Raw genomic sequence first — 144,179 nt, forward strand, 5'->3', positions numbered from 1 at the left:
TGAACTTGGGCAAACTCCAGGAGATATTAAGGGACAGGGAGGCCTGGTGTGCTGCAGTCCATGAGGTCACAAAGAGTCGGACATGACTTAGCGACTGAACAACAACAACAAAGCACTCCTCAAGGGGTGGGCATATGAATTCTTCATCTTTATTTGATGTTTGGTGCTAAGTGCAAGGCCACTTCCTTAGTGTTTCCTTTGAATTCAACAAATATGTGTTGAGATTAATAAATCCACAAAATGGACCTGTGGATATATAAGATTATAATCTTAAGATATTTTATTGACATCAGAAAGTTTTCATGTTCGCCCTTATTTTTGCCTGTAAAGAATACACTCAAGATTAATGTATGCATTTGATATAGTGATATCTAGCATAAGATTCCAAGTTGGAATCTTGAGGACTTATTTGGATTTCACATGAAACATTGCTATTAATAAGGTCAATTCTTTTTATATCAATAGAGTCAAAGAGTTTTGGGAAAGATACCTTTATAGACTGTGAGTAATCTGAGATTTTTCTTTCCACCAAAATACATTTTCAATTGTTCTTAGCTTCTCATCGAGTGTCATATATAGCCCATGGCTCTTTTGATATCATGAACATCGTTATGAAGTAAAATATGCTTGAAAGTCATTTTAAAAAGCAATGCTTCCTACTGCATTTTAAACAGGCATTTGCCCTTTCTCATTGATTAATGAGGATTATTGATTTGGCTTGTTTATGGTATGCTTCTCAGTATTAGAGGGTATTAACTTATCTTTCCTTCATATTTTATTTCCCATAGAGTTTTCTAAAGCAGTTAATTTTCTACAGGTGCTTTCATGATGCACCTATTCCCAAGGACAGAGATGCTCAGATAAGATTTGGCAATACATAGAAAAAACTTCCTACAGCAGCATGGAAAAAGCTTTTAACTGTCTGCTCTCTTGGTGGGGAAGAGAAGGATTAATGGAGCAGCTAAAGAGAATAATTGAATTGTTGTTATGGATTGCTTAATAAAAGCAGATTTGTGCAGCAATTACATTTAATGTTAGATAATATTTACAAGGTAACTATTTTGCTGTAGGCTGAATGAGAAGATATATGTGAAATGCAGAAAACTGTCAAGTGCCGTGTCTGAGAGGCATCATAATTATCATTATTAAAGTGAAAGTGTGTTTAACTCTTTGCGACCACACGGACCGTAGCCTCCCAGGCTCCTCTGTCCATGGGATTCTCCAGGCGAGAATACTGGAGTGGGTTGCCGTTCCCTTCTCCAGGGGATCTTCCCGACTCAGGGATCGAACCCTGGTCTCCTGCATTGGAGGCAGATTCTTTACCTTCTGAGCCAGCAGGGGAGCCCCTATTATCATTAAGCTATTTCTTATTCGAACTGCTTTCAAAGAACTTACCACACCTCCTCTGCATGTCAAGAGCCTGACTCCAAATTAAGACAAGACAGACAATAGATTTTGAATCCCATGGATTTTTATTATGGATTTTTATAATTTCTCTTCAAGCAGCACCCAGCTTCAGTTTCTAAAATTGTTTTATGTCAGAGACTTCCCTGGCAGTTCAGTGCTTAAGACTCTGTGCTTACACTGCAGGAGGCATGGGTTCAATACCTGCTTGGAGAACTAAAAATCCTACAAGCCTTGCAGCATGGCCAAAAAATAAAATAGGTTTATGTCAGTCACGTTCCTATTAATGTATATGTTTCAACTAAATGTGACCCAGGACAGCTCCCAAATGCTGACTTCAGCCTAAGGCACCTGCACTCTAATACCACTTCAGTTCAGTTCAGTTCAATTCAGTCACTCAGTCGTGTCCAACTCTTTGCAACCCCATGGACTGCAGTACGCCAGGCTTCCCTGTCCATCACCAACTCCTGGAGCTTACTCAAACTCATGTCCGTCGAGTTGATGATGCCATCCAACCATCTCATCCTACGTCATCCCCTTCTTCTCCTGGCTTCAATATTTCCCAGCATCAGGGTCTTTTCCAATGAGTCAGCTCTTCACATCAGGTGGCCAAAGTATTGGAGTTTCAGCTTCAGCATCAGTCTTTTCAATGAATATTCAGGACTAACTTCCTTTAGCATGGACTGGTTGGATCTCCTTGCTGTCCAAGGGACTCTCCATAGTATTCTCCAACACCACAGTTCAAAAAGCATCAATTCTTCGGCACTCAGCTTTCTTCACAATCCAACTCTCACATCCATACATGACCACTGGAAAAACCATAGCCTTGACTAGATGGACCTTTGTTGGCAAAGTAATGTCTCTGCTTTTTAATATGCTGTCTAGGTTTGTCATAGCTTTTCTTCCAAGGAGCAAGTGTCTTTTTAATTTCATGGCTGCAATCACCATCTGCAGTGATTTTGGAGCCCCCAAAAATAAAGTCTGTGTTTCCACTGTTTTCCCATCTATTTCCCATGAAGTGATGGGACCAGATGCCATGATGTTAGTTTTCTGAATATTGAGTTTTTTAAGCCAACTTTTTCACTCTCCTCTTTAACTTTCATCAAGAAGCTCTTTAGTTTTTCTTCACTTTCTCCCATAAGGGTTTTGTCATCTGCATGAGTACTATTCAAAGGACATCTGAGCTTTTTTGGTGGGCCACTCTGACCACCCTTCTGGCCCTCATTTTTCCTAATATATCTGCTTGAAATTTCAGTCACTTCATATTTTATGAATACAACTTTCCCTCCATCAAGCTGTCACCTAGGTATGCGATCCTTGGTTGTAATCATGCACAACTTTAGGTCCTTTTTCTCTTAATGCCTTTGGAAACAGCTCACATGCCAACTATTCTGTGTTCTTCGGTGTCTCCCCACTTTCACATTCCTGATTCCTCTTCTATAATTTAAATATCCTCAGTTCTGGCCAAACTTTTCCTCCTAGAAATGTTTGATTCCCTTTGTCTACAACATTCTGTTGTAATAATTTGTCTCCTCCAGTAGTGGTGGGTGCTGTCAGGTTGGATGACCCCCATCCTATACCAGTAGAACTGGTTTATTGGATCCAAGTGCAAATCTGTATGGACTTTTTGGTCATGTTTTTTTATTTGGTCTGTAATTTGGAGACAGTATTCTCATTCTGTCTCCTCAGTGTTCAGTTGTCTAAGGTATTTCTCAAATGTGGTTATTGGATGATTTGATAATAAAAATAAAATCTACCATATATTTAGTTCTTACTATGTGATAGTCACTCTGTATGTCTTCTTTTAATTTATCATCATAATAGCTCTTTGAGCTTATTGTTATTATATTATCTTAATCTGTGAAAGTATATCATATAATGAATTTCCAATAAATATCTGTTGAATTAAGGAATGAATTGTTCAAGAGATTAAATAAATTTCCCAAGGCCCCACAGATCATAAGTGGCATTTTACGGGACCCAGGTTTAATCTTTCTAAGTGTTATAATATATAGTCTATTTTAAAGAAGATTTTGAAGAATGATAGTCTCCCAAGCACTTAGTGATATATACTTGACACTATATTTATATTTATTGTTACTTTGACCATTTTATGGTTTTTTATTCACTAATTTATTCATATACTTTGTAAATATTTATTGTGCACCTGCTGTATGTCAGACATATTGTAGGCACTGGGCATACTGTAGTGAATAAGATAAACCAAGGTTTCCTTTGCTAATTTTTCAGAACGTTCTGTTATTTAAACTCTGTCTGCTTAAGTGCTAAGGAATATATGGCAATTACTCATATACTCTATACCACTTATTCTTCTCAATGTTTTGTGCACAATAGGTGCCCAAATGTCTGTTGAATGACATGATGATGTCATAGGAATAGTACAAGATTGGAAGCCAAGGTATGCCTTTTGCATTTACTACCCCTGTGACTTTGCACAAGTCACTTCATATATATGAACCTCAACTTCCTCATCTCAAAACAGCAACAATATTCCCTGCCTCACTAATTCACCAAATCTTACTATGAAAATCAATGAGTTGATGGGCTATAAGTGCTTTTTAAGGTACAAGACTCAGAAATTTTTCTCATTCTTGTTATAGCCATTGTTGACTGACCAGGTAAGCACTAGAATATAATTTTTAACTTGGGAAAGGAACAAGTAGCAAAAAATGGAAAATGAGGCTGAGGTTAAGAAATTAAAATTAGTATGTTAGCTTTGAAATTTCTATCATTCTGGTTGCTGTCTTTTGAGTTGTCTTCAATTTGTTGTTGTATTTTCAATATGCTATCCTAATAGTGACTGTCACTAGCAGTTTAATATGCTACAGTATACCTGGAAAAAGTGATAGTGTTTGCAACCTTTAGAAAGACATTAGTTTAGGCCTCTATCTTCGTCATTGTTTTCCCTCAAAATCTAGAGAGCTAAGGAATATCAGGTAGTAAGGAAATGACTTGAAAAATATAGGTGAATGCCTCAAAAGTTTGCTGTGTTTAGTGCACACATGAAAAGAGGAAAAAAAGACACCTAGGTTTTTATGGGCTTTCTTCTTGGAGAAGTTTCAAGAATTTATGTTTATTGCATACACTGATAATTGTTCATGACATTTCGTCCACATAGTGGAAGCTATGGTGATACTGGAGTGAAACTAAGAACAATATGGTATCTTTAATTTTGCATCTATCATGCAAGGATGGACTTGATAAAGGACAGAAATAGTAAGGATCTAACAGAAGCAGAAGAGATTAGGAAGAAGTGTGCAAGAATGCACAGAAGAACTATACAAAAAAGGTCTAAATGATTGGGATAACCATGATGGTGTGGTCACTTACCTAGAGCCAGACATCCTGGACTGTGAAGTCAACTGAGCCTTAGGAAGCATTACTGCAAACAAAGCTAGTGGAGATGATGGAATTCCAGTTGAGCTATTTCAAATCCTAAGAGATAATGCTGTTAAAGTGCTGCATTCAATATGCCAGCCAATTTCGAAAACTCAACAGTAGCCACAGGACTGGAAAAGGTCAGTTTTCATTTCAATCCCAAAGAAGGGCAGTGCCAAAGAATGTTCAGACTACCAGACAATTGTGCTTATTACACATGCTAGCAAAGTTTTGCTCAAAATCATTCAAGGTAGTTTTCAGCAGTATCTGAACCAAGAACTTCCATATATATAAGCAGGATTTAGAAAAGGCAGAGGAACCAGAGATCAAATTGCCAACATCTGTCGGATCATGGAGAGAGCAAGGGAGTTCCAGGAAAACATCTATTTCTGCTTCATTGTCTATGCTAAAACCTTTGTTTGGATCCCAGCAAACTGTAGAAAATTCTTAGAGAGATGGGAATACCAGACCACCTTACCTGTCTCTGCCTTCCCCTGATAACTCAGTTGGTAAAGAATCTGCCTGCAATGCAGGAGACCCTGGTTTGATTCTTGGGTCAGGAAGATCTGCTGGAGAAGGGATAGGCTACCCACTCCAGTATTCTTGGGCTTCCCTTGTGGCTCAGCTGGTAAAGTCTGCCTACAATGTGGGAGACCTGTGTTTGATCCCTGATTTGGGAAGATCCCCTGGAGAAGGGAAAGGATATCCACTCCAGTATTTTGGCCTGGAGAATTCCATGGACTTTATAGTCAATAGGGTCGCAAAGACTCAGACATGACTTTCACTTTCACTTTACCTGTCTCCTGAGAAACCTGTATGCAGCCAAAAAGCAACAATTAGAACCTTGCATGAAACAACTGACTAGTTTAAAATTGGGAAAAGTGTATGACGAGGCAATATATTGTCATCCTGTTTATTTAGCTTCTAAGCAGAGTACATCACATGAAATGCTGGGCTAGATGACTCACAAGCTGGAATCAAGATTGCCAAGAGAAATATCAACAACCTCAGATATGCAGATAATACTACTCTAATGGCAGCAAGTGAAGAGAAACTAAAGAGACTCTTAAGGAGGCAGGCTCATCAAGAAAGAAGAGAGTGAAAAAGCTGGGTTAAAATTCAACATTCAAAAAGCAAAGATCATGGCATCAGGCCCCATCATTTCATGGCAAATAGAAGGTGAAAATTAGAAGTAGTGGCAGATTTTCTTTTCTTGAGCTCCAAGATCACTGTGGTCATGAAATTAAAAGATGTTTTCTCCTTGGAAGGAAAGCCATGGCAAACCTAGACAGTGTGTTTAAAAGCAAAGACATCACTTTGCTGACCAGGGTCTGTCTATTCAAAGCAATGGTTTTTCTAGTAGTCATGCATGGATGTGAAAGTTGGACCATAAAAAAGGCTGAGAGCTGAAAAATTAATGTTTTTGAACTGTGGTGTTGGAGAAGACCCTTGAGAGTCCCTTGGACTGCAAGATCAAACGAGTCAATCCTAAAAGAACTCAGTCCTGAATATTCATTGGAAGGACTGAGGCTGAAGCTGAAGCTCCAATAATTTGGACACCTGATGTGAAGACCCGATTCATTGAAAAAGACCCTGATGCTAGGAGAGATAGAAGCCAGGAGGAGAAGGGGAAAACAGAGGCCAAGATTATTGGATGGCATCACCGATTGAATGGACATGAGTTTGAGCAAGCTCAGGGAGATGGTGAAGAACAGGGAATCCTGGAGTGCTTACAGTCCATTGGATTGCAAGAGTCAGACAAGACTGAGTGACTGAACAATGACTGATAATTTCTGTCAATGTTGTTGTTAACATCTACAAAATTTGCATGGTTTTCACTCCTTTACTTCCAAAATTTGAAGTAAGAACATTTTTATAGTGAACATTTTCTAATTATTTTAATAAAAATACAATGGATCTTATGGAACATTGACAAAGAAGGGAACGTATGACAGAAACATCAGGGAGAAAGAGGACCATTGTGAAGCTATTGGTAAAGATACAATATGGGAGGGTGGAGATTATAGGCTGCTAGGGGGTTAGACATATGTTTTCATAACTTTTCTTGTTTGTGTAGCACTATACAGTGTGTGCTCCACGTCAAAGAAGTGGGGACTGCTCTGGCGCAGGAGGGCCAAGAGGAGCTACTCCACATTCAAGGTCAGGAGGGGTGGCAGTGAAGAGATACCCCTCATCTAAGGTTAGGAGCAGCGTCTGTGCTTTGCTGGAGCAGCCGTGGAGATACCCACATTCAAGGTAAGAGAAACCCAAGTAAGACAGTAGGTGTTGGGAGAGGGCATCAGAGGGCAGACACACTGAGACCATAATCACAGAAAACTAGCCAATCTGATCACACGGACCACAGACTTGTCTAACTCAATGAAACTAACCCATGTTGTGTGGGGCCAGACAAGACGGGTGGAGAGGTCTGACAAAATGTGGTCCACTGGAGAAGGGAATGGCAAACCACTTCAGTATTCTTGCCTTGAGAACCCCATGAACAGTATGAAAAGGCAAAAAGATAGGATACTGAAAGAGGAACTCCCCAGGTAGGTAGGTGCCCAATATGCTACTGGAGATCAGTGGAAAAATAACTCCAGAAAGAATTAAGGGATGGAGCCAAAGCAAAAACAATACCCAGTTGTGGATGTGACTGGTGATAGAAGCAAGGTCTGATGCTGTAAAGAGCAATATTGCATAGGAACCTGGAATGTTAGGTCCATGAAACAAGGCAAATTGGAAGTGGTCAAAGTGGAGATGGCAAGAGTGAATGTTGACATTCTAGGAATCAGCGAACTAAAATGGACTAGAATGGGTGAATTTAACTCAGATTACCATTGTATCTACTACTGGGGGCAGGAATCCCTTAGAAGAAATGGAGTAGCCATCACGGTCAACAAAGGGTCCGAAATGCAGTACTTGGATGCAGTCTCAAAAACAACAGAATGATCTCTGTTCATTTCCAAGGCAAACCATTCAATATTACAGTAATCCAAGTCTATGCCCCAACCAGTAATGCTGAAGAAGCTGAAGTTGAATGGCTCTATGATGACCTACAAGACTTTTAGAAGTAACACCCAAAAAAGATGTCCTTTTCATTATAGGGGACTGGAATGTAAAAGTAGGAAGTGAAGAAACACCTGGGGTAACAGGCAAATTTGGCCTTGGAATACGTAATGAAGCAGGGCAAAGGGTAATAGAGTTTTGCCAAGAGAATGCACTGGTCATAGCAAACACGTCTTGCAACAACACAAGAGAAGACTCTACACATGGACATCACCAGATGGTCAACACCGAAATCAGATTGATTATATTCTTTGCAGCCAAAGATGGAGAAGCTCTATACAGTCAGCAAAAACAAGACCGGGAGATGACTGTAACTCAAATCATGAACTCCTTATTGCCAAATTCAGACTTAAACTGAAGAAAGTAGGGAAAACCACTAGACCGTTTAGGTATGACCTAAATCAAATCCTTTATGATTATACAGTGGAAGTGAGAAATAGATTTAAGGGCCTAGATCTGATAGATAGAGTGCCTGATGAACTATGGACAGAGGTTCATGACAGTGTACAGGAGACAGGGATCAAGACCATCCCCATGGAAAAGAAATGCAAAAAAGCAAAATGGCTGTCTGGGGAGGTCTTACAAATAGCTGTGAAAAGAAGAGAAGTGAAAAGCAAAGGAGAAAAGGAAAGATATAAGCATCTGAATGCAGAGTTCCAAAGAATAGCAAGGAGAGATAAGAAAGCCTTCCTCAGTGATCAATGCAAAGAAATAGATGAAAACAACAGAATGGGAAAGACTAGAGATCTCTTCAAGAAAATTAGAGATACCAAGGGAACATTTCATGCAAAGATGGGCTCGATAAAGGACAGAAATGGTATGGACCTAACAGAAGCAGAAGATATTAAGAAGAGGTGGCAAGAATACACAAGAGAACTGTACAAAAAAGAGCTTCATGACCAAGATAATAATGATGGTGTGATCACTCACCTAGAGCCAGACATCCTCAAATGTGAAGTCAAGTGGGCCTTAGAAAGCAACACTGTGAACAAAGCTAGTGGACGTGATGGATTTCCAGTTGAGCTATTTCAAATCCTGAAAGATGATGCTGTGAAAGTGCTGCACTCAATATGCCAGCAAATATGGAAAATTCAGCAGTGGCCACAGGACTGGAAAAGGTCAGTTTTCATTCCAATCCCAAAGAAAGCAATGCCAAAGAATGCTCAAACTACCGCACAATTGTACTCATCTCACAAGCTAGTAAAGTAATGCTCAAAATTCTCCAAGCCAGGCTTCAGCATACATGAACCGTGAACTTCCAAATGTTCAAGATGGTTTTAGAAAAGGCAGAGGAACCAGAGATCAAATTGCCAACATCCGCTGGATCATCAAAACAGCAAGAGAGTTCCAGAAAAACATCTATTTCTGCCTTATTGACTATGCCAAAGCCTTTGACTGTGTGGATCACAATAAACTGTGGAAGATTCTGAAAGAGATGGGAATATCAGACCACCTGACCTGTCTCTTGAGAAACCTGTATTCAGGTCAGGAAGCAACAGTTAGAACTGGACATGGAGCAAAAGACTGGCTCCAAATAGGAAAAGGAGTACTTCAAGGCTGTATATTGTCACCCTGCTTATTTAACTTATATGCAGAGTACATAATGAGAAACGCTGGGCTGGAGGAAGCACAAGCTGGAATCAAGATTGCCAGGAGAAATATCAATAACCTCAGATATGTGGATGACACCACCCTTATGGCAGAAAGTACAGAGGAACTAAAAAGCCTCTTGATGGAAGTGAAAGTGGAGAGTGAAAAAGTTGGCTTAAAGCTCAACATTCAGAAAACGAAGATCATGGCATCCAGTCCCATCACTTCATGGGAAATAGATGGGGAAACAGTGGAAACAGTGGCAGACTTTATTTTTCTGGGCTCCAAACTCACTGCAGATGGTGATTGCAGCCATTAAATTAAAAGATGCTTACTCCTTGGAAGGAAAGTTATGACCAACCTAGATAGCATATTCAGAAGTAGAGACATTACTTTGCCAACAAAGGTCTGTCTAGTGAAGGCTATGGTTTTTCCAGTGGTCATGTATGGATGTGAGAGTTGGACTGTGAAGAAAGCTGAGCACTGAAGAATCTATGCTTTTGAACTGTGGTGTTGGAGAAGACTCTTGAGAGTCCCCTGGACTGCAAGGAGATCCAACCAGTCCATCCTAAAGGAGATCAGCCCTGGGATTTCTTTGGAAGGACTGATGCTAAAGCTGAAACTCCAGTACTTTGGCCACCTCATGCGAAGAGTTGACTCTTTGGAAAAGACTCTGATGCTGGGAGGGATTGGGGGCAGGAGGAGAAGGGGACGACAGAGGATGAGATGGCTGGATGGCATCACTGACTCGATGGACATGAGTTTGAGTGATCTCCGGGAGTTGGTGATGGACAGGGAGGCCTGGCGTGCTGCAATTCATGGGGTTGCAAAGAGTCAGACACGACTGAGCGACTGAACTGAACTGATACAGTGTGTGGAATATGCTGTGTGCTCAGTCACTTCAGTCCTGTCTGACTCTTTGTTACTCTAGGGACTGAAGCCTGCCAGGCTCTTCCATCCCTTAAATTTTGTTTGTTCCTTTCATCAATACTATAAGGTTAGTAGGCAATTAATCTTTTCTGTTTATACCCATTCAAATTTCTTCTCCATTTTTTTCATTTTGACATCTCTTTTTTGTGGGGGGAAATATCCCCTCCCTAACACACAGAGGGATGTAATGTACTATGATTGACAATCCCAGTGGAGCCATATGAATAGTGAAGTTTGCAGAAGGATACAGTTGGTCTGGGGGACATTATTTACATGCCTGAATGTAGTGATGCTTAAGATCTGCTCCACACTTCTCTTTTTAAGATGACATGTTTCCCTTGTGTCTCCATTAGTTTAAGTTGGGCTTCTGTTCCCTGTAGCTGAATGAATCCTGAATAAGCAACCCTCAGTGTACACAAGAGGAAGCTAAGAATCATACAAAGGGTGCTTCCCAAGGTCATATACCTATATGTAGAGTTAATACCCAGATCCAGACTTCTTGACTCAAGCCTATACACAATGTTCTGTAGTTCTGACTCTACCATTAAATACCTGTAAGGTTTTGAATAACTATTTTAGCAAGTCTAAGCCTCAATTTTCTTCATTTGTAAAATGAATTAGGTAGATGAATGAGTTCTGGTGTCTTTACCAGCCTTAGTTTTCTCTTATTTTCCAATTTAAATATTTATTTTTAATTAAGTAAGCAAGCCATGAAAAATTCTCATTGTAAAAATTCTAAATATTACATATTATACTAAAGTACCTTTGACCACTGGGTTAGTGCCTTTTCCTTTCTCATTAGTTTAACGTATATCTTTTAGGAATTTTTCTATGTCTTTACATAAATATGGATGTTTCTATAGAAATATTTTATTTGCTTTTTGTGTTTTTGTGTATTTTTAACTTACATTGTCTCATATTGTATGCATTGTTGCACAGCCTACTTTCATTTTTCATTATTATATGAGTCTTGTAAATTGTCCAAGTTAGTGTATATAGATCTACTTCCTTCTTTTAAACTTTTCCATGGTATAGTCTACCATATTTTATTAATCCTTAACATTTTGATGGATATCTGGATATCTTGTAGTTTTTCATTATGACAAACAAGACTGCCATGGAATGTCTGCATTTGCTTTTTGTTAGTGTTCTAGGATAGATACTGAGGAATGCCAACTTTTCCCATCAACAGTACATGAGGGTTCCTATTTCTCTGCATCCATTTCTAGCCCTTAATATCATTAAGCTTTAATGATGCTAACAATTAAATAACAGTTTACATATGCATTGTTTTGTGATTTTGGAGAGCTTGAGCAGCTTTTCATATATTTATGATTTTCCCCCCTGTGGATTACCATTTTTGCAGTTCTAAGTATCTGGCTATGTGGTTCATCTGGTTAACCATGGTCTCTGTTTCATTGGAGAGTGTTACTAGTGGGTATGATAATGGGAATCCTCTTCTCTCAGAAAATTTTTGGGCTGCATCTCACTGTACTGGCTTGTCTACCACAGTGTGTTTGGAGAACTGACATAAAGTTGCAGAACCTCATGTCTGGAAAAGAACTGAATTTTAGTTGTCATTTAGGCCTAGCCAACCATCTGATATGCAAACTCTGTCTTCAAAATCCTAGCCAAACAAGCATGCAAGTAATGCTTGAACTCTGCTTCTTAAGGTGGCCCACTCCATCTGTGGACAGTTCTGTTGATTAGAACAGTCTTTAAGGTATTAAAACAGATCTTGTCTCCCTGTAGTTCTACCCACTGTCTTGAGACTTGGAGAAGAAATTTGCTTTCTCTTACACATGATAGCCCTTCTGATATGTGGTGACAGTTTCTACAATACTCAAAATCATTTTTTTCTCCATGCTAAATGTGCTGATTCACATATGATCCTTATTTGATATGGTTTTAAGGTTTTTTTCCCCTTTCACCTTCTTGACTACTTTCTACTGAACAGCTCCTAGTTGATCTGTGCCCTTTTTTTTTTTTTAATGTGTTACTGAATTCAATACTTTAGAATGTACTTAATAATAAATAATGATAATAATAATAGAAGATATATTTTATTGGGCATCCAGTACTATGTGAAGCACTTTTCATGTATTAATTCATTTAATCCTTACAACAGTACTAGGACTTTGGCATATTTTTTTCTCATTTGGCCAGTGAGGATACTGAGGCACAGGGAAGTTAAATAATTTACTCAAGATTGTGTTAAACAGAGTGAAACTAGTCTTTCTCCTATTATGGATATCATATTTTAATGTATGTGCCTAAGATCACATTAGTTTTATTTTATACTTTTTATTTATTTTTTTAGTTTGTTACTTTTGGCTGTGCTGAGTCTTAGTTGCTGCACGGGCTTTTCTCTAGTTGTGGCGAATGGGGGCTACTCTCTAGTTGCAGTGTGTGGGCTTCTCATTGTGGTGACTTCTCTCGTTGGGAAGCACAGGCTCTAGGGTGCACGGGCTTCAGTAGTTGTGGCACTTGGTCTCAATAGTTGCTGCTCCCGGACTTAGTTGCTCTGCAGCATGTGGAATCTTCCCAGACCAGGAATCAAACCCGTGTCTCCTGAATTGGTAGGTGGATTCTTTACCACTGAGCCACCAGGGAAGCCCCTGTCTTTTTTTTTTTTTTAATTGCTAATCAATTCATATTAAGTTAACTGTCAACTAAAATTCCAAATCTTATTTGAACGGATATGTTAAGGTACTGCTTTCTATTGTGCACTGCATTATCTTTGTCTTTGTGAACCTGTATATAACCTCACTTAGTCTATTGTAATTGGTTGCCCAAAGTGCTATTCAAGATTGTTTTGTAATCCCATTTTTCTCTCTGATTTAGTTAGCTGGCTCTCTCATTGTGATGATGGACTTCACACTTGACACTCTCATGTACAGCACCATATACTATATATTTTCAGTTCATTATACATGACTGAAGTGCTTACTTTATTTTGATTTCCTTTTCTGTTTGCATGCAGAAGGTAGGTTCCCTGGGTGGAGGGTATGGGTAGTATTCTACAGTTTTATAGAGATCATTTACTCCATTTTTCCTTCCTACTTGAAGGATCAAAAGCACTTACCAACTTGTCATATGCTTCATGTAACAGTGTTGTTCATGTTTCTTTCAGTTTTTTTTTTTTTTTTCCAATCAAGGATGTGTTTTAAAATGATACTGTGCACAAGACTGGTCAACTTAGTTTCTGCCTTTCTACTTGAGGAAAAAAAAAAGTTTAGTTTATTAGCTATAAAATAAAATGCCCTTTTTTATACTCTTCAGAAGCCTGAATTAAAAAATTAGTTCAAAAATTAAGAAACTATTTTGGGCACATTTCAGCCATTTTTTTTTTAAACTTTGAACTCAACAGTAGATGAGGTGGTATAGTGGAAAGATCAAGGAATAAGGGATTAATGGGATTGTGGGCAGGAGATCTGGTTTCTACTATTAGGTTTCTCACCGTTTGGCCATATGAATTGCCAGAAGTCATTTCTTTTCTGGGATGTAAAATCTGTAAAATGAGGTGACTGGAATGAATGAGATAATATCCCCCACTACTCAAAAAGTACCTTGAATTCAATATAATTGTTATATCATAATCTTCCAAAATATTGAAACAGCCTTATATGGGTAATTTATAAATTTCTACTCAAGCATCATATAAAAAGTATTCTGGGGCTTTGTTTAGGAGAAACATTACCTATTAAAATTTGGAATGCAAAATATTATGAGAATTACTTAGAGCTGGTTCTGACAAAAATAGCAATCACAGTTGGATCATTTGGAAGTTTTTTTATAGCTTAAGTCCTTGTATATCTGACTGCAGGAAAATCAGAGCAGCTCTTTCAGTTTTTGGTATTGAAATGGGAGTCCGAGGCCCCAGTCCTGTGCTTGTATCCTACAATAGATCCCTAGGTGGACAAGCCCCAAGGAATGCTGGGAACCTCTTGAATTTCCTTCAGACACCTGCACCATCAGCCACCAACTTATTAAAAAACAAGTTTATGTGAAAATGCTCATTTGCTTTCTCTGTCTAAAAAAAACATCACGTGAAAAACATCTGGGAAGTATCTTCAAATCTATTTGTAAGTATATGTGCAGTGATGAAAAGAAGGCAGGTTGAATTGCCTGGTTTCTTTAATGTAATATAGGTTTTGAAATGACTTTGTCATAACCTTATGGTATAAATGAAGGTATTAGTGAAGATACAGTTTATTTAAATGTATTTAAAACATCTATCCTATTTGGGATTTTTTGGCTTTTAAAAAATTTTCTGTTTGTTTATGCTAAGAATGTATTTTACTGAGGGGAGTATTTACTGTTTTGGAGTGTTTTGGGATTTTGTTTCTTTCCATTTAGTCTATAGGTACATTTATCTGTTAAAATATGCATAACTTAATAGTGAGTGGTAATTTCCCTCAATATTTCTTTGTAAGAGAATCAAATAAATGCCAGCAATGTACAAAATTGAAAAAAAAATCTGCTTATTTGTCCTTGTGACTTCTGGGAATAAAACCTCTTTGGAGAGAATAAGATGATCCACTTAAAATACTTAGAATACTTAAATATATGTGTTGACTTAAATATCTTAATTCTGTTTTTCTCAGAATAGTGATTACTTAATAAGTAAGTGGACAAATTATTGTTAAAATTGGACATAAATTCAGCAGGAATATATATAATGCTGCTAAGTCAATCCAGTCGTGTCCAACTCTGTGCGACCCCATGGACGGCAGCCCACCAGGCTCCCCCGTCCCTGGGATTCTCCAGGCAAGAACACTGGAGTGGGTTGCCATTTCCTTCTCCAATGCATGAAAGTGAAAAGTGAAAGTGAAGTCACTCAGTCATGTCCGACTCTGAGCGACCCCATGGACTGCAGCCTACTAGGCTCCTCCATCCATGGGATTTTCCAGGCAAGAGTACTGGAGTGGGGTGCCATTGCCTTCTCCAATATATATATATATATATATATATATATATATATATATATATAATATATTGCATTAAATGAAATGATGAATAGTAAATAAACATATCAGAACTATTCAAATATACAATACACTGGTAACTCAGAAGTAAACTAATGGGGAACAGGAATCTTAGGCATATCAGAGTAAATTAAGACATAACAATAATTATATATAATAACTGTATATATAGGATATATTTACTTATTGCATCACTTTCCCATTTCCCATTCTTTCTTAAGGTAAATATTTACACATCTTTCTAGCCATAATATACTGGATGCAAAAGACTCATTTGTTTTAAATCAAATTATAGTTTATGTACAGTATTATATAAGTAACTGGTATAAAATATAGTGATTCACAGTTTTTAAAAGTTATGCTTCATTTATAGATATTATAAAATATTGGCTATGATCCACATGTTGTACAATATATATTTGTAACTTTTTAATATATAATAGTTTATATTTCTTAACCCCACCTCTATATTGCTACTCTCCACTTTCTTATTCTCAATGGTAACCACCAGTTTGTTCTCTATATTTGTGAATCTGCTTCTTTTTCATTATATTAGTTTGTTGTATTTTTTTAGAGTCCACGTTTAAGTGATATCATACAGTATTTATCTTTCTCCATTTGACTTATTTTGCTTAGCATAATGCCCTCCAAGTCTATCTACTTTGCTGCAAAAGGCAAAAACTTAATATTTTTCACAACAGAGTAGTATTCCACTGTGTGTGTGGTATGTGTGTGTGTATCAAATTCATCTTCTTTATTCATTCATCTGTTGAATGAATAGGTTGCTTCCATATCTTTTCAATTGTAAATAATGCCACTACAAACATTGGGATGCATGTATCTTTTCAAGTTAGCATTTTTGTTTTTTTTTTGGACATATACCCAGGAGTGGAGTTGCTGGATCATAAGGTAGTTCTATTTTTAGTTTTTTGAGGAATCTCCATACTGTTTTCCACAGTGGTTGCCTCAATTTAAATCCTACCAACAGTGTATAATGGTTCCATTTTCTCTGAATTCTCATCAACACATTATTTGTGTTCTTTTGGATGATAACCCTTCTTAAATATGTGAGATCATTGTGGTTTTGATTTGCATTTCTCTGATGATTAACAATGTTGAGCATCTTTTCATGTGTCTATTGGTCATCTGCATTTCTTCTTGGCAAAATGTCTTAGTTTTTTTTTTTTTTTTAATCATGAAAATATATTGGATTGCCAAAAGCTTTTTCTGTGTCTATTGAGATGTGGTTTGGGGACTTGATTCTGTTAATATAGTATGTTACCTTAATTTTCACATGTGAAAACCAACCTTGTATTCCTTGGATAAATCTGACTTGCTCATGGTGTATAGTCATTTTCAAATATTGCTCTGTGAGGTTGAAAATATTTTGCTAGCGACTTTTGCTTGTATATCCATGAGAGTTAGTGGTCTGTGGTTTTATAAAACAAGTAAGCTTTGTCTTATTTTGGATTTAGGATAATACTGGCCTTACTGAATGAGTTGGGATGTAATTCATCCTCATATGTTTGGGAAAAGTTTGTGAAGGATAATGTTATTTATCATTAAAAGTCAGACAAAATTCATCAGAGAAGTCATCTGTACTTGAGTTTTTCTTTGTGGGGAGGTTTTTGATTACTAATTCAATCTCTTTCCTTTTTATAGCTCTATTTGCATTTTATTTTATTTTTTTGGAACCAGTGTGAATATTTCTAATCTGCTTTAACCCCCCTCTAGTAATTTTTAAGTTTTCCAGCTATTGTTCTTTTCATCTGCACAATTTTTATTTAGTTATTTTTAAAGTTTCTATTTCTTTATTTCTATACTCTATTTTTGAGTGCACAAATCAGGTTTTACCAGAAAATCAGAACCATATCTATGCTGCTAAGTCACGTCAGTCGTGTCCGACTCTGTGTGACCCCATAGACGGCAGCCCAACAGGCTCCCCCGTCCCTGGGATTCTCCAGTCAAGAATACTGGAGTGGGTTGCCATTTCCTTCTCCAATGCCTGAAAGTGAAAAGTGAAAGTGAAGTCGCTGAGTCGTGTCCGACTCCTAGCGACCCCATGGACTACAGCCCACCAGGCTCCTCCATCCATGGGATTTTCCAGGCAAGAGTACTGGAGTGGGGTGCCATTGCCTTCTCCATGGTAGGATATATCTATATTCATCTATGTGTCTATGTATTTAATGTTTCTATCATTTATCTATCTATGTATCTATCATCTATCAGTCTAAAGAAATTTATTAGAAGAAATTGCCTTGCTTGACTTTGGGGGCTTGCTAGGCACATCTGAAATCCATAAGGCAGCCCATCAGGAAGTTCAGCCTTCAACTCTTGGGCTTGAGTTGAAGGTAATATTCACAGGCAAATTTTCTTCTTCAAGAAAGCTTCAGTTCTGCTCTTCATTAAGGCCTTTAATTGGATAAATCATTCCTACTCAGATTATCTAAAATAATGTCCCTTACATAAAGCTTACTGATTATGGTGTTTACTGTCTACAAAATACATTTACTGTGCTGCTTTCAAATTGTGATGCTGGAGAAGACTCTTGAGCATGCCTTGGACTGCTGCTGCTGCTGCTAAGTCTCTTCAGTTGTGTCCGACTCTGTGCAACCCCAGAGACAGCAGCTCACCCGGCTCCACCGTCCCTGGGACTCTCCAGGCAAGAACACTGGAGTGGGTTGCCATTTCCTTCTCCAATGCATGAAAGCGAAAGTGAAAGTGAAGTCACTCAGTCGTGTCTCACTCCTAGCGACCCCATGGACTGCAGCCCACCAGGCTCCTCTGTCCATGGGATTTTCCAGGCAAGAGTACTGGAGTGGGGTGCCATTGCCTTCTCTGCCCTTGGACTGCAAGGACATCAAATCAGTCAATCCTAAAGGAAATAAATCCTGAATATTCATTGGAAGCACTGATGATGAAGCTAAAGCTCCAATACTTTGGCTATCTGATGTGAAGAGTTGATTCATTGGAAAATAACCTGATGCTGGGGAATATGGCAGGTGGGAGGAGAAGGGGACGACAGAGGATGAGCTGGTTGGATGGCATCACCAACTCAGTGGACATGAATTTGAGCAAACTCTGGAAGATGGTGAAGGACAGGGTATCCTGGCATGCTGCAGTCCATGGGATCCCAAAGAGTTGGACAAGACTTAGTGACTGAACAACGACCAGTCTGTTCAGGATGCTATAGCTAAATTTAAGAGCAATTTGAAAATATGCTATATAGCAAAGTCATAAAAACAGTCATTAAATGATGGTATTAGCCCAAGTGCTGACTTTTTTTTTTAATAATCAATAACTTTGGAATAAAAAAGATAATGAAAAAACACAAAATACCACAGACAATGTAGCTTATAAACAGCAGAAATTATTTTTGACATATTTGAAGACTGAGAAGTTCAGGATCATCACACCAGCAGATTTTGTGTTGTGGCTGGTGAGGACCTACTTCCTGGTTCAGAACTGGTGCCTTTTGGCTGTGTCTTCACATGGTAAAGGAGTGAGGGAACTCTTTGAGATATTTGCAAATAGTTTCTCAAATCTTTCACTTGCCTTTTTGTTCTCTTAACATCCATTTTGGAAGAAAAATTTTTATTGCTGTGAAGTACAAGTTATTGATTTTTTCCTTTATAATTCAGGCCTTTGTGTTATATTTAAGAAATCTTTGCCAAAAATAGGTTCCCAAAGATAATGCCCTACACTTTCTTCCAGAAATTTTATGTTGGATATTTTATATCTTGATCTATGATGTATTTTGAGTAAATGTTTGTATATGGTGTGAAGTATGGATTAAAGTTGTTTATTATTACTACTATTATTTTTTTGCATATGGATATCTAGGTTTTTTTAGTGTTTTTGTTGAGAAGACTATCCTTTCTCCACTGAATTATCTTTAGGAAACTGTCAAAATCAACTGACCATTTTGTGTGGGTCAATTTATGGACTCCATATTCTTCTGTTTTGACTTATGTGTATATCTTAATGACAATACCAAACCATCTTGGTTACCATACCTTTATAATAAATCTGTAAATCAGATAGTTTTAGTTGTCCAATTTTGAACTTCTTTTTTAAAGTTTTAATGAGTATTCTAGGTCTTTTGAATTTTCATGTAACTTTTAGAATTAGCTTGTTCATTTAATTTGAAAAAACACTGTTGAGATTTTCATTGAGATTGCAAGGATTCTGTAGATAATTTGGGGGAGGAATGAAATCATAACAATATCGAGTCTTCCAACCCATACATATAATATGCATCTCAGCTATTCAAAATTTCATTAATTTTCATTTTTCTGTATACTTTATCAAGTTTATCCCTATGTATTTCATATTTTTAGTGTTATTAGTTTCTAATTTTCACCATAGAAATATCATGGATTATTGTATATGGATCTTGTATTCCACAATATTGCCAAACTCACTCATTATTGAAATTTTTTGTAGATTTTAAGATTTTTATACCTAGGTAATATGGCTGCCTCTTAATAAACAGTGTTACCCCTTCCTTTTCATTATGGATTACTTTTATTTTTCTTCCCTTATTGCATTGACTAGAAACACTAATACAATATTGAAAAGAAGTGGTCTGCATTATCTTTTCCTTATTTTAGAAGGAAAGCATTTGATCATTTTCATATTAGTTTTAGCTTTTTTAATAGATATCTTTTATCAGATGGGGAAGTCCTTTTCTAATTCTATTATCAGGAGTGGATATTGGGTTTTGTCGAGTGCTTTGTCTGCATCTATGAAGATGATCATATGTTTTGTTCTTTTCTGGTATATTGATTGTTGAATAACATTGATTATTTTTCTAGTGTTAATCCAACATTACATAAAATTCACTTGGTCATGGTATATTATGTATTTTGCATATTTTTTAATTTATTTGAAAATTGGTTAATATTTTTTGAATGTATTCTCATAAAGGACATTGGTCTGCAGTTTTTTTGTAATTCTATTGTCTTATTTTTGTATTGAGGTAATGTTGGACTTATATAATGAGGAATGATTTTTTTCCCCTGTAAATTTTCTGGAGGAGTTTGTGTAAAATTTGTATTACTTATTGTTTGGATAATTGTCAGAATTCCCATGAGAAGTCTTTTGCTCAGGAATTTTCTTTGTATGAAAGTTTTATATAAAACTAGGGGATTCGATCTCTAGGAGGCTGTCATGCCTCAGTCTGCCTGGGGATCTGCACCCTGACCCGGGGATGCCTGGCTCTCAGGTTGTAACAGTTCTGGGTAGGATAAGCTTCAGAAAGACTCACACCTAAGGAAGTCCACCCATGGAAACATAAAGAAGCCTATTACTTGCGGGACTATGCCCAGTCTCAGCAATAACTCAGGAGCCCAATGAGAACCCCATTGCCTTTCTGGAGAGGCTAAAAGAGGCACTCCAAAAGTTTACCAACCTGGACTTAGACTCTTATGAGAGACGGGTGATTTTAAAGGACAAATTCCTGTCCCAATGTGCATCAGATATCAGAATTAAGTTACAGCAGCTATAACAGCAGGACCCTGCTGCCTCTTTAGATGAGATGGTCCAGACAGCCACCAATACCTTTTATAACAGGGAACAGGAGAAGGAGGCCAAGGCCCAGGAGGAGAGAAAGAAAGAGACAAGCCATGCCCAGATGCTGGCCGCCCTCCAGAGAAGCCCTATGGCAAACCCCAAGTCCTTGAGGGACAAGGCACGAGACAGATGCCTGATCTGTAGACAGGCAAGGCTTTGAGCCAGAGTGTCCAAACCGTGACAAGTCTCCTAGAACGGCTTGCTACAAAAGCCATCAACTGGGACATTGGGCGGCACTCTGCCCTCGGGACCCAAGAGCCTCAAGGTCAAGCACCAAGCCTGCCCTCACGATGGTTCAAGAGGACTGAAGCGGCCCGCTCCAGCCAGCCTGCCTGTCACAGATAACCATCACGGGGCTGGAGCCGAGGGTGCAATTGGATGTGGCAGGTAGGTCCGAGAATTTCTTGGTTGACACAGGGGCTACCTACTCTGTCCTGATCTCCTACTCTGGAGCCTTCTCCTCCCAAACCTGTACCATTTTGGGTGCTACAGGAAAAGCAACTACTAAAAGATTCACCCGAGCACTTCTTTGTTGCTGGGATGGACAAATATTTTCCCACCAGTTTCTGGTGGTCCCTGAGTGTCCTACCCCCTTATTGGAAAGAGATATACTCACTAAACTGGGGACCACCCTTGTGATGGGAAGTTTTTCAGCCCCTAGAGCTCTACAGCTCCTGGTTACTACTGAAGAACCCATTACACCTTCAATAGAGAGGGACCAAAAACTATGGGAAGGCAAAATTAACCCCCAGGTGTGGGATCAGGGGATTCCTGGATGAGCCCACCAAGCTGAACCAGTCATCATTGTCCTCCGAGATCCTACTCGGTTTCCTAACCGGAAACAATATCCTCTCAAAAGAGAGGCTCGGGAGGGACTACAGCCTTTAATAAATAAATTCCTTGCTTGTGGGCTATTGATCCCTACCAGTTCGCCATGTAACACCCCAATCCTCTCAGTAAAGAAAAAAAATGGAACCTGGCGAATGGTTCAAGATCCCTGGATCATAGATGAAGCTGTAGTCCCCCTTCATCCCACAGTACCCAATCCCTATGTAATCTTGGGAGAAATCCCACCCAGTGCCAAGTGGTTTACAGTCTTGGATCTCAAAGATGCATTTTTTTTTGCATACCACTGGCTAAAGAATCCCAATACCTTTTTGCGTTTGAGTGGGAGGCCCCAGGAGAAAAACACCAACAGATGACTTGTACAGTATTACCTCAGGGGTTCAGAGATAGCCCCCACTTGTTTGGACAGGCCCTTAGCCAGGATCTCCTAGATCTGGACCTGGGACCTAATGGGAAAATATTACAATATGTAGATGACCTACGAATCTGCTCTCCAGATGAGAAAAGTGCCCAACAACATGCAATTCAGGTTCTAAACTTCTTGGCAGAAAAGGGATATAAAGTCTCCCGTGCTAAGACACAGATGGTCGAGACAAAGGTCACTTACCTGGGAGTTCAGATTACACACGGGTCCAGGAGGCTGTCCTCTGATCGGGTACAAGGAATTCTCCAGTTGCCCTCCCCCATGACTCAAAAACAATTGCGAGCTTTCCTGGGGCTAACTGGTTATTGTAGAATCTGGATACCCAATTATGGTCTGATTGCCCAGCCCTTATATGAAAGCTTAAAGGGACGAGATGATTCAATCCACTGATGTGGGGAACTCCTCAAAAGGAGGCAGAGGCTACACTAAAACAGGCCTTAATTCAGGCACCTGCCTTGAGGTTGCCAGACCCAGAAAAAGCATTCCGACTTTATGTCCATGAAAGAGAGGGAATAGCCTTGGGAGTGTTAACTCAAAGGTTGGGATCTGAGCCCCAGCCTGTAGCTCACTTATCCAAGAGGCTCGATCCAACTTCCCGAGGTTGGCCCCCTCCTGCCTTCGAAATCTTGCAGCTATTGCAATCATGATAGAAGATGCTTTAAAACTCTCCTTTAGGGGCAAACTAACTATTTTTACCAGCCACCAAGTAAAACAACTCCTAAATGGGAGAGGCCACTTATGGATGTCTGATCAAAGAATCCTCAGATATCAAGTAATGCTGATGGAAAATCCAGGCTTCACTATATCCCCTTGTGAGGTTCTTAACCCAGCCACCCTCCTCCCTACCCCCGAGGGCTCTCTCCCCTTTCACTCTTGTCTAGAAACCTTGGACCACTGGACAAAACCCTGAGAGGGATTGTCAGAAGATCCTCTGACCAATCCTGAGGAAATCTGGTACACTGATGGAAGCAGCTTTGTCTTGGATGGAAAAAGAAGAGCCGGGTATGCAGTAGTCTCCAATTTTGAGACAATAGAGGCTAAGCCTCTGCCACCAGGTACTTCAGCCCAATTAGCTGAGCTCATAGCCCTGACTCAAGCTTTAGAGCTGGGAAAAGGAAAAAGAATAGCCATTTACACTGACTCCAAGTATGCCTTTCTGGTGCTACATGCACATGCGGCTGTTTGGAAAGAAAGGGGCCACTTGACCACCCGAGGGTCCCCAATCAAATATGGTGAGCAGATTCTTCGACTCTTGGAGTCAGTCCATCTGCCCACTGAGGTTTCAGTCTCCTACTGTAAAGGACACCAAAAAGGGAACACGGAAGTGGCACGAGGGAACCAAGCAGCTGATCAGGCAGCTAGGAGAGCAGCATTACAGAACCATGACCTAATAGGGATTTCCACCTTAGTTCCACAGACTAATTTGCCAGAAACTCCTTCATATACTGAAGGTGAGACTCTTAAAGCTAAGAGTGAGGGCTTTCAAGAAGATCATATGGGGTGGTTCCAAAAGGAGGGACTCCTTTTTCTGCCTGGAAACCTCCAATGGAAGTTGGTTAACTCCTTACATGCCACTACTCATTTAGGAGAAAAGGCACTCCAAAGATTACTAGAAAGGTCCTTCAGAGGAACAGGCTTCCAAACAACTTATAAGACAGGTTGTCTCCTCTTGTCCCACTTGCCAATTAAACAGGCTCAGCCCATCCAATGACGTGGGGCCTACCCAGGAGAGGACTGGCAGATGGACTTTACCCAGATGCCAGTTTCTCAAGGGTATAAATACCTATTAGTTATACATTCACAGGATGGATTGAAGGCTTTCCCACCCAGACTGAGAAGGCTGAGGAGGTAGTTCCCAGGTCATTACAAAGTGACAATGGGACATCATTTACTTCTAAGGTCACCCAAGGAGTCTCGAAAGCATTGGACATTACTTATTATCTCCATTGTGCCTGGAGGCCTCAATCTTCAGGAAAAGTAGAAAGAGCCAATCAATTCTTAAAATCAGCGATAAAAAAGATAGCCCAGGAGACCTCCCTGGGATGGAAGGAGGCTTTACCAATAGCTCTCCTCTGCACCCGCATTGCCCCTAAGGAACAGGTTGGTCTTAGTCCTTATGAGATGCTATATGGGAGACCTTTTGTTTATGTCAATGACCTCTTCCTAGATCCAGAGGTTCAGACCCTCCAGTCTTATACCATGGCCATTGGGCAATTCCAACAGGATATACGCTTGTGGGGTATGAACCAGGACCCAAAAGATTCTAAAGACGCACCAATATATGCTCCAGGGACTCAAGTCCTAATTAAAGTCTGGAAAGATGGGTCCCCAAAGGCTCAACTCCAGCCCACATGGAAGGGCCTCTACCCTGTAATACTTTCTACCCCCACAGCAGTCAAGGTACCAGGACATGACTCCTGGATTCACTACTCACAAGTCAAGCCATGGAAGAAAACAGAAGAGGACACTCAATATACCTGTGAGCCCCTGGGAGATCTCATATACCTATTCAGAACTACCAATGAGTGCCATTCTAATGAACATCCCCAAAATCTGGTTTCTGGGGATAAGATTTCTCAGGATAACTCTAAGGAGCCAACAGAGCTTGACAGAGACTGTACTCCAAGACAGACAGGAGATAGATCTTCTGATCCCTGAACAAGGAGGGACTTGAGCTATCCTGGGGATGTGAATTTAAAATTGACCAATGTCCCTACTAGTCCTCGTTATGCTATATTGATGATGCCTATGATTATTCCATGTACTATGAATTGTCTAACCTGTTTTGTCTCTGCCCAGGTCAACCAGCTACAACATGCAGTGCCAGTTCAACAAAGATATAAAACTACAGCTGACCACAGAAAATATCACACACCCTTGGACACCGCTATAAGGACTCAGGATTGAGACTAGCAAGAGGGGGAGGCCCAATACCCCTCGCAGCCCCAGTTCAGCAGGAAGTAGCCAGAAAGACCTCGACGCCCCTATTCCCAAAGAATTGGGCCTCCCATCTCTTGAGGGGGGAATGTTAGGTAGGTAGAATAGGGAAAAGGAGTCCAAAATGGCGGTGGCTAAAAGACAAGGAAGGTCCAAGGACCAGAGTGAAGACTTCAGGCAGAACAAACAGAACAAACAGCACTCCTGGCTAAGCCCAATTTGCATAGGGCAGGCCCAGGTGGAAGAAAAAACATATAAAAGGAGGAGCCAAAGCGCTTTCTCTGGGACTCTCTCTCCCGCGTGCATGCGCGCGCTCTCTCTCTCTTTCTCTCTCTCTTTCTCCCTCCCCACGCACTTCTCCACTCCCTTCTCTTCGAGTCTTGGATTCTCCTGCTATCTTCTAAATAAAATGGAGCTGTAACACTGGAAAAAAAAAAAAAAAACTACCATTTCTTTTTATAAATATAGTGCTGTTCAGGTTATCTATTTATTTTTGTGTGAGCTTTTATTTTTAATCTCAGACCTGTAATTTACATTACTAGAAGTTAGATTTATTTTATATATTTCATATGTCTACTTAACATGTTCAGCTTTTCTTCTTGTGACTTGAGCACATGGAATATAGTTGCAACAGACGTTCTAATGTTCTTGTCTAATCATTTGATCACATGTGCCATTTTCTGGTCTGTTTCTGTTGAATGGTTTTTATCTTCATCACCGGTCCTATTTCCCTGATTACCTAAATTCCTGGTAAATTTTTATTTGATGCCAGACAATATAGGGTTTTTTTTTTTTTTTAATGCTGTATTTTGTCCCTTAAAATTATTCTCAAAATTAAATCTGAGTTGCTTTAAATTTACTTGGAAACAATTTGATTCTTTTGAGGCTTGTTTGTAAGCTTCATTAGACAGGACCAGACAAGCTATCCATCTAGGACTGATTTTTGTCCAATACAGAGGCAATGCCCTCTGAGGACACTACCTGATGTCATCTGAAACACAAGGTATTTCACTCTAAGTTGTAGGAATAGGAAATGTTTCCTGTCCTGTGGGAGCTCCAAGAGCTGTTCTTTCTGCTCTTTTCCAGTGAGTCTTTCTCCAGCCTCAGGTAATATTCTCATATTCATGCACTGAACAGTGCTCAGATAAGGAGTTGAAGAGATCCTCTACATATCTCTACAGTCTTCTCTTTGTGCATTTTTTATTTTGTATTTTGCCTTCAGAATTCTCACTGCTTTCTGTCAGATTCTCAGCTCTCTCTTAGCTTAGGGAAGCCACTGAGTTCCACTTACATTCTCTCTCTCTGTGATGCAGCCTGAAATCTCCCATCCAGGAAGTAAGGTTTCATTTTGCTTCCTCTCTTGCTGGACCTTATCTCCAACATGTGAAAACCATTACTTCATATATATTATCCAGTGTTTTTAGTGGTTTCTGCCAGGAAGATAACTTCATTCCCTGTTACTCCATCTCAGCTAGATGTTTCCTAAGATATTATTTTATTATTTAGCTTTTTATTATGAGGATAATATTTTCTTATAAAAATTTCAACCAAAATAGACATGTATACAGAAAAATTAGACTTCTCACCATGTTGCCCACCCTATATTCTCCCAAATTCAACTGTACCCATGATCTTTAGAGGAGAAAAAAAAAAATGAAATGAAGTCGCTTAGTCGTGTCTGACGTTTTGCGACCTGATTGACTGTAGCTTACCAGGCTCCGCCGTCCATGGGATTTTCCAGGCAAGTGTACTGGAGTGGATTGCCATTTCCTTCTCCAAGGGATCTTCCCCACCCAGGGATCGAACCTGGGTCTCACGCATTGTAAGCAAATGCTTTACCGTCTGAGCCACCAGGAAGTCTTTAGAGGAAACAGTTTGCAATTGGTATGTTCATATATAGAAAGTTTTATATTTATTTAAGTATATACATGCATATATCATATATATGTAGGATACAGATATATATAAATATTATGTATATATAAATATTTTAATCAAAATGAGATGTTAAATATTATTTGGTAAGTTACTTTTCTTGTTCTGTATCTTTGATTCATTCTACTATATGCCATATCAGTTAGGTTATTTACAGTCGCTCAGTCATGTCCGACTCTTTGCGATCCCATGGAATGCAGTATGCCAGGCTTCCCCGTCCATCACAAACTCCCAGAGCTTGATCATACTCATGTCCATTGAGTTGGTGATACCATCCAACCATCTGATCCTCTGTCATCCCCTTCTCCTCCAGCCTTCAATCTTTCCCAGCATCAGGGTCTTTTCAAATGAGTCTCTTCTTCACATCAGGTGGCCAAAGTATTGGAGCTTCAGCTTCAAGAACAGTCCTTCCAATGAATATTCAGAACTGATTTCTTTTAGGATTGACGGGTTTGATCTCCTTGAAGTCCAAGGGACTGTCAAGTCTTCTCCAACACCACAGTTCAAAATCATCAATTTTTTGGTGCTAAGCTTTCTTTATGGTCAAACTTTCACATCCATAAATGACTACTGGAAAAACCATAGCTTTGACTAGACAGACCTTTGTCAGCAAAGTAACATATCCGCTTTTTAATATGCTGTCTAGGTTTGTCATAGCTTTTCTTCCAAGTAACAAGCGTCTTTTAATTTCATGGCTGCAATCACCACCTGCAGTGATTTTGGAGCTCAAGAAAAGAAAGTCTCTCACTGTTTTTTTTTTTGTTTGTTTGTTTCCCCATCTATTTGCCATGAAGTGATAGGACCATATGCCATGATCTTAGTTTTTTGAATGTTGTTTTTTTTTTTAATTTATTTTTATTTTTAAACTTTACAAAATTGTATTAGTTTTGCCAAATATCAAAATGAATCCGCCACAGGTATACATGTGTTCCCCATCCTGAACCCTCCTCCCTGCTCCCTCCCCATACCATCCCTCTGGGTCGTCCCAGTGCACTAGCCCCTAGCATCCAGTATCGTGCATCGAACCTGAACTGGCAACTCGTTTCATACATGATATTATACATGTTTCAATGCCATTCTCCCAAATCTTCCCACCCTCTCCCTTTCCCACAGAGTCCAAAAGACTGTTCTATACATCAGTGTCTCTTTTGCTGTCTCGTACACAGGGTTATTGTTACCATCTTTCTAAATTCCATATATATGCATTAGTATACTGTATTGGTGTTTTTCTTTCTGGCTTACTTCACTCTGTATAATAGGCTCCAGTTTCATCCACCTCATTAGAACTGATTCAACTGTATTCTTTTTAATGGCTGAGTAATACTCCATTGTGTATATGTACCACAGATTTCTTATCCATTCATCTGCTGATCTAGGTTGCTTCCATGTCCTGGCTATTATAAACAGTGCTGCGATGAACACTGGGGTACACGTGTCTCTTTCCCTTCTGGTTTCCTCAGTGTGTATGCCCAACAGTGGGATTGCTGGATCATAAGGCAGTTCTATTTCCAGTTTTTTGAGGAATCTTGAGTTTTAAGCCAGCTTTTTCACTCTCCTTTTTCACTTTCATCAAGGGGCTCTTCAGTTCCTATTCACTTTCTCCCATAAGGGTGGTGTCATCTGCATATCTGAGGTTATTGATATTTCCCCAGGAAATCTTGATTCCAGCTTGTGCTTCCTCCAGCCCGGCATTTCTCATGATGTACTCTGCATAGAAGTTAAATAAGTAGGGTGAAAATATACAGCCTTGATGTACTCCTTCCCCAATTTGGAACTAGTCCATTGTTTCATGTCCAGTTCTAACTGGTGTTTCTTGACCTGCATACAGATTTCTCAAGAGGCAGGTAAGGTGGTCTGCTTTTGAAGAATGTTCCACAGTTTCTTGTGATCCACACAAAGGCTTTGACATAGTCAATAAAGTAGAAGTAGATGTTTTTCTGGAACTCTCTTGCTTTCTCTATGATCCAGCGGATGTTGGCAATTTCTAAATCCAGCTTGAACATCTGGAAGTTTTCAGTTCATGTACTGTTGAAGCCTCACTTGGAGAATTTTGAGCGTTTCTTTGCTAGCATGTGAGATGATTGCAATTGTGCAGTAGTTTGGACATTCTTTGACATTGCTTTTCTTCAGAATTGGAATGAAAACTGACCTTTTCCAGTTCGGTGGCTACTACTGAGTTTTCCAAATTTGCTGGCATATTGAGTACAGCACTTTTGCAGCATCATCTTTTAGAATTTGAAATAGACATATTAGTTCAGTTCAGTCGCTCAGTCGTGTCTGACTCTTTGTGACCCCATGAACTGCAGCACACCAGGCCTCCCTGTCCATCACCAACTCCTGGAGTTCACTCAGACTCACGTCCATCGAGTCAGTGATGCCATCCAGCCATCTCATCCTCTGTTGTCCCCTTCTCCTCTTGCCCCCAATCCCTCCTAGCATCAGAGTCTTTTCCAGTGCGTCAACTCTTTGCACGAAGTGGCCAAAGTGCTGGAGTTTCATAGACCCACCTAATTATTTTAATTTTCTCAAGCAGTTTAAGAGACATTTGTTGTTGTTTTTCAGTTGCTTTAGTTATGTCTGATTCTTTGTAACCCTATGGACTGTAGCCCACCAGGCTCCTCTGTCCACGGAATTCTATAGGCTAGGATACTGGAGTGGGTTGCCACACCCTCCTTCAAGAGATTTTCCCAATCCAGGGATCCATTCTGAGTCTTCTGTCTCCTGCATTGGCAGGAGGTTTCTTTACCACTAGCAGCATCTGGGAAGCCCCATATCTATAGTAAAAGTTCCTAAAAGTATAATGTGCATATTAAAGTTTGGCAGGAATTGCCAAAATATCCTGCAAACTAATTGTACTTTGTATACTCCTAACCAACAGTGTGAGAGCATTTCCTACTCTTACGCTATTTTCTTTTTTTGTCAATCAGATGGAAGCAAATTGCCCTTTTGTTTTAATTTATATTTACCTCTTGAATAGTGAAGTTGAATATCTGTTTTTATGCAATCAAGCAATTCAGCAAATTGCTTATTTCTGTCCACCATTCCTTCCTTCCTTCCTCCTTTTCTTTCTTTTTCTTTGATTCAATATTTTATAGATTATGCTCCATTTAAACCTATTACAAAGAGATGGCTATATTTCCTTGGGCTATGCAGTATGACCTTGTTGCTTACCTATTTTGTACAAAGTATTTTGTATCTCTTAATCTCATACCCCTATCTTTGCTCACTGTCTTTTTCAACTGGATTATTTGCTTTTCTTTTTGATTTATATGTTAGCCTTGTATTTTCTATTATACACTTTGCAATTATTTTCTCCCAGTCTCTTCTTTATGTTTTAACTTTGTATACTATTTGCCATAGAAGTAGTGATTGAAAACGTGTTTTCTCAGAAAGAATAGACTCTTTCTCTTTTTCTCTCTAAGATTCTCCCTCCTCCATCACCAGCAAGGCCAAATAATACAATGGTTAAGTGGGTTTGAAAAAGAGAACAGGTTCCTCTGACATTCAGGAGCTCTGCCTGAGTGTTTCTACAAGCTTGTCTGGTACTCATAGCTTGGTATTCTCCTGTTGGACATAAATACATTCACAGAACATCATCATACAAAGTCCCTCTGTGACCATGATGGATTAGGGAAAAAACAAGTCCACTCCATAGTCACATCCGAATGTAGACAAAGATGAACACTGTGCAAATTATAAAAAATGATCACATATTTCTCTATCCTGGCTAATGCTACTGTTGTTTCTTTACCTGTTACAGCTTTACCTTTGTTTTAGACTGGCCTCCCAAAGCCTGAGTGCTAAGTTGCTTCAGGCTTGTGCAACTCTGTGCATCCTTATGTACTGTAGCCTACCAGGCTCTTCTGTCTGTGGAATTTTCCAGACAAGAATACTGGAGTAAGTAGCCATTCCCTTCTCCAGAGTATCTTTCTGACCTAGGGATCAAATCCGGGTCTCCTGCATTGCAGGCAGATTCTTCACCATCTGACCACTGGGGAGGAAAGATTGAGGGCAGGAGGAGAAGGAGGTGAGAGAAGATGAGATCATTGGATGGCATCACCAACTCAATGGACATGAGTTTGAGAAAACTCCAGGAGATAGTGAAGAGCAGAGGAGCCTGGTGTGATACAGTCCATGGTGTTGCAAAAAGTCTGCACGACTGAGTGACTGATCAACAACAACAACCCCACTTCCTGACAGCATCTGATTCAGAACAAAACTGCTTCTTTGACACTTTCCTCCAATCATCATATGTAAACCCAAATCTTCTAACAAGTCCTTTCTGATATCTTCTTACTGAGTTGTTCCACAGTTGCTATGGTGTGTGTTGCCTCTTACTGCAATGAATGGTAAATCCTAGTTGTTTAACTATGGTGTGTTCCTATTGATCTTTGGCTAGAGGACTTTGAAAGAATAATATGAACTTGTTGTAGCTTATAGTCAAACTGTTTTATTTTTTAATAGAAAAGGTCATATCCAGTCCCATGAAATCCTTTACTACTTTATTGCATTACCATATGTCTGTCATACAAAAATCTGACTTTTGAGAGATACTTTGTACTTTAGGGTAAATAGTATTGGGGAGTCAGTGTACTATGTTTGAAAAAGCACTGCATTTGATATGAGGAAATTTGAATTTGCAACATAATAGCAGGATGGTTTTGAAGGAATGAGTTAATCTCTCCAAGCTTTGATTTCATCATCTATAAATGGAGATAATAACTCTTATCTTATCTCACATGCTAGTAAAGTAATGCTCAAAATTCTCCAAGTGAGGCTTCAACAGTACATGAATTGAGAACTTCCAGATGTTCAAGCTGGATTTAGAAAAGGCAGAGGAACCAGAGATCAAATTGCCAACATCTGTTGGATCATCGAAAAGGCAATACAGTTCCAGAAAAACATCTACTTCTGCTTTATGGACCACAAGAAACTGTGGAACATTCTTCAAGAGATGTGAATACCAGACCACCTACCTGCCTCCTGAGAAATCTGTATGCAGATCAAGAATAAACAGCTAGAACTGGACATGGAACACCAGACTGTTTCTAAATTGGGAAAGGAGTACATCTAGGCTGTATATTGTCACCCTGCTTATTTAACTTCTGTGCAGAGTACATCATGTGAAATGCCGGGCTGGATGAAGCACAAGCTTGAATCAAGGTTGCTGGAAGAAATATGAATAATCTCAGACATGCAGATGACACCACCCTTATGGCAGAAAGTGAAGAGGAATTGAAGAGCCTCTTGATGAAAGTGAAAGAGGAGAGTGAAAAAGCTGGCTTAAAACTCAATGTTCAAAGAATGAAAATCATGTCATCTGGCCCCATCACTTCATGGCAAATAGATGGGGAAACAAAGAAAACAGTGAGAGACTTTCTTTTGTTGGGCTATAAAATCACTGCAGATGGACACTACAGCCATGAAAGTAAAAGACGCTTGCTCCTTGGAAGAAAAGTTATGACAAGCCTAGACAGCATATTGAAAAGCAGAGACACTGCTTTGCTGGCAAAACTTCATCTAGTCAAATTTGTGTTTTTTTCCAGTAGTCTTGTATGGATGTGAGTGTTGGACTCTAAAGAAAGCTGAATGCTGAAGAATTGATGCTTTTGAACTGTGGTGTTGGAGAAGACTCTTGAGAGTCCCTTGGACTACAAGGAAATCAAAATAGTCAATCCTAAAATAAATCAACCCTGAATATTCATTGGAAGGACTGAGCTGAAGCTGAAGCTCCAACATTTTGGCCACCTGATGCGAGGAACTGACTCATTGGAAAAGACGCTGATGCTGGGAAAGATTGAAGGCAGGAGGAGAAGGGGATGACAGAGGATGAGCTGGTTGAATGATATCACCGACTCAATGGACATGAGTTTGAGTAAACTCTGGGAGTTTGTGATGGACAAGGAAGCCTGGCATGCTGCATTCCATGGGGTTGCAAATAGTTGGACATGACTGAGTGACTGAATTGAACAGAACTGATCTTACAAAGTTGTTGTGAATATCCATGATATAATGTATATGGAGCCTTTTGTAAACTACCAACCTGCACTGTAAATTTGGAAGTCTTAAAAAAAAAAAAATTTAGAGCTGGAAAGGAACTGGTTTAATACACACTCCCTTTCATCACCTCATTCTATTCAAGGGGGAAAAAAACCAGAAGAATTGGCATGTCTTTGATCCTAAAGTGACTTAGGGGGTTGACTCAAGATTAGATTTCAGGCGACGGTCCTAAGATGGTGGAGGAATAGGACTGGGAGACCACTTTCTCCCCTACAAATTCATCGAACATTTGAACACTGAGAAAATTCCATAAAACTTCTGAATGCTGGCAGAGGACATCAGGCACCCAGAAAGGCAGCCCATTGCCTTCAAAAGGAGGTAGGAAAAAATATAAAAGATAAAAAGAGAGACAAAAGAGGGAGGGATGGAGATCCATCCCGGGAAGGGAGTCTTAAAAAAGAGAGAAGTTTCCAATCACTAGGAAACACTCTCACCAGCGAGTCTGTGGTGATCCTTGGAACCTCAGAGGGCAACATAACTGGGAGGAAAAATAAATAAATTATTAAAACCCAGATTACGTGCCTAAAGGCAACTCCTAGTGGAGAAGCAGTGCAGATGCTTGCATCCACCACTAGTAAGTGGGGACTGGATAGGGAGGCGCAGGCTGCATTGCTTAGGGTAAGGACCGGGCCTGAAGGCCCTGAGGGCAATCTGAGGGAACTAACTAGAGATAGCAAATCAGACTGTGGGATAGCTATCCTGCGAAAAGCCCTAACCTAAGACACCACCAGGCCCACTGACAGAACAAAGGACTGGGCAGAGCTAGCCAGCTGCAGACTGGCCCACTCCTGCTGGAGACAGGCAGGCGAGGGCAGCCAGAGCCAGAAGGGGGCAATCAAGGCCCCAGAGAGGCATCTTCTACCAAACCTCAAGTAGGCTTCATTGCTAAACAAGATTGCTTGGGATTCTGGATGGTCGACATCCACCGGGAAGGTTGCAGCCAGAGATCAGTTCTCCAGAAGAGACTCATGGCACACCTGAGAAGGTGCACCAGTTGTACATCCAGGAAACCGAGTGGCAGGGATAGGGGAGGCAATAAATCACAGCCCCAACTGGGGGTGACGGCACTCACCAAGCACCTGGTCACCTGAGCTGCTCAGACGGGGGAAGAGCACAAAACACAGGCCCAATCAAGTCTGTGCCTTTGTGGAGTACCTGAAAACCTGAACCTGAGCTGCTTAGACCTGGGAAGTGCTCTCAACCCAGGGCACACCTCAGACAGTTCCTGGCAGAGCAACCTAGAGCCTGAGCTGTGTAGACCGGGAAAGCACACAAGCCATGAGCAAGGGACAAACCCAGTGTGGCCAAGACACTGGGAGCACTCCCCACAGATGCCAGTGATATTTGTTTGCAGTGTTCCTCCCTCCCCACAGCACGACTGAACAAGTGAGCCTAAAAAAAAAAGTGACCACCACCGCCCCCTTGTGTCAGGGTGGAAATTAGACACTAAAGAGGCCAGCAAACAGAAGAAGCTAAAATAAACAGAGGGAACCACTTTGGAAGTGACAGGCGCAATAGAATAAAACCCTGCAGTTAGCACCGACTACATAGGGAGGGGCCTATAGATCTTGAGAAGTGTAAGCCAGATCAAGGAACTATCTGAAAATGAACTGAACCTACACTGCCCACAACAACACCAGAGAAAGTCTTAGATATATTTTTACTATTATCATTTTTTTAATTAAAATTTTTTTTTACTTTTAAGTCTTTTGTTACTCCTTTAATTTTAATTTTTATAGCCTGCTATTACTTTACAAAAAAAAACCTTATTTTTAAAGCAAACTTCATATATATATATATTTTTATAATTTTTGTTATTTTGTTTTTTTTTTTTTCTTTAATATTGTATTTTTGAGAATCTAACCTCTACTCTAGATTTTTAATCTTTGCTTTTTGGTATTTTTTTTTTTTTTTATCAGTTTTGTACCTTTAAGAATCCAATCTTCAGTACCCATTTTTTTTTTTTTTTCAGTACCCATTTTTTTAACTTGGGAGTGAGATTACTGGCTGGATTGCTCTCTCCCGCTTTGGACTTTCCTTTTTCTCCACCAGGTCGTCTCTATCTCCTCCCTCCCCCTTCTCTTCTCTACTCAACTCTGTGAATCTCTTTGTGTGTTCTGGGCTGTGGAGAACACTTAGGGAACTGATTACTGGCTAGATCAGTCTCTCTCCTTTTGATTCCCCTTTTATCCTCCTGGCCACCTCTGTCTCCTTCCTCCCTCTTCTCTTCTCCATGTAACTCCGTGAACATCTCTGAGGGATCCAGACTGTGGAAAGCACATAGGGAAGTGATTACTGGCTAGCTTGCTCTCTCCCCTTTTGATTACCCCTCTTCTCCTCCTGGTCACCTCTATCTCCCTCTGCTCTTCTCCATGTAACTCTCTTCTCCCTCTTCTCCTCCCCATGTAACTTTGTGTACCTCTTCGGGAGTCCCTCTCTGTGGAGAAATTTTTCATCATTAACCTAGATGTTTTATCATCAGTGCTGTATAGATGGAGAAGTCTTGAGGCTACTGTAAGAATAAGACTGAAAACCAGAGGCAGGAGGCTTAAGTCCAAATCCTGAGAACACCAGAGAACTCCTCACTCCAGGGAACATTAATTGATAGGTGCTCATCAAACGCCTCCATACCTACACTGAAACCAAGCACCACCCAAAGCCAACAAGTTCCAGAGAAAGACATACCACTCAAATTCTCCAGCAACACAGGAACATAGCCCTGAGCTACAATATAAAGGCTGCCCAAAGTCACACCAAACTGACATCTCAAAACTCATTAATGGACACTTCATTGCACTCCAGAGAGAAGAAATCCAGCTCCACCCACCAGAACACTGACACAAGCTTCCCTATCCAGGAAACCTTGACAAGCCAGCCATCCAACCTCACCCACAGCAAGGAACCTCCACAATAAAGAGGAACCACAAACTGCCAGAATACGGAAAGGCCACTCCAAACACAGCAATATAAACAAGATGAAAAGGTAAAGAAATACCCAGCAAGTAAAGGAACAGGATAAATGCCCACCAAAACTAAACAAAAGAGGAAGAGTTAGGGAATCTACCTGATAAATAATTCTGAATAATGATAGTGGAAATGATCCAAAACCTTGAAAACAAAATGGAGTTACAGATAAATAGCCTGGAGACAAGGATCAAGAAGATGCAAGAAATGTTTAACAAGGACCTAGAAGAAATAAAAAAGAGTCAATATATAATGAATAATGCAATAAATGAGATCAAAAACACTCTGGAAGGAACCAACAGTAGAATAACGGAGGCAGAAGATAGGATTAGTGAGGTAGAAGATAGAATGGTAGAAGTAAATGAAACAGAGACGAAAAAAGAATTAAAAGAAATGAGGACAAACTCAGAGACCTCTGGGACCATGTTAAACGCTCCAACATTCGAATCATAGGAATCCCAGGAGAACACAAAAAGAAACACCATGAGAAAATACTTGAGGAGCTAATAGTTGAAAACTTCCCTAAAATGGGGAAGGAAATAGTCACCCAAGTCCAAGAAACCCAGAGAGTCCCAAACAGGATAAACCCAAGGTGAAACACACCAAGGCACATATTAATCAAATTAAAAAAATCAAACACAAAGAACAAATATTAAAAGCAGCAAGGGAAAAACAACAAATAACACAGAAGGGGATTCCCATAAGGATAACAGCTGATCTTTCAATAGAAACTCTTCAGGCCAGAAGGGAATGGCAGGACATACTTAAAGTGATGAAAGAAAATAACCTACAGCCCAGATTACTGTACCCAGCAAGGATCTCATTCAAATATGAAGGAGAAATCAAAAGCTTTACAGACAAGCAAAAGCTGAGAGAATTCACCACCAAAAAACCAGCTCTCCAACAAATGCTAGAGGATCTTCTATAGACAGGAAACATAGAAAGGGTGTATAAACTTGAACCCCAAACAATAAATTAAATGGCAACGGAATCATACTTATCAATAATTACCTTAAATATAAATGGGTTGAATGCCCCAACCAAAAGACAAAGACTGGCTGAGTGCATACAAAAACAAGACCCCTATATATGTTGTCTATAAGAGACCCACCTCAAAAAAAGAGACACATACAGACTGAAAGTTAAGGGCTAGAAAAAGATATTCCATGCAAATAGAGACCAAAAGAAAGCAGGAGTAGCAATACTGATATCAGATAAAGTAGACTTAAAAACAAAGGCTGTGAAAAGAGACAAAGAAGGATACTGCATAATGATCAAAGGATCAATTCAAGAAGAAGATATAATAATTATAAATATATATGCACCCAACACAGGAGCACCTCCCTATGTAAGACAAACACTAACAAGTATGAAAGGGGAAATTAATAATAACTCAATAATATTGGGAGACTTTAATACCCCACTCACATCTATGGATAGACCAACTAAACAGAAAATTAACAAGAAAACACAAACTTTAAATGATACAATAGACCAGTTAGACCTAATTGATATCTATAGGACATTTCACCCCAAAACAATGAATTTCACCTTTTTCTCAAGTGCACAAGGAATCTTCTCCAGGATAGATCATATCCTGGGCCATAAATCTAGCCTTGGTAAATTCAAAAAAATTGAAATCATTCCAAGAATCTTTTCTGACCATAATGCAGTAAGATTAGATGTCAATTACAGGAGAAAAACTATTAAAAATTCCAACATACAGAGGCTGAACAACACGCTGCTGAATAACCAACAAATCACAGAAGAAGAAAAAAAAGGAAATAAAAATATGCATAGAAATGAATGAAAATGAAAACACAACAACCCAAAACCTATGGGACACTGTAAAACAGTGCTAAGGGGAAGGCTCATAGCAATACAGGCTTACCTCAAGAAACAAGAAAAAAGTTAAATAAATAACCTAACTCTACACCTAAAGCAACTAAAAAAGGAAGAAATGAAGAACACCAGGGTTAGTAGAAGAAAAGAAATCCTAAAAATTAGGGCAGAAATAAATGCAAAAGAATCAGAAGATACCATAGCAAAAATCAACAAACCCAAAAGTAGTTCTTTGAGAAGTTAAATAATTGACAAATCATTAGCCAGACTCATCAAGAAACAAAGGGAGAAAAATCAAATCAATAAAATTAGAAATGAAAATGGAGAGATCACAATAGACAACACAGAAATACAAATGATCATAAGAGACTACTATCAGCAACTATATGCAAATAAAGTAGACAACTTGGAAAAAATGGACAAATTCTTATAAAAGTACAACATTCCAAAACTGAACAAGGAAGAAATAGAAAATCTTAACAGACCCATCACAAGCACGGAAATTGAAACTATAATCAGAAATCTTCCAACAAACAAAAACCCAAGACCAGATGGCTTCACAGCTGAATTCTTTTTTTTTTTTTTTTTTCCATCTCCACAAGCCGCACTTTATTTGAGTGTGACGGCTGGCTCCCGTCACAGGCCAAACCAGCTGGGGACACCCCCACACCTTGGGTTGGGGCTCTGGCGCTGCCGCTGCTCCTCCAGCACCTGGTCCCGGAGGTCCTCATCCGCAGAGCTGCCGCCAGGCTGCTTCCCCTTGGGAAACAGATCTGGGAACATGAAGGTCTGCCCGTGTGCCAGCTGCACGTAGGCCACCTTACAGTCTGGCTGCTTTATCCTGATGTTCTTGTGATCCCTCCTCTTGTTGGAACCGTGCTGCACCCTCGTCCGCACGGCGGCCACTGGCACATTGTAGATGCAATCGAGGTAGTTCCTGAGGTCCACTCTGGTCATCAGCACGTTCCGCGCCATTGCCCGCTTCAGGGGCCGCGGGCAGAAGGAGGGGCGGGCCCAGGCCGGGCCCGCCCCCCCCGGCGCAGCGCCCCCTGGCGCCCGGGAGGACACACGCCGCCCGCACACCTCCACAGCTGAATTCTACCAAAAATTTAGAGAAGAGCTAACACCTATCCTACTCAAACTTTTCCATAAAATTGCACAGGAAGGTAAACTTCCAAACTCATTCTATAAGGCCACCATCACCCTAATACCAAAACCTGACAAAAATGCCACAAAAAAAGAAAACTACAGGCCAATATCACTGATGAACATAGATGCAAAAATCCTTAACAAAATTCTAGCAAACAGAATCCAACAACATATTAAAAAGATCATGCATCATGACCAAGTGGGCTTTATCCCAGAGATGCAAGGATTCTTCAATATCCACAAATCAATCAACATGATACACCACATTAACAAATTGAAAGATAAAAACCATATGGTTATCTCAATAGATGCAGAGAAAGCTTTTTAACAAAATTCAACATCCATTTATGATAAAAACTCTCCATAAAGCAGGCATAGAAGAAACATACCTCAACATAATCAAAGCTATATATGACAAACCCACAGCAAACATTATCCTCAATGGTGAAAAATTGAAAGCATTTCCCCTGAAGTCAGGAACAAGACAAGGGTGCCCACTCTCACCACTACTATTCAACATAGTTTTGGAAATTTTGGCCACAGCAATCAGAGCAGAAAAAGAAATAAAAGGAATCCAAATTGGAAAAGAAGAAGTAAAACTCTCACTGTTTGTAGATGACATGATCCTCTACATAGAAAACCCTAAAGACACCACCAGAAAATTACTAGAGCTAATCAATGAATATAGTCAAGTTGCAGGATATAAAATCAACACACAGAAATCCCTTGCATTCCTATACACTAATAATGAGAAAATAGAAAGAGAAATTAAGGTAACAATTCCATTCACCATTGCAATGAAAAGAATAAAATACTTAGGAATATATCTACCTAAAGAAACAAAAGCCCTAGATATAGAAAACTATAAAACACTGGTGAAAGAAATGAAAGGGGACACAAATAGATGGAGAAATATACCATGTTCATGGATCGGAAGAATCAATATAGTGAAAATGAGTGTACTACCCAAAGCAATCTATAGATTCAATGCAATCCCTCTCGTGCTACCAAAGGTATTTTTCATAGAGCTAGAACAAATAATTTCACAATTTGTATGGAAATACAAAAAACCTCAAATAGCCAAAGCAATCTTGAGAAAGAAGAATGGAACTGGAGGAATCAACCTGCCTGAGTTCAGGCTATAGTACAAAGCTACAGTCATCAAGACAGTATGGTACTGGCACAAAGGCAGAAATATAGATCAATGGAACAAAACAGAAAGCCCAGAGATATATCCATGAACCTGTGGATACCTTATCTTCGACAAAGGATGCAAGAATATATAATGGAGAAAAGACAATCTCTTGAACAAGTGGTGCTGGGAAAAGTGGTCAACCACTTGTAAAAGAATGAAACTAGAACACTTTCTAACACCATACACAAAAATAAACTCAAAATGGATTACAGATCTAAACATAAGGCCAGAAACTATAAAACTCCTAGAGGAGAACATAAGCAGAACACTCTCCGACATAAATCACAGCAGGATCCTCTATGACCCACCTCTCAGAATATTGGAAATAAAAGCAAAAATAAACAAATGAGACCTAATTAAAATTAAAAGCTTCTACACAACAAAGGAAACTATAAGCAAGGTGAAAAGACAGCCTTCAGAATGGGAGAAAATAACAGTAAACGAAGCAACTGACAAAGAATTAATCTCAAAATATACAATTAGCTCATGCAGCTCAATTCCAGAAAAATAAACAACCCAATCAAAAAGTGCGCCAAAGAACTAAATAGACATTTCTCCAAAGAAGACATACAGATGGCAAACAAACACACGAAAAGATGCTCAGCATCATTCATTATTAGAGAAATGCAAATCAAACCACAATGAGGTACCATTTCACCCCAGTCAGAATGGCTGCGATCCAAAAGACTACAAGCAGTAAATGCTGGAGAGGGTGTGGAGAAAAGGGAACCCTCTTACACTGTTGGTGGGAATGCAAATTAGTACAACCACTATGGAGAACAGTGTGGAGATTCCTTAAAAAACTGGAAATAGAACCACCATATGACCCAGCAATCCCACTGCTGTGCATACACACCGAGGAAACCAGAAGGGAAAGAGACACATGTACCTAAATGTTCATTGCAGCACTGTTTATAATAGCCAGGACATGGAAGCAACCTAGATGTCCATTGGCAGATGAATGGATAAGAAAGCTGTAGTACAGATACACAATGGAATATTACTCACCCATTAAAAAGAATACATTTGAATCAGTTCTAATGAGGTGGATGACACTGGAGCCTATTATACAGAGTGAAGTAAGCCAGAAAGAAAAACACCAATACAGTATACTAACACATATATATGGAATTTAGAAAGATGATAATGATAACCCTGTATGCGAGCCAGTAAAAGATACACAGATGTACAGAACAGTCTTTTGGACTCTATGGGAGAGAGCAAGGGTGGGATGGTTTGAGAGAATGGCTTTGAAACATGTATATTATCATATGTGAAATGGATCACCAGTCCAGGTTTGATGCATGATACAGGGTGCTCAGGGCTGCTGCACTGGGATGACCCAGAGGGATGGGATGGGGAGGGAGATGGGTTCAGGATGGGGAACACATGTACAGCCATGGTGGATTCATGTCAATGTATGGCAAAATCAATACAGCATTGTAAAGTAATTAGCCTCCAGAAACAAAAAATAATAAATAAATAGAATAAATAAATAAATACAGCAATTGTGATCTCAAAAAAAAAAAAAAAAAGAAGAAGAAGAAGGGAGTGCCAGAGGATGAGATGGTGAGATGGTTAGGTAGCATCACCAACTCAATGGACATGAATTGGACCAAACTTCAGGAGACAGTGAAGGACAGAGAAGCCTGGCATGCTGCAGTCCATGGGATCATAGCGTTGGATAGGACTTAGTGACTGAACAACAACAACAGCAGAGACAGAAGTTGATTACTGGTTGCCTGGGGCTGTGAGGGTAGGTGGGGACATTGGGGAAGTGACAGTTAAGGGGTGTGAAGTTTCTTTTTGAGGTGATGAAATGTTCTAAAATTGATTGTGGTCATGGTTGCACAACTCTGTGAATATATAAAAGCCATTGAATAGTACACTTTAAATCAGTGAATTATAGTTAATTGCATTTCAATAAAGCTATTAAAAATAGGAAAAAAAGATTAGATTTCAGATCTTGTGATCCTTTGTCTAGCATCCTTTCTATTGCATTGTATATCTTTTCTCCTTTACTCTTTCTTTATTTGCTTCACTGTAATAAAAGTCATTCTATTAAATGATCTTTGATAGATCACACAATCTTTCAGAAATTAAGCTCTCTGAATCCCCAAACGATTTGAAACATTAAAGATTTCTTGAGATTATGGTTAAGCCACAGAAATGTATTAGAAAACTAATTACCAAACACTTTATATCCAAATGATTCTTGTGGAATTACTGTTTTCTTTCTTTCTTTCTTGTTTTGATATGTTGACCATCTTATTCTAGCCAAGATTCAGAGTCTTATTTGATAGTGCTTTCACTTGGTTATAATTGGGTGCTATAGAATTGTGTTTGCTCTGGCCTGCAAAACAGAGTTTAAAAAAGAAAAAAAAAAGATAATCTTGGAACCTGAGGAAAGTATTCTCTTCACTGATTACAAATTTCTATCTATTTGCTGGTCAGCTTTTTGTTCTGGTTACTTATTCTTTCTAACATGCTTGGCTGCACAAATCACAAAACAGAGGGATGAAAAAGATCTTTTGAAATCTGTATTTGCTATGTTGCAAGCTCAGTAGTCATATGGAAAAATAAAGCCCAAGGCCTTAAGTACAAACCAGAATTTTGTTGTCCTGCTTTCCCCCTTAGCATTTTGAGTATGTGTCTTTTTAATCATTGATGTAGTGGAGTGCTCATTGAGAAAAAGAGATTGTGTGTGTGTGTGTGTGTGTGTGTGTGTGTATCTGTGGGGGGACACCAAAATTATAAGAAGCAATATATTATGCTATAGGCAAAGATGGTTATATAGGCATTGCAAATAATTAGGAATTTCTTGTGAACTTTCTAAACACTTCCTAGGAATTGATTATGCAAACATATATATTATATGTTTCCATCATATTAGAAAGAATATTTACTATAGCATTACCCAAAGGATTTAGACTATGGGAACTGACATCAAGGCAGATGAAAAATGAGACAAATAAACAAATGAACCTTTTCATTCCCTTCCTCACTCACTCTTCACACATTTTGGAGACTTATTGTGTGCCCGTCTCTGTTCTCACCAGGAGAATACAGAGTAAGCAAAACATAGGTCTGCCCTTATGGAGCTATAGCAAAGCTTCTTAATGAAGCAAGAGGCAGAAGACACAAAGAAAGGAGACTAAGTGCTCTCTTGGTAGTGACCATTCTAGAACTTCTCTTAGCTGTGTTGGTGAGGCATCTGCTATACAGTCTATTTTGCAGACTGAGCTTCGTCAGTTGTGCACTTCTTTGGCTAAAGGCCTCACAGAACTAAAATATTAGTGTAGACACATTTTTAGGAAGACATTTCTGCTTTCTAGGTTCACATGACATCCCTGAATCAAATATAAATGATAGATTTTTTTTTTTTGGTTGCTGATGTTAACACAGGCATTGGTAACAGATTATTTTGAAAAAGATTTATAACTAATATAATCTTTATTTCCTCACAAATTTGATAAAATGCATTACTAAAATACCAGAAAATGTAGATTCCTGTAAGAGGAAATATTTACAAAACCAAATAAATTTTATTGATAAGGAAATTGAATCTCAAATGGTTAAATGACATCTCTAGGCTCACCAGCTACTAAGTGCCAGAGCTACAAATAATAAATCATTTAATCCTCCCAATAACCTTTGATTTAGTTACTATCATTATTCCTCTTTTATAAGAAAGGTAACTGAAGTCCAGAAAAGACAATTTACTTGCTCAGGGCCATGTGCCTAATGAGTGTCAGAGCCAGGATTTGACCTGGAAGTTTGACTTGGGAGTCTGTTTTTAACTCTCCTCTACCCTGCTTCTCCAGGAATAGCTGTAGTCAGTTTCCAGTCTTTTCTTCCCTCAACCTCTCCCCATTTATGCCCACTTCCCCCACACCCTTGTTTTATACTGTGGTGCTAAATACACATATGTACAAATGCACACACACATACCATAAAACATTTTACACATAAGAATGTGTGTATGTGTGTGTATACCTATATCTTCTTTTATTTTCAGTGTGTCTGCAGAATTATGATTGATAAATGACTCAGCTCAGAGAGCAAAGAGACTGATTCTGTTTTATCATCAGCCAGAAGGAAAAAAAAAGAAGCTTCCTTTAGGCAGTCTAAGCATAAGGCAAGATGAACACGGTGTTAATTAGCTCTAGTTCTATCAACCTGCTGTCCTTTATTGGGAGCCCGAGAAGGAAACAGGTTAGGTTGTGCATAACAATATGGTCCACTGGCCTGATTACAAGGCTCCAAGGGGGCTTTTGCAGTGTGAGCATATGGACGTTTTGCAATATTTACAGGGGGAAATGTACGCTGATTGGTAAACAGGTTACAAATGGTTTCATGCTGGAAGCCATTTTAATTTCTACCCATAGGTATTGTTGCTTACCATTCTTTCAGATTTTTTTAAATTCAAAAAGAATAATTTATTCAATTATAACCTGACCTATGGTTTTTCTAGAGGAAAATATGAAAAATACCATTAGAAAAATAATTTAATGGAAAGAATGTTCATCTTAAAGTAATGAATCATGAGGGTGGGTCCCATTTCTGCCCTGTGTATTCATTACCCCTTCCTTATATGTGGGCTTCCCTTGTGGCTCAGCTGGTAAAGAATCTACCTGCAATGCAGGAGACCTGGGTTCGATCCCTGAGTTGGGAAGATCCCCTGGAGAAGGAAAAGGATACCCACTCCAGTATTCTGGCCTGGAGAGTTCCTGGGTCTCAAAGAGTCGGACATGACTGTGTTGCTTTCACTTTCATACTTGGAAAAAATTAACCCTTCAGGCACCCTGGTTTCACTTTAAGTTAAAGTGAGTTTCATTTTAAACTAATGCTCTCCAAAATTCTCTAGGGGTCCAGTGGTTCGGACTCTGCACTTTCACTGCAGGGGCCCCAGGTTCCATCCCTGATTGGGAAACTAAGATTCCGCTGTACTATAAGGCCAAAGAAAAAGTAATGCTCTCAAAACTCTATTAGGTCTCAGTACTGCCTGGAATTTTGGTTGTTTCTTAGCAAGCTAATTTTTTCACTCTCTGAAATCTTATTTGCATACCTTTTCTGTTGTTAAACTTTGTATACTGCCCCCACTCACCCCCTTACTCCAAGTCCTATACCTGACTGAGAACATGGAAGCCATAGAGAGGAGCCGGCTCCACATTTTGACTGCAAAATCTCCACACCCCATGTTTTCATAACTTCTGTCTTCTCTTACAACCAAGGAAGTACCTCTGTTACTATCAAAGGGCAGTCCCTCCACAATTGTACACAGTCCCATTCTCTTTCATCTGCCTAAGTGTTTTGCTCTTTCAGTTACACCCTCTTTGTCTTGCAACATTAGTTTCTCTTTTATTGGATCATTTCTCTTAGTATACAAACATACTATAATATTCCACCTTCACATTACTTATCTGTCTATAATCAAATTTCTCTGCCATCCTCACTGTAATAAGATATAAGAGCTCTGGACCCTTCACCATTTCTTCTTCCCAAAATTCATCTCTCTTCTTATCCTCCTCTAGACTTCATTGGTCCAATCTGCTGATCTTGCTTTTGGCATTGACTTCCCCATTCCTAACTTAATGATCTACCATCTTTCTTTACCTTATGTAGTTGGTCATTCCATCTTTGTTTTAGAATATTTCCCCCTTTTCTTTTGTAATTTCACATTTGATCCAGTTTTCCTTCTACCTCACTGACTTCTCTTTCTTATGCTCCTTCTTTGGCTCCTACGGAGCATAAGAAAGAGAAGTCAGTGAGGTAGAAGGAAAACTGGATCAAATGTGAAATTACAGCCAAAAAAAAATGAACCCTGAAACCTTGGCTCTAGGCTCTTTATTCTTTTTCTACACTCATTAAATCCCACCTAATCCCTCCTTGGTGCTTCCCTGGTGGCTCAGATTATAAAGACTCAGATTATAAAGATTATAAAGACTCAGCCTGCGATGAAGGAGACCTGGGTTTGATCCCTGGATCGGAAAGATCCCCTGAAGAAGAAAATGGCAACCCACTCCAGTATTCTTGTCTAGAGAATTCCATGGACAGAGGAGCCTGGCCGGCTGGGACAGGGCATGGGGTCACAAAGAGTCAGACACAACTGAATGACTAACACAATCTCTGCTCCCTGGGTTTTTCTTTTTTCCCCTATCCATTCACTGCTTTTATTTCTTTCAGACAGAACACTTATCAAAAACTGATCAGATATAGTTTGTAAAGGAATTTAGTGGTGGATAAGATTACAAAGGCAGTTTTTGATCAGATTTTATAGACCTTATATACTCAGCTTTGCTGAATGCTCTATCTTGTATTCAGCAAAGTGCCAAAGAGAATTTTTTAGAGGTTAAATTTATGAAAACAGGAACAGAATATGGGAGGCAAAGTGTATCAGTCATGAAGTTACAAATTTGAACATTGTAGTATCTTGATATAAGATGAGCAAGACCTGAATTAGATATTTTGTGAGCATAACAAGGTAACAGACAAAGAAGGACACTGAAAAAAGACTTGAAAACAGCTGATGGAGAAGAGTAGTGCTTCCTCCTGATTCTCAGCCCACAGGGCTTAGAGGATAAGGTGTTGATATTGGTAATGAGCGCATTTCTCTCTAGGGACTGACTGACTCCAAAACTGGAGTTAAATTTACTCTTTTGGCTACACTTAAATTGACATGATGATGTATTGGAATGATTTCTTTTATGAAATCATCTCTTAAAAAGTTTTCTTGTATTCAGACTATTTGTTCTGTTTGCTTTTTCTACTGTAAGTAAAGATCACTGTGTGCTTTTTCTTTGTTTTTGGCCAAAGACTGTTGCAAAGCAATGAAATTATGACCTAGTTCTGTGGGCAGAAAGACGAACATCTAGAGGGAAAACTGATTTGGGCCAACAGATGTAGTTTCAGTCATGTTGGGTTTAAGGTGATGTCAAGATATCCCTGTGGAAATGGCAGTTGCAGAGATGGAGCTTGAGTTCAGGGAACACTTAAAAGGGTGAGTGCAGTCTGGAGAGTCATTCACCAGGCTGCAATGGCTCTGACACATAACTAGGAGCAGGTTTGAGCCTGAAGATTACATTTCACAACCAGCAGAGGAAGTAAAGCCAATCAAAAAGACAGATGAGATGCAGACATAAAGTTAGGGGAAAAATAAGAGAATGAATAGCCAAGGAGACATTTTGCAAAGCTTGGAATAGTTGACTATGCTGAAGGCTGGAGAGAGCTGTCAAAGAAAATAAGGACTGAGGATTTTGCAATGAAAAGGTTGACCTTGGAGAGCATATTTTCAGTGGAGTAGTAGGAGTGGGAGTCTTATGGAAAACCAATGAGTCAATAGTGAGGAAAAGAATCAGAAAAAGAAAGAAAAAAATAGATCTAGGTGGTGGTATTTTTAGGAAAAACTTAAAAAAATAACTTTAATATGTTATGGTTTTTTTTGTGGGAAAATTATACAGACATTGTAAAGATTAAAAATATAAAAAAGTACAAAACAGAAAGAAAAAACAGATAAAAGCAACAATACAGAAAAATAACCATTATTGTTTTGATACACATACTTGGAAACAATTATCTAGCTTATATTCTTAGGGTTTTTTTTGGTGGGGGGGGGGTTGCATTTTGTTTTAGTTCTCCATACCTCATCTGTATGGTTCAAATCTTAATATCAGACATTAGAAAGTGACCCCATTTGTTATGCATATGGAGAAAAAGAAAAGATAGAAACAGTCTCAGTCACACACTACTAATTCTTTCTCTCTACACACTGGCCCTTGATAGAAAACTCATGAATTGAAAATCCTTCCTAATGGGATTAATGTTATTTGTTGTTAGTACAAAGTCAGTGTCTTACTCTGGAACATGGTTCACTTGTATGGATCTCCATTACTAATCTTTCTTTTCTGTCTCACAGTGATCAAGAGGAGTACTGTTTGGTTCATTCTAAGGTCATGGGTATATTTTCAACTTCAGACTATAACTAGGGCTCAAAACATGTATACCAGTTCTCCCAATGGGAAGCTGGATTATATTCATGTACTCAAAGTAGAGCCACACCTGTCAATGGGCTCTTTACTGAAGACTACCACATCAGAAGTAGGGCTGTTGTGTCTTACTGGCTTATTCCCTCCTAGGAGGCAGAGCAGAGGGTGTCTAAAACTATTGATTTAGCTACTTTATCATTCTTAGGGAGATAAATATAACAAATCGGACATACTTATGGAAGGGTCTTGTGGACCAAGTACAATGGAATATCTTGATTCATGATATACAATTAGCCAAATCATTGTTGCTGTCTAAGCACTTGCTTTTGATTGTGTTAGAATGAAGAAAGAAATACATCTACAGAAAGAGAAACTCCTGTATAGGTTGGAACCTGTATCATAGTTTTCATTCCAATCCTTGAGGGTGAGATAATTACAGAACTTTAAGGAAGATTTCCTATATACATATATTCATAAATTATTGCATATGTTGAATCATACTATATATTATTTGGTAACCTACTTTTCATTGCATGATATATCCACATGTTAATAAGTATAGATTTACATTATCACTTATAATGGCAGTTTATGTTCCATAATTCACTTCATAACCTTTTATTAGTGGTTGTTCCAGGTTTCCAAGATATTATCAACACAAGTAACATTGCAGGAAATTTCCCTATGCATACAGTAGTCCACCTTATCCCCTCTTTTGCTTTATATGGTGTCAATTACCTGTGTTTAATTTCAGTCTGATAATATTAAATAGAAAATTTCAGAAATAAAAATCCAAATGTTTTAAATGGTGTACCATACTGAGTAACAAGATGATATCTCATACCATCCTGCTCAGTCTTGCCCTGAACATCATCATCACTTTGTCCAGGGGATCCTGCTTATTAGTCACTTGGTAGCTGACTTGGGCGTCGGATTGACTGGAGCAGTATCAACAGTACTTGTGTCCAGGTAATCCTTATATCATTTAGTAATGGCCCCAAGCAGAAAAGTAGTGATGCTGGCAATTCAGATATTCTCTTATAGTTTCTAATTTATAAATTAAACTTTGTCATAGGTGTTCAGGTATAGGAAAGTAGGTAATATAAATAAAGTTTAGTACCATCTGTAGTTTCAGGCATCCACTGGGAGTCCTGGAATGCATCCACCATAGATAAGGGGGGACCACTGTATACAGATTTTGCAGCACTCAATGAGTTTCTGGGGATAAATTCCTAGAGTTGAGAGTTTTAGGTCAAAGACTACCAATATACTTTCTAGCTCAAGGAACTTATGGGCCAAATTGCCAATATCTAATGGATCATAGAAAAAGCAAGGGAATTCCAAAAAATGTCTACATCTGCTTCATTGACTAGGTTAAAGCCTTTGACTGTGTGGATCACAACAAAATGCAAAATTCTCAGAGATGCGAATACCAGACCACTTTACCTATCTTCTGAGAAACCTGTATGCTGGTCAAGAAGCAACAATTAGAACTGAACATAGAACAACGAACTGGTTCAAAACTGGGAATTTCAAGGCTGTATATTGTCACCCTGCTTATTTAACTTCTATGCAGAGTACATCATGCAAAATGCTGGGCTGGATGAAGCATAAGCTGGAATCAAGATTTCTGGGAGAAATATCAACAACCTCAGATATGTAGATGACACCACTCTAATGGCAGGAAGCGAAGAGGAACTAGCAGCCTCTTGATGAGGTTGAAAGAGGAAAGTGAAAAAAAATGGCTTAAAACTCAACATTCAAAAAACTAAGATCATGACATCTGGTCCCATCACTTCATGGTGAATAGATGGAGAACAAGGAAACAGTGACAGATTTTATTTTCTTGGGCTCCAAAATAAGTGGGGATGGTGACTGCAGCCAGCAAATTAAAAGACACTTGCACCTTGGAAGGAAAACCACGACAAACCTAGTCAGCATGTTAAAAAGCAGAGACATCACTTTACTGATAAAGGTTCATCTAGTCAAATCTATGGTTTTACCAGTAGTCATGTACGAATGTGAGAGTTGGACCATAAAAAGAGGGCTGAGAATTGATATTTTCAAGTTGTTGTGGAGAAGACTCTTGAGAGTCCTTTGGACTGCAAAGAGATCAAACCAGTCAATCCTAAGAGAAATCAACCCTGAATATTCATTGGAAGGACTGATACTGAAACTGAAGCTCCAATATTTTGGCCACCTGATGTGAGGAGTCAACTCACTGGAAAAGACTTTGATGCTGGGAAAGACTGAGAAAAGAGGAGAAGAGGGTGACAGAGGATAAGATGGTTGGATGGCATCACAGACTCAATGGACATGAAATTGAGCAAACTCTGGTAGATAGTGAAGGACAGGGAAGCCTGACTTGCTGCAGTCCAATGGGGTCACAAAGAATTGGACACGACTTAACAATTGAACAACAGTGATTTGTTGAGTGTGTAAAGAAGGAATTTAAAAAACTTCATTATTGGCATAAAATAAGTTAATATAATTTTTGTAGTGCCATTTAACAGTATGTAATGAGATGGAAGAATTATTTTAAAGTTGTACTGTGAAGTGTAATACATAGGAAAAGGCATAAACATGTGTGTGACATTTAACAAATGTTTGTATAGTGAGCAACACTGTAATAACAGACTGGGCTCGAGAAACAAAATATTACTGTCTCTCTTGACCTTCCTCCTGTACTTTAAGCCAGTTATAAATCTGCCTATCCCTAACAGTATCATCATTCTGTTATAGTGCTACACGTGTGTGTGTGCCTGCTAAGTCGCTAAGCTGTGTACAACTCTTTGCAACGCTATGGACTATAGCTGGCCAAGCCGATCTGTCCATGGGATTCTTCAGGCAAGAATGCTGGAGTGGGTTTCCATTTCCTTCTCCAGGGCATCTTCCTGACTGAAGGATTGAATCTGCGTCTTCTGCTTGGCAGGCTTCACTTGGAAAGCCCCGCTACCTATGTGTATGTACCTCTAAACAATATAGATCAAGGGTCATTACACTACAGCTCATAGGCCAAATCTGACCTGCCATTTTTAAAAAAATAGTTTTATTGGAACACAACCACACCCTCTATTATGTACTGTATCTGGTGTTTTTCTTGTCACAATGCCTGAATTGATTTGTTGGGACAGAGACCATGTGGCCTAGAAGACTGAAAATATTTACTATCTAATCCTTAATAGGAAAGGTTTGCCAATTCCTGACATAGTTTTGTTCTGCCTGTGTTTCAACTTTATATAAAGAGAAGTGTATACACTTTGTGACTTGCTTTTTTCCTCCTTAACATTCTATTTATCAGCTTCATTCATCAGAGAGCATTGTTTTCTAAAACAATGTTTAGAGCATTGTTTTCTAAAAGTTTAAAAGCCATTTTAAGGATCACTTGATAATTTCAGAAAAATTATGCACATTGTTTTTTTTAAATATCATGTGAACATAAAGCTCTAGTGTTAAATTTCTTGAGTTCCCTTAGAATTGCAATTAATACTAGCATACAATAGATTATGAATAATATATTAATTTTTAAATTAACAAACATAAAATGTTAACATTTATTGAAAATGCATTTCTTAATGAGATGCATGGAATTTTTCTACCTCTCTCCATTCATTTCTGTAAACATAGATGATTATTACTCATTGCCAAAATGAGAATTCATTATCAATTCTATCTTTTTTGTTTTTATGGATGAAAGTGTTAAAAAGACTTTGTTCTCATAAATAATTATATGGAATGGTAGAGGTTTATCTTTTATGGAAATTCCTCATTAAAAAAAAAACTCTTTGTGAGTTATGTACTCAAAATTGTTTACTTTATATGTAATATATTTAAAATTATATATTATATAATTATAAGACAACTATAAATCATTCTTCAATTTTGTTAAAAACAAAGCATTAGAAATTAGCTGGCTTGCAAAAGGATTTGCTGTTAGAGTTGTTCAGGGCTTAAAGCTCAACATTCAGAAAACTAAGATCTTGGCATCTGGTCCCATCACTTCATGGCAAATAGATGGGGAAACAGTGGAAACAGTGTCAGACTTTATTTTTCTGGGCTCCAAAATCACTGCAAATGGTGATTGCAGCCATGAAATTAAAAGACGCTTACTCCTTGAAAGGAAAGTTATGGCCAACCTAGACAGCATATTCAAAAGCAGAGGCATTACTTTGCCAACAAAGGTCTGTCTAGTCAAGGCTATGGTTTTTCCAGTGGTCATGTATGGATGTGAGAGTTGGACTGTGAAGCAAGCTGAGCGCGCAAGAATTGGTACTTTTGAACTGTGGTGTTGGAGAAGACTCTTGAGAATCCCTTGGACTGCAAGGAGATCCAACCAGTCCATTCTGAAGGAGATCAGTCCTGGATGTTCTTTGGAAGGAATGATGCTAAAGCTGAAACTCCAGTACTTTGGCCACCTCATGCGAAGAGTTGACTCGTTGGAAAAGACTCTGATGCTGGGAGGGATTGGGGGCAGGAGGAGAAGGGGACGACAGAGGATGTGATGGCTGGATGGCATCACCGACTCGATGGACATGAGTTTGAGTGAACTCTGGGAGTTGGTGATGAACAGGGAGGCCTGGTGTGCTGCAATTCATGGGGGTCACAAAGAGTCGGACATGACTGAGCGACTGAACTGAACTGAACTGAGGGCCACCCATAATGGATGGGTCCTAATGAAGAGTTCTGACAAAACGTGGTCCACTGGAGAAGGAAATGGCAACCCACTCCAGTATTCTTGCCAGGAGAACCCCAATGACAGTTCAACGTTTGTTGGATCATGGAGAAAACAAGGGAGTTCCAGGAAAACATCTACTTCTGCTTCATTGACTACACTAAAGCCTTTGACTATGTGGATCACAGCAAACTGTGGAAAATTCTTAAAGAGATGGGAATACCAGACCACCTTACCTGTCTCCTGAGAAGCCTGTATGCTGGTCAAGAAGCAGCAATTAGAACAGGACACGAAACAATGGACTGGTTCAAATTGGGAAAGGCATAGCATAAGACTGTATAGTTTCACCCTGTTTTATTTAACTAATATGCAAGAATGTATCGGGGAAAATGATGGGCTGGATGAATCACAAGCTGGAATCAAGACTGCAGGGAAACATCAACAACCTCAAGTATGCAGATGATACCAGTCTAATGGCAGAAAGTGAAGAGGAATTAAAGAGCCACTTGAAGTTGAAAGAGGAGAGTGGAAAAGCTGGCTTGAAACTTAACACTCAAAAAACTAAGATCATGGCATCCGGTCTCATCACTTCATGGCAAATAAAAGAGGAAAAAAGTGGAAACAGTCACAGATTTTATTTTCCTGGGCTCCAAAACCACTGCAGATGGTGACTGAAGTCATACAATTGAAAGATGCTTGCTTCTTGGAAGGAAAGCTATGAAAAATCTAGACAGTGTATTAAAAAGCTTAGTCATTTAAAAAAAAAAAAAAAAAAGGATAGCCATCCCTTTGCTGACAAAGGTCCGTATAGTCAAAGTTATGGTTTTTCCAGTAGTCATGTACAGATATGAGAGCTGGACCATAAAGAAGTCCGAGCACCGAAGAATTGATGCTTTCGAACTGTGATGTTGGAGAACTCTTAGAGTCCCTTGGACTACAAGGAGATCAAACCAGTCAACCCCAAAGGAAATCAACCCTGAATATTCATTGGAAGGACTGATGTTGAAGCTGAAGCTCCAATACTTTGGTCACATGATACAAAGAGCCGACTCATTGAAAAGACCCTGATACTGGGATAGACTGAGGGTGGGAGAAATGGGTGACAGAGGATGAGATGTTTGGATAGCATCACCGACTCGCTGGACCTGAGTCTGAGCAAACTCTTGGAGATCATGAAGGACAGAAGAGCCTGGTGCACTGGGCCGACCCAGAGGGAGGGTATGGGGAGGGAGGAGGGAGGAGGGTTCAGGATGGGGAGCACGGGTATACCTGTGGCGGATTCATTTCGATGTTGGGCAAAACTAATACAATATTGTAAAGTTTAAAAATAAAATAAAATTAATTAAAAAAGAAAAAAAAAAAGAGCCTGGAATGCTACAGTCCACGCGATCATAAAGAGATGGACATGACTTAGTGGCTGAACAACAACAACATTAGAATTGCTCACTTTCTCAAGCTGATTATCAGTAGTTCTAATTATTTTTTTCTTGCCTTTGTGGTGATTTTTTTCTTTTCTTTTTCTTTTCTTTTAAGCTTTTCATTGTTAAATAGAACATAAATATAGAAAGTGCACAAAAGGTGTATGTGGTAGTATATGGTTTGCATCTCTACCACCCAGATATCAAGCAATAGAATACTGCCACCCAACATAGTACCCCTGGCATGTTCTCTGTCCCAGTTACTCCCTTTCTCCCTCAGACTGTAGTTTAACAAATTTGAGACATCTGTCTGTCTTACAGGCAGCCTCTAAGTGACCAATAGAGAAATCAAGATCAAAGACACTTAGACTAGGAATAACTAGGAATACATGATGAAACGAGGTCTTGAAGAAGGCAGGAGGGGCTACAATCAGACAAACTCTGTATCATTAAGAGATGTTAGTCATGGAAAGGCAGCATTTCTCTTACTTTTAGTCAGAGAAAAAGTAAAGGAGGAAAAATTCATTCAGCCAGTAATTTAACAAAGATTTATTAAGTCCATACTAATTAGCAGCACTCTAGAAAGCAATAGAGAGATTTTAAAGAGGAAAAGCTGTACATATGCTGTGTTGCTAGGTAAGCCTCATCTCTTCAAGAATGAGTAGATGAGGTCATAGGTTCTGAGTGAGAGCTGTTTAAAGGAGAGCATACTTGGATGTTTGAGGAGTGTGAACAAGATTTCAAAAGGCTGCAGTGAGGAAAGCCCCAAGGAATCAACACATTTTATTTGCAGGGCTCTGGAAAGAACCAAGTCTAGGATTTTGTATTGAAAGTTAAGCTTGGAAATCTCATATTATACATCACAGTGAATCTTATTGATCCCATTTTTAAAATTGCACCTGCCATGGAGTCATGCCAAAACACACATACAAAATTAAAGCTCAAAAAACCAATAAAACATAACAAGAGCTGAATGCTGCAAACCCAATTGCTTATTAAAAACCATTAACCTTAAAATGTTAGCTTGTCAGAAAACAATTCCCTGCCTCCAATGTCAGCTTTAAAGGTCAGCTAATTGGAAATATATAGAATTAGTGCAGGCAGGGAATTCAATAAAGCAGATCCTGAAGTGGAATTAGAAAGGCATCATCAGGCACATGCCCACAGAACAGAGCTCTCATTAGGCGAGTGACAATTCTGGTATTTTGAGTTTGAAATAACTTAAGGGTTTTTTTTTTTTTTTTTTAGTCATTTTGTGAAATATCCTGTTTGATATAATATTTTAATGTGTCACTTTAAGAGTGCTTGTAAATACTAGGACACTTGAACACTTTGAAATAAAAATATCCAAATAAGCTAGGCAGTGCGCTTTTTTCTCCCCCCTGCTCTCTTTCTTTCAGCAAGAAAGCTTTATCTTTTTTATTTTTTACTTTCAGTTCTTTATTTCTGTTCTTTGAAAATTAATCTGTGTTTTGATTTTTGATTGACATAGAATGGAGTGTGATTACTGAGGTCCTAAAATTCAGGCTGAGAGAAAGCAGTAGAAACTGCTTTTATGTTTTTTGCTGGGCAGGGTGGTTGTTGTAAATGCTCTGGACTGTCTAAAGACTTGGGAGAAGGGGCAGAACATTGTTTTAGTATCATAAGGCTCGGAGAACTGCAAAGGTGACTTGGGAAAAGTTATTTATAAGATCATTGAATAGAACATGAAAAAGAAAGTATTTTGCTTCAAATATGATAGTTTTTCATTACTATTAACTGAATCAGAATTTGAACTGGAAGGGATTTTATGTCATCTGGTTCAGTGATTTCCTAATGCTAATTTCCATACTGACACCAGGCTGGGATGGTATTTTCACCAATCCATGACACATTTTTAAATAAAATAAGAAAACAGTGTAGAGAAGTTTTCTATGAAGTGACATTTCTTGTTTTTAATCCCAATACTATGATTCTTTCTACTTTTTGATCCTAAAATATTATTTCTTCTATGAGATGATGGATGTACAAGAAGGGATGTCTAAAATGTCCTTGGTTGATAAAATAAAACATTGATGGTTCCCCAACATATTTTATGTTATTGTTTTTATTCAGTTGCTAGGTTGTGTCCAATTCTTTGCAACCCCATGGACTGCAGCATGCTAAGGTCCTCTGTCCTCCACTATCTCCTGGAGTTAGTGCAAATTCATGTCCATAGGTCCAACATATTTTATAAATTGTATTTAATTATGAAATATTGGGTTGACTGAAAGATTCCTTTGGGTTTTTCCATAAGATGGTATAAAAACGTGAACAAATTTTTTGACCAACCCACTTGCATTCTGGGAGCACTAAACTGACTTTTAAAGGGAGAGAGAAAAGTATGCTCTGCACCTTGCCACTTAGTACTTTGTTAGAGCAAATGAAACTATCTCTGTTCTTTTGGAATTTGGGGTAGGTCTGACATGAAGCTACACTGTAGTTAGATGATCCAGATCTCAGTTTTGTCCCACCCTTCCCTTCCTCTGTGGTGCTGAATTCTTTTACTTCCCTGTGAAGTCTATTGTGTCCTTCTCTTTCCTACTTCTTCTTTCTCTCAATAGAGCCCAGCTTTGGAAAGAATCTACTTTAAATAATTTATCCAACTCAAATACAAGGTGAGGGTAAACTGGAGGTGTACAAGGCGTCATCCCCTGCTCCGTTTTCTTTCTCTCCCTCTCTACCAGCTCAGTATATACATGAGATATAAATTCTTGTATCACTTTAAGGAACTTGGATTTCTTCTGTTCTTCATTGCTCTCCAGCTACCCTCTCATTTCTTTTGTCTACTAAACACTCTCAATCCACTTCCCTCATTTCTTCCCACTCACTTTTCAATTCACTCCAATTTTTTTTTTTCCTTAGTGGGAACTGCTTTCACCAAGGTCAACAGCAGCATCTGTGCTACTAAGACAATGGTCAATTTACCATTCTCATCTTACTCAACTTCTCAGCCTCATTAAACACAGTAGCAGTTTCATCTTCAAACACAGAAATATAACAAGATTGTCCCATCTCAGAGCCTTTGCATTTAATTTCCCTGCTTCTTCAATGCTTGCTCTTTCTGATATTACCCTTCAGATCTCCTCTGAAATAACATTTCCTTAGAGAAGGCTTTTGTTAATGCCCAATATAAGGTAGTTATGTCCATCACCCCAACCATCAATCACTACTGCCTGATATTCTCTTCCAGCATCTCAAAACTTCCTTCACAGCACTTATAACTAACTGTAAATAATTGTGTGTTTTACTTATTTGTCTCTCTTAGTACATGAAGTTATTAATATATGAAGGCAAGGACTATTCATTGCTATATTTATTGCTGTACCTCCAGAATACAACAGTGCTTGATGCAGAAGTACTTATCTAATAAGGAGTTGTTGAGTGATTTAATCTGTAGATGAATGCTAATTGTCCCATAATTTACTTAGTAACCTCAAATTGAAAATGCATGCTTAGTCCTTTATATTTCATCTCTATAATCATTATAGCATCTGTCCCTTTCAATCCTTACTTTTATTTCCCTTGATTAACTCAACAGCACCTCTTATTTTAACCATTGAATAAAACCCATAACTCTTCAGTCCATTCTATACATTGCAGCTAACTTTATAATCTTCCCAAGTCTCGGGCTTTATTGTTTTTCAATACAAATACAAAAACAAACAAACAAAAAAAAAACCTTCATAAAAACCACCAAAAACAAAACCTCCCCTTTTTTCTAAAGAGTTCATTCCTAAACTTTCTATCCTGATGTTTATGACCCTTGAAGATCTGGATCTAACCCCTCTCAGCTGTAAGTGATAATGATATCTCATGAATTCATTTTATTTTTTTTGAGGTACCTCTCTTATGGAACTTTTATGACTCATTGTGGAGTTACCATACCATTATAGTAGAATTAGAGAACTTTGAGAGTGGATACATGCTGTTTTCTAATCTCATCATTTAGCACACTTCTTGATTTATTCGTGGTTTATTTGCTGAAGTCATGTCCAACTCTTTTATCACCCAATGGACTGCAGTCCACCAGGGTCCTTTGTCCATGGGATTTTCCAGGCAAGAATACTCAAGTGAGTTGCTATTTCCTTCTTCAAGGGATCTTCCCAACCTAAGGATTGAACCTGCATCTCTTGCTTGGCAAGGCAGATTCTTTACCACTGAGCCACCTGTGTAAGGCCTATAAATATTTGTTATATAAATTATTGCATGACCTTTTTCTTGCAGTTCTATGTTCAGGATCAAACAAGGTACAGAATATAAGAACTGATTGATTACAAACCCATAAAATGTTTAAGTATAACTAAGATGAAAATGTTTGATGCTATAAATGTTGTTGAAGGCAATGGATGACTTATTAGCTCTGGTAATGTTAAATATTTTTGCACAACTAATCCTTGTGGCTTCCTGAGCCAAAATAGGAAAAAAATATTTTCCTTGGAAGCTGTCCAACTAAAAGGCCATCCAATTAATCACAAGACCCTTAGCAAAAACTGTTGATGCATATAGCCTTTTTTGTAGACAGAACTGAAAGTTATGAAGAGAGCTATAGCCTCAGGCAACACACTAAGGAGATGAGACAGTAAAATGTGGAAAAGCCCACTGTGAACATTTCCAGCAAAGTCTGACTGCTTGGAGGTCCTCGTGTTGATACCTAAGCACACTGTTCAGACTCCCCTTGTGAGCCCTATAGTTCCTCATGTGACATTCTTGGTAACTTAGCAAAGGAATTCAATTGGCCAAACACATACTTAAAGTTTTTAAAGCATTATTTTGGAGTTGAATGGAAATGATGTAATAGAATTGAGGCTAGACTAGTAGGTAAGAATTTGCTTCTATGGGGTATTTTTTTAACATAGTATTTCTCAAATCTAGTTGCACATTAAATTTATTTGGAGAGCTTCCAAAAATTCAGAGGTCCAGGCTCCACCCTACATATTCTAATTTATTTGATCTGCAGGGGATCTTAGGCATGGTATGGTTTTTGAAAGTTCCCTATTTCAGTTCAGTTCAGCCACTCAGTCATGTCTGACTCTTTGTGACCCCATGGACTGCAGCACGCCAGACTTCCCTGTCCATTACCAACTCCTGGAGCTTGATAACTCATGTCCATTGACCTGATGATGCCATCTGACCATCTCATCCTCTATCATACCCTTCTCCTCCTGCCTTTAATCTTTCCTAGCATCCAGGTCTTTTCCAATGAGTCAGTTCTTCGCATCAGGTGGCCAAAGTATTGGAGTTTCAGCTTCAACAACAGTTCTTCCAAAGAATATTCAGGACTGATTTATTTTTGGATTGACTGGTTTGATCTCTTTGCAGTCCAAGGGACTCTCAAGAGTCTTCTCAAATACCACAGTTCAAAAGCATCTATTCTTTGATGCTCAGCTTTCTTTATGGTCCAACTCTCACATCCATACATGACTACTGAAAAAACCATAGCTTTGACTAGATGGACTTCCGTTGGCAAAGTGATGTCTCTACTTTTTAATATGCTGTCTAGGTTGGTCATAGCTTTTCTTCCAAATAGCAAACATCTTTTAATTTCATGGCTGTAGTCACCATCTGCAGTGATTTTGGAGCCCAAGATTTTAAAGTTCCTCACTGTTTCCATTATTTCCTTATCAATATGCCATGAAGTGATGGGACAGGATGCCATGATCTTATTAATGTTGAGTCTTAAGTCAGCTTTTTCACTCTCTTCTTTCACTTTCATCAGAGGTGCTTTAGTTCTTCACTTTCTGCCATAACGGTGGTGTCATCTGCATGTCAGAGGTTATTGATATTTCACCTGGTAATCTTGATTCCAGCTTGTGCTTCATCCAGCCTGGCATTTCGCATGATGTACTCTGAATAGAAATTAAATAATCAAAAAATAGGCCAAAGAACTAAATAGACATTTCTCCAAAGAAGACATACAGATGGCTAACAAACACATGAAAACATGCTCAACATCACTCATTATCAGAGAATGCAAATCAAAACCACAATGAGGTACCATTTCACCCCAGTCAGAATGGCTGTGATCCAAAAGTCTACAAGTAATAAATGCTGGAGAGGATGTGGAGAAAAGGGAAATCTCTTACACTGTTGGTGGGAACGCAAATTAGTACAGCCACTATGGAGAACAGTGTGGAGATTCCTTAAAAAACTGGAGATAGAACTGCCATATGACCCAGCAATCCCACTGCTGGGCATACACACCAAGAAAACCAGAATTGAAAGAGACACGTGTACCCCAATGTTCATCGCAGCACTGTTTATAATAGCCAGGACATGGAAGCAACCTAGATGTCCATCAGCAGATGAATGGATAAGAAAGCTGTGGTACATATACACAATGGAATATTACTCAGCCATTAAAAAGAATACATTTGAATCAGTTCTAATGAGGTGGATGAAGCTGGAGCTGATTATACAGAGTGAAGTAAGCCAGAAAGAAAAACACCAATACAGTGTACTAACGCATATATATGGAATTTAGAAAGATGGTAATGACAACCCTGTATGCAAGACAGCAAAAGAGACACAGATGTATAGAACAGTCTTTTGGACTCTGTGGGAGAGCCATGGTGGGATGATTTGGGAGAATGGAATTGAAACATGTATAATATCATATAAGAAATGAATCGCCAGTCCAGGTTCGATGCAGGATACAGGAAGCTTGGAGCTGGTGCACTGGGACGACCCAGAGGGATGGTATGGGGAGGGAGGTGGGAGGGGGGTTCAGAATTGGGAACACGCGTACACCTGTGGCAGATTCATGTTGATGTATGGCAAAACCAATACAATATTGTGAAGTAATTAGCTTCTAATTAAAATAAATAAATTTAAATTAAAAAAAAAGAAATTAAATAATCAGGGTGACAATATACAGCCTGACATACTCCTTTCCTGATTTGGAACCAGTCTGTTGTTCCATGTCAAGCTCTAACTGTTGTTTACTGACCTGCATACAGATTTCTCAGGAGGCAGGTCAGGTGGTCTGGCATTCCCATCTCCTTAAGAATGTTCCATAGTTTGTTGTGATCCACACAGTCAAAACTTATATGCAGAGTACATCATGCAAAGTTCTGGGGTGGATGAAGCACTTCATCTGGAATCAAGGCTGCGGGGAGAAATATCAGTAACCTCAGATATGCAGATGACACCATCCTTTTGGCAGAAAGCGAAGAGGAACTAAAAAGCCTCTTGATGAAAGTGAAAGAGGAGAGGGAAAAAGTTGGCTTAAACCTCCACATTCAGAAAACTAAGATCATGGCATCCAGTCCTATAATTTCATGGCAAATAGACAGGAAACAATGGAAACAGTGGCAGACTTTTTTTTTTTTTTTGGGGGGGGGGGCGGGTGGTTCCAAAATCATTGCAGATGGAGACTGCAGCCATAAAATTAAAAGACGCTTCCTCCTTGGAAGAAAAGCTATGACCAACCTAGAGAGCGTATTAAAAAGTAGAGACATTACTTTACCAACAAAGGTCTGTCTAGTCGAAGCTATCATTTTTCCAATAGTCACATATGAAAGTGAGTGTTGGACTATAAAGAAAGCTGGGCACTGCAGAATTGCTGCTTTTGAACTGTGGTGTTGGAGAAGACTCTTGAGAGTTCCTTGGACTACAAGGAGATCCAACCAGTCCATCCTAAAGGAAATCAGTCCTGAATATTCATTGGAATGACTGTTGTTGAATCTGAAACTCCAGTACTTTGGCCACCTGATGCGAAGAACTGACTCATTGGAAAAGACCCTGATGCTGGGAAAGATTGAAGGCAGGAAGAGAAGGGGACAACAGAGGATGAGATCGTTGGATGGCATCATCGATGCGTTGGGCATGAGTTTGAGTCGGCTCCGGGAGTTGGTGATGGAAAGGGACGCCTGGCGTGCTGCAGTCCACGGGGTTGCAAAGAGTAGGACATGACTGAGCAACTGAACTGAACTGAACTGAGCAAAGTCAAAGGCTTTGGCATAGTTGACAAAGAAGAAGTAAACATTTTTCTGGAACTCTCGTGCTTTTTCGATGATCCAATGGATTTTGGCAATTTGATCTCTGGTTCCTCTGCCTTTTCTAAATCCAGCTTAAATCTGGAAGATCCCCAGGTAAATCTAATTTTTTGCCAGTGTTGAGAATCATTACAACTCATCAGGGACTGACCTTTCTCTGTAGGTTATTAAGGAGTAAGATAATTGATATTCATGGTCTTTTGGTTTCACTACAGTATTTTTTTTCTCTCATAAAGCTGTAAGCTTGAGATGTGAGTACTGCACACTCAACATGTACAATGAATACGAGTGAAACTCCACAGTCACAGAATATCAATTAGTATTCCTTTGGGCACTAGTTGTTCCAGTTATATTTTTTAGCAGTTAAGAGAGGATTGACATACCCTGTGTAAGCTCTATCAATCATGATCTAGTCTCTGAGTAAACAAAGTGGATGGCTGACATTTGAGATACTTCATGCTTTATCCCTCTTTATCTTCTTATTTTCTGTTTTCATCTTATAGCATGCCTGATTCTCTTTCCGGCTTATCATACTCAATTATTTTACAGTCCCTTTCACTCCAGTAATGCACAGGCTTTTTACATCTATAAGATGTTGATATGATGTTTCCTCTGCTTGCACTCTCTTCTTATCTGCCTAAAAATTTCCTATTCACCCTTCAATATCAAGAGTTCTTAATGGTGCATGTTCTGAGTTAGGAAGAAAAATATACATGTGTGTGTGTGTGTGTGTGTGTGTGTGTTATATGCATTTTTATTGGAAGAAGTGTCATAATTTCATTATGTCCCCCCAAAGGATTGTGACTTCATAAAGTTTAAAACCCATTCCTTTTGCTTATGGTCAGATGTGACACAGTTGAAGCACATTCTGAGACTTCCTAGTCTCCAACTGCCCTAACCGAGTTTCCTGTCACAGGTACACTGTCTTCATGTGGGTTCCCATGAAAGTGAAAGTGAAAGTCGCTCACTCGTGTCCAACTCTGTGTGACCCCATGGACTATACAGTCCATGGAATTCTCCAGGCCAGAATACTGGAGTGGGTAGCCCATAGTGCTGTAAATACTCTGTTTCTATATCATTTTTACTTGTATCCCTTTGAACTTGGAGCTCATTGAAGGCAGGGACAATGGTTTATTCATCTTTAATCCCAAAGCTTTTTATACATATGTTCATTAGTCTATAGCTAGGTAGAATATTGAAGCTCGGAATCACTATGGCTATCTCCTCTGCTCCAAGAAAAATTTCTTTAATATTTTAATAATATGAGCTCTAGAAAAAAAAAAAAAACATAAAATGGAGGGAAGAATTGTCAGCAAAATAATTCAAGAAAAATTTGCAAAATGTAAAATTGTTTATTTACATTTTAGAAGACTAGCACCCACAAAAATTGATGAAAATAGACTCATGCCAAGATACATCAGTGTGAAATTTCAGAATACTGGGAACAAAGAGAAATTTAACCCTCAGGTTTCCAGAGGATTAAAAAATAGAAACAGAATGGCTTAAGAAGTTTCAATATCATCAATATAAAACAGAAGGCAATGGAATGAAGATGTGAAAATTTGTAAGGAAAATGATTCTCGACATATATAAGCTAAAAATATAAGTAAATGATACTCTCAGACTTATGAGCTCTCAAACATTTACTCTCCCTCTGGAGTTTTGTCAGGAAGCTATTGGAGATTTTTCTCCACCCAAAGTAAGAAGCAAACCAAGAAAGAGGAAGATGTGGAATGCAAAAAAAGCTACGGTGCAGGAGAGAGACAAATGAAATCCCTAGAAGGATGCTGAAGGGCTCTTTGCCTTTCCATAAGAACTTTAGGATCACTTTATCAGTTTCTGTTGAAAAGATAGCTGAAATTTTGATAGGAACTGCAGTGAATCTGTAGATCAGCTTTTGAAGTATTGACATCTTAATAATTACTTTTCAAATTTGTGAACACTGGATTCATTTCCATTTGTTTTTGTGTATAATTTATTTCAAAATATTTTATAGTTTTCAGTGTACAAGTCTTATACTTTTGTTAAATTTATTCCTAAATGTTTTATTCTGTTTCATGCTATCATATGTAAATTGTTTTCTTATTTTCATTTTAGGTTGCTCACTGCTGATGTGTAGAAATACAACTGATTTTTGTACATTGATCTTGTACCTTGATATCTTGCTGAACTTCATAGCCTTAACAGTTTCTTTTCAGGCTTCTTAGAATGTTCTATATGCACAATGTATATGCAAATAGAGGAAATTTTAATTAAAAAAAATTCTGGATGCCTTTATTTCTTTTATTTGCATATTTGCCCTGCCTAGAAGCTCTATTACAATGTTGAATAGAAATGGAAGAGCAAACATCCTTGCTTTGTTTCTAATCTTAGAGGGAAAATTTTCAGGATTTTGTCAGTAAATATGATTGTAGTTAGCTGTGAGATTTTCACAGATGCCTTTAATCAGGTTGAAGAAGTTCACTTTTATCCCTAGTTTGTTGAATAGCTTTTTATGAAGGGGTATTGAGTTTTACCAAATGTGTTTTCTGCTTTATTGAGATGGTAATCTTTTTTCTTTTTCTTAATTTAATTCATTGATTTTCATGTTTAGCTACCTTTTTCTTCCTGGGATAAATCTCAGTTGGTCATGGAGCATAATCATTTTATCGGTTTGGTTTGAACTTTTTGTTGAAGATTTGGGGGAGAGTGCTGTGTTTATAAAAGATGTTGGTATCTAACTTCTATTGCTGTGTTGTTTATGTCTTCAGTTCTGTCAGTATTTGCTTTATCTATTATCGGACTCTTTTTTGGTGCATATATATTTTAATCCTTATAACTTCTTCACAAATTGACACTTACAGCATTATAAAATGTCCATTTTTATCTTCAGTAGCAGTTTGTTTCTCTAGAGTCTATTTTGTCTGACATTGGTATATATTCTCTAGCTCTCTTTTGGTCATTTTTTGCATTGTGTATATTTTCACTTTTACATTCAACTCAATTTTGTATCTTTGCATTTAATGTGTGTCTTTTGTAGACAGTAAATGATTCAGTTATGGGTTTTTAAAATGTATTTCTTCCAACCTCTGCCATGTACTTAATGTGTTTAATCTATATTTACAGCAATAACTAATAAGATAGGATTTAGTCTGCCATATTGCTGTTTGTTTTATGTATGTAATTTGATTTCTGTTCTTCTGTTCTCCCATTACTGCTTTCTTTTGATAGGTAGATATTTTTTAGTGTAAAGATTTTAATTCCTTCAGTCCATAGTGAAAAGTGAAAGTTGCTCAGTTGTGTCCGACTCTTTGTGACTCCATGGACTGTACAGTCCATGGAATTCTCCAGGCCAGAATACTGGAGTGGGTAGCCTTTCCCTTCTCCAGGGGATCTTCCCAACCCAGGGATCAAACCCACATCTCCTGCATTGCAGGAGGATTCTTTACCAGCTGAGCCACAAGGGAAGCTGTTCAGGTCATAACAGATCTCTAGCTCTGTTCTGTTCTCTCCAGTGACTCCTAGGATGCTCATTTTCACTGTGGTTGTGGATTTGCATTTTTTGTGAATATCATGGAGTTGAAGCAGAGGATGTGACAATATAGAAAGTTATAATGCAGAAACTAACTGTTAATTTCCTGATTTAGTTATTTGTCCTCAATGAATACTCAATTGCTACAAGCCTTGATTAATTTACATAGTTTTGTAAACACTGATTTTGATAATGTCAGCATTTTTGTTGCTTTTATGAAAGACATAAGTTTCAGAGATCATATCTCTGTTTTCACTGACAGCCCCTTATTTTAAGTTTTATAAATGGTACTGGTATATTACTTTCATACCAATTTCTGTCTCATTTGTCTATTGACACAATGGTGCTGCACAACAAAGCTACCTCATAATACAATAGTATTAAAAAATAACTGTTAATATAAATGTCACTTTTAGGATTTGGATTATTTTGGATGAATTTGTTTGGTTAATTCCTCTTTTCCACTAGGGCTCATTTATGTCTGTGGCAGGATAGTTGTTGGATACAAGATACATGCACCCCAATGTTCATAGCAGCATTATTTACAGTAGCCTTGACAGGAAAACAACGTGTCCATCAACATATAAATGGATAAAGAAGCTGTGGTACATATATATAGAGATAAAGTAGTGTTCCATTGTGCATATAGATATATTAATATATACACATATGCATACATATGTCTGTGTATATATATATATACACAATGGAACACTATTCACTAATATATATATATATATATATATATACACACATATATATGTAGGTATATATATACAGTGGCACACTGAGTAGTGTTCCATTGTATTTATCTATTTATCTGTTGATGGACACTTAGGTTGTTTTCATGTCCTGGCTGTTGTAAATAATGCTGCAATGAACTTTTGGGGTGCATGTATCTTGTATCCAGCAACCATCCATATATAGGTACATATATATAAACATGTGTATATATACATGTATTTGTGTATATATATATGTATTTGTGTGTATACACACACACACACAATGGAACACTGATTGACCATAGAAAAGGATGACATTTTTCCATTGGCAGCAACATGAATGGACTTGGAGGGATTATGCATTGCAAGCATATTCTTTACCAGCTGAGCTACCCCTCCCTCTTGAGCCTCCCTCCCACTTCCCCTCTTTCTATATAGTTGTTATTATCCATTCATCCCTTGGTAGAGATTTAGGTTGTTTCTATATCTTGGCTATTGTGAATAATACTGCAATACACATGGAGGTGCAAATAGCTCTTTGAGATACTGGTTTTATTTCCTTTGGGTATATACTCATAAATGAGATTGCTGTTTTATTGCTAATTTTTTTGAGTGCCCTCCATATTGTCTGCCATAATGGCTACTCAAATTTTCATTCCTGCAAACAGTCTCTTACCCAAATCTCAAAGCTCCCATAAAGGCACTTGTGTCCTCTGGTTGCCACCAAATTATTGTTGCTGAGAAGGGATATGAGTAGAGGATCTCCTATTCCACCATTTTGCTGACGTCACCTCCCTCAATGTTTGTAGGGAGTCTACAAATTTTTCATTCAAATTATTCTAGTATTTCCTGCTATCCAATACTACTAGAAATGGTATTTTAAAGTTTATTTTGAAATTTTGGTTGCTAGTAGATTAACAACTACATTTTTATATTGACTTGATGTTCTGTAAATTTGTTAATTTACTTGTCCATTTTACTAGTTGCTTTATAGATAACTCAGAATGTTCTATGTAAACCATCATGCTGTCTTCTAATAGAACTTTACTTCTTCTATTCCCAAACGTAGAACTTTTAAAAAAGTATTCTTGCTATATTTCACTGGCTACAGCCTTGAATAAATCCATTTTCTTTTTGGAAGACTTATGGAATATGTTCCATATTTCCGAGTTAAGTGTGAAACCATAGGTTTCACCTATAGTTTTATACATTTTTTTTTTTGGGTGCAAGGGTATGAAGAGTTCCCATCTATGTCCAGCTTTGTAAGAGGTTTTTCCATGAATGAATATTGAATTTTGTGAAATATTTTTACTGTATCTAAATTATCATATGTTCTTTTTAAATTTTAGTTTGTTAACATGGTAAACTGCATTGGTTGATTTTTAATCAAATAAATCATCTCTTTATTCCTTGGATATATCTCACTTGGTCATTGATCAGAAAAGAGTTAACATTACAGTCAGAGACTGCTGTTATTGGAAAGGCTTACTTGCACAGTTTGCTTTTGGCTGGTGTTTGGCAACTTGGATTTTGGGAGAGCTCTCTCCACTCCAACTAATAAGGGTGGCTCACTGTGCTTAAATTGTTTGTGCAAACAATGTCGTTATGCTGAACATCTGCTTTCCTTTTTGGAGTCCAGAATGTATGTGCTAGATAGACAATGCCTAGAAAATCAACCCACAGTAAAAGCAAACTAACAAATAAAAATCCCTTGAAATTGAGTCTTTAGTGAGATTTCCTGTGGATTGCATTTCACACACTTTATTTCAACTTGTTGTAGAAAATAAGCATATCCTATGTGACTTTAGTAGAAGAGGATTCTCCAAAGGTTGTCCCGGATTTTCTCTGTACTTTGCCCCATGTGACATTTTCCTTTGCTGACTTTGCTTTGTATCCTGTGCCTGTGTTTGTGCCTATGTTCATGAGGGATATAGATCTATAGATTTTTAGTGATAATCTTGACAGATTTTGAAATTAGGGATATGCTGATCTTGTAAAATGAGTTGAGAAGTAGTCCATCCTCTTTTTTTGAAATTATATGTATAAATTGGATACTATTCCTTTTTAAAATGTTTCATAAAATTCACCAGTGAAGACATCACAGCCTGAGGGTGTGTGTGTGTGTGTGTGTGTAGAAGAGGTGTTTTAAAAAGTTATACATATATTGTTTATTTACAAAATCAATTTTTAATATATGTGAGATTATATATCTCTATCTATATATCTATATTCACATCTACATCTATGTATGTTTCACTTACTTCTTATGTAAGTTTTTATAAGTTGGGTCTTTCATTCAATCAATTTGTTCATTTAATAGGTTTTCAAATTTATTGACATGAAGTCAGATTTATATTCCTTCAATATCATTTTACTGTCAGTAGGACCTATAGTGTTGCTCACCTGTTTCTTTCCTGACATTGGAAATTTATATTTTCTGTTCTGATTCCTATTTTACTAGGGATATATAAAGTTTATTAATCTTTTCAAAGCACCTTTTTTCAAACTCTTACCTAAGTGAAAGCAGAGATCCATTTTACATGTATTCAGTTCAGTTCAGTTCAGTCGCTCAGTCGTGTCCGACTCTTTGCAACCCCATGAATCGCAGCACGCCAGGCCTCCCTGTCCATCACCAACTCCCAGAGTTCACTCACACTCATGTTCAATGAGTCAGTGATGCCATCCAGCCATCTCATCCTCTGTCATCCCCTTCTCCTCCTGCCCCCAATCCCTCCCAGCATCAGAGTCTTTTCCAATGAGTCAACTCTTCACATGAGGTGGCCAAAGTACTGGAGTTTCAGCTTTTGCATCATTCCTTCCAAAGAAATCCCAGGGCTGATCTCATTCAGAATGGACTGGTTGGGTCTCCTTGCAGTCCAAGGGACTCTCAAGAGTCTTCTCCAACACCACAGTTCAAAAGCATCAATTCTTCGGCACTCAGCTTTCTTCACAGTCCAACTCTCACATCCATACATGACCACTGGAAAAACCATAGCCTTGACTAGATGGACCTTTGTTGGCAAAGTAATGTCTCTGCTTCTCAATATGCTATCTAGATTGGTTATAACTTTCCTTCCAAGGAGTAAGTGTCTTTTAATTTCATGGCTGCAGTCACCATCTGCAGTGATTTTGGAGCCCAGAAAAATAAAGTCTGACACTGTTTTCACTGTTTCCCCATCTATTTGCCATGAAGTGATGGGACCAGATGCCATGATCTTCATTTTCTGAATGTTGAGCTTTAAGCCAACCTTTTCACTCTCCTCTTTCACTTTAATCAAGAGGCATTTTAGTTCCTCTTCACTTTCTGCCATAAGGGTGGTGTCCTCTGCATATCTGAAGTTATTGATATTTCTCCCAGCAATCTGGATTCCAGCTTGTGCTTCTTCCAGCCCAGTGTTTCTCATGATGTACTCTGCATATAAGTTAAATAAGCAGGGTATAGATTTGTTATTTAATCTAAACATTTTGTAAATTCCAGTATCATGGCTATTTTTCTTTTTTTTTTTCTTTTAATTTGTTTTTAATATAAATTTATTTATTTTAATTGGAGGCTAATTACAATATTGTTTTGGTTTTGCCGTACATTGACATATGGGTGATGTGAGAGAAGGCTTTCTACTTTCCAAACTTTTAAAATAATCTTAATTTCTGATTTATACTTTAGCTATTTTTTTTTTGCAATGAGTTTTGTAAAATGTCAATTCTTAAAAATGTATTGAAATTTTCTTTATGACCTGAAATAAGGGTTAGGTTGACAAGTTGACTTGTAGAGTAAATTTACCTGGCTGCTTGTTTTTTTTTAAGTAAAGATTTTTTTTTTGGCATACAGCCATGTTTGTTCATTTAGGTATTATCTATGACTGATTTTGTATTACCACGTCAGAGTTGAATGCTTGTGAAAGAGACCTTATAACTCACAAAGCTTTAAATATTTACCAGATATCTGGCTCTTTGCAGAAAGTTTACAGACCCCTGACCTAGAACACAGTCGATATTTGTAAATGGTCATTGTGTGCAAGTAAAAAGTCTCTTGCTTCCCTTCTCTCTCTCTTGCCCTTTTGTCTCTATTGACACATATGCACACATACATACACAGACACACACACACACAAATTCGATTGAGAATAGTAATGGAATTGTTCAAAAATTTTTGTCATTTGATTTTTTTTTCAGTTTTGAAGAGAAACACATTTTTAAAAAGCTGCCCTATTGATTTATCTTTGTGTTGTCATCAAATTTGGCTTCATATATTTTCAGGCTACATTATCCAGTTCCTAAAAGTTGAATTTAGGTAGATTATGATTTTTATCATGTTGAAGTATACTTTATGTTTATCAAGGTTTTATGCTTTAAATTCAATATATTCTAGTATTAGTATGGTACGTACACTAGCTTAATTTGGTTAGTATTTTCCTGGCATATCTTTTTTTTAAATTTTATTTTATTTTTAAACTTTACATAATTGTATTAGTTTTGCCAAATATCAAAATGAATCTGCCACAGGTATACATGTGTTCCCCATTTATATCCTTAATAATTTCAAATTTTCTCCTGTTTCTTATTTTGCTTATAAGTGCATTTCTTGTAAGCAGTAAAGAGCTGGATTTTTAGATTCAAATATAATTATCTTTCTTATAAAATCAATAAATTTAATCAATATTCATTAACATTATATTGTATATTTGGAAATGTTTACATCTTTTTATTTTATGTTTTCTGTTTACCATGCATTTTGTTTGATTTTTCCAACTGTCTTGATTTATATTGAAGCTTTAAAATTTTTGTTTTCCCTTAGGAACTGTAGCTTATATGTCTGTATTTCTGGTGGGTTTTCTTTAAATTTTTAGCATCTGCAGTAACATACACAATTTTTACAACAAGTTCCAAAGTTGCTCAATATCTCTAGTCTCCTACAATGGAAGACAAATATCTTAGAATGTTCTCCAAATCACTGAATCCCCACATAAAGTGAAAGTTGCTCAGTCATGTCTGACTCTTTGCAACCCATGGACTATACAGTCTGTGGAGTTCTCCAGGCCAGAATACTGGAGTGGGCAGCCTTTCCCTTCTCCAGGGGATCTTCTCAACTCTAGGATCAAACCCATGTCTCCCACATTGCAGACAGATTATTTACCAGCTGAGCCATGAGAGAAACCCAAGAATACAAGAGTGGGTAGCCTATCACTTCTCCAGCAGATCTTCCTGACCCAGGAATTGAACCAGGGTCTCCTGCATTGCAGGAAGATTCTTTGTCAACTGAGCTATCAGGGAAGCCTGAATCCCCATGGCCTGTGTCCCTATTTATTGTCTAAAACTTAATTCTTCCTTTCAGTACAAATAGAATCTGTGTTCTTTGTTGGGTACCAGGTATAGTTTTCGCATGCACTTTGCTTGGAGCAAGGGATCGCTCTTAGATTCAGCTTCATTCAGTGAGGTAGTTCTGATTTGTAGGGTTTTTCTTTTTACCTCAAGGAAATCAAATGAGTCTCTGTCTACTTCCTGTTCTGTGACTTCAGTAGCACACCCCCATTGTTATGGGGCTGAATTGTGTTTTCTGTAAATTCATATGTGAAATCCTAACCCCCTAATCCTAATACCTTGGAATATAACTGTTTGTAGAGATGCTGTCTTTAAAAGAGATAATTAAGATAAAATTAGGTAATGGTCAGGGCTTAATCCACTATGCTTGGCATCCTTGTAAGCAGAAAAGGAGATTAAGATACAGATAGGTACCTAGAGAAGACCATGTGAATATAGAAGATGAATATAGAAGTGAATATAGATGCCAAGAAGAGAAGCCTTTAGAAGGAACCATTTTGCTAACTTCTTGATCTTGGACATCTAGCCTCCAGAATGGTGAGGAAATAAACATCTACTGTTTTAAGCCATCTAGTTTGTCATAGTCTGTTATGGAAGCCCTAGCAAGCTAGTATATCCACTCTATATTTGTGTTCCATTTGTGGTGCATAGATTTATTTATTTATTTTAAAAGTCAGTTATGTCTTTTTATTTAAAATAAAAACTCATTCATTTCTGTGTGAGAAATGGGATGGGAAGCTTTGTTTTTTAGACTGATATTTAATTGGAGGATAATTGCTTTGCAGTGTTGTGTTGTTTTCTGCTTTACAACATCACAAATATATATATATATATCCTCCCTCTTGAATCTCTGTGTCACTCCCCCTATCCCACCCCTCTAGGTGGTTACAGAGCACCAGGCTGGGCTCCCTGTGTTACATAGCAGCTTCCCACTAGCTATTTTACACATGGTAGTGTATATATTTTAAAGCTACTTTCTCAATTCATTCCACCCCTCCTTCCCCCTCTGTGTCCACAAGTTCATTCTCTATGTCTGTGTCTCCATTCCTTCCCTGCAAATAGGTTCATCAGTACTGTTTTTTCTAGATTCCATATATATGTGTTAATATGTGATATTTGTTTTTCTCTTTCTGACTTACTTCATTATGTATAACAGGCTTTTGGTTCATATACCTCAATTCAGCTGATTCACATTTGTTCCTTTTTATGGCTGAGTAATGTACCATTGTATATATGTACCAAGCTTCTTTATCCATTCATCTGTTGATGGATATCTACGTTGTGTCCATGTCCTGGCTATTATAAATAGTGATGCAATGAACACTGGAGTACATGTGTCTTGAATAGCTGTTTACTCAGGGCATATGCCCAGTAGTGGGATTGCTGGGTCATATGATGCTTTGGGGCTTCCCTGGTAGTTCAGATGGTAAAGAATCTGCTTGCAACGCAGGAAACCCAGGTTCAATCCCTGGATTGGAAAGATCCCCTGAAGAACGGCTACCCACTCCAGTATTCTTACCTGGAGAATCCCATGGACCGAGGAGCCTGGCAGGCTATAGTCTATGGAGTTGCAAAGAGTTGGACATGACTGAACATGCATGCACTGTATGCCATGGTAGTTTTCTTCCTAATTTTTAAAAGAACCTCCATACTGTTCTTTAGGGGGTGGGGCACTTTGAATATGAACTCCTAGAAGCATTTTTAATCTTCTATTTTTTTTTTAATTATAACTTTTAATTCTCATCCTCTCTTCTTTGTATAACATTCAGTATGGGTTTTTAATGTAATCTCTGAGTGTCATAGTATGATTAGGACACACTTTGCTTTCAGAAACAACTAGAAGACAAGAATGGTCTGTCTTTTGGTCTAATGGTCATTTTTGTATTCCCCTAAATGTCTATCAGGCATTGGCCTGATACATCATTTGTGTTCAATACATTTTTAGTAAATTGACTAATGGAAAGAAGACTAGACTAGAGTCTAGAGATCTAGGTCCTATCATAGCTGTATATCTCACTAACTGGGCAAGTCAGTTAAGTTCTCTGGGGCTCATTTTGTCCTTTTGAACCATGTGTGTCTGAGTTAAGACCTCTTAGGTTAGAATATTGCAAACCTATATATGTCCAAAAAAATATGCCCAATCTATCCAAGGTCATGTAGAGAGAGAAAAAAGTTAATGGAGTACAATTTTCCTCTTGGTTCTCCTCACTTACTTTGAAATCAATAACCAGTCTAAGCACTCCTTAGAAGCAACTCTACAGCCCACCATTAGTCTCCAATTGACTAAACAAATCTAGACTTAATAAAACTTACTTTTGCTAATGGCAGGTAATGGAAGAATCAGAATTTCCCAGAGACCACAGGCTTCATTTCCCTTCATACTTTACTTGCTGGATCAGCGGTTACTGCTGTACTTGAGCTGTATAAGGCTAATAACCCTGGAGCAGAGAAAAAAAAATACCTCACTTACTGTTTTACAGCAGTCACTATCTGATAATCACAAAATGGTTTCTGGGTCAGTTATGCGTCCTCAAGGTAAGACCAAAATGCCAGCTCAAATAATAGGGCAATGAAGAGCCTTAATAAAGAGATTTTTATAAAACGCTTAGAGGCACTGGTCTTAAAATTGCAACAGATTTTCTTTCATGCCAGCTGCTACCTAAACTTGGTGCTCTATGACATATATTTATTTAAAAGTTTAACTGAATTTCACTGATGTTGGTGGCAAATATAATATTTGAATGCCTCTATTAAGATAAGTACTATTAAGCAAGAGATTTATGAAGATGTGTGCAAAGACTATTCATACTTTACATAGAAACTCTGTCTTTGAGGGAATTCAATTAAAATTCCTGTACTCATACAGCTCAAGTGCCAGAAAGGGTTTCAGCTGGAAATCTCTTCTTAGAATTAAGAGATCAAAAGGATGGATTTTTAGTTCCTTTTTTAAACATCAGTACTCAGTGTTAATAACTAAGGTTTAATGAGGGTTTTTCCCTCCAGTTAATCTCTTTACAATTCACAGGTTTAGAAACTGTGGAAGAAAGAATCTTCTGCCTCAGTGTACATTATCTCCCAGTTGATTGTGAGTTTAAAAAGATGACAGCAGGGTACAAGCAGTTCATTGACAAGTATTCAAAGCAATTTAGGATCCACAGGAATATTGGTTAGGAAAGTCATTATTAACAAAGTTTTGCAAAACTTTTGAATATCTATGCTTGATATTCCTGTTAGTTCTATGTAGGTCAAATCTAGCCTGTAGGAGACATCAGTCTGACTCATGGTTTAGTCCCAGGTTAGTGAGTGTCTATAGCAATGCAATTTATAAGGCTGAAATTAAAAGAATCTGGGGAAAGAAGATCTCTTAGAGGTACCAGTTACTAGTTAATCAAGGGAAAAATCTATCTTACCTGTTTTTGTGCTGGTATCCCACTGTTACAACTAGTTATTGTGCCAAATTCATTTATTTTTCAACAAATATTGATCAAATGCACACCATGTGCCAAGCAGTTTTCTAGACACCAAGCTTACAGCATTAAAGAAAACAAGCACATTTCTAATCTCATAGAAGGTAAATTCTGATAGGAGGATATAGGCATGCAAGAAGGATTGTGTAGTAGTTGAGTATGGTTTAAGTTAGATATGGTCACCAGAGAGACCTCACTAAGAAAATGGTATTTGAGTAGAGATCTGAAGGAAGTGAAGGAGTAAACCATGCAGATATCTGAAGAAGAGCATACGAGGCAGATGGAACAGCAATTACAGAGGCCCTGAAGCAGGAAGAAGCCCGATATTATCTAGCAATATCTAGGAGGCCAGTGTAGCTGGGTCAGAATGAGTGAAGAGGAGCATAGTCTGAGGTCAGGTCAAAAGATATAGGGGATTGTCATGCAGAATCTTATACAAACTCGGGCTTTTTCAGTGAGATGGGAATCCATTACTGAGTTTGAAGCAGGGGAGGCAAATACAGAAGCAAGAGGTCCAATGAGGATGCTACTGTAGCATTCCAAGGGAAAGATAATGGTGTTTTGGTTTAAAGTAGTAGCAATGGATTTTGTGGAGAAGGTGTCAGAGTCTCGATATAATTTGAAGTTTTACTGATGGATTTGTAACAGGATTTACTGATGAACCAGATGTGGGTTGTGTGATATATTGGAGAATTAAGGATGGCTCCAGAAATGGCAACCCACTCCAGTACTTTTGCCTGGAAAATCCCATGGACAGAGGAGCATGGTAGGCTACAGTTCATGGGGTTGCAAAGAGTCAGACACAACTGAGTGACTTCACTTTCACTTTCCAATATTTTTGGCCTAAGCACCTGGAGCTACAAATTGTCACGTGGAGAAAACTGTGGAAGGACAAATTTGGTGGTGGTGGTGATGGGGAACAGGAACTCAGTAAGTTTGAGATGCCTAGTATTTGCTGGAAGTGATGGTATATCATTAAGAGCACACATTCAAGAGCTAAACTATCTGAATTTAAATTATCTTTCCACCATTCAGCAGCCATGAGAAAATTACTTGATAAGTGTGTGTTCCTATTTTCTCATCTTAGAATGGGAGTGATATTAGCACATACTTCATACAGCTGTTTTAAGGATTAAATATGTTAATGTTTAGAAAAACTGCTTAAAATGAGGTTTAAAAAAGAATAAACACTATATGAGCTCAGTTGTGTCTGAATATTTGCAAGCCCATGGACTGTAGCCCACTAGGCATCTCTGTCTGTGGAATTCTCCAGGCAAGATCACTGGAGGGGGTTGCCATTCCCTTCTCCAGGGGATCTTCCCAACTCAGAGATTGAACCCCAGTCTCCTGCAATTGCAGGCAGATTCTTTACCATCTGAGGTACTAGGGAAGTCCATATAAGCATTCATTTTTATTATTGTTATTATTATCATTACTATTATTTATTCTTACTATTAGACATTCCAGTTGAGCTGTCAACTATGCTACTGTCTGTTTCAGTCTAAAGTTCAGAAGAGGACGTAAGTTTGAGACAAATTTTGCAGTCTTCAGCATATAGATGGCATTTAAGCTAAGAGACAAGGAGAATAGCAAAGATATGAGTGTAGGTAAACTCTTCAAGGGCACTGGGGCACACTGTACCTTTTAGAAGTTTGGAAAATAAAGAAGAATTGAAAAGGAGATGGAAAAGGAGTGGTCAGAGAAGTGGGAGGAAACAATGTGTGGTATTCTGGAAACTAAGAAAGAAACTACATGAGATGAGGCCTCAGAAATAAGTAGTGGCTTCAATTCTATTTAATTCAATTTATTTGTGACCTTGACAAGAGCAGTTTTATTGGGGTGGTAGGAGCATAAGCTTTATTCTGGTTCAAGAAGAAATAGAAAGAGTATAGACAATTCTTTCCAGGAGTTTTGCTGTATTTCTCTAAATGGGCATGAAGCTAAACAAGGAAGAGGAGCCAAGAAAATTTTTTACCTAGGACGGTAGAAATAGTATATTTGTATCTGATGATATTGATCCAGGAGAGAAGGAAATGTGATGATGTTGGAGAGAGAATTATTGGACTGATATGATTAAGGCCAGTTTCTCAATATTACTGGGTGGGAAAAGACATTACTACTTTTCATTATCTCTGAGAGCTTTAACTATATAATAGATAAAATTGGGTGCAGACTTTGATATCACATAAAGAGGGAGATAAATTACCAGTAACATTTCTGAACAAATCAGAGAAGGAGGGTACTTCGGGGCTGGCTTCCTTCCTCACACTGATAAGCCTTGGAAGCCGCTAATGGTCATGGTCTTAAAAGAGCATATGTTGATAAAATCTCATATCAGCAGTTCCTGAAAACTCAACAACAAAATTATATTATGAATTCCTGTGCTTTTTTTTTTTCCATCTGCACTGATCCCATCTTAGTCCAAGTCCCTATTGACTCTCATCAGAAGCAGAGTAATGGGCTTCTAAGTGGTCATCCTACTTTGATTGTTGCCTCTTGCAGTCTCTTCTCCACACAATATGAAGAGAAGTCTTTTTGAATGGAAGTCATGTAATATCAACATTCTACTTCCTCCAAGGTCTGTTGTGAATGAAAATTTTATACCAAACTTAGAAAATCACAAAATGTTAACTGCTTGATATGTCAATATCAAGGCTTCCCAGATGGCTCAGTGGTAAAGAATCAGCTTGCCAATGCAGGAGACACAGGAGATGTGGGTTCGACCTCTGCCACCCCGGGTTGGGGAGATCCCCTGGAGGAGGATAACAATGCACTCCAGTATTCTTGCCTGGGAAACCCCAAGGACAGAGGAGCCTGGTGGGCTAGAGTCCATGGGGTTGCAAGAGTTGGATGTGATTTAGTGACTAAACCACCAACACCACCATGTCAGTATCATGCTAACACATGTTCTAAGAAGCTTGCTTCATTCTCATTTGACACACATTTTCATATGAGTGTTGCCTTGTTGTCAGTTTGTTCTGATTAGCGGACTTTTCTGGTGACTCAGTGGTAAAGAATCTCCCTGCCAAGCAGGAGACTTGGGTTGGATCCCTGGGTCAGGAAGATCTCCTGGAGAAGGAAATGGCAGCCCGCCCCCATATTCTTGCCTGGGAAATCTCATGGACAGAGGAGCCTGATGGGCTAAAATCCACAAGGTTGCAAAAGAGTCAGACACAACTTAACAACAAAGCCACAACAACAAATCTGATTAATAATCATCTGCAGCAATTAATGAATTGCTAAATAAATAAATCTATTAAATAAATAAATAAATCTATTTAGAGTTCTGAAAGTTTCAAGGCTAACCTGTAGAAACTGGCAAGTTGACAGCAAAGCCTGCTGGAAAAGTTATCCACAAAACTTATGATTTTACTTTCCTGTAGAAAGATATACAACCATGTATCTAACTTAGCAGCCTTAGGCATTTCTTTTCTGTCTATACAATTCTTTATTTGTCAGTCTTTGAACCAGCTCTTATTTCTTTCTTATTTATTCCTTTATTAATTAAGTTCACAAAAAGTTCACATATGCTCATTATCTGTTTATATGAGAATATTGTAATGTTTCTCATGATATTTTAAATAAAGTAGAAAGTCTTTAGCTATAGCCACAAAGCCCTATGTGATCAGGTTGCTAACTCTGAGGTCATCCACTACCACTCTTCTAAGCCCTGTTGGCTTTTCTAGAACACAGTAACTCATTTCTGATCCTAAAGATACTTCAGTGTGCTGTTATATCTTTTTGGAGAATTTTTTCCCCAGATTTCTACTTTGACTCATCGATTATATGAGACAGGTCTCTACTCAAATGTAAACCCCTCACAAATGCTTCACTGAGTTCCCTATCCAAAATATCACAACTACATACCACTCTATAAAACTACTTAACTGGATTTACTTTTTTTTTTTTCTTCTTCTTTTTTTTTTTTTTTAACTTTACAATATTGTATTGGTTTTGCCATACATCAACATGAATCCGCCATGGGTGTACATGTCTTCCCCATCCTGAACCCCCCTCCCACCTCCCTCCCTGTACCATCCATCTGGGTCATCCCAGTGTACCAGCCCCAAGCATCCTGTATCCTGCATCAAACCTCAACTGGCGATTCATTTCTTATATGATATTATACATGTTTCAATGCCATTCTCCCAAATCATCCCACCCTCTCCCACAGAGTCCAAAAGACTGTTTTATACATCTGTGTCTCATTTACGTTTAAGGTAATTATTGATAAGTATGATCAGTAATTACCTTAAACGTAAATAGATTTACTTTTTCTAACATTTCACTGTGATCATTTTCAAACACATAGCATAATGGAAAGGAACTTAGATTGAACACCCATCCATTCACCAGTGAGATCCTATCATTAAAATTTTTGCCATTGCATAATATTTTATAAATTCATTTATGATTCTAACTTATCATTTTCATGCCCAAATGCACCCCCCTCAACATTGCAATTTAAAATCCAGAAGTACAGTGTGTTTGTTTCAAACACTGCTGTATCCTCAGTGCTTGTAACAGCACTTAATATGCAGAAGATGTCATAGATTAAAGGACTGGTTCTAATTATTTAGTCATCTGCAACAGTATTATACATCCATGTCCTATGATAGATGGGTAAGATCTCTGTAAGGAAGGAACCTCAGCCTTGCACAGGCTTTCTTTTCAGTGAAGCAGCATTCAACACACACTCAAACCTAGTGTCATGGCCCATGGTCCAGGCCCCTCACTATAACAGTTTCTGGGGAAACTGAGGAAGGGTTCCATAAGCCCTGACATCTTAGAATGGGTATCCTTATCCTTAAAGCTGTCATTACTGTTGGGCCCCTTAGACTTAGGCAGGTAGGGGCACATCATCACAGGAGATTTATTAGGCTAAACAAATTTACATGCCTACTATAATTAATGTTTAGCAATCAAGAGATGTTTTACTTAACTGACAGAAAAACATCCAATAGTGCAGTAACTATTTTTACCATTATAATAACATTTACCTCTTTTAATAAGTTGATTGCATTTGATGATATAGTTTAAGACATAATGGGGTAGTAAGAGTTGTGTGATAAAGAAAGATAAATATATTACCCAATTTGAACTATGTGTCAAACAATGGTAGATTTAAGACTTCATTTATTGGAATGAGCTAAAGAGAAAAATCACATGCAAAAGTGATAAAACTGTACATTTTAGCTTTCATTGGTAAAATGCTAAAGAAGTAGTCATTTATTAGTTCCCTTGATAGTCACAATGGTGATATTAATCATAATGGATTCACTAAATAATAATGTGACTATGAGATGTGGTGTTAGACATTCTGATTTACTTTTTGGAATAATTAATAAGATATACTCAGAAGCATTGGCCTCTTGTTCTGGGGAAACATTTTAAATGGAAAATATTAATTTTACTGGTGTCACGATTATATTATAGAATTAATGATGATATTGTTCACCTAAATGTAAAAAGGAATTTTAATGTAATTTAAATTTCTTAAACTGTATTTTTGTGGATTTCAGTTAGTTTTACTTTGCAGAATGAAAACTGAACACAGCATATTTTGATATGTGTAAAGTGGTAAATGGGACAGCCTTTAGATACTTCTCTAAAACAGTAGAATGTAATCTACTTGCAAGTGAGTCTTCTATGTACATTTTCCTATATAATTCCTATACATTTCATTCTGATATTCCTATAAAATATACGAAGATTATGTGAATTAGTAGATCTAAATGTATTGAAGTCTCCTTAAGGATATGGTGCCTGAAGAACCCTTTCAAATGTTGGCATTATTGCAAATGGTGGGAGTTTTTTTCAGAAGATAATTTCACCCTCTATGGAGCTAGAGCTATTCCAGTGGGTTAGATCAATGTGCTTTAAAATTTCAGGAATATTTCAATATGGTCACTGGATCAGATTGGTGATCCTTCAAAGGGACAAGTATGTTCTTAAGTCAGTATTTTCAAACCTGTGTAAAACCAGCGTGACTTTATGTTAATGCAATTTGCTTCATGGAGCTGGTGTAAGGTGTGTAGGGTGACAGTTGCCCTGTTAAAGGCTTGTCATAGGTCATGTTGTCCAACTTACTCATTGCATACAGAAGGAAAATGTGTCCTGCTCAGGGAATAAACTTTGAAATGGTGGGGTATTTTAGAAGGCTGTTCTGTAGAAACGTGTATTATCTATATAAACTTCTGATCATATTTAGGTATAGTGTATAGAGATAAATTTTACTTGTCCAATTCACAGTGAGATATTTAGCAGATTCAGGTTATCAGTCTTTTTCTTGTGGTAGGAGCTATGATATATTTTCCATTAGACAATATTTTAATGAAAATAATATATTTTCTTCATTTAAATTAAGAGGCTTAATCTTAAGGATTTAAATTAAATGTCTTGAATTATTTTAATTTGAATTATTTATATGTTTAAAATGAGAGCTTTAATTTTATGTATTAAAACTCATATATGAATGGTGTGCCTAAATTCAACTCTTTAGTTTAATAATCAGAAATTAGAAATTATCCATGACACCATTATTAAAAACATAAATGAATCAGTGCTTCCCTTCCCCCACAGGTGTTTATCATTCTCATCAAATCTAGTGAGAATATACAACATACTACTGAAAAAAAGTGAGCTAATTAAGAACTATCATAGGAAATAATTTTTTATTTAATTGTATTTGTGAAATAGCATTTTTATTTGATTACCAAAGTAATACATGTTAATTGCTCTAAGTGTAACAAATGCATAAAACTACAAAGGGGGAAATAAAAATAATTTTACTTCTTAGAGATGAGACCTGTGAACAGGCTGGCATTTATTTTTCTACTTTTTGTTACTATGTATATATCTAAATATGTAGTCATTATTTAATAAAATCTTAGTCTATGATGCTGTTTGCTGTGGCTGCTATTAAGTCACTTCAGCCGTGTCTGACTCTGTGTGACCCCATAGATGGCAGCCCACCAGGCTCCCCCATCACTGGGATTCTCCAGGCAAGAATACTGGAGTGGGTTGCCATTTCCTTCTCCAAAGATGAAAGTGAAAAGTGAAAGCGAAGCCGCTCAGTCGTGTCCGACTTGCAGTGACCCCAGGGACTGAAGCACCAGGCTCCTCTGTCCATGGGATTTTCCAGGCAAGAGTACTGAAGTGGGGCAGCATTGCCTTCTCCATGATGCTCTTTAGTGATTGTTTTTTGGATATGATATATCATAAAATTTTGCTATAAGATTTTAAGATTCTTTTTAAAAAATTATTTATTTTTAATTGAAAGATAATTGCTTACTGAATTTTGTTTTCTGTCAAATCTCAACATGAATCAGCCATCAGTTAAGTTCAGTTCAGTCGCTCAGTCGTGTCCGACTCTTTGCGACCCCATGAATCGCAGCACGCCAGGCCTCCCTGTCCATCACAAACTCCCGGAGTTCACTCAGACTCACGTCCATCGAGTCAGTGATGCCATCCAGCCATCTCATCCTCTGTCATCCCCTTCTCCTCCTGCCCCCAATCCCTCCCAGCATCAGAGTCTTTTCCAACGAGTCAACTCTTCACATGAGGTGGCCAAAGTACTGAAGTTTCAGCTTTAGCATCATTCCTTCCCAAGAAATCCCAGGGCTGATCTCCTTCAGAATGGACTGGTTGGATCTCCTTGCAGTCCAAGGGACTCTCAAGAGTCTTCTCCAACACCACAGTTCAAAAGCATCAATTCTTCGGCATTCAGCTTTCTTCACAGTCCAACTCTCAAATCCATACATGATCACTGGAAAAACCATAGCCTTGACCAGAAGAACATTTGTTGGCAAAGTAATGTCTCTGCTTTTGAATATGCTATCTAGGTTGGTCATAACTTTCCTTCCAAGGAGTAAGCATCTTTTAATTTCATGGCTGCAATCACCATCTGCAGTGATTTGGGAGCCCCCAAAAATAAAATCTGACACTGTTTCCACTGTTTCCCCATCTATTTCCCATGAAGTGATGGGACCGGATGCCATGATCTGCGTTTTCTGAATGTTGAGTTTTAAGCCAACCTTTTCAGTCTCCTCTTTCACCTTCATCAAGAGGCTTTTTACTTCCTCTTCACCTTCTGCCAGAAGGGTGGTGTCATTTGCATATCTGAGGTTATTGATATTTCTCCCGGCAATGTTGATTCCAGCTTGTGCTTCTTCCAGCCCAGCATTTCTCATGACGTACTCTGCATATAAGTAAGCAGGGTGACAATATACAGCCTTGACATATTCCTTTTCCTATTTGGAACCAGTCTAGGTATACATATATCCCCTCCCTTTTTAACCTCCCTCCCACCTCCTTCCACATCCCACCCCTCTAGGTTGATACAGAGCCCCTGTTTGAGTTTCCTGAGCCATATAGCAAATTCCCGTTGGGTATCTATTTTACATATATAACCACATTCTTAACAGCTCCATCATTTTCTATGTAATGATGCCTTAGGAGCTGGTTAAAGAAGACCAAAGCAGGTTTGAGGAAGGCTGAAAATAAAATTTAGGGACACCTATTGTTTTTACTCATAAGTCTTATTAATATAGAAATGATAGAAGGATAGGATAGGCATAGGAGACAGCTGAAGTAGGACAGTTTCTGAATGTCTCCTTTCAGTTCATTTGGAAGTCAATCCCAAAGTGATGAGGAATGCAAGAATCTGTTAGATCCATGGAGTCTTGAGAAAATGAGCTCATACACAGGCTTTTATTCTTATGTCTACCAGAAGAGTCTCCAAAGACATTATTTTTCTACTCAAGAAGCACCCTTATAAGACTTAACGTTAAACTTCAAAATCTTAGAGTGACAACAGCAAAATGGCACAATAGGAATTTTCTACCGTCTTTAATGTCAAGAGAGAACATTTCGGCCTGCAGTTTTTGCCACAAGGGAAAGTGAGAGCTTGTGAGTTAGTAAAATAGCTTCCTTAGCTGTGCATGATGCTACTAAAGAGGCTCATTTCTTTTTCACCCTATCCAGAATAAAGAGATGTACTGCACAACTGGGGGGCATGGAGGGGCTGAAAAAACAGTAACCAGGGCTCTCCAAGAGCATCAAAGTATAGATCCTAAGAGCTTTGACGAATTCATCAGAAAGCCTGCCCACAAATCACAGGGGATGACTCACTTGTAGATCCTGCCAGTGGGCCCACAAGAACCCCCCAGTGCTCCTAACCACAAACACACCCACACTGTGGCTAGCTCCCATGAATGCTCTGGAAGACTTTGAGTGTAAGCTTTTGTATATGTCTCATGAGGTTACTGGAGGGATTCCCTGGTGGCTCAGATGGTAAAGCATCTACCTGCAATGCGGGAGACCCAGCTTCGATCCCTGGGGTCAGGAAGATCTCCTGGAGAAGGAAATGGCAACCCACTCCAGTACTCTTGCCTAGAAAATTCCATGGATGGAGGAGCCTGGTGGGCTACAGTCCATGGGGTCACAAAGAGTCAGACACGACTGAGAGACTTCACTTTCTAGAGAGGTTACTCAGAAAACTGGCCTGATTCTGCAGGATTTAAAGAAAGCACACAAACTTGAGAGTTAGCATCATCATATGGAAAGCAAATAGGAGGCTGTCAGCACTCAGCCTGGCTTTGCAAGATTGAGAGAAGGCATACAGTTTTAGGAATTCTTTTCCCTGACCACACACAATAAGAGGAAACAAGAAGTGTGGAACGGTGTATTCATAAAAAAGGTCTGACAAAACCTTAGAATCTCTAGAAGGACTAAAAGAAGGTATTTTTGTCTCCAAAGCAGTGAATAGAGACTGGAGGATGTGACTGCTTCTTTAAATGTGAAGACAATGGTGTAATACATCAAGAAACATAAGAAGTCAAGTAAGCATGGCAACACTAAAGAAATAATTATTTATTAATCAACCAAAAGAAATCAATAGTCAGTTGTTTCTGTAACTAACAACAGACTATTGAAAAGAGAGATTAAGAAAATGGTCCAATTTACAATAGCATCAAAAATACTTAGGAATAAAGTTGAGGACCTGTGTATTTAATGTAAATTTCATGAGTTAACTGTATACTAAAAATTTTAAAATGGTGATGCAAGAAATTGAGGAAGATGCAAATAAATGGAAAAATATCCCTTGCTCATGAATTGGAAATACTAGTATTGTTATAAAATTTATTCTATACAAAGCGATCTACAGGTTCTATGCATTCCCTATCAAAATTGCATTAACACTTTTTTGCAGAAAAAATGCTGAAAGTTGTAGGGAGCCACAAATGACCACAAATAGCCAAAGCAAAGCAATCTTGAGAAAGGATAACCAAGGTGGACATGTTGCAGTTTGTAATTCCAAGCTATACTACAAAGCTATAGTAATCAAAATAACATGTAACTGAGAAAAAACCAGACAGACCAATGGAAAAGAATTGAGAGCCTCAAAATAAGCCCATGCATATACAATCAACCAATATTTGATGATTCAGAAAGGGTAGTTTCTTTAATAAATAGTGTCAGGAAAACTGGACAACCACAATGCAGATGAATGAAACTGGACCCCTGTTTACACCACTCACAAAAATTAACTTGAAATGGATTAAAGCTTAAATACAAGACCTTAAACTATAAACTGTAGAAGAAAACACAGGGGAAAAGCTGCTTGACATTGGTCTTTGCAATGATTTTTTTTTAATGATACCAAGGCACAACCAACCAAAACCAAACATTTTTTATGATATATATTCTTAGTTTGTGTATGCTACACATTGCCAGTAACTCTGGAATATTCCATTTATAATTTATCTATATATATATTGAAATATTTATTGCCACCTCATTTCCTTTCTTTCATTATCATTGTTTCCTCTCTTAAGGCTTCTTTTTTGGTTCATTTGGTGTTTGACTAGAATCCCATAATCCTTTCTTGAAAATATCACTCAGACAGGGTTGTGGTTGACATATTATCTGATGGGTGATTTATATCTTGCCTATATTTGGTAATCACGGTTCTTCTTCTTCTTTTTTTTCCAGTACTTTGTCTCTAATAATACACTATTTCTAGTTGCTGGCGTTAGACATGACAAGCTTTGTATTTGTCTGATTTTTTAAAAAATTACTTTCTTCAGTCCAGATGCTTGTTTTCTATTTATTTTGTAGTTTGGGATAATTTTAAAATGAATATACGCCTAGTTGTAGGGTTTCCCAGGTGGCGCTAGTGGTAAAGAACCCACCTGCCAATGTAAGAGACGTAAGAGACATGGATTCTATCCCTGGATTAAGAAGATCCCCTGTAGGAGGGCATGGCAACCCATTCTAGTATTCTTGCCTGGAGAATTCCATGGACAGAGGTGCCTGGTGGGCTACATTCCATGGGGTTGCAAAGAGTTAGACACGACTGAAGCAACTTAACAGGCACGTGCACGCACACCTAATTGTATGTTCCTTAATGACTCCTTTCTGTAAATTCCTCAGTCTTTTCAATAGATTCATTCACATCTTTTCAATTATTTGACTAATGATTACTTCTGTTGAATTTTCTCTTTCTGGACCTCCTATTCATTTCTATGATCTGTTTCTTTGGATTTCAGTTCAGATTTACATCTCTTTATTTGTGCCTTGTGTTTTGAGGTATTTTTTTTCCTACTAGGTCCTTCAGGCATTTCATTTTGGTTTCAATAATATGATCCTCTCCATCTTATCAACTGAAAATTTAACTTCAAAACACATATTTCTTGTCATTCCATAGTCTTTTCATGCAATAATTGAATGTTTTTAAGTGTTTTTATTAAAATTGTCATCCATCTTCTCTAGCAGCTTCCTTGTACTAGTAACCTCCTGTTACTTTGTTCTGTCTGATAGTTTTCTTGCCAATGAATCATCTTAAATTAGTTATTTTCCTTTACTTGCTCATGTATCTATTTACTCTCAGAGCTTAAAAGAAGCTGTTAAGGTTCACTAGACACTGTTGGTCTTGCCTGTGTCAGGTAACATGGTAGTTTCTGTCCTAGTAGGTTGGTGATGTACCAACTAGCAAGTCATCAGCTCCCTGTCAAGGTACCAGCAGAAAGTATTTCTGTTCTATGGTCTCTTTAGTTGAAAACATGTCCACTCTATCTCTTAGGGGATAGAAGACTCAAATCACTTCTTAAAATCTTTCCATATCAAAAAGTGAGCTAGGGAGACTGCTACTCATCTTCTAAGAGGATTGTAGATCTCCTTTTGCCAAACTCTTCCCAGCATCTCCTCATTCCTGAGCTCTGCAGCAAATCACCAAGCTCTAGCTTGAGTCACAGAAGAGCAAATTCGTCCTCCAATTTTCTTTGTAAGGACTGCAGCAGAGCTGGGGCTTGGTTTTTATAGTTTTGGGGCTCCATAGGTTTTTTGCATCAGCCACTAGGCTGATAAGGAGAGTAAACTGGTAGTTGGATTAGAATTGGAGGTGAGAGATGCAGAGATGAATGTTAAAATTGGGATCTTCTACAGTCTTTCTCCATTTCACTTGACCACTCCTCACATGACATGATTTGATTCTCCTTACATAACATCCAACCAGTCTATCCTAAAGGAAATAAGTCTTGAATATTCATTGGAAGGACTGATGCTAAAACTGAAGCTCCAATACTTTGGTCACCTGAAGCGAAGTACTGACTCACTAGAAAAGACCCTGATGCTGGGAAAGAATGAAGGCAGGAGGAGAAGGGGACGACAGAGGATGAGATGGTTGGATGGCATCACCAACTCCACGGACATGAGTTTGAGTAAACTCCGGGAGTTGGTGATGGACAGGGAGGCCTGGCGTGCTGCAGTCCATGGAGTTACAAAGAATTGGACATAATTGAGCGACTGAACTGAACTGAACATAACATCCTGGTCACATTCATTAGGCTACCCTCTAGTTTTCAAATGCTCCAAGATAGTTGTACTGACTATAGCAGAATTGTTGGAGAAATTAAAAATATATATATTTTTATTTAGGCTTCAGAGACAAAGCATAGCAGGCCTCTGACCTTGCTGCTAACCTGCCTGGACACTGCCCTGGCTGGGGGTAACTGTAAGTGACTGCCTGCTGTGAGTTGAAGACTTGCAGCACCTTAGATAAGGTGGGGGAGGAATCTTGAGATTGTTGAGTCCCTGAAGGGGGCCTTGCCAGGCTTAGCAACATTCCAAGTTTTTCAAAACAAACATCATTAACATGAAACTAGGCTTGCAATTTGATCACAGATTGATGGTGATAATCAGTTTGCATCCATCCTGGGATTATATAGGTGGGAACCAAACTGCAGTCTTTGAAGTCTCACCCACAGAGTGGACGTTGCCGCCTGGGACCCTTTCCCAATTGGGACTCCAGATGTACTGTGACATGGGACTTCCCAGTGCTGTTTAAATCTAGATGTTGGTCAAAACCCAATTTGGTGATGTATTCTCTGTTCTTTCTATGTCTCTCTTTTTTAATGTTAGTATTTTGAATTAAGCTAGGTAATTCTCTAATGAATATTTATATTATTCATTAGTATATAACGAGTGGCTTATTTTGCTAACAAATCCTTTGGACCTGAGACAAAAGTAAAAACTTTCAGCAAAACAAGAATTTACACAATGAGCAACATAATCATTAGCAGATTACTGCCCTAAAGAATTAGGCACACTACAATTTGCAAAAATGGAACTAACCCCACTTGAAAGTAAACTCCTAAGAAAATAAAATTTCTGACATTTACTTTAAACACATAATCTTTTAGTCCTTTAAAACCATATGGCATGTAAACTTTCATTGTTTATCTTCTTAGTAATTAGAGCAGCACATTTTAAAATTACTGCCAAATGAGAAATAAAGATTCCCCCCCCCCCCAGAAATCTAGAAATGAAATAACATGCTTTAAACGTTTTCAGGAAAATGACATTTCATCAAGCAAGATACATGAAAAAAATTGAGAAGCACCCAATATTTGTATCTCATTTTCCCTACACTATTCACTGTTTAGAGTAATAGGAAAACTGCCCAGGTGATGCTAGTGGTAAAGAATCCACCTGCCAATGCAGGAGACATAAGAGACATGGGTTCTATCCCTAGGTTGGGAAGATGCCCTGGAGAAGGAAATGGCACCTTATTCCAGTGTTCTTGCCTGGAGAATCCCATGGATGGAGGAGCCTGGTGGGCTACAGTCCACAGGGTTGCAAGAGTTGGACATACTGAAGTGACTGAGCACAACACACACTCTGAAGAGGATAGTTTTTAATGATTTTGGAGAAATCACCTTCTCTAGGCCAGCTACTATAACATTAGGCCACATCTTCCTAGGATCCAAAATTTTTTGTAGTATTTCATTGATTTATAATTACTGTGACCATAAATTCTGGAATTTCTAGAATGTTTTCATTTGGAAGTTCCTGTAATATTGTCAAGCCATATTTTGCAACACTGGGCTCAGAAATATGAGTTGTATGTTGCATTTGGATTTTGTGGGGGAATTTCTCCAAGGTTATAGAGGATGAATATCTATTAACCAGATGATGAACAGGTAATGGATTTGGAACCTCTAGCCTACTTAGCAATTCCTTCCATGTAAAGTGAAAGTGATCTTCGTTTTTATGATAACTAGTCTTGACAGTCTTGATATTGGGAAAAAAGAAACTGTAATTTGGAATGGATGGTTTAGTCCCTAATGCCTTACCAGAAAAGTTGCTCTGTTCCTGTTGTTATCTGTTCTGACTTGCTACTGTGAAAATAATATTTAATCCCAATTATAAAGACTTGAAATAAATGAAGGCCAGAAATCATTAAAAACCTATTGGGTTTAATATAACATTTTATTTTAATGTTCCTTTTGCTACTTTTCATTTAACCTTTTCAGTGACCTAGTGTGCTCAGGCATGGTATAGAATAACCAGGGGAAGTAGGACAGTTAATTGAAGTTCATAGGACTCCATCTGAAAAAGTATTTTCCACTTTTTGTAATTTATTGTATTATTAAATGTACTATGTTTTGATTGTATTTTAATTACTTTTCTGAAATGCTTCAGGGGCTGGTTTTTCTAGTATATGTTATGGAGTCGTGCTGTCTAGTATAGTAACAACCAACTAGAACTAGCCACATGTGGTTATTGCACACTTGACATGTAGTCAGTTCAAGTGGAGATGTGCTGCAAGTATAAAATACAAAGTAGATTTCAAAAGATAATGTGTAATATGTTATTAACATTTTTATATGTTGAAATAATAATTTAGCTTTATTAGGTTAAACCAAATCTACTTTTAAAATTAATTTCATAAATAAGTTTATATTTAAAAAATAAATAAAATTAATTTCAATGTTTAAATGGTTGTATTGTGGCTATTGGAAAATTTTAACATGCATTTCTATTGTTCAACACTTGTACAGTGAAGAGAGATTTTTAAACGATTTAAAGGAGAAGCTGATAAAAAGCTTTTGCTGTTATTATCCCTGTTGGAAAGAATTTCAAGTAGGACTTAGCTACTCAGAAAAGCTAGTCAGCTGCTGGTCTTTCATGAAGAAAAGAACAGTGTCAGTGTGCTTTAGTCAGTCCCTCACATTGTATTTTGGGGCCTGTGGCTTACTGTGTCTGGCCCATATCAGGTATTCCACATATATGTGTGAATTGATAATGACTGGCTTATGAATTAGGAACTTTTTGAGTTTTGTCTCCAGCTCTGCCATAACCTAGCTCTGTGACCTTGCACAAATCATATCCCTTTTAATTGTCTCAGCTTTTTTCATATGTAAAATGAGAGAATTTAATATGCTGACTAAATACTTTTCAGTTCAGACATGCTGTGGTTCTGTTATATGACTCCATATTGCTAGTCTACTAGGCTGTTAGAATCCCTATTTCTAAAGAGGCACAGAAGTTTCTGCTCTAATGAAGATGAGTTTAGTTTGCATGTATCTGTCCTCTTAGACTGATTATTTCTTTTTTCTTGAATATGTTAACATAATGAGGTTCCTTACCTGGTAAGTGAAATATTTCCCCTCATCTCTCTCTTTACCCTCTGTAAAGTTCAATACTTTCGTTATTAGCTATGTCGTAATTTTAACTTTAATTTTGCATTAGAATATGCCTAATTGCTTAGCCCATATGAGCACATTTGGACTTTGAGGCATAGTGATGCCTTACTGGATGACACAGAGAATCTGTCACCACTTGGTGCCTTAGTTTATTACTCCATAGAATCTAGTTGATAATACTCTCTATGTTCCTGCTGACCTGTGTGAGGGAAAGTTCTGCTTTGGCAGCTGTACTTTCAAATGAAAGATGAAGAAGAACTAGACTGGATAATATGTGCCAAGAAAAAAAAAATCCCTTGAGGAACCCATTTAGTACCTTTTGTTCCTTTCTATCTATGCTTCAAGTTTTGCTGTTTGCATTGGTTCATACCTATTCCTCATAGCCCTGTTTTCCCATATATTTACCTTAATAATGGAGAGGACAAGAACTACTTCTGAGAATTTACAGCTACTCAAGGAGTGTAAATTGCTTGTTTCTGTGTACTGAATAATTCTGTGGCTTTGTCAAACTTAGCTACTTCCACCAAAGAGCTCACTGTCTGGTAGATGTCATATATAGATACAAATAACTCTAAAACAAGGAACACATAAATTGGAGTGCCATTAGAATTCAGAGAAGACAATTTAGAAGAATTGGAGGGCCTTGGGAATATTTATGCTGGCCTTTTAGGGATTGGTAACAAGTAAACACGGGGAAAAGGTGGGAGGGTAAAGGATTAAAGGAAGGAGGAGCAATGTAAGAAAGGCAGAAGTAGGAGCCAAGTTAATAGAACAGGAAGTAATCTCATTTGAATTGATCATAGATTAGACGGTTAGTGAAATGGAATTTGTTAGATTGTTTTAAGGTTGCAAGGGATCTCTAATAGGAAGCTGCAAATTTGAAAGATCTGAAATGTCATGGCATGATTTGCAGACATTATCTCCAATTAGTACAGTTCTCTCACTCACAATTGGCCAGTATAGTAAATACTATGGCTCTCCACCCAGATGCTAATCTCAAGTCTGTGCCGTCTGCAACAGAGAATTATAAACCATTTGAAAAGCAGCTCCTGCTGTTCTACTCTACTGGATGGTAGAGTTAGAATATCTAAGCATGGGACTTGAAGTGATCACAGAGACAGAGCTGCACATTAAGAGCTGGATCCTGTCAGACCTCCCAATGCATAAGGACAGGAGGACCCAGCAGGAATCCATTCTAAAATTGCAGTAATGCATTCAAGAACAGGATTGAACAGCTGTAAGCTGTAAAATCTATGTGTCTCCCTGCTTCATCTCTATGCATTTCTAAGGCAATTTCCCTTGCTGTCCATTAGGGATGTATGTGGAGCAGTCAGGTTTACTTCTAGTTCATCTTTATGCTGAAATTGTGAATTTATGAAGTTTAAATTTGTGAAAGTAGGGTCTCCTATTAAATTCTCCATCTTGTGAAAGTCTAGGCATTGCCTTCCTTCCCTGCAGCCTCAAAGCTCAACTTCTACATGTTTGGCAACAAAAGTAGTTTCATTTCTTTCAGAAATCCTGTCTTCATATATATTTTTCCATGATAAATTCTTACTAGTTTTCTAGTTTTCCAATGTTTTTAAGAAGCTGGTTTTTAATTCAATGTTTTAATCTCTTTTTAGTAAAGTTTTGGTTTGGATTCTCAGCCAGACATATTAATAGAAATAGGAGTCTCTCAGATGGTCTGTCCTCCCCATGCAAGCTACCATGTTCTGCTTAAAGAAGTGCAAATCTCAGTATGTTATTTACCTTTTATACTTAAAATAAATTTCAATCTATTTATCATGGATTACAAAGTCTTACATGATCTGGCCTTCCACTGCCTCCTTCCAGCATTCTCTGCACCATTCACCTCTTTGTATACCCACTGGCTCCTTGCTAGTCCTGGAATATGCCAAGCATGCTCTTGCTTCAGGGCCTTTGTACTGTCTATTCCCTAGATATCCACAGGGCCTTTTCCTTTATTCCATTCTGCTCTAGTGTCACTTTCACAGAGAGATATTTTCTTTCTAAATTAGTATATTTTTTTCCACATTTTGATACTCTGCTTTGTATTTCTTCATAGCACTTTTCACGACCTGACATTATATTATATATAGTTTTATCAATTTTGTTTCTCTTCTCTCTGTGTATAAGAGTATAAGATGATTGATTTTAGGGACATTTTTTTCCTACTGTACCCTAAACATTTAAAACAGGACTTTTCAACATCAGCAGGATTTGTTAACCAACTACTGACATTTTGGTCCAGATAATTGTTTATTGTGGATGACTATCCTATGCATTGTAGTTTGTTTAGCAGTATCACTAGTCTCTAACCACTAGATTCCCGTAGTACACCTCAGCTGAGATAGCCCAAAATATCCCAAGATTTTGTCAAACATCCTCTAGGGGGCAAAATTAGCCTTGTTTGAGAACCACCAATCTAGAACAGCTACTAAAATAATATTTATTTATTTATTAATGAGGAGTCATAGGGCTGAATTGCAATTTTGCTCTTACTGACAGTGTGACCTTGAGTCTATAAAATGACAGTCATAATAGTAGTCCACTTACAGTTTTGCTGGGAGAATTAAAGAAAATAATGTATATAAAGCATTTACCAGAGTGTTTTATGTGTAGAAACCACTCAGCAAACATCTTACTATTATTATCACTAACATACTTTAAGACCTAGATCAAATATCACTTTTTACCTGAAGCCTTCTCTGATTTCTTTCTCACAAAACTACTCATTCTATGTTCTGAATTGTATTAAAATTTTGTGTTTTATAGGCCATGACACGTCAAGTTTAATTATTTGTTTCAGTGTCTGTTTATTCAAGTGGACTCTGAAATACTCTCCAGGAAAAGAGACAGGGCCATATATGTTTTGGTAGCACTTGAGCTACATAGCATTTGGCACACTTGCAAACATCCTTTGAATCATAGAAAAAGCTAGAGAATCCCAGAAAAAACATCTACCTCTCTTCCACTGACTACGCTAAAGCCTTTGTCTATGTAGATCACAACAAACTGAAAAATTCTTAAAGTGATGGGAATACCAGACCACCTTACCTGCCTCCTGAAAAATCTGTATGCAGGACAAGAAGCAACAGTTAGAACTTGACTTGGAACAACAGACTGGTTCCAAATTGGGAAAGGAGTACGTCAAGGCTGTATACTGTCACCCTGCTTATATAACTTCCGTGCAGAGTACAACATGTGAAATGCTGGGCTGGATGAAACACAAGCTGGAATCAAGATTGCTGGGAGAATTATCAATAACCTCAGATATGCAGATGATACCACCCTTATAGCAGAAAGCAAAGAGGAACTGAAGAGCCTCTTTTGTTTTAATTTTATTTTATTTTTTAACTTTAAAAAATTGTATTAGTTTTGCCAAATATCAAAATGAATCCGCCACAGGTATACATGTGTTCCCCATCCTAAACCCTCCTCCCTCCTCCCTCCCCATACCATCCCTCTGGGTCGTCCCAGTGCACTAGTCCCAAGCATCCAGTATCGTGCATCGAACCTGGACTGGCAACTCATTTCATACATGATATTTTACATGTTTCAATGCCATTCTCCCAAATCTTCCCACCCTCTCCCTCTCCCACAGAGTCCATAAGACTGTTCTATACATCAGTGTCTCATACACAGGGTTATTGTTACCATCTTTCTAAATTCCATATATATGAGTTAGTATACTGTATTGGTGTTTTTCTTTCTGGCTTACTTCACTCTGTATAATAGGCTTCAGTTTCATCCACCTCATTAGAACTGATTCAAATGTATTATTTTTAATGGCCGAGTAATACTCCATTGTGTATATGTACCATAGCTTTCTTATCCATTCATCTGCTGATGGACATCTAGGTTGCTTCCATGTCCTGGCTATTATAAACAGTGCTGCGATGATGAAGGTGAAAGAGGAAAGTGAAAAAGCTGGCTTAAAACTCAACATTCAAAAAATGAAGATCATGGCATCCAGTCCCATCACTTCCTTGCAAATAGATGGGGAAACAAAGGAAACAGTGACAGACTTTATTTTCTTGGGCTCCAAAATCACTGTGGATGGTCACTGCAGCCTTGAATTTAAAAGATGCTTGCTTCTTGGAAGAAATGCAATGGCAAACCTGCTGCTGCTGCTGCTAAGTCACTTCAGTCGTGTCCAACTCTGTGCGACCCCACAGACCACAGCCCACCAGGCTCCCCCGTCCCTGGGATTCTCCAGGCAAGAACACTGGAATGGGTTACCACTTCCTTCTCCAATGCATGAAAAGTGAAAAGTGAAAGTGAAGTCGCTCAGTCGTGTCCGACTCTTAGCGACCCCATGGACTGCAGCCCACCAGGCTCCTCCACCCATGGGATTTTCCAGGCAAGAGTACTGGAGTGGGGTGCCATTGCCTTCTCCGAATGACAAACCTAGACAGTATATTAAAAAGCAGATATATTACTTTGCTGACAAAAGTTCTTATAGTTAAAGCTATGGTTATTCCAGTAGTCATGTATGGATGTGAGAGTTGGACAATAAAAAAGGCTGAGTGTCAAATAATTGATGCTTTTGAACTGTGATGTTGGAGAAGACTCTTGAGAGTCCCTTGGACTGCAAGGAGATCAAACCAGTCAATCCTTAAGGAAAACAACCCTGAATATACATTGGAAGGACTGATGTTAAAGCTGAAGCTCCAATAATTTGCCCACCTGATGCAAAGAGCCAACTGACTAGAAAAGACCCTGGTTCTGGGAAAGATTAAAGGCAGAAGGAGAAGGGGACAGCAGAGGATGAGATGGTTGGATGGAATCACCGACTCAATGGACATGATGAGATTGAGCAAACTCCAGGAGATGGTGAAAGACAGGGAAGTTTGAGATATTGCAGTCTATGGAGTCTCAAAGAGTTGGTAACAACTGAGCGACTGAACAAAAAGAATATGTTAAAAACAAACAAACAAACAGCTGAAAAGGCAAGGAAATGGATTCTTACCTAGATCCTCCAGAAGCCCCTGCTGATACCTTGATTTTAGTCCAATGAGACTCATTTCAGACTTCTGACTTCTAAAACCATAAGATAATACATTTGTGTTTTTATTTTTTTTTCCATTTCTTTTTTTTTGCAGTTTTTATTTTTTATTTATTTATTTATTTTATTTTTTAACTTTACAATATTGTATTCGTTTTGCCATATATCAACATGAATCTGTCACAGGTATACACGTGTTCCCCATCCTGAACCCTCCTCCCTCCTCCCTCCCTGTACCATCCCTCTGGGTCGCCCCAGTGCACCAGCCCCAAGCATCAAGCAAGAAAAAAAAGAAAATATGTTCCCTCTCCTTTAGAGTGAAAGAGAGTGAAACCCATGGAAATGATGGGGTGTTGGGAAAGGTCTTATTATTGATCTTAGTAGAATAGGAAACATTTTTCCTGCTCCTGGGTAGTAAAGTCAAGTATCAAACAATAGCACCAGAGCAAGTGGAGGCAGAGCTGATATTAAGGAGAATCTTGCCTCATCTCACTACATTAACCTTCAAATAGAAGAATAGAATTAGGGAAATGAACATCCAAATTAATGATATAAGCTTACTCCTTGGAAGGAAAGTTATGACCAACCTAGATAGCATATTAAAAAGCAGAGACAGTATTTTGCCAACAAAGTTCCATCTAGTCAAGGCTATGGTTTTTCCAGTGGTCATGTATGGATGTGAGAATTGGACTGTGAAGAAAGCTGAGCACCGAAGAATTGATGCTTTTGAACTGTGGTGTTGGAGAAGACTCTTGAGAATCCCTTGGACTGCAAGGAGATCCAACCAGTCCATTGTAAAGGAGATCAGTCCTGGGTGTTCTTTGGAAGGAATGATGCTAAAGCTGAAACTCCAGTACTTTGGCCACCTCATGCAAAGAGTTGACTCATTGGAAAAGACTCTGATGCTGGGAGGGATTGGGGGCAGGAGGAGAAGGGGATGACAGAGGATGAGATGGCTGGATGGCATCACTGACTCGATGGATGTGAGTTTGAATGAATTCTGGGAGTTGGTGATGGACAGGGAGGCCTGGCGTGCTGCAATTCATGGGGTCACAAAGAGTTGGACACGACTAAGTGACTGAACTGAACTGAACTGAAGTGAACCCTTGTCCTAGGATCAGAAGTCATACACATTATATAAAATGTTTCTTCTGAGAATATTCAGTGGAAATTAACCATAGGAAACAGTTATTCCCTTTAAAGAGACTAAGAATTTTACACAGATACCATGTAGAGGCAATAGAACATGGGAGGAAATAATTAAGATGACATATCCACACAGACCTGGGCTTGAAACCTGACTTTACCTTGTATTAGCTGCCTATCCTTAGACCAGGTGGGAAAGGATCCACCTTCCAGTGCAGGAGATGCAGGTTTGATTCCTGGGTCAGGAAAATCCCATAGAGAGAATGGCAAGCCACTCCAGGTTACAAAAGTGTCAGACATGACATAGCAACCAAAGAGCAACTCAAATATTCTTTAAATATTTTCTAAAAACTTCTAATTTTTCATTAACACAATAAACATAAACTGTAATGAGTAATGTTAGAAGTCTTAGAGAAACATTTTAAATATAGTGAATGGTGAATTATGACTGTGGTTTATGTTTCAAAGGCAGTTTCACATTAAACACCTTTTCCTTTGTTCTTCATTTTCCAGTGAGAAAGAACTGTTTCCCACTAATCAAAAGTGCTAGTTTTCCTTTTGACTTAGGTAGCACAGAGAAGAAATTACCAAGAGGGAAGAAAAGGCTATAATTCTTTTCTGGTTCTTTATATGCCATTCTCATCCCACAGTGCAAAGCTGTTGACTAGTGTGAAACTCTGTAACTGTGTTTCTTCAGTCAAAAATTTCAAGGATTTTTGCTTTTCTTTTTCTTCATTTGTTTTATTTAACCACATACTACCTACTTCCCCATATTACCTAGAGCCCATTGCTTCTGTCAGTACTCTAAATATTAGAAAATGAAATGAATGGAGCAAATAGATCTGACTCCCAATTACAGACTATCCAAAAAGGCAATTTGAAGTTAGATGCATACAATCACAACTTATTTATAAATTTATTGTTTCAAAATGCATTTATGACAGAAATACTTTGGAGAAACTTAAAGTGGATTCACCAAAATTCTGATAGATGTTACAGAAAGTCTACCCTGGAAAATTAAAATACATTTCTCAGAAATAGCCAATGATGTTTTTTTCCCTTTCATAGTTCTAGCAGTAGGAACCACGATCATTTTAATGCATACTGCCTGGCACATAGTTACATCTCAATGAATGTTTGTTGGGCATATGGATGTCAAATAGAATAATGCAATGTTGTTTGTATGACAAAAAAAATACCAAATACCATATGCACAAACATACACACTGAAAGTGATGTTCATTAAATGTGCCCTGATTATATACAAATAGTCCTTATATTTTATATAATATTAACAAAATTTTAAATAAAATGAAAGATTTTAATCTGCAATGTATCTTTTACATGTTTTCAAAGGGTTGACGTGGGGACAGCAAATAGCAAATACATATATGGTATGATTCAATTTTAAAAAACAATGAAAGAGCTTCCATTTCTGCTCATGAAGGAATAACCAATTTAGCATTTTCCCTCCCAATACAAAAATTAGAAAATAAACATTTGAAACAATCTCTTTTCAGCGATCACTATGATGGTCAATGCAGGACTGTGATCACTAAGAGAAGGGAAATAAACAAGGTAAGCTCTACAATCATTCCAACTCCCTCCCAGGAGGTAAATTTGTACTGTGGCAAAGGAAAGAAGAATTCAAGTAAACCACTATTGTTTCAATAAGTTGAAGAGTAGAAATTGGAATTCAGGTAGGTTGAAATAATTGAAATTTGCATAGCAGAATAATGGAGAGGAAGGAGCTATTCAGAAAAAGAACTCCAGATATCTTCATGGGGGCCTTTTGAATATTTGTCTGACTACTAATTAACACATTTGCAGGATGAATTTTGTGACATCCAAGAAAGAATTATTGCTTATGAGTCATAAATTGAAAATTTTCCAGAACTCACTGTCACTGCCCCCCAGGAACACACAAGTAAATGAAGAAGTCAGGTTTATTACTCATCTCAGTGAGGGCTAATGAACACCAGGGTATCTTAGTAAGAGGGTGTTAGAAAGAACCTATTATAGGGTTTAGGCTTTGGTTGGGTGGCTTGAAAAAGGGTCTAAGGAAGTAATGCTTTGCTCTTGATTTGATGCTGTTAGAAAACAGAGGCAGTAGTAGGAATGGGTATCAAAATAAATCTTATATAGGAGGGCAGACTAGGGCAAATATAAAGCTATGATTAGAAAAGCAGCATTTGTTCCTATTAGCAGAGAGAGGGGATATGAATATTTTGTGGGTTACACAGTGATCTTATTTTGTGCTTAGACAAACTTATAAAATGACATTGTTTTATTTCATGTTATCATGGTCTGAAATTGATGTTCTGTGAGATTGTTTATGTCCAACTAGAGAATATGGCTTAGCTGAGTGCCAGGCCAGCTTCTAACAGCACTGAAGCCTAGTTATAAGAGTCAGAGAAATTCCCAGATGTGAAGGACCATTTCTTTGTGTTTTTTTTTTTTTTCCCCACACAGAGGGATGAAATATCTTCAAAATCCTTACCCTAATACTTTAAGCAATCAGTAGACTTGTCCAAGAGTACATGCTACTCTAGACTCACCCTCCTAAAGCTTCAAAACAAACCTTAAAATCAAAGTCCAAAACTTTAAAATCACCATCCAAAAAAATCAAATAGGAAATCCTTAAAATCAAACCCCCCAAATCTTCATTTAATTTTCTAACAAAACAAACTGAACAACAAATGTATTAAATAATCTCAATGAGGAGGGTGGGAGCGAAGGTGAATATGAATGGAGACTATGAGAGAAAAAGCAAAAGAATTTACATAAACACTGCAGACTGTTGGATGACACAGTTTCCCATTGGTGTATAGGCTAACAATTCTAAAACCACTTGACATATATACTGGAACTGGATACCTAAGTAAATATATGATGGATTGTGGAAACTCAGTTACTCACTTTAGGAATGTGGAAGTTAGGCAAGCAAGACCAAAGGCTAGAATGATATATAAGTTGGTGGATTAAGTTGAAAATATCAGTATAAAATCATATTTAGCTTAATATAGATACAGATGGCTACATATAGAAATATTTATAGGTATGGGTATATAAAAAATTGTGTATATGTACATATACTCACTCATTGTATCAGTTGAGAGGGCCTAGAATTGATGACAACTAACTAACAACCAACATACCTAGGGCTCAGAATTTGATTTCTAATATCATTCTTTTTAAAAAATAAATCAGGGCTTCTTAAAGAAATGGCTGATTCTAGGACTGGGGCAGAAAATACACAATGTTAACCTGGAGTGTCTTGTAATACCACAAAGTGATCTAAAGTGAAAGAATGGGGGATTGTCCAAAGGACACAGAAACCAGCAGAAAGAGCCCCTAGTGGTCCAAGCTGGAATAATATGAAAAATAAAATTAATAAAGTAGTATTTAGCTGTAATGCAAACTATACAGTAAATATCTGATATAAATAAATCACTGAGTAAATAAATAAATGGAAGACAAGAGACAAATCTCCTATACAGAAAAATTCCAAATAATTTATGTTGATCATGTCATACTCAAGAGGTGGAGCTTAAGTCTCCTTTTCATTGCCTGTTGGCAACATTCAATTATTTGCTTTGAAAAAATAGTGTATGGAAAGGGAAGGGTAAGTGTACTGTGGAGAAGATGGCATACACTATTTTGGCTAGGTGTTTAAAGTTAATGTGATATATCACGTGATATCATGTAGCCCTGATATGATGTGATGAGAATAAAAGAGTTCATCTCTGTGGTATTCTTCCCTAAAACTTATAGCTTCAGTTTAATAATAAGAAAATATCTGACAGATCCCAGTTGAGGGGTATTCTACAAAATGCCTCATGAGTAATTCTCACAGCTGTCAAGGTCATCAGAAACAAGGAAAATTTGAGAAATAGCTAAGAGGAAACTAAGGAAACAAATTACCAAATATAATATGGTGCTCTGCATAAGATCCTGGAGCATATAAAGGACAACAGGTAAAACTTAAGAAATACTGAAAGAAGTATTAACTTTAATTAATAATAATAAATCAATGTTGGCTCATTTGTTATGATATATAAGCTATACTATGGCACCCCACTCCAGTACTCTTGCCTGGAAAATCCCATGGATGGAGGAGCCTGGTAGGCTGCAGTCCATGGGGTCGCTAGGAGTCGGACACGACTGAGCGACTTCACTTTCACTTTTCATGCATTGGAGAAGGAAATGGCAACCCACTCCAGTGTTCTTGCCTGGAGAATCCCAGGGACGGGGAGCCTGGTGGGCTGCCGTCTATGGGGTCGCACAGAGTCGGACACGACTGAAGTGACTTAGCAGCAGCAGCAGCAGTGTAAGATGTTAACACTAGGGGAGCTGGCTATGGGATTTTCTTGTATGTGAATTTGCTATACAAGTTTCACATCTTTACAGTAAATCTAAAACTATCCTAAAATTTTTATTAAAAACTCTTCAGAGCACTGGGAATAAGTGCATGATGCTATATCATGCAATATGTGCATATTAGGAATCTAAGAAAGAAAAGGGAGAAAGATGGTAACAGAAAAAATCATTTGAGGATAAATGGATATAATTTAGTACATTTGACTGAAAACATTGTAAATTAATAGAACCAAGGAATTCAGTTGACCACAGGAGGATAAATACAAAGAAGACCAAACTGAAGTAATCACAATCAAATATTTAAACAAGTAAGGAAATAAAATTAAAGGCAGGAGGGGAAAAAAAGAGCCTGTTACCTGTAGATGAATGCAAAGACTTATTACAGACTTCTTGTAAGGAATTATGAAAGGCAGAAGACACTTTGACAAAATTTTTAAAGTGCTGCAACAAACAAAACTGATAAACTAGATGTTTTTGTTTTAAATCACTCAGTCATGTCTGATTCTTTGCAACCCCATGGTCTGTCCAAGGAATTCTCCCAGCAAGGATACTGGAGTTGGTTGCCATTCCCTTCTCCAGGAACCTAGATGTCTATATCGAGTCAAAATATATGGAGATGAAGAATTATAGAAATTTTCTTGGAGATGAAGAATTATAGAAAATTTCAGAACAAAACGAAGCAGAGAGAATATTTCAAGCAGTCCTGAAGTATTAGAAATATTATAGGAAGTTCTTCAGATTAAAGAAAAATGAAATATATGACAATGAAGTTTGGATTTTTACAAAGAATAGGGCCTAAAATGATGAGTGTTTATGATGAGATTTAAAAAAAATTTTTATCAGTTAAGATAAAAAAATAGGAGACACAATTGACTAATATCAGGAAAGAAACAAGATATCACTATATATCCCATAGTTCTTTTATAAATAATATACATTTCAAACAACTTTATGACTATACATTTGCAGCTTAAATGAAATACACAATTATCATGAAAGACATAATACTTAAATATAGAGAATTATAATAGGTCAACATTGTGTACCTATATTGTATATATGCTAAAAAAGCTGAATGTAATTTCCTTTTAAATATAATACTGACATTGTTTTCCCATTTGTACTACATAAATATTTCTAATTATGCTTTCCATATACCTCTCATTAAAATTTTGTTATTAAAGAAAAGGAAGAAAAAGTCACAATGTTTTAACCATGATACAAAATATTTAGCACCAAGGAGCTGAGATCATCCAGCACCCTTCTTGCTTTACCATGATCATGAAAAGAGAATAAATCATTCTGATCAAAATCCCTTAAAAAGAAATAGCTATGAAGAAAAAATAATTCCTGGAATGAAGTTATAATGTAAACTTGCCCTTGAAGCACTTGACTGGAACATTCAGAGTTTAGAAGTCTTCTTTGACAGCTAGCAGTTATTTTTATTTTGTTTCAACAAAATACAAAAAACAAGGGCTTTGGTCAGAAAAAGCTGACTAAGCTATGTACTTCCTTACTATGCAACTTGATGGAATTTACTTAACTGAGCTGAGTCTCACATCCATACTTATTAAATGGGACATAATACTTATGTCTTCTTGTTATTATTGTTCAGTGTTCAGTTGTGTTCAACTCTATGACCCCATGGATTGCAGCATACCAGTCTTCCCTGTCCTTCACTATCTCCCTGAGTTTCTTCAAACTCAGAGTTTGCTCAAACTCAATGGCATCCATTGAGTCAATGATGCCATTCAACCATATCATCCTCTGTCTCCCTCTTCTCCTCCTGCCCTCAATCTTTCCCAGCATCCAGGTCTTTTCCAATGAGTTTGCTCTTCGCACCAGGTGACCAAAGTATTGGAGCTTCAGCATCAGAAGTTCCAGTGAATATTCAGTGTTGATTTCTTTTAGGATTGATTGGTTTGATGTCTTTGCACTCCAAGGAACTCTGAAGAGTCTTCACCAGCACCACAGTTTGAAATCATCCAGTTTTTGGCACTCAGCCTTCTTTATGGTCCAACTCTCACACAAGTACATGACTACTGGAAAAACCATAGCTTTGAATATACAGACCTTTGTCAGCAAAGTGATGTCTCTGCTTTTAAATATGATGTCAAAAAAGACTCTTCAGAGTTCCTTGGAGTGCAAAGACATCAAACCAATCAATCCTAAAAGAAATCAACACTGAATATTCACTGGAACTTATGATGCTGAAGCTCCAAGCTTTTAAATATGATGTCTAGGTTTGACATCTTGGAGAAGGAAATGGCAGCCCACTCCAGTGTTCTTTCCTGGAGAATCCCAGGGACGGTGGAGCCTGGTGGGCTGCCGTCTATGGGGTCACACAGAGTCAGACACGACTGAAGTGATGTTAGCAGCAGCAGCAGCAGCAGGTTTGACATCGCTTTTCTTTCAAGGAGCAAGCATCTTTTCATTTTATGGCCGCAGTCACCATCTACACTGATTTTGGAGCCCAAGAAAAGAAAATCTATCACTATTTCCACTTTTCCACATCTATTTGCAAAGAAGTGATGGGACTGGATGCCATGATCTTAGTTTTTTTGAATATTGAATTTCAAGCCAGGTTTTTCACTTTCACCCTCATCAAGAGACTCTTTAATTCCTTTTTACTTTTTGCCATTAGAGTGGTATCATCTGCATATCTGAGGTTGTTGATATTTCTCCCAACAATCTTGATTCCAGATTGTGGTTCATCCAGCCCCGAATTTTGCATGATGTACCTTGGTGGTTCAGATGGTAAATAATCTGCCTGCAATGTAGGAGACCTGGGTTTGATTCCTTAGTTCAGAAGATCCCCTGGAGGAGGACATGGCAACCCAATCCAATATTCTTGCCTGGAGAATTCTCATGGACAGACGAACCTGGTAGGCTACAGTCCATGGGGTCGCAAAGAGTCGGACATGATTGAGTGACTATGCACACAAGCATACACACACTCTGCTTATAAGTTACATAAGCAGGGTGACAATACACAGCCTTGATGTACTCCTTTCCCAATTTTGAACCAGTCCATCATTCCATGTCTGGTTCTAACTGTTCCTTCTTGACCTTCATGCAGGTTTATCAGGAGGCAAGTAACATGGTCTGGTATTCCCATCTCTTTAAGAATTTATCACACTTTGTTATGATCCATACAGTCAAAGGGTTTTGTGTAGTTAATGAACCAGAAGTAGATGATTTTCTCGAATTCCCTTGCTGTTTCTATGATCCAATGGATGTTGGCAATTTGATCTCTGGTCCCTCTGCCTTTTCTAATTCTAGCTTCGACGTCTGTAAATTCTTGGTTCATGTACTGCTAAAGCCTAGCTTGAAGGATTTTGAGCATTACCTTGCTCACATGTGAAATGAGGACAATTGTATGGTAGTTTGAAGATTCTTTGACATTGCCCTTCTTTGGGATTGGAATGAAAACTTACCTTTTCCAGTCCTGTGGCCACTGCTGACCTTTCTAAATTTGTTGACATACTGAGCGCAGCACTTTAACAGCATCATCTTTAAGAATTTCAAATAGCTCAGCTGAAATCCCATCACCTCCATTACCATTGTTCGTAGGGATGCATCCTAAGGCCCACTTGACTTTGCACACCAGGATGTCTGAATCTGAATGACTACACCATCATGGTTATCTGGGTCTTTAAGACATTTTTATATAAGTATTCTGTATAATCTTCCCACCTCTTCTTAATCTCTTCTGTTTCAGTTCAGTTCAGTTCAATTCATTTCAGTTGCTCAGTTGTGTCCAACTCTTTGCAACCCCCATGGAGGCACACCAGACCTCCCTGTCCATCACCAACTCCTGGAGTTTACTCAAACTCATCCCCATTGAGTCGGTGATGCCATCCAACCATCTCATCCTCTGTCATCCCCTTCTCCTCCTGCCTTCAATCTTTCCCAGCATCATGGTCCTTTCAAAAGAGTCAGCTCTTCACATCAGGTGGCCAAAGTATTAGAGTTTCAGCTTCAACATCAATGAATATTCAGGACTGATTTCTTTTAGGATAAACTAGTTGGATCTCCTTGCAGTCCAAGGGACTCTCAAGAGTCTTCTCCAACACTACAGTTCAAAAGCATCAATTCTTCGGTGCTCAGCTTTCTTTATAGTCCAACTCTCACATCCATACATGACTATCAGAAAAATCATAGCTTTGACTAGACAGACCTTTGTTGGCAAAGTAATGTCTATGCTTTTTAGTATGCCCATTCCAGTTTACTGATTTCTAAAGTGTCAGTGTCCACTCTTGCCATCTCCTGCTTGAGCACATTCAATTTACCTTAGTTCACATACCTAACATTCCAGGTTCCTATTCAATATTGTTCTTTACATCATTGAACTTTATTTTCACCACCTAACACATCCACAAATAAGCATCATTACTTCTTTGACTCAACCACTTAATTCTTTCTGGAAATTAAAATTATTGTTTGGAAATTACAGATATCACTTAGAAATCTAAAATGGGTAGATGCCTAATAAATGACAGCTATTATGATTGGTTTTACATGTTTAGTTTCTTGTTTGCAGCTATGCACAGGGCTGGTTTAGAGGTACATAATATTGTTCTCTTGAAGGTTTTGAATCCATTAAAGTTAAGAAATTCTGTTTCTATTGCTAACAAAATTTATAAGTTTTTTTTTTCATGGATAGGACGTATTAACATTGTGGGGGAGTGTGTTTTAAACTTGAGTCACAAGGTGACAATTTGAACAATGTAATTGTCTTTGTGTCTGGGGCCAAGGTACAAGAATTGCAATGGGGCAATTCTTCTTTGCTAAACTTTTTGATAATTAGTATATTGACAGGTTGATTGGCAAAGTTACTTAGTAATGTGGGTTTCCTTCTTTGTATTTGAATTAAAATGCAATTTAATTTAAATGTCATCCAAAATAAATTCTGAAAAAGTGAACAACTTGCAATGATCCTATTTTGGCACATGATAATTACATCTTTCATATTATTCCTTTCATTTCAATCTTGTTTCAGGTAGAAAAGTTTAATTTATAAGTTTTTATTATAAATAAGAATACAGTTATCACAGAGAAAGAAAAAAAATTGCATTGAGGAATTAGCCAACTCACATTCCAAATAAAGCTTATTTCTGATTTGTTATACATCTATCTTACTACTTCCTTCAGGGTACCTCTGAGAGCAATAGTGTAAATGGAAAATAAACAGTGTGTGATCAAAGGTGTGAGGTCCTACTTAGAGTCTTTTAACACATGAGATATATCATCATCACATGCCATGATCTTGTAGGAAAAGTCAATACAATCTACTACTGAAACATACATCTTTTACAAGCAAAACCAAAAACAATATACGTGATAAGTCACCTTTACTCTAATGTGGCAAACTAAAGATTTGGGAATAAGCCACAGGGTAACATGTCTTTAGTATTAGACAATAATTTTTTAAAATTAATTATTTAAACATTGAGTAACTACTACAAACCAACCAATATTCTATCTAGATCTGAGATGGGGTTGTGTGAAGCAGAATTGAACAGGGCACAACCCTGGTTATCAAGATATTTTCAATTTGATAAAATATATGAGTCTTGTGTTTTAACATTTATCTGATGCATTTCAAGTTGTGTATTTCAATTTCAAGTTACATATTTCTCCATATATTAGCTAATGAAATCTCCAAAACAACTCCACTGAGTGATTATCACCCACGTTTTGTGGATGTGGAGAAGGAGGCCCATATAGACAAATTTGATACCAAAGGACACAGATTTTGTAAATCAAAGAAGTGGAATGTGAATCCCTGGCCACCATTTTCTGAGTCTAAATGCCATTTCCACCACAATTTCCTCTCTATACTTCATAGTGAAATATTACAAGAGAGTAACAATGTAATATAAGAGTTTAAAAGAAGTAAATCAATCCACAGTCGAAGGTTTTGGCTATGTTTCATGGAAGAGGAAGTATTTCAACTGGGACTTGGGTGATAATCATACTTTCAATTGGCAGATGTGGAATGGAACAGAGGAGAAAGAACAGGTCTGTCAGCTAGGGCACATCAGCAATGACAGGCACATTGGGAACCTGGACCCATGGGAGGATGACAGCACCATTAAGTGTAATGGAAAACTTGACCAAGAAAATGGTTGGGATAATTGGTATTTGCCAGGGCTGCGGAGTTGCTGATGATCTTGTCATCCATTTAAAATATTTTATTATTCAAAAAGAAATCACAAAAAGATGTCAGTAAATCTGTGCTAGGGACTAAAGTAAAGAGATGAATAAGTAAATTTGAGAAACATTCAAAAGATAACTCCAGAAAAGGGAAAAACAACTTTCCTTTTCTGAAATGAGACACTGAAATGAGAATGTGCTGAAAGTATACAAAGAAATTTAGATGGCCTCAAGTGAAATTGGAGTAGAGAGAATGGGGAAAGTAGTAAGAGATGAGTTCTCATAGGTAACTCGGGGTGAATAAGAAGGGCTGGTGTGGGGACATCACAAAAGCATTTGGTTTTGGCTTTAATTCTGAGGATGAGTGTTTTGAGAAAAAGAATGACTTGATTTGATTGAAATGTATAAGGACCAATGTGGCTTCTGGGTTGAGGATAGATTGTAGGAAGGGCATGGCTGAAACCAGGAATCCAGAAGAGGCTATTGCAATATTCTAAACAAGAGTTGATGGTGACTTGGATCAAGATATTGGCAACCAGAATAATGATAAGTGGATGAATTGCAGACTGATTTTGAAGGTAGAATCAACAGGGTTTTCTGACCAATTGGATGTAAGGAGTGAGAGAATGAGAGGACTCAAAGGTAGCTCTGATATTTGCAGCCTAAGTAACTGGAAAGATGTTGATATTTATGAGATGAAGAAGACAGTGTAGAGCAGGTGTTGGCAGAAAAATGCAATCTTGGCTTGGGGCATGTGTTAATTTGTATTAGGGATATGAATGTTGAATTCAGGTGAAAGGTCTATGCTAGAGAAATAAATATGGGAGTCACTCCCATCAAGATGGTATCTAAAGTCATATGAATGAAGAAGATCACTTATAAAGAAAGCATTGACAAAGAGACTTAAGTTGTCTTGAAACCTAAGTGAAAAAAGTTTTCCAAAAAAGAGTGAATAAACAATTGGGTCAAATGCAGTACAGAAATTGAATAATATGAGAACTGAGAGTTGAAATTGGATTTTTAGCAATGTGGATATTACCATGTGTGCTAAGTCACTTCAGTCCTGTCCAACTCTTTGCAACCCTATGGGCCGTAGCCCACCTGTCTGCACTATCTATGGGATTCTCTGGGCAAGAATCCTGGAGTGGGTTGCCACACCCTCCTCCAGAGGATCTTCCTGACCCAGGGATTGAACCCTCATCTCTTTCCTCTTCTGCATTGCAGGTGGGTTCTTTACCATTAGTGCCACCTGGGAAATAAAAGCAGTTTGGATGGACTGACAAAGGTAAAATTCTGATTGGAGTAGGTTTACTTGAGAATAGGCAGAGAGTAAAAGGAAGTAGAGTTAAGAAAGTTTTTTTTTTTAATGGTATTTTGTTTGCTGATATATAATATTGTAAGAGTGTGTTTGTATTTTGATGTAAATAATGCAATGGAGAGGGAGAATCCTATGATACTTGAAATAAAGGGATAATTGTTAAAGCAGCATCCTTCACCTGGCAAGAGAAGATGGCATCTAATGTTTCATTGAAAAAAAATGGCCCTAACTAGAAATAAGAATGATTCATCCAGAGTAGTCAAGGTCAAAGGAGAGCGGCATATGGTACAGAGGCAGTTGTGTGGGTAGATGTAATGAAGTGGCTCTAGGAAGTTCATGCCTTTAACTTCTTCAGTTACTCTTAACCCCAATGTTCATCGCAGCACTGTTTATAATAGCCAGGACATGGAAGCAACCTAGATGTCCATCAGCAGATGAATGGATAAGAAAGCTGTGGTACATATACACAATGGAGTATTACTCAGCCATTAAAAAGAATACATTTGAATCAGTTCTAATGAGGCGGATGAAACTTGAGCCTATTATACAGAGTGAAGTAAGCCAGAAAGAAAAACACCAATACAGTATACTAACCCATACATATGGAATTTAGAAAGATGGTAATGACAAAACCTGTCTCTTTTGCGAGACAGCAAAAGAGACACTGATGTATAGAACAGTCTTTTGGACTCTGTGGGGGGGGGGGATGATTGGGGAGAACGGCATTAAAACATGTATAATATCATATAAGAAACGAATTGCCAGTTCAGGTTCGATGCAGGATACAGGAAGCTTGGGGCTGGTGCACTGGGATGACCCAGAGGGATGGTATGGGGAGGGAGGTGGGAGGGGGGTTCAGGATGGGGAACACATGTACACCCGTGGCGGATGCATGTTGATGTATGGCAAAACCAATACAATATTGTAAAGTAAATAATAATAATAATAAATTAAATTAAAAAAAATTTGCACCAACAAAAACAACAAAAAAGATCTCAGATGAGACCAAACTATATGTTCTGCTTCCTTATTTATTGCTGTCTTCTATAGAAAAAGTGGTAAGTTCTTTCAATTACTTTTTAAATCATGACAATGCTAAATCTATAAGAAAGTAATCACAGAAAGAAAAATTAGGAAATAGGACTTGGAAAAGTCTCAAAGCAAAATGTATGTTTTATAACATAAAATTATAATGTTAATAGTAACAATAATATTTAATTCAATGTAAGAATTGTTACTATTCTAGGAATCTAATATAAATATTGTTTGTTTCTCATGATTTTCACCTGTTCTATTTTTGGAAGTAAGTATAAAGTAGAATTTAAATGGCTGATCTTTAGTGATATACTCAGAATGGTGATGCTAATAAATTTATGTCATAAAAGTTATCCATCCATTTTATAGCATTTCTGAAGATCTGCTATATGTCAGATACTGTATAGGTTCTCTGGATACACAGAAAAGAAAGAATAATTCTCTGTTCTTGAAGAGATGTGGTTTGATGAGAGACAGTAGGGGAGAAAGACAAGAAAGTCGACAGTTGCAATGGAGGTGGTATGTGCTATCATGGTGAAATAGAATATAATAATTGTCATGGAAACAGAGGTAGGAGTGACTAATTGTGGAAATTGTTTACACTGGCTCATAGATGACATTTTGGCTGAATTTTTAAAATAATAACTGAATATAACATACAACTTTATAATAACTTTAATGTGTTTATTTTATTTACTATTTATCATTATTTTACACATAACATTTACCCTTTTTAATTAAGTGATGTTTAGTATATGTAAAGATGTACAATCAACAGAACTATGTGACTGCAGAATATTTTCATCACTCAAAAAGAGACCCTCTACACATTAGTGGTCACTTTATTTTTCTTTTTCCTCAGGTGTGGCAACGGCCAATATGCTTTCTGACTCTAAGAATTTGCCTGTTGACATTTTGTATAAATATGATCATATAATATGTGGCCGGTTGTGTATAGCTTCTCTGATTTAATCTTTTCAAGGTTCATACATGTTGTGGCATGTGTCAGAACTTCTTTTGTTTTTATAGCTAAATAATATTTGGTTTTTAAAAGAATCAAAGCTTTTGGTTTTGATGATATGAGTTTGAGCAAGCTCTGGGAGTTGGTGATGGACATGGAAGCCTAGTGTGCTGCAATCCATGGGGTTGCAAAGACTCGGACATGACTGAGCGACTTAACTGAATATTCCATTGTGTGGATACATCATATTTTGTTTATCCATTCTGCAGTTGATGAATATTTGGGTGGCTCTTACTTATGGTTATTATGAATAATGCTGCTGTGAACACTTGGGTATACATTTTTGTGTGAACAAATGTTTCATTTCCTCTCTTTCCTGAACTTAGTAATTTGAATCCTCTTTCTGTTTTGGTCAGTCTAGCTAAAGATTAGTTGATTTTGTTGATCTTTTAAAAGAACCAGCTTTTGCTTTTTATTTTTCCTGTCTTCTAATCTGTATTTCTTTTTTAGACTTCATTATTTTCTTCCTTCTACTTGATTTAGGTTTACATTGTTCTTCTTTTATAAGTTCTTAAGGTGGTAGGATAGGTTATTGATTTGAGTTTACTGGGTTTTATTCCCTTATTTACATAAAACAGGTGAAAGTGGTCAAAAGGCCCAAACTTTCAAATATAAAATAAATAATGGGAAAAAATTCATCTCATAGTGTTTCTTAAATTTACCCTGATTTATTCTTTGATCCACTGGTTACTTGGGCGTGTATTGTGTATTGTTTAAACTGTATTGTTTAATTTAGGCAAAAATTTTCCAAATTTTGTTTTTTTATTGATTTCTAATTTTATTCTTTTCTGGTCAGAGAATGTATATTGTAGGAAAATTTATTGAGATTTGCTTTATAGCTTAAAATATGGTTTGTCCTAAAGAGTGTTCCATGTACACCTGAGAAAAATGTGTACTTTGCTAATGCTGTATGGAGTGTTTGATATATTTGTCAGGTCTAGTTGGTTTATAGTGTTGTCCAAGTTCTCTATTTCTTCGTTCAACTTCTGTATAGTTTTCTCTATTCATTATTGCAAGTAGTATATTGGCATTTCCAATTGTTAAAACTGAGTTGTTATGTATCTATTTTCAATTCTGTCAGTTTTTGCTTCTTGTAATTGGGGCTCTGTTGCCCTTGCCTCATGACATGGCTACCTGCTATTCCACCTAAAATGCTCTTCTTCAAAATCTTCACACAACTGACTATATCTCATTGTTCAAATCTTAATTCAAATATTAACTCATCAGAGAAGGTTTCCTCACCCACTTTAGCCAAAGCAGCTCTCCTCTGCCCCATACCAATACCATGAACCACCTCTTCGCCCATGAAAATAGAAATTACTTGATGACAGGAACTATTCACTTTTATGTCCTTCACCATAAGTGCAGAACTAAGAACAATATCTGGCACATACTAGGCACTAAAGACATATTTGTTTCCTGAAATACTGGTATCTTTCTTAAAGTATCATACTATATGTATATATACATACATATATATACACACACACACACATGCTGCTACTGCTAAGTCACTTCAGTCGTGTCTCACTCTGTGCGACCCCATAGATGGCAGCCCACCAGGCTCCCCCGTCCCTGGGATTCTCCAGGCAAGAACACTGGAGTGGGTTGCCATTGCCTTCTCCGTATATATACATATATATGGCTTTGTGAAATATGTGAGCATTTTTCCTCTCATAAAAGTGGAATGTACACCCATCACACCAAATTTCATCCCAGTGTCAAGACTAATGATGCCACAAATACACCAGGAAAGTATGAAAAGGATACTCACATAATGAGTTATGCATCAAAAATAGAGTTAGGCCAAAAAAAAAAAAAAAAAGAGAGAGAGAAAAAAATAGTAACTATGTAGTGATGGGTAATTAGATGATGGGTTCTTTCATTCTATAGATATATGGATAGATACGGATACAATCAAAACACCAAGTCCTATGCCTAAAACATATACAATTTTCATTTGTCCATTATACCTCAATAAAACTGAATAAAAAATGGGATCAATCTTTATTACAATTTACCCATATGATCGATTGATAACTAAAATGTTTCATGTTTAATTTAATGTGGACATATTTATGTATGCCATATTGCACCTGCAGCATAAGACCAGTAAAGGAATGACAGTTCCATTGTATGTCTTGTTCAGGATTTGGTATTGTGTATTCTGAAAGCAAAATGAGTGTCTTGGTTTCTAGCAATGTGTAGAACTCCAAAGAGTATGAGTGCCACGGTAAGACATTGTATTGTGGTTTTAACATGTGAAGAAAATATGTAACCTTGATTTATATTTTGGGTATAATCTCTCAGGAGGCAAGCAATTCCATGAGTTCTTTACCCTAAATGAGACAAGCTTGGTTAGGAATTGTTTGACTTGGCCAGAACAGACAGTTAGCCCATTGGCAGTGGCCCAAAGATCTATAAAGGTGTGAAGATGAGGCCAGTTGTTGGCCAAGACATTCTCTATTAAAATAACTGCCTAAAGTTTGGCCATTTGAGCTGACCTTTGGGTCCTGTCCTTTATCAGGAATATTCTGATTAAGAAATGAAAAGCAGCAACTCTCAAGCAAGCTCCATCAAGTGTAATAGTGATGATACGATTGGTTAAGTGAATGAACTCCCTTTGTTTTTTGCTGTGTTGATCCTAAGGGGCTCCCCAGGTGTCCAAGGGTTCTGAGAGATGAACTCTTCTAGCAGTGTGAGATCTAACAGGGGACTGAGCACAGGGGAAGTTAGTCTTTCCTGAATATAGGGTATGCAGAGGGCCCGGGTTCAGCTCCATCCTGTAGCAAGGGGGCCTCACTAGTTAAGCTGAGCTTTCAGAGTGCTGCTTCCATAATCAAAGGCCAAATGGGCAGCTGGATATGGAGGGTCATAGGTTCAAGACCTAAGAGAATCTACTTTTCCAGGAAGTCCAAATGTACCCATAATTGCTACACTAAGGGCATACAACATTGGTCCAAGGTGGGCAGTTCCTTGTATCAGAATCCCATGACACCAATGGTAATTACTGATGGTACAGGGGCTCCAAGACACATGAGAGAAGGTTACTAAAGCTTGCACAGTGAAGGAGTCTCAGGGGACCATAATAGCAGTGCCTGTCCTATGGCAATTTAAGCAGATTCTAGGATCTTTGACACAGGGAGTCTCATTCAAGGAGGGTCTATTTGGAAGTTGCAGAGCAAACAAATGTGTATATGAGGAAATGTTGCCTCCAGAATCTAAGAATGTCTAAAACATGTTGGGCTTGTTTTATAATATGGGTACTAAGAAGACTAAAAGCTGTTTCTCAACACTGTCAAGATTAGATCAGTCCTCCACTTACCAAAGAATTTTCAGGATCGTAACTAAAGTGGTGGGACTGTGTATTTTGTGGGTCATAGGAATCTCCTCAAAGGAGGATGTCATCAGTGTGAAGTCATAATTGTGTACCTGGAAAAAGCTAGAGCTGGTGAAAATATTGCCTGTAAAAACTGTGTGAGATGGAAGGTGTGGACTCTAGGCCCAGTGAGTAGCCAGGTGAAGGTGTTCCTTTTAATGTGAAGGTTAAGTGTTGCTGAGAGGTTGTTGAAATAGGCACTGGATAGATCATTCTAGACAAATGCTTTGCTATGACTACAAAGTATCAACCAGTTATTCAGAGAAAGCAGTAGTTTCAACAATATGCATGGAGCTCTAGTGAGCAGGGCCATGACAAGAAGGGTACAAGTTCACACTGGGGCACTATTTTTGTTTTCCAGGTTTAAGATCAAGTAAAAGTTGTCTGTTAAGTGCAGCAGAATCGGGGATAATCACACCTTCTCTAAATAGGTCTCCTATGCTGCTGCTGCACTTCAGTCGTGTCTGACTCTGTGTGACCCCATAGACGGCACCCCAGCAGGCTCCCCCGTCCCTGGGATTCTCCAGGCAAGAACACTGGAGTGGGTTGCCATTTCCTTCTCCAATGCATGAAAGGGAAAAGTGAAAGTGAAGTCGCTCAGTCGTGTCCGACTCTTAGGGACCCCATGGACTGCAGCCTACCAGGCTCCTCCATCCATGGGATTTTCGAGGCAAGGGTACTGGAGTGGGGTGCCATCGCCTTCTCCGAGGTCTCCTATAATGAGCTTCAATCTGTGAAGACCCTGCTTTCATTTAGATTGATTTTTTTTTTTAAAGAAGAGAAAAGTGCTATTTTAACTAAGGGGAAAGGTCCATAGGATCTCATATCTTTAAAGGTGATTATAGGGGGCAAAGACTTAATGTTATTAACTCTTGGGCAAGATTATCCATATGCACTATAGGATATTTTGGATTAATGGATATTTTGGCTATGGGAAATGTAGGTATGGCAATAATTCCAATGGTTGCTGCTGCTAAGTCACTTCAGTCGTGTCCGACTCTGTGCGACCCCATAGATGGCAGCCCACCAGGCTCCACCGTCCCTGGGATTCTCCAGGGAAGAACACTGGAGTGGGTTGCCATTTCCTTCTCCAATGATGAAGGTGAAAAGTGAAAGCGAAGCCGCTTAGTCGTGTCCGACTTGCAGCAACCCCAGGGACTGCAGCACCAAGCTCCTCTGTCCATGGGATTTTCCAGGCAAGAGTACTGGAGTGGGGTGCCATTGCCTTCTCCGAATTCTAATGGTTAAGGTTAGGTATATTTGTTTTTATTGTACGTTCCTTTACTCCCTGGCTGTTTTTATCATCTTGCCCAAATTTGGGCCAGAAGAGGAACAGAAACTGATGAGGTTTAAAAATTCAATTGTCAAACATCAAAAGTGGAATTTGATTATTACACACAGCCACCACTCCAATATCACCCATCTCCCCAGCTGGGATCTCCCAGACACACAGAAATAACAAGTCCTTTTCCTCCTCACCAGTGGGATAAAGTGTTCAGGAAGAAGTCTTCCGTGCTCAGAAACCTTCAGTCTTCAGTGCTCAGTCTTCATCCTGTCCTCATTCCAGTGTCTGGCTAACTATGGACTGGCTGGTCTGGGCCCCAAACTGAAAGGATTCCACCTCCCTCCCTCCTCACCTCCCTGATACTTCCCTTCCCCTCTTCCCCATCATCAAAAAACAGATACACAAATCTTTTTATAGCTTTTTGATATTTTAATCATCAACATCTGAGTACCTGCTCTCTACAGAGGTGACCATTGCTGTACGCTTTATCCCTTCACAAACGACTATTCTGCCAGTTCTTTTCCTGGAGGGACAGCAGATTGCTCAAGATCTTGGGCTCCAGGTGGGCACATAGGGGTACTTCGAGAATTGTTGGGAGAACTGTTGGAATAACCCTCCGGGATTTGTTCATCCACCATTTGCTGATTTTCATTCTTCTTTTTCTTCTTCTGCTGGTGGTTGAAGCCTAGCATCATTGATGTCGTCCATTTCTTATTCCTTTCCCAATTCTTCTGAAGGGCTAATTTTAACTTCTTAATGTTCTCTCGTATCTAGTAAGAAAACAAATTCATACAGGAAGAGATTAGTGAAGGAGGATGGGAAGGAAAACTTTAAGTGAAGGGGTGTGGATTGAGGAGGAGTTTTATGCCAGGGAAAAGCAGGGTAAGTCTCAGGTGGGGGATGAAGACGAGGAACATGAGTAGGTTAATCTGACCTCATTGTCCAATGTGTTGAATTGATCAGACTTCTTTCTCTTTCTTCCATTAGCGCTTGATTCTTGTTTCTCCAAATTTACACTGTCTATTTCAATCTCTGACTCCTCCTCCTTCACTCCCTCAGTTACTTCTGCCATGTTGTAGCAACAGTGGCTTACACCAAGGCTCCTGGCCTCTCTATATAAGTTCCCAGGACAATGAAGAGCCACAGTCATTAACTTTGATTGGTCAGCAAGAAAATTCTCCAGCCAATGGTAGCCCTGAAATGGCTTGACATCACAGAGCACCACCTTTGAAAATTTATGGGGGATGGGAAGGGTTCAGAGGAGTCTAGGTGCTCTGGTTAGGAAAAAGGAGTGCTTCTTCAACACTCATTAAAGAGCCTTCCCAAGTTGACTTTCCGTGCTTCCTTATGTTCTCTGTTCAGTTCCCGTAGTGTACGTGTTAGGAAGCAAGTGTTCCCTCCAAACCATTCCTCATGGCTACCCCCATTCAGTGTTTGATTCTATTGTCTTCTGGATTTAATCACCTAGTATTCTGTGTTTTTAAAAAATTATTTTAGAAGTTTTAGATATACAGAGTAATTGTGAAGAGCATACTTGTATACTGAACAACCAATTCCCCTTATTAACATTGTACATTACTGGAACATTTATTCAACTTAGTGAACAAACACTGAAACAGTATTATTAACTAAAGTCTGGACTTTATCAGATTTCCTTGGTTTTTATCTAATGTCCTTTTGCTGTCCCATATCCCTTTCAGGATACTACATTGCAGTTAGTCAATCCATGTTATGCCTTCTTAGGTTCCTCTTTGTTATGACAAGATTTAGATTTATTTCTGAGGAACAACAATTTGGAGTCTTGTTTCATGGATTTAATATTAGATCCTGTGGTGTTATTGATCTTTTGGTTAAAAGTTTTTATAAGTGTTTTTCCAGAGGACCTCAAATCAAGTTAGTACTATCAGTGTTGTGGACTTCCCCATGGCAATGGTTGAATTAATCTCTTAGCTTTGTCACAGAGGTGACACACATGTTTCTTTCTAGAGTCCAGAGGATCAAGATCATTTCTATTTTTGAGGCCTAAGTGGCAGCAGAAGGAGCATTTTGTAAGGTACTAGTGAATCCATCTGCCAATGCAGGAGATGCAGGAGACCCAGGTTGAATACCCTGAAGGAGGAAATGGCAACCCACTCCAGTATTCTTGCCTGGAAAAACCCATGGACAGAGGAGCCTGGCCAGCTACAGTCCATGGAGTCACAAAGAGTGAGACATGACCGACCATGCACAGTCACACACACAGATATACACACACCTCCCCGCCACACACACACGCACAAAGTCATTTACTTTTAGAAGTATGCCTTCATCATCCTACAAAGTACTGCTCTTCTTCCATGAGTGACCATCCTGTGTATTGAACAGATTATCAGTTTTTCTCCTCAGTTCTATATAGAAAGGGAGCCAACATATGGTTGAGACACAACCAGTGTTCACAAGGTAAGCATCATTTCTCTGAGGTTAGTATCAGTCATGAGTTATTTTGGAATTGATGCACATGGTTCAACATGAGACTCACACATAAGTCCAGGTTGAGAGACACAATTCAGAACTGCTTTAAAGAGAGTTCCAATCCAATAATCCTTTCACTATATGCCAACTGGCTAAACTGATTTATGTTAGTCAAAGCTTTAGTGGGTGCTCACAAATGCAGCGCAAAGAAGCAAGGTCAAAGCACAAGCTAGCCAGATGGCAGTAACTTGAAGTGCTTGTTCACCAGCATACGGTAGAGCCAGTTCAAAAGCCAAAGTAGAAAAGACACCTGGTGGTAAGGGACAGCATCTCAGTCTTCTGCTCTTGGGACCAGTTGCTGCCATCACTCCATAGAGACAGGATGGACACTTCAACCAAAATTTGGTTTGGATGTTGAGACTGATGACTCATACATCCAGAGAATGAAAAAATTTATTAATCACATATTGAGTTTTTCTGAGGAGAGCAGAGCAAACTCTCAAGCAGATTCAAGAATAGCTTAAGAGAGCAGAGGAAGGAGACTTGCTTGGCTTTTATGCTGGTTGAAGGGGATAAAGCTGGAAAGTTCCACACATAGGTCAGGGCTTGGATGGTCTGACCTTCATTTTGGCCCAGAGAAGAGAGTACTTGGGCTTTCTTATCAGATATAGATAAATAGGGGAAGAGGTGTGGTAGGGCTCTTTTATAGAAAACTATATGTAAATTCAAGGTGTTTAGTAGTTTTCAATTCTCATAACCATTATAACCAAGCTTCTCGTATTGTTTTCAGATAAAGTGCTCTTCATTAGATTTGTTGTTGTTGTTCAGTTGCTCAGTCATGTACAACACTTTGCAACCCCATTGACTGCAGCACACCAGGCTTCCCTGTCCTTCACCATCTCCTAAAGCTTGCTCAAACTCATGTCCATTGAGTTGGGTATGCCATTCAACCATTTTATCGTCTGTCATCCCCTTCTCCTCCTGCCTTCCATCTTTCCAGCATCAGGGTCTTTCCAATGAGTCAGCTCTTTGCCTCAGGTGAATATTTGGTGCTGATTTCCTTTAGGATGGACAGGTTGGAACTCCTTGCAATCCAAGGGACTCTCAAGAGTCTTCTCCAGCCCCACAGTTCAAGGAATCAATTTTTTTGGCGCTCAGCCTTTTTTATTGTCCTGCTTTCCCATTCATTCATGACTAGTGGAAAAATCGTTACTTTGACTATACAGACCTGTGTATGCAAAGTGTTATTTCTGCTTTTCAATACAATCTCTAGGTTTTTCATTGCTTTTCTTCCAAGGAGGAAATGTCTTTTAATTTTATGGCTGCAGTCACTGCCCATAGTGATTTTGGAGCCCAAGAAAGTAAAGTCTGTCACTGTTTCCATTGTTTGCCCATCTATTTGCCATGAAGTGACAGGACCAGGTGCTATGATCTTAGTTTTTCGAATGTTGAGTTTTAAGTCAGCTTTTTCACTCGCGTCTTTCACCTTCATCAAGAGGCTCTTTAATTCCTCTTTGATTTCTGCCATAGGGTGGAGCCTTCTGCCCCAGTTCAGTCAGTAAGTCATGTCTGATTTTTTGTGACCCCATGAATTGCAACACTCCAGGCTTCCGTGTCCATCACTAACTCCCAGAGCTTACTCAAACTCATGTTCATGGAGTTGGTGATGCCATCCAACCATCTCATCCTCGGTTGTCTCCTTCTCCTGCCTTCACTCTTTCATGGCCTCAGAGTCTCTTCAATGAGTCAGTTCTTCACATTAGGTGGCCAAAGTCTTGGAGCTTCAGCTTCAGCTTCAGTCCTTTCAATGAATATCCAGGACTAGTTTCCTTTACTATTGACTGGTTGGATCTTCTTGCAGTCCAAGGGACTCTCAGGGGTCTTTTTCAACCCCACAGTTCAAAAGTATCAATTCTTTAGCACTCAGCTTTCTTTATGGTCCAACTCTCACATCCATACATAACTAGTGGAAAAACAATAGCTTTGACTAAATGAACCACTGTCAGCAAAGTAATGTTTCTGCTTTTTAATGTGTTATCTAGGTTTGTCAGAGCTCTTCTTCAAAGGAGTGAGCATCTTTTAATTACATGGCTGTAGTCACTGTCTGCAGTGATTTTGGAGCCCAAGAAAATAAAATCTGTCACTGTTTCCTTTGATTCTCCATCTGTTTGCCATGAAGTGATGGGACTGGATGCAATTATCTTAGTTTTTTGAATGTTGAGTTTTAAGCCAGCTATTTTACTCTTCTCTTTCACTTTCATCAAGAGACTCTTTAGTTTCTCTTCACTTTCTGCCATAAGGGCGGTGTCATCTGAATATCTGAGGTTATTGATATTCCTACTGGCAATCTTGATTCCATCTTGTGCTTCATCCAGCCCAGCATTTTGCATGAGGCACTCTGCATAGAAGTCAAATAAGCAGGGTGACAGTATACAGCCTTGATGTACTCCTTTCCCAATTTGGAACCAGTCCATTGTTCCATAACCGGTTTTAACTATTGCTTCTTGACCTGCATACAGATTTCTCAGGCTGCAGGTAAGGTGGTCTGGTATTCCCATCTCTTTAAGAATTTTCCACATTTGTTGTGATCCACATAGTAAAAGGCTTTGGTGTTGTCAATAAAGTATAAGTAGATGTTTTTCTACAATTCTCTTGCTTTTTCTACATTCCAATGTGTGTTGGCAGTTTGATCTCTGGTTCCTCTGACTTTTCTAAATCCAGCTTGAACATCTGGAGGTTCTCTGTTCACATACTGCTGAAGCCTATCTTTGCAAATTTTTAGCATTACTTTGCTAGCATGTGAGATGAGTGCAATTGTGTGATAGCTTGAGCAATCTTTGGCGTTACCCTTCTTTGGGATTGTAATGAAAAGTGACCTTTTCCAGTCCTTTTGCCACTGCTGAGTTTTCCAAATTTGCTGGCATATTGACTGCAGCACTTGAACAGCATCATCTTTTAGGATTTGAAATAGCTCAACTGTAATTCCATCACCTGTACTAGCTTTGTTTGTAGTGATTCTTCCTAAGGCCCACTTGACTTTGCCTTTCAGGAAGTCTGGCTTTAGATTAGAGATTACAACATCATGGTCATCTGGGTAATTAACATCTTTTTTGTATAGTTCTTCTGTGTATTCTTTCCACTACTTCTGATTATCTCCTACTTCTGTTAGGTCTGTATAATTTCTGTCCTTTATTGTACCTAGGTTTGCATGAAATATTCCCTTGGAATCTCTAATTTTCTGGAAAAATCTCTAGTCTTTCCCATTCTATTGTTTTGCTCTTTTTTTTTTTTGCATTAATCACCGAGCAAGGCTTTCTTATCTCTCATTGCTACTCTTTGGAACTTTGCATTCAGATAGGTATATCTTTCATTTTTTTCTTTGCCTTTAACATCTCTTCTTTTCTCAGCTATTTCTAAGGCCTCCTCAGACAGCCCTTTTACCATTTTGCACTTCATTTTCTTTGGAATGGTCTTGATCACTGCCTCCTGTACAATGCCATGGACCTCTGTCCATAGTTCTTCAGGCACTCTGTCTATCAGATCTCATTCCTTGAATCATTTGTCACTCCCACTGTATAATTGTAAGGGATTTGATTTAGGTCATAACTGAATGGTCACTGCCTTCAATTTAAGTCTGAATTTTGCAATAAGGAGTTCATGATCTGATCCACAGTCAGATTGGAAGCTGACTGTTTAGCATCATATGAAAAACTATTTATCCCAGCACAGTTTACTAAACAGATCATTGTTTCACCACTGATTTGAAAATTCAACTTTCATGTAAAATAAACATACCAAAGTTTCTATTTGAATTCTCAGCTATACCAGATAGATCTATTTTCTCTGATAGCAGATAATCTTATACTACTCTAATTGGATACAACAAGATCCCATGTAAACTTCTCAGTCTATCCTAGTCTGATGTGTTTATTATTTTGGATGAACATAATGTCTAGTTTATCAATTTTTCATTGGCTTTTCTAAAATACTCAACAAATTTTAAAGCTATGAAAACTCTTGGTCTAAATTAGCAAGTGAAAAATAGTTAAAATACTGCTTTCATCTCTTTAGAATCTATTTAGAGCCATGTACGGAAAGATAGTTGTAATAGTGTACATATCACAGGGTGTTTGCAGTTTTTCGTGCTTAAGTTCCTTTTTCTAACTTTCATCCTTGTCCTTTGAATATTTAACAATAAAAATTTTAAATGATTTAAAGCTTAACATTTTCTAAAGCAAACATTATAAAGAGGGGGACATGATCTAGTATATGCAGAATTATTTGAGTATTCACTCCTCCAGAAGATCATAAAACATGCATTGAGCAGTGACTATAATATTGTGTCTCCTGTGTTCAGGTGGTTGGGATTACAGAGATGAATGAAATATGCTCGTCTTTGTTGTATATTTCATACTGGGGAAGACATATAGGTACATGAACTATTTTAATACAAAGTGGCAATTGCTTTAATATAAGTTCCTATAAGGACAGCAGGAGTAATGGACTCTGCTGGCATTGGTGGCTGAGAGACTTCAGAGTGGAAGCACCATTTGTGTTGAGCCTTAAAGAATGAGGGAACTTTCATCATTCGGCAGTTCTGGGTGGAGAAGGGAAAGCAATTCCTTCAAGTGGAAGGAAATATCTAGTCCTAGTTGGTTATGTGGAAAAGGCAGTAAACAGCTTATTACTCACAGTCTTAAATGATGCTAATGTGGAAAGATGGGCAAATATCAGAGACCAAAACGAGAAAGTAAAAGCATCAGGGGAACAAGGGACTTTGGAAGAGTCCCTTCTAAGGAAGTAAGCAAACGAGAACCTGCTTTGAAAAATGCAAGCAGATTTTTCTGAGGAAAGAAGAATTCAAAGCTGAATTTAATGGAAGGAAGCAACTGTCAAAGCAGTCTGACTAAGCTCAGCATGTTCTGTTTGCAGCTAGGGAAAAAATATGGGTTGCTGTTCATTTAGGACCCATGGTAGAGGTTGGAGAAAAGGAGGTAGGTATTCCAGAAATGACTCATTAGGTAGGAAGAGAAGATTAGAAATCAGATACTACTGACACTTATTAAATAAATTAATCATAAGCCATATATGGACACATTATCTAAAAGTATCAGATGGCTAAACACTGAACAAAGATGCACCCATATACTGTGTCTTCAAGGGGAAAAAAAGGCACATTGCCCATGAGCTAATGTCAGCTAACACAGGAAATGCTAGATTCTCGGTTAGGGAAGAAAGAAGCAAGAGGTATGTACATATGTATGTATGTACGTATTTGTATCATTGATAGAAGCCATTTAACCATATGCTTATTATGTTCTAATATGATGTCAGGTGTTGCACATAAATTGTTCCATTCAATCCCAGAATGACTCTAAGAGATAAACACATGCTCTCATTCCCATTTTACAGGGAAGAAAACTAGGTCTTACAGAAGTTAAGAAATCAACTCAAGGTCAAATAGCATTTAGGCCTTGACGCTATAATTTGAGATTGAACTTGAAATCCAGTGGTTCTAACTGCTCAACTAGATACTGCTATATTCGCTCTACTACAACCCTAGTCTCAGTCATCATCAGATCATATCTGTATGTGCCAGGAGTCTAACACTCCTATGATCCTACAGAGTTCACAACATTCAGTGAATTTTCTAAAACAGAAATCAGACTATATTGCTTTCCCTTATCAAACCATCTAGCAGCTCTCCACTGCACATAAGATAAAATCCAGGTTCTCACCCCACAAGTCCCTACAAGACCTCATCTCTACCTCTCCAGTCTCAGTCATCTCTCTCAGCTCTGCCCCTCTCTGACTGAACTCCAGTTCCACTCAACCTTTTGCACTTCCTCAACACCCTGTTCTTGTTCTTGCCTCATGATACGGCTGCTTGCTATTCTACCTAAAATGCTGTCCTTCAAAATCTTCTCACAACTAACTGTATCCCATTATTCAAATATTGATGCAAATATCAACTCCTCAGAGAAGGTATCCCCACACCTTTAGCCAAAACAGCTCTCCTCTGCCCCACACCAATACCATGAACCACCCCAACGCCCATGAAAATAAAAATTACTTGATGACAGGAGCTATTGACTTTATGTCCTTTACTGCAAGTCCAGAATTAAAAACAATATCTGATATATGCTAGGCACTCAACATATATTTGTTTCCTGAAATATTGGTTTCTTTCTTAAAATATCATCAGTTCAGTTCAGTTCAGTCTCTCAGTCATGTCCCATTCTTTGTGACCCCATGGACTGCATTACACCAGGTTTCCCTGTCTATCACCAACTCCCGGAGCTTACTCAAACTCATGTCCATTGAGTTGTTGATGCCATCCAACAATCTCATCCTCTGTCATCCCCTTTTCCTACCACCTTCAGTCATTCCCACCATCAGGGTGTTTTCAAATGAGTCAGTTGTTCGCATCAGGTGGCCAAATTATTGGAGTTTCAGCTTCAGCATCAGTCCTTCCAATGAATATTCAGGGCTGATTTCCCTTAGAATGGTTGGATCGCCTTGCTGTCCAAGAGACTCTTAAGATATCATATTTTTATCTCAAGATGAAATATCATACTCATATGTATATATACATACATATATACACACACATATATATACACACACACATATATATGCTTTTAGAAATATGTGAGCTTGTTGTCATCTCATGGAAATGGAATGTACAACCCCTGCCCCAAATTTCATTTCAATATCAAGACTAATGATCTCACACATACACCAAAAAGTATGAAAAGGATTATTACTCACATAATGAGTTATGCATCAAAATAGAGTTAGGCCAAAAAAAAAAAAAAAAGAGGGAGAAAGACATAGTAACTGTGTGGTAATGCGTTATTAAATGATTGTGATTCTTTCATTCTATAGATATATGTACAGATAAAGATACTATTAAAACATCAAGTTCCACATCTTAACCATATGCAATTTTTACTTGTCAATTATACCTCTATAAAACTGAATAAAAAATGGGATCAATCTGTATTACAATTTACCAATGATGTTGTCTGATAACTAAGACATTGCACATTTAATTTAATTTAGACTTGTTTATGTAGACAATTATGGCACCTGAAGCATGAGACCAGTAAAGGAGGTGTGGGTTCCATTATGTAGCTTGTTCAGAAGCTGGAACTGTGTACTCTGAAAAGTGAAATGAGTGTCTTGGTTTGTATTAATGTGTAGAACTCCAAAGAGGATAAGGGGTGCCATGGTGAGACATTGTATTGTGTTTTTAATATGTGCAGAAAATGTGTGACCTTGCTTTACATTCTGGGTATAACCTCTTGGGAGGCAAAAGATCCATGAATTCTTTATGCTAAATGGGACAAACTTGGTTAGGAATTGATTGACTTGACCAGAACAGGCGGTCAATCCATTGGCAGTGGCCCAAAGATCTATAAAGGTGTGAAGGTGGGGCCAATTGTTGGCCAAGACATTTCTGCTAAGATAACTGCCTAATGTTTGGTTATTTGAGCTGACCTTTGGGTCCTGTCCTTTATCAGAAACATTTTGATTAAGTGATGAAAAGCAGCAACTCAAGCAAGCTCCATCAAGTGTGATAGTGATGATTAAATTGATTATGTGAAAGAAATCCTTTTGGTTTTCACTGTGTTGATCCTAAGGGGCTCCCCAGGTGTTCAAGGATTTTAAGAGATGAACTCATCTAGCATTGTGGAATCTAACAGGGGACTAAGCACAGGGAAAGTTAGTCTTTCCTGAATATAGGGTATGCAGAGGGCCCAGGTTCAGCTCCATCCTGTAGCAAGAAGACCATACTAGCTATGCTGATCTTGCAGACTGCTGCTTCTGTAATCAAAGGCCAAATGGGCAGCTGAATATGGAGGGTCATAGGTTCAAGACGTCAGATAGTCTATATTTCCAGGGAAGTCCAAATGTACCCACAATTGCTACACTGAGGGCATACATCAATGGTCCAAGGTGGGCAGTTCCTTGTATCAGAAGCCCATGAAACCAACAATCATCATTGATGGTATAGGGACTCCAAGACACATGAGAGAAGGTTACTAAAGCTTGCACAGTGAAGAAGTTTCAGTAGCCCCTAATTCGAGTGCTTGTTCTATGGCAATTTAGGCAGATTTTAAAATTTTTGACACAGGGAGTTCCATTCAAGGTGAGCCTATCTGGAAATTACAGATAAAAAAAAAATGTGTATATGAGGAAATGTTCCCTCCAGAATCGAAAGATGTCTAAAATAGTTGGGCTTGTTTTAACAATATGGATACTAAGAAGACTAAAAGCTGTTTCTCAACACTGTCAATATTGGAGCAGTCCTGCACTTACCAAAGAATTTTCAAGATCTTAACTGAAGTGGTGGGACTGTGTATTATGTGTGTCATAGGAATCTCCTCAAAGTAGGGTGTCACCAGTGTGAGGTCATAATTGTGTACTGGAAAATGTTAGAGCTGGTGAAAATAATGCCTGCAAATACTATATGAGATAGTAGATGTGGACACTGGGCCCACTGAGAATCCAGGTAAAGGTGTTTCATGTCCCTTTTAAGGTGAAGGTTAAGTGTAGCTGAGAGGTTGTTTAAATAGGCACTGGAAAGAGCATGCTAGACAAATGCTTTGCTAAGACTACAAAGTATCTATCAGTTATTTGGTGGAAGCAGTATTTTCAGTAATACATGGAGCCCTAGTGAGTGGTGCCATGACACCAAGGATATATGCTTGGTGTCATGGCACTGGTCTTGTTTTCCAGGTTTAAGATAAAGTAAAATTTGTCTGTTAAGTGCACCAGGGGTTAGGGTAATCATAGCACCTCTAAATAAGTCTCCTATAATGTGTTTCAATCTGTGAAGATACTTCTTTTATTTAGACTGAATCTTCAAAAATCCGTTCACCATTGCAATGAACAGAATAAAATACTTACCTATAAATTTACCTAATGAAACAGAAGACCTATTATAGAAAAATATAAAAAACTGATGAAAGAAATCAAAGATGACACAAATAGAAAGAGAAATATTCCATGGTCATGGATTGGAGGAAACCGTGTAGTTAAAATGGGCACACTACCCAAAGCAATCTACAGATTCAATGCAATCTCTAAAGCTACCAACAGTATTTTTCACAGAACTAAAACAAATAATTTCACAATTTGTATGGAAACACAAAAAGCCTCGAATAGCCAAAAAAATCTTGAGAAAAAAGAATGGAACTGGAGGACTTAACCTGCCTGACTTCAGACTATACTACAAAGCTACCATCAAGACAGTATGGTACTGGAACAAAGACAGCAATATAGATCAGTAGAAAAAAATAGCAAGCCCATAGATAAATCCAAATGCCTTTAGCCAACTTACCTTTGATAAAGGAGGCAAAAATATGCAATAGAGAAAAGACAATTTATTAAAAAGTGGTGCTGGGAAGACTGATCAACCACCTGAAAAAGAATGAACCTAGAACACTTTCTAACACCATATAAAAACAAAACAAAACAAAACAAAAACCTCAAAACGGATTGAAGATCTAAATGTAAGGACAGAAACTATAATACTCTGAGAGGAAATCATAGGCAGAACAGTCTCTGACATAACTCACGGCAAGATCTTCTATGACCCCCCTGCCAGAGTAATGGAAATAAAAACAAAAATAAACAAGTGGGACCTAATTAAACTTAAAAGCTATTGCACAATGAAGGAAATTATAAACAAGGTGAAAAAACAGCCTTCAGAATGGGATTAAGTGATAGCAAATAAAATAACTGACAAATAATTAATCTGTAAAATATACAAGCAGCTCATGAAGCTCAATACCAGAAAAATAAATGACCAAATTAAAAAGTGGGCCACAGAACTAAATATATATTTCTCCAAAGAAGACATACAGATGGCTAAACAAATAGGAAAAGATGCTCAATTTCACTCATTATCAGAGAAATGCAAATCAAAACCAAAATGAGGTACCATCTCACGCCAGTTGGAATGGCTGCCATCAAAAAGTCTAAAAACAATAAATGGTGGAGAGGGTGTGGAGAAAGGAGAACCCTCTTACACTGATGGTGGGAATGCAAACTAGTATAGCCACTATGGAGAACAGTGTGGAGATTCCTTAAAAACCTGGAATTAGAATGGCCTACGGCCCAGTAATCCCATCTGCTGGACATAAACTCTGAAGAAACCAAAATTGAAAGGGACACATGTACCCTAATGTTCATTGCAGCACTGTTTACAATAGCTAGGGCCTGTACACAACCTTGATGTCTATCAGCAGATGAATGGATAAGGAAGTTTTGGTACATATACACAGAGGAATATTACTCAGCTATAAAGAAAGCATATTAAAAAGCAGAGATATTACTTTGCCAACAAAGGTCCGTCTAGTCAAGGCTATGGTTTTTCCAGTGGTCATGTATGGATGTAACAGTTGAAGTGTAAAGAAAGCTGAGCACCAACGAATTGATGCTTTTGATCTGTGTTGCTGGAGAAGACTCTTGAGAGTCCCTTGGACTGCAAGGAGATCCAATCAGTCTATCCTAAAGGAGACCAGTCCTGGGTGTTCATTGGAAGGACTGATGCTGAGGCTGAAACTCCAATATTTTGGCCACCTGATGCGAAGAGTTGACTCATTGGAAAAGACTGATGCTGGGAGGGATTGGGGGCAGGAGGAGAAGGGGACGACAGAGGGTGAGATGGCTGGATGGCATCACTGACTTGATGCACATGAATTTGAGTGAACTCTGGGAGTTGGTGAGGGACAGGGAGGCCTTGTGTGCTCCTATTCATGGGGTTGCAAAGAGTTGGACACTACTGTGTGACTGAAGTGACTGATAAAGAAAGAATGTATTTGAGTCAGTTCTAATGAGATTGGCGAAACTGGAGCCTATTATACAGAGTGAAGTAAGTCAGAAAGTGAAACACCAATGCAGTATATTAATGCATATATATGTAATTTAGAAAGAAGGTAACAATGACCCTATAAGCGAGACAGCAAAAGAGACACAGATATAAAGAACAGACTTTTGGACTATGTGGGAGAAGGCAAGGGTGGGATGATTTGAGAGAATAGCACTGAAGCATGTATATTACCATGTGTAAAAAATGACCAGTGCAAGTTTGATGCATGAAACAGGGCACTCAAAGCTGGTGCTCTGGGACAACCCAGAGGGATGGTGTATGGAGGGAGGTGGGAGGGAGGTTCAGGATTGGGGGATACACATACACGCATGGCTGATTCATGTTGATGTATGGCAAAAACTACAACAATATTGTAAAGTAATTAGCCACCAATCAAAATAAGTAACTAAAAACAAAAACAACAACTGAGGGGGAAAGTGTTATTTTAACTAAGTGGAAAGGTCCATAGGGTCTCATATTTTTAAAGATGATTATAGAGGCCAAAGACTTAATTTTGTTATTCATGGGGTCAGAATATCCACGTGCACTGGAGGCTATTTTGGGGTAATGTATATTTTTGCTATATGAAATATAGGCAAGGCAATAATTCCAATGGTTAGGGTTAGGTATATCTGTTTCTATCGTATGTTCCTTTACTCCCTGGCTGTTTTTATCAGCTTGCCCAAATGTGGGCCAGAAGAGGAACAGAAACTGATGAGGCTTAAAAACTCAATGGTCAAACATCAAAGGTGGCATCTGATTATTACACATGGCCACCACCCATACACCACCCCTCTCCCCAACTGGGACCTCTCAAACACACAGAAATGCCAAGTCCTTTTCCTCCTCACTAGTGGGATAAAGTGTTCAGGAAGAAGTCTTCCGTGCTCAGAAATCTTCAGTCTTCAGTGCTCAGTCTTTATCCTGTCCTCTTTCCCAGTGTCTAGCTAACTATGGACTGGCTGGTCTGGGCCCCAAACTGAAAGGATTCCACCTCCCTCCCTTCTCACACACTTGACCCTTGCTTTTCTTCCCTCCTCATCATAAAAAACCAGATATACACACATTTTTAAACAGCTTGTTGATATTTTAATCATCACCATCTGAGTACTTTGGTCTCTACAGAGGTGACCATTGCTGTACGCTGACCCTTCACAAACAACTATTCTCCCAGGGCTTTTCCTGGAGTGACTGCAGATATCACAAGGTCTTGGGCTCCAGGTGGGCACACAGGGGTACTTGGAGAATTGTCAGGAGAAGTGTTGGAAGAATTCTCTGGGATTTGTTTATCCGCCATTGGCTGATTTTCATCCTTCTTTCTCTTCTGCCGGTGGTGGTAGTAGAAGACTAGTATCATTGACATTGTCCCTTTATTTCTTTCCGCTTTCTGCTAAAGGGCTAATTTTAACTTCCTAATGTTCTCTCGTATCTGTTAAGAAAACAATATCATACAGAAAGACATTAGTGAAGGAGGATGGGAAGGAGCATTTGAGAGAATGGGTGAGGATTGAGGTGGTTTTTTTTTTTTTTTTTTTTGCCAGGCAAGGGCAGGGTAAATCTCAGATGGGGGATGAAGAGAAGGAACATGAGTAGGGTAATCTGACCTTCTCAGTATCCTTGTCATTGGATTGATCAAAGTTTTTTCTTTTCTTTCCTTTAGCGCTTGACGCTTGTTGCTCCAAACTTATGCTCTGTATCTCAGTCTCTGACGACTTCGCCTTCACTTCCTCAATTACTTCTGCCATATAGCAACAGTGGCCTACCCCAAGGCTCCTGGCCTCTCTATATACCTTCCTAGGACAATTAAGAGCCACAACCATTAGCTTTGATTTGTCAGCAAGCAATTCCTCCTTCGAATGGTAGACCTGAAATGGCATGACATATAAATCACCACCCATGAAAATCCATGGCAGAGGGGAAGGGAGCAGAGGAGTCTAGGTCCTCTGGTTTGGGAAAGTGTGTGCTTCCTCACCACCCATTAAAGAGCCTTCCCAAGTTGACTTTCCACTCTTCCTCATGTTCTCTGGTTCAGTTCTTGTGGTGTACATGTTATGAAGCGAGTGTTCCCTCCAAACCATTCCTCATGGTCAGCCCCATTCAGTGCTGTTGTCTTCCAGATCTAGTATTTTGCAGTTTTAGAAAAAAACTTTTTTATTTTAGAAGTTTCAGAATTGCAGAATAATTGTGCATAGTCTCTCAGTCGTGTCCAACTCCTTGTGACCTCATGGACTGCAGCCCTCAAGGCTCATCTTTCCATAGAATTCTCCAAGTAAGAACACTGGAGTGAGTGGCCATTTCCTTCTCCAACAGAATATTTATGAAGAGTATATTGGTGTACTCCACAACTAATTACTCTTATTAACATTGTACATTAGCATGGAACATTGATTCAACTTAGTGAATCAACGCAGCAACAGTTTTGTTAACCAAAGTCTGGACTTTATCAACTTTCTTTGGTTTTTGCCTAATGTCCATTTGCTGTCCCAGTATCCCATCCAGGATACTACATTAAATTCAGTCGATCCATATTATGCCTTCTTAGGTTCCTCTTTGCTGTGACAAGTTTTTAGATTTTTCGTTTCTGAAGACATTGACAATTTGGAGTTTTGTCTTGGTTTTTACATTAGATCCTAAGATGTTGATCTTATAATTAAAAGTTTTTATAAGTTTGTTTTTCCAGAGGACCTCAAATCACGTTAGTACTATCAGTGTTGTGGACTTCCCCATGGCAATGGTTGAATTAATCTCTTGGCTTCATCATGAAGTACACAGATGTTTCTCTCTAGAGCCCAGAGGATCAAGATCATTTCTATTTTTGAGGCCTAGGTGACAGCAGAAGGAGCATTTTGTAAGGTTCTAGTGAATCCACCTGCCAATGCAGGAGATGCAGGTTGGATCCCATGGAGGAGGAAATGGCAACCCCCTCCAATATTCTTGCCTGGGAAATACCATGGACAGAGGAGCTGGGCTGAGTACAGTTCATGGTGTCACAAAGGGTCAGACATGACTGACCACATACACACAGACATACACACACAAATATACAATGAGTCATTTACTTTTAGAAGTATGACTTCAGCATCCCACATAGTAACTACTCGTCCTCCATATGAGTGACCATCCTGTATATTAAACAGACTATCAGCTTTTCTCCTGAGTTCATATAGAAAGAGGGACAACATATGATTGAGATACATCCAGTGTTCCCAAGGTAAGCATCATTTTTCTGAGGTTAGTATCAGTCAGGAGTTATTTTGGAATTGATACACAAATTCTACCTGAGACTCACACATAAGTCCAGGTTGAGATACACAATTCAGAACTGCTGTACGGAGGGTTCCAATCCAATAATCATTTCCCTACATGCCAACTGGCTAAACTGATTTATGGTGGTCAAAGATTCAGCAGGTGTTCACAAATGTAGCACAAAGAAACAAAGTCAAAGAACCAGCTAGCCAGACGGCAGTAGCTCAAAGTATCTGTTCACCAACATATGGCAGAGCCATTTTGAAAGTGAAAGTAGAGAGAAAAGACACTTGGTGGTAATGAACAGCATCTCAGTCTTCTGCTCTTGGGGCCAATTGCTGCCATCACTCAACAGAGACAGAATGGATCCTTCAACCAAAACTTGGTTTGAATGTCGAGACTGAGGACACATACACCCAGAGAGTATGAAAAAACTCATTAATCATATAATGAGTTTTTCTGGGGAGAGCAGAACAAGCTCTCAAACAGGTTCAAGAATGTTTTAAGAGAGCAGAGGAAGGAGACTGGCTTGGCTTTTATGGTGGTTAAAAAGGATAAAGCTGGAGAGTTCCACAAATAGGTCAGGTCTTGGATGGTCTGAACTTCATTTAGGCCCACAGAATTTTTAGTTAAAGTTCTTTTCACTAGATTTCTTGTTGTTTGATTGTTCAGTCATATCTGACTCTTTGAGAACCCATGGATTGCAGCATACCAGGCTTCCCTCTTCTTCACCATCTCCTGGAATTTGCTCAACCTCATGACCTTTGATTTGATGATGCCATCCAGCCATCTAATCCTCTGTCATCTCTTTCTCCTCCTGCCTCCCATCTTTCTCAGCATGAGAGTCTTTTCCAATGAGTCGGTTTTTCACCTCTGATGGCCAAAGTATTGGAGGTTCAGCTTCAGCATCAATACTTCCAATGAATATTCAGGGTTACTTTCCTTTAGGATTGACTGGTTTGATCTCCAGGGGACTCTCAAGAGTGTTCTGCAGCACCACAGTTCAATGGCATCAATTCTTCAGTGCTCAACTTTCTTTATGGTCCAACTATCACATCCATATATCTACTGGAAAAACCATAGCTTTTCTAGACAGACCTTTGTCAGCAGAGTAATGTCTGTGCTTTTTAATATCTTCTCTAGATTGGTCATAGCTTTTCTTCCAAGTAGCAAGCATCTTTTAATTTCATGGCTGCAGTCATCATCTTCATCGGTTTTGGAGTCCAAGATAATAAAGTCTGTTACTGTTTCCTTCCCCACCCCACCCCCCGCCCGCCCATCTATTTGACATGAAATGATGGGACTGGGTGCCATGATCCTAGTTTTTTGAATGTTGAATTTTAAGCCAGCTTTTTCACTCTCCTCTTTCGCTTTCATCAAGAGGCTTTTATTTCCTCTTTGCTTTCTGCCATAAGGTTGGTATCATATGTATATCTTAAGCTATTAATATTTCTCCCAGCAATCTTGATTACAACTTGTGCATTTCTCATGAGGTACTCTGCATAGAAATTAAATAAGGAGGGTGACAATATACAGCCCTGACATACTCCTTTCTCTATTTGGACAGTCTTTTGTTCCATGTACGGTTCTAACTGTTGCTTCTTGAGCTGCATACAGATTTCTCAGAAGGCAGGGAAATTTGTCTGGTCATTCCATCTCTTTAAGAATTTTCCACAGTTTTCTGTGATCCACAGTCAAAGGCTTTGCTGCAATCAATAAAGCAGAAGTCAATGCTTTCTGGAACTCACTTGCTTTTTCTATGATCCAGCAGATGTTGGCATTTTGATCTTTGGTTCCTCTGCCTTTTCTAAATCCAGCTTAAACATCTAGAAGTTCTCAGTTCACGTGCTGCTGAAGCCTACACTACTTTGCTAGTGTGTGAGATGAGTGAATTGTGTGATAGTTTGAACATTTTTTGCATTGCCTTTCAATGTGGTTGGAATGAAAACTGACTTTTTCCAGTCCTGTTGCTGCTGCTGAGTTTTTCAAATTTGCTGGCCTATTGGGTGCAGCATTTTCCCAGCATCATCTTTTAGGGTTTGAAATAGCTCAACTGAAATTCCATTACCTCCACTAGCTTTGTTTGTAGTGATGCGTCCTAAGGACCGCTTGAATTCACACTCCAGGATGTTTGGCTTTTTGTGTGGGATCACACCATTGTGATTATCTGGGTCATTAAGATATTTTTTGTATAGTTTGTCTGTGTATTCTTGCAACCTCTTCTTAATGTCTCCTGCTTCTGTTAGATCCATGCCATCTCTGTCCTTTATTGCGTCTATCTTTGCATAAAATGTTCCCTTGGTATCTCTAATTTTCTTGAAAAATCTCTAGTCTTTCCCATTCTATTATTTTCCTCTATTTCTTTGCATTAATCACTGAGGAAGGCTTTCTTATCTCTCCTTGCTACCCTTTGGAAATCTGCATTCAGATGGGTATATCTTTCCTTTTATCCTTTGCCTTTAACTTCTCTACTTTTCTCAGTTATTTCTAAGGCCTCCTCAGACAGTCCTTTTGCCTTTTTACACTTCTTTTTCTTTGGGGTGGTCCTGATCACTACCTCCTGTACAATGTCATGAACCTCTGTCTATAGTTTTTCAGACAGGCTCTCTATCAGATCTAATCCCTTGAATCTATTTGTCACTTCCACTGTATAATCATAAGGGATTTGATTTAGGTCATACCCAAATGGTCACTTTCTTCAATTTAAGTCTAAATTTTGCAATAAGAAGTTCATGATCTGAGCCACAGTCAGACAGGGAGCTGGCTATTTAGCATCATATGGAAAACTAATTATCCCAGCACAGTTTACTAAACAGATCACTGTTTCACCACTGTTATGAACCACTGTTATGAAAATTCAACTTTCATGTAAAATAAACATATGAAAGTTTCTATTTGAATTTCCATACATATCAGATAGATCTATTTTCTCTGATAGCAGATAATCTTATACCTCTGTAATTTTATACTATAAGATCCCATGTAAACTTCTCAGCCTATCCTAATCTGATGTATTTATTATTTCAGATGAACATAATGTCATTTATCAATTTTTCATTGGCTCTTCTAAAATACTCAATGAATTTTAAAGCTATGAAAAATCTTGGTCTAAGTTAGCAAGTAAAAAATAGTGAAACTATTGCCTTAATCTCTTTAGAGCCACATACAGAAAGATAGTTGTAAATACTGTGTGGATTGCAGGGTGTTTTCAGTTTTCAGTGCTTAGATTTCTTTTTTTAAACTTTCATCCTTGCACTTTGACTTTTTAACAATAAAAATGTTAAATTATGTTCAGGTTAATATTTTCTAACTCAAACATTATAAAGCAAGGGACATGATCTACTATATGCAGAATGATATGAGTATTCACTCCTCCAGTAGCTCATCAAACATGCATTGAGCAGTGACCATAATATTGTGTCTCATGTGTTCAGGTGTTTGGGTTTACAGAGATGAATTAAATATGCTTGTCCTTGCTGTATATTCAGTTCAGTTCAGTTCAGTCGCTCAGTCGTGTCTGACTCTTTGTGACCCCATGAACCTCAGCATGCCAGGCCTCCCTGTCCATCACCAACTCCTGGAGTTCATCCAAACCCATGTCCATTGAGTCGGTGATGCCATCCAACCATCTCATCCTCTGTTGTCCCCTTCTCTTTCTTCTTCTTCTCATGTATATTGGGGAAGACAAATTCTGAACTTTCTAAAACAGAAATCAGACTATTCCTTTCCTTTATCAAACCATCTAGCTGCTCTCCACTGTGCGTAAGATAAAATCCAGTTCTCTCCCTACAAGTTCCTACAAGATATCATCTCTGCCTCTCCAGTTTCAGTCACTGCACTCTGCTCTGCCCCTTTCTGACTATATTCCAGTTACACTCAACCTTTTGCAATCCCTCAACATACTGTTCTTGTTCTTGCCTCATGACATGACTACTTGCTATTCTACCTCTAATGCTCTTCAAAATCTTCACACAATTGACTGTATCTCATTATTCAAATCTTGATGCAAATATCAACTCCTCAGAGAAGATTTCCCCACACCCTTTAGCCAAAGCAGCTCTTCTCTGCCCCACACCAACACCATAAACCACCCATTCGCCCATGAAAATAGAAATTAATTGATGACAGGAGCTATTGACTTTATGTCTTTCACTGTAAGTCCAGAACTAAGAACAATATCTGACAACTATTAAGCACTAAAGGCATATTTGGTTCCTGAAATACTGGTATCTTTCTTAAAGTGTCACTCTCATATGTGTGTGTACACACACACACACATATATATTATATATATGCTTTTGTGAAATGTGTGAGCTTATTTTTATCTCATGATGTGCAAAGCATACCCCCACCCCCAATTTTATCTCAGTGTCAAGACAAAGGAGATATGGAAAAGATTCAGTTCAGTTAAGTTCAGTCACTGAGTTGTATCCAACTCTTTGTGACCCCATGGATTGCAGCATGCCAGGCTTCTCTGTCCATCACCAACTCCCGGAGCTTACCCAAACTCATGTCCATTGAGTTGGTGATGCCATCCAACCATCTCATCCTCTGGCGTCCCCTTCTCCTCCCACCTTCAATCTTTCTCAACATGAGGGTCTTTCCAATGAGTTGACTCTTCATCTCAGTTAGCCAAATTTTTGGAGCTTCATCTTCAGCACCCATACTTCCAATGAATATTCAGGGTTGATTTTCTTTAGGATTGACTGATTTGATCTCCTTGATGTCCAAGAGACTCTGAAGAGTTTTTCCAGCACCACAGTTCAAAGGCATCAGTTTTTTGGTGCTCAGCCTTTTTTATTTTCCAGCTCTCCCATCCATTCAAGACTACTGGAAAAACTATTGCTTTGACTATACAGACCTTTGTAGGCAAAGTAATATTCCTGCTTTTTAATATACTGGGCTCCAAAATCACTACAGATGGTGACTGCAGCCATGAAATTAAAAGACACTTACTCCTTGGAAGGAAAGTTATGACCAACCTAGATAGCATATTCAAAAGCAGAGACATTACTTTGCCAACAAAGGTTCGTCTAGTCAAGGCTATGGTCTTTCCTGTGGTCATGTATGGATGTGAGAGTTGGACTGTGAAGAAGGCTGAGCACCAAAGAATTGATGCTTTTGAACTGTGGTGTTGGAGAAGACTCTTGAGAGTCCCTTGGACTGCAAGGAGATCCAACCAGTCCATTCTGAAGGAGATCAGCCCTGGGATTTCTTTGGAAGGAATGATGCTGAAGCTGAAACTCCAGTACTTTGGCCATCTCATGCGAAGAATTGACTCATTGGAAAAGACTCTGGTGCTGGGAGGGATTGGGGGCAGGAGGAGAAGGGGACGACAGAGGATGAGATGGCTGGATGGCATCGCTGACTTGATGGACGTGAGTCTCAGTGAACTCCGGGAGTTGGTGATGGACAGGGAGGCCTGGCGTGCTGCGATTCATGGGGGCGCAAAGAGTCGGACACGACTGAATGACTGATCTGATCTGATTTGATAGGTTTCTCATTTCTATTCTTCCAAGTAGAATGTGTCTTTTAATTTTATGTCTGCAGTTACTGTCCATTGTGATTTTGGAGCCCAAGAAAATAGTCTGTCACTGTTGACATTGTTTCCCCATTTATTTGCCATTTAGTGATTGGACAAGATGCCATGTTCTTAGATTTTTAAATGTTGAGTTTTAAGCCAGCTTTTTCACTCTCTTCTTTCACCTTCATCAAGCGCTCTTTAATTCCTCTTTGCTTTCTGCCATAGGGTGGTGCCATCTGCAGCAGTTCAGTTACTGAATCATATCTGACACATTGCATCCCCATGGAATGCAGCATGCCAAGCTTCCCTGGCCTTTACCATCTCCTGGAGTTTGCTCAAACTCATGTCCATCTCATTGGTGACACCATCCAGTGATGTCATCCTCTGTAATCTGCTTCTCCTCCTGCCTTCAGTCTTTCCCACCATCAAGATCTTTTCCAATGAGTCAGTTTTTTGCATCTGGTGGCCAAAATCTTGGTGCTTCATCTTCAGTCTCGGTACTTCCAAAGAATATTCAGGACTGATTTCTTTTACAATTGATTGGTTTAATCTCCTTTCTGTTCAAGGGACTCTCAAGAGTCTTCTCCAATATCAACATTTCAAAAGCATCAATTCTTTGGCCATAACTTTCTTTATGGTCCAACTCTCATATCCATATATGACTACTGTGAAAACCATAGCTTTGACTAGATGGACTTTTTCAGTAAAGTAAAATCTCTGCTTTTGAATAAACTTGTCTCTGTTTGTCATAGCTTTTTCTTCCAAGGAGCAAGTGTCTTTTAAATTCATGGCTGCAGTCACAATCTGCAGTGATTTTGGAGCCCAAGAAAATAAAATCTGTCACTTTTTCCATTATTTCCCCATCTATTTGCCATGAAATGATGGGACCAGATTCTTAGTTTTTTGAATGTTGAGTTTTAAGCCAGTTTTTTTTTCACTCTCCTCTTTCACTTTCATCAGGAGGCTCTTCAGTTCCTCTTCACTTTCTGCCATAAGGGTGGTGTCATTTGCATATCTGAGGTTTGATATTTCTCCCTGAAATCTTGATTCCAGCTTGTGCTTCATCCAGTCTGGAATTTTGCATGATTTACTCTGCATATAAGTTAAATAAGCAGGATGAGAATATTCAGCCTTGACGTGCTCCCTTCTCAATTTGGAACCAGTCCGTTGTTCCATGTCTGATTCTAACTGTTGCTTCTTGACCAGCATACAGATTTCTCAGGAGGCAAGTAAAGTGGTCTGCTATTCCCATTTCTTTAAGAATTTTCCACAGTTTGTTGTGTTCCACACAGTTAAAGATTTAGCATAGTCAATGAACACAAGTAGATGTTATCTGGGATTCTCTCGCTTTTTCTATGGTCCACCAGATGTTGGCAAATTGATATCTGGTTCCCCTGCCTTTTGTAAATCCAGCTTGAACATCTGAAAGTTCTCAGTTCACATACTGTTGAAGCCTAGTTAGGAGAATTTTGAGCATTGCTTTGCTTGCATGTGAGATGAGTGCAATTGTGTGGTTGTTTGAACATTCTTTGGCATTGCCTTTCTTCGGGATTGGAATGAAAACTGACATTTTCCGGTCCTGTGGGCACTACTTCATTTTCCTAATTTGCTGGCATACTGAGTTTAGCACATTCCTAGCATCATCTTTTAGGATTTGAAACAGCTCAGCTGGAATTCCATCACCTCCACTAGCTTTGTTTGTAGTGATGCTCATTTGACTCAGGCTCACTTGACTTCTCACTCCAGGATATCTGGGTCTACGTGTGTAATCACACCATTGTGGTTATCTGGGTCATTATCATCTGTTTTGTATAGTTCTTCTGTGTATTCTTGCCTCCTTTTCTTAATATCTCCTTCTTCTGTTAGGTCCATACTGTTTCTGTCCTTTATTTTGCCCATCTGTTCATGAAATATTCTCTTGGTAGCTCTGATTTTCTTGAAGAGATCTCTATTCTTTCCCATTCTGTTGTTTTCCTCTATTTCTTTGCATTGATCACTTAGGAAGGCTTTCTTATCTCTCCTTGCTGTTCTTTGGAAATCTGCATTCACTTGGACATATCTTTCCTTTTCTCTTTTGCCTTTCAATTCTCTTCTTTTCTCAGCTATCTGGAAGGCCTTCTCAGACAACCATCTTGCCTTTTTGCATTTCCTCTTCTTGGGGATGGTCTCGATCACTGTCTCCTTTACAATGTTACAAATCTCCGTCCATAGTTCTTCAGGCACTTTATCTAGCAGCTCTAATCCCTTGAATCTATTTTTCACTTCCACTGTATAATCACAAGTGACTCAATTTAGGTCATACCTGACTGGTCTAGTGGTTTTCCTACTTTCTTCAATTTAAGTCTGAAATTTGCAATTAGGAGTTCATGATCTGAGCCACAATCAGCTCCTGGTCTTTTTTTTTTTTGCTGATGGTATAAAGCTTCTCCATCCTTGGCTACAAATAATTTAATCAATCTAATTTCTGTATTGACCCTCTGGTGAGGTCCATGAATAGCCTCATCTCTTGAGTTGTTGGAAGAGGTATTTGCTGTGACCAGTGCATTCTTTTGGCAAAACTCTGTTAGCCTTTGTCCTGCTTCATTTTGTACTCCAAGGCCAAATTTGCGTGTTATTCCATGTATCTTTGACTTTTCCCTTTTGCATTCCTATGATGAAAAGGAAATCTTTTTTGGTGATAATTCTGGAAAGTCTTATAGGTCTTCATAGAACCATTCAATTTCAGCTTCTTCAGCATTACTGGTTGGGGTGTAGACTTGGATTACTGTGAATCCAATTACTGAAACCATTGAATGGTTTGCCTTGGAAATGAACCAAGATCATTCTGCCATTTTTGATATTGCACCCAAGTACAGCATTTTGGACTCTTGTTGACTATGAAGGCTACTCTATTATAAGGGATTCTTGCCCACAGTAGCAGATATAATGGTATTCTGAATTGAATTCACCCATTCCAGTCGATTTTAGTTCACTGATTCTTAAAATGTAAATGTTAACTCTTGCCGTCTCCTGTTTTGATGACTTCCAATTTATCTTGATTCATGGATCTAACATTCCAGGTTCCTATGCAATATTGTTCTTTACAGCATCAGACTTTACTTCCGTCACCAGTCACATCCACACCTGGGTGTTGTTTTTGCTTTGGCTCTTCATTCTTTCTTGAGCTATTTCTTCACTCTTCTCCAGTAGCATATTGGGTACCTACTGACCTGGGGAGATCATTTTTCAGTGTCTATCTTTTTGCCTTTTCATACTGTTCATGGGGTTCTCAAGGCAAGAATACTAAAGAGGTTTGCCATTCCCTTCTCCAGTGGGCCATGTTTTGTCATAATGCTCCACCATGACCCGTCCATCTTGGGTGGCCCTACACAACATGGCTCATAGTTTCATTGAGTTATACAAGGCTGTGTCCAAGTGATCCATTTGGCTAATTTTCTATAGTTGTGGTTTCCATTCAGTCTGCCCTCTGATGGATAAGGATAAGAAGGTTGTGGAATCTTCTTGATAGGAGAGATTGGCTGTGGCAGAATCATCTGCATATCTGAGGTTATTGATATTTCTCCCGGCAATCTTGATTCCAATTTGTGCTTCATCTAGCCTGACATTTTGCATGATGTACTCTGCATATAAGTTAAATAGGTAGGGTGGCAATATACAGCCTTGGCATACTTTCCCAGTTGGAACCTTTCTGTTGTTCCATGTCAGAGTCTAACTGTTGGATCTTGACTTGCATACAGGTTTCACAGGAAGCAGGTCAGGTGGTCTGGTATTCCCATCTCTTTAAGAATTTTCCAGTTTGTTGTGATCCACAGAGTCAAAGGCTTTAGCATAGTCAATGAAGCAGAAGTAGATGTTTTTCTGGAGTTCTCTTGCTTTTTCTGTGATCCAATGGATGTTGGCAATTTGATCTCTAGTTCCTCTGCCTTTTCTAAATCCAGCTTGTACATCTGAAAGTTCTAAGTTCACATACTGTTGAAGCCTAGCTTCAAGGATTTTGAGCATTATTTTTTCCTGGCATGTGAAATGTGTGCAATTGTGCAGTAGTTTGAAAATACTTTGGCCTTGCCTTTTTTAGGGATTGGAATGAAAACTGACCATTTCCAGTCCTGTGGTCACTGCTGAGCTTTCCAAATTTGCTAGCATATTGAGTGCAACACTTTAACAGCATCTTCTTTTGGGATTTGAAATAGCTCACCTGGAATTTGATCACTTCTACTAGCTTTGTTTATAGTAATGCTTCTTAATGACCACTTGACTTCACACTCCAGAATGTCAGGCTCTCAGTGAGTGACCATACTATCACCCCCCATATTTACCTGGGTCTTTAAGACCTCTTTTGTGTAGTTCTGTGTACTCTTACCACCTCTTCTTAATATCTTCTGCTTCTGTTAGGTCCTTACAATTTCTGTCCTTTATTGTGCCTATCCTTGCATGAAATGTTCCCTTGATATCTCCAATTTTCTTGAGGTAATCTCTAGTCTTTCCTATTCTATTGTTTTCCTCTATACCTTTGCATTGTTTACTTAAGAAGACTTTCTTATCTTTCCTTGCTGTCTCTGGAACTCTGCATTCAGTTGGGTATATCTTTCCCTTTCTCTCTTGCCTTTCACTTGTCTTCTTTCATTAGCTATTTGTAAAGCCTCCTTAGACAACCACTTTAACTTCTTGCATTTCTTTTTCCTTGGGATGGTTTTGGTCACTGCCTCTTGTGTAATGTTACAAATTTCCATCCATAGTTCTTCAGGCAGTTTGTCTACCATATCTAATATTTTAAATCTATTGCTTGCCCTACTTTGCAATTTAAACTGCACTGACTCTCTTTTGGCTTGTTGTTTACTTGCAATGTCATTTCTGACTCTTTGTGATCCCATGGCCTCTAGCTTGCCAGGCTCCTCTTTTCATGGGATTCTGCAGGCAAGAATACTGGAATGGGATGCTATTTCTCCAGGGGAGGTTCCTGACCCAGAGATCAAACCTAGATCTGCTGCATTGGTAGGTGGATTCTTTACCATCTGAGCCACCTGGGAAGCCATTCTCTTTTGGCTTATCCACAGGCTATAAGCTTCCAGTGCTAATAGTAGCCATACCTTCTTCCTATAATCCTGAAACAACTTTCATGGTTCCCACCATTTAAGAATGTGAACAAAATACAGTATGTGAAATAAATAAAGAAAACTATTTTTTTTTGTTTGTTTTTCTTTTAGCCAGAAGGAGCCTGCGAGGGATCACTATTTTTAAATAACACCAATTCAGGTGCTTTGTTGCTGCTAAGACTGACCTAATGCTTTTAAATGTAAAAAGCAGTCTCTGAGGACATTTTATATCAAAACAGATCAGTGAATCAATTTCTCAACATAGCCTATAATATCACCTAAATCTTTCATATCCTTTGAATAGATACTTGAACCATTCTCCCATGGGAAAATATGCAAATATGTGAACACAATAAAAGCTTGGCTTCATGGAGACACTTCCTTATTCAAATAAAAGGTAATTGATGATGAGATCCAGATGTAGAGCATATTAATTTGGCTTCATCACAAGGTTACAGTATAGTAACCCTAAATATTTCAATAATTTTTTATAAAAAGAAACTGTCACCAAAAACAATAATGATGTTACTTTTTTTTTTTATTATAAAAGAAGTTCACTAAAATGTTAAATCCAAGTCTTCAACTTTAAGCTACAAATAGGATTCATACTGATTGTGTGGCAAAAACAATCACAATATTGTAATTATCCTCCAATTAAAATAAATTCTATAAAAAGCCAAAAAAATCCTATTTTATGAGAACATTAAAAAAATTAATATCTCTTTGATCACACTTATTTTTACCTCTAACAAAGATATTTATTTTTTATCAGTTATGTACCACTTATTATGGTAGGGAATGTTGATTCAGTGTTAAAGAAAAACAGACATGGTTCTCATGAACTTTAT

General features: G+C 38.3%; 1 protein-coding gene across 1 annotated transcript; it reads right to left on the reverse strand.

Annotated features, from left to right (window-relative positions):
• Positions 1-38,560: 38,560 nt before the first annotated feature.
• LOC129639688 (39S ribosomal protein L23, mitochondrial-like) lies at positions 38,561-38,928 on the reverse strand. The gene has a single exon (XM_055564874.1). The coding sequence runs from the start codon at positions 38,914-38,916 to the stop codon at positions 38,596-38,598; it is 321 nt and encodes a 106-aa protein (XP_055420849.1). The 5' UTR covers positions 38,917-38,928; the 3' UTR covers positions 38,561-38,595.
• Between the last annotated feature and the right edge of the window lie 105,251 nt (positions 38,929-144,179).

Source organism: Bubalus kerabau, chromosome X, assembly GCF_029407905.1.
Source record: "Bubalus kerabau isolate K-KA32 ecotype Philippines breed swamp buffalo chromosome X, PCC_UOA_SB_1v2, whole genome shotgun sequence".
Lineage (NCBI taxonomy): Eukaryota > Metazoa > Chordata > Mammalia > Artiodactyla > Bovidae > Bubalus > Bubalus kerabau.

Coding starts and splice junctions, on each gene's coding strand:
- LOC129639688 (XM_055564874.1), bottom strand. CDS start 38,916: ATGACCAGAGTGGACCTCAGGAACTACCTCGATTGCATCTACAATGTG.